The sequence below is a fragment of the Nycticebus coucang genome, chromosome 11, assembly GCF_027406575.1.
Source record: "Nycticebus coucang isolate mNycCou1 chromosome 11, mNycCou1.pri, whole genome shotgun sequence".
Classification (NCBI taxonomy): domain Eukaryota; kingdom Metazoa; phylum Chordata; class Mammalia; order Primates; family Lorisidae; genus Nycticebus; species Nycticebus coucang.
The window spans coordinates 95,239,923-95,384,101 of NC_069790.1; the positions used below are offsets into that span (position 1 = coordinate 95,239,923).

The following is a 144,179-nucleotide window of genomic DNA, read 5'->3' on the forward strand; positions in this document are numbered from 1 at the left end:
AAAAGAAATCATCAACAGAGTTAATAGACAACCTACAGAATGGGAGAACATTTTTTCAAACTATATATCTGATTTACTCAAGTAAATTAACAAGAGAAAAACCTATTACCCATTAAAAAGTGAGCAAAAATATGAGCAGACATTTTTCAAAAAGAAAATATACTAATTGGGGCCACTGCACATATGAAAAAATGCCCAACATCACCAATTACTAGGAAAATGCAAATTAAAAACACAATGAGATAACACCTTACCCCTGTGAAAATGACCATTATTAAAATGTTAAAAAAACAACAACAACCAATAGATGGTATGAACACAGTGAAAAAGGATTGCTTAGAAAATTGTTGGTGGGAATATAAATTAGTACGACCTCTATGGAAAACCGTATGGAGATTCCTTAACTAAATATAGATCTATCATTTGATTCAGTTAGCTCACTACTAGGTATTTACCTAAAAAAAACAAGTCATTATATAAAAAGGACATCTGCCTTTGTATGTTTATTGCAGCACAGTTCACAATTACAAAGATATGGAATCTACCTATGTGCCTATCAGTTTATGAGTAGATAAAGAAATATGAAATTATACAAACATATATATAATGTATATATAAATATACATTTATACACAATAGAAACTCCATAGTTGACCACCTCCCTATTTTGGTCACTTTCTTAAGTTGACCTAATTTTCATAGACTAGACATGAACCATATGTATATATTGTACAGTAGGCCTAGTTCCTTATGTTGATCATGTCCGTATGTTGACTGGTTTGTTATAGTCACTGAAGTATCTTGGGAACAGAAAAACAAATTCCTCATGTTCTCAGTTATAAGTGATAGTATCCATGTCATAGAAACTGAGATGATATGGACAGTGCCTGTGGCTTAGTGGGTAGGGCGCAGGTCCCATATACCGAGGGTGATGGGTTTGAACCCAACCCTGGCCAAACTGCAACAAAAAAATAGCTGGGCGTTGTGGCAGGTGCCTGTAGTCCCAGCTACTCGGGAGGCTGAGGCAAGAGAATTGCCTAAGCCAAGGAACTGGAGGTTGCTGTGAGCTGTGACACTGTGGCACTCTACCAAGGCAATAAAGTGAGACTCTGTCTCTAAAAAAAAAAAGAAAGACAGAAAGAAAGAGAGATGATAGACATTGGGCACTCAGAAGAAAGAAGGTTGGAATGGGGGATGAGAAATGAAAATTACCCATGGGGTTAAGTATACACTATTTGCGTGGACATACCAAAGTCATATAAGTCATTCATATAAGACAAAACCATTTATGCCCCCTAAATCTATTGAAATTTTAAAAATTATTAAAAATTCACCTTTCTATGCTGTTTAAACTTGTCTGACAAATGTGATGCCTAGTGCATTTATTTATAATTTATTAAAGGTCAACCAAAGACATGCTAGGCTCTGTGTTAACCACTTTTACATGTCTCGTATCTTTTCATCTTCACAGCACCCCTATGAGGTAAGTGCTATAATTACCTTTATCTCATAGATGATGAAGGTGAAGCATAACCAAGTTAATTAATTTACCCAAGTCACCCAGATAAAAAGTAAGACTTAGAATGGCTTGAGAGAGTCCCAGATTCACACAGGTGGTCACTAATAGAACTGGGATTCCAATCAAAGAAATAGATCCTAGAGGCCACCCTTTGACAGCTGTACCCTTCTACTTTCTCTGACTTGTTTATGAATTATTAAGGAAGATCAAGTCTAGGGTATGTGGAGCTTCCATTGGTCAATTTCTTAGTGGCATGATTCCACAAGTGCAACAAACTTAGAAATGTTACAAACACCAGTTGGCATAATCTTGCTGGTTAAGGTAAAAATGATAAAATATTCCTTACTTCTTACTGTGTCTATTTTTTTGTTCTTCCTTAAAAATTGTTTATTGCAGTGAATTAATTCATATATGAACTAACTTGTCCTTTCATATAACTCTTATAATTTTACAGACAGATTGCGTGGACCTAGAGAATTACATGCAAAAAACACTGAATCCTTACATAATTAACGCCTCCCTAGCAGCCAAAATGTGTAGCCAAGTGCTTTGTGAGGAGCAAGGTGTGTGTACAAGGAAAGACTGGAGTTCAGATGCTTATCTTCACCTGAATCCCCATAATTTTGTTATTCAAATGTCGACAGATGGAAAGTACTTAGTAAGTGGAAAACCCACAGTTGATGACCTACAGGAATTTTCTGATAATTTTCAATGCAGCTGTTTTACCAACAAGACTTGTGAGACCAGAACTAATGTAAAAGACGTTAGTAGTATTAATGTGTGTATTGATGAAGGTGTTTGTATAGATGCCTTACTAAAAGCAGAACCCGGTGAGCATTCCGAATTGAATGAAGAACTTTTTGCCACTTCCCATGTTGACTCTTCCTTCACATCTGTTGCCACGATGGTCTTTTTAAACATTTTCATCAGTTCTACAGTGAATTTGTAATTCTACATGTTAGCTGAATTGAAGAATATGTCCTTTTTTAAACATGTTTTTTAGAACAATTAAATATCTGAAACTATCATCTGTCATTGAAAGGTCATCTTTGAAAAGTATTTTCTGAATTATTCTTCCTAGTGAATGACGGTTTCCTTTGAACTTGACAAATACTAAAATCTTGTAGGCATTCTCAACCATGGGTTCAATTTGCATTCCAGGAATCAACAGCATGATTATCAATATTCTCTAGCTTAGAGTACACAAACTAATTTTATCTGTTTCCTTTGTAAAACTACTAGGATTGTTTCAACACAATCATTCTGTCCAAGATATTGATATTGTGATGAAATTAAAATTTGACATGGAGAGGTTAAGATTTGAAAGTGATAACCCATTGATAAAACCCACCAATAAGATTTAGAGAAACTGTGTATTTCTCTTTTCTCCTCTGTTGACAACCCAGGGTGAGAAAAAGAGAGAGAGAGAGAGAGATAGATAGATATGCAGGCTTTCTCTAGTGCCATTGAAGGCTCAGGATGGAAAGGAACATCTTCAACTCCCTATTAAAGCCAAGCCTGGTTGTAGTCAAATACCTTACCTGGTCTGACCCATACAAGTGTTACTGCCACCTTCTTCCTCTCCAATTGCTTCCACTTCCTTTTAGAAATAAGAGAGTAGCCACAGCGTGGTTTGGTATAAGCCAAAACCACAGTTGGCTAGGTACTCTCAAATTATGGTACTGTTAAAGTCACTAAAATATGAAAGTAAATTCTTTGAGGCATTAAATTTGCTGTGTGGGCAAAGGAAAATATTTTACTTGTTACAGGCCTCATTTCTTTATGTTAAAGCATTGTTTAATGTCCGAATTGAGATAGAACTGAGAAAAGTGAAACAAATGATTCAAATTGTTACTATACGTTTTAAGCTCCAATAATTTTTTAAAAATTGAATTTTCTGTATGGTCTTTTATACTGTTAGTTTAAAATCTTTTCTTGTTCTTTTTTCCCTTTTATTTTTAGTTTGCATGTAATAGTTGTACATATTTATAGGGTACAGAGTGATGTTTTGATAGATGTATACAATGTATAATGATCACAACAGGGTAATTAGGATATCCGTCAACTTAAACATTTATTATTTCTTCATATTGGGCACATTGAAAATCCTCTCTTATAGCTTTTCAAACACATTCAAAACGTTATTGATAACTCTATTCACCCACCCATCTAGAATGTATTCCTTCCATTCAGGTATCATTTACTATCCATTAACCAATATCTCTGTATTCTTCACACTCTTTTACAAGGCTGCAATGTATTCCATGGGTATATAAACATACACCACATTTTCTTTATCCATTCATCTGTTGATGAACATTTAGGTTGATTCCATATCTTAGCTATTATGAATAGTGAGTGCTGTAATAAACATGGGGGTACAGATAATCTTTGATGTATTTGTTCCCTTTTCTTTGGATAAATATCCAGTATTGGGATTGCTGGATCCCATAGTAGTTCTATTTTTAGTTTTCTGAGAAATTTCCATGTTGTTTTCCACATAGCTGTACTCACTCACACTTCCACCAACAGCATATGAGTTCTCTTTTCTCTGCATCCTTGCCAGCATTTATTTTTTTTATTTTTGATAATAGCCATTCTAACTGGGGTAAGATCATACCTCATCACAGTATTGACTTGCATTTCCCTCATGATTAGTGACATGTGCATCTTTTCACATACCTGTATGCCATTTGTATTCTTCTTTTGAGAAATGTCTATTTAGATACTTTGCCCTTTTTTTAGTTGGGTTATTTGGGGGGTTTTTTGATTGTTTTTGTTTTTTTGCTATTAAGTTCTTTGCACATTCTGGTCATTAGTCCCTTATTGAAGGAATAGTTTGCATAGATTTTTTTTTCCCATTCTGTAGGTTGTTGCTTCATTCTCTTGTTTTTCATTGTTGTTGTTGTTGTGCAGACACTTTGTAGCTCAATATAGTCCCTACTCATCCATTTACTTGCCTATTTTTGTTTTTGTTGCCTCTGCTTTTTTATACTCATACTCATAACATCTTTGCTTAGATAATGTCCTGAAGCATTTTTCCTGTTATCTTTGACAATTTTTATAGTTTTAAGTCTTAACATTTGTCTTTAGCTATTTTAAATTGTAAAACTATTCTTAAACATCATTAAGTTCCAGAATTTTCCTAGGAATATGGAAACAAATGTGTGCATGCATACTTAACACAAATCGGCTTATGGTGAGTATAATTTTCTTTAGCTTGCTCTTCTCCCCAAACAATATATTTTGAGTGTCTGTCCATTTCAGTAAATCTTTGTACTGACCACATAATACTCTACTGTATCACTATGTGACAATTTTATTTATTTACTTATTTATTTGTTTATTTATTTATTTCAGATTAATGTGAGGGTACAAATGATCGGGTCACATCTTTTGCATTTGTTAGGTAAAGTTCAAGTTGTAGACTTTGTGACAATTTTAGAAGAAATTTGTTAATGGACACTTAATTTTTAGATTTTTTTCTCTATCATAAATTTCATAGTATCATTTAAAATGTATATTTGAGCACATGTTTTCCAAGATAAAATGGAATTGCTAATGTTAAAGTTATGTACATTGTGATTTAGATAACTGTTACAAAATTATCTTTTTAAAATTTTGTTCCAGTTAATGATCTCATTAATGGGGTTGATTTTCCTTGCCAACACGGGGCTTTATTAAATTCTGCAGTTATTAGTCATGTGATAGGTGAAAATGGATTCTTGTTTAACTTGATTTTTAAATAGTAATATTGACTTTTTTATAGTTTCTTATGGGTTTAGTTTTTTTGTAAACAAGTGAACTTTGTTTTCTCATTTATACTCAAATCTATTTTTTGAGACTATTACTATTTCTGAAAACTAAGATATGACTTTTCAGATACCAATAAAATACAATATGAAAACAGAAAACCAAAGACCAGTTACTTACCCTCTCTGAGTTTGTTTCCTCATATAGAGGGTCAACTATTGAGAGGACTGGAGAAAATAGAAGTTAGCTAGTACAGTGACTGGCATAAAATGGTAATTGCTCAGTAAACAATAAGGATAATTTATTTGAAGCTATTAACATACTTTTCAAAATTTTCCCTCTATTAGATAATTTAAGGTTTTCATTTATGATAAAATTGGCTTAATAACTTCACTTTAAGGGACAGTATATTAAATGAAATGTATGTATAACATGTTTAATTTGAGAATTGCAATGATATAATTTCAAGCAAAGTGAGCTCTATATTATTAATGTACTATATTAGATTTTATGTACCAATTATTAGAAAAAAAATTTGTATTACCAAGGCAGGTCCTTGTCTTATAACTTATGTGCTACATCTGTAATTAGACCCTATAAAATCTTAAATATTGTGTTAATACAACTGTGCTCACATATTTGATTTCTAATGTTTCAATACAGAATATATTTTTGATTATAAACCCCAAAGTAGTAGGTAGAACATATGATTTTTATTGAAATGTATTTTTTCTACTACCCACATTTGTTAATTATGGATAACAGATAAAGGGACAAGGATGGGTTTGGGTCAATATGCAATTATGTAATTTTTGGAATAAAAATAATTATAAATGATTTATTTTTCTCTGTGTGATTTTATTTTTTAAAATGATTATGGATACATAATGGTTGTACACATTTATAGGGTACACAAAATATTTTAATACAGGCATACAATGTGTAATAATTAAATTAGACCAATTAGCATATCTGTCACCTCAAGCATTTATCATTTCTTTATGTTAGGAACATTTCCAATTGCACTCTTTTAGTTATTTTGAAATATACAATAACTTATTGTTGACTATAATCACCCTGTTTTACTATCAAATATTAGATCTTGTTCATCCTATCTAACCATATTTTTGCACCCTATCTCCACTTTTTACCCTCCTCCCCTTTCCCAGCCTCTGGTAACCATTATTTTTTTCTCTATCTCCATGAGATCAATTGTTTTAACTTTTAGTTTCCATATCTGAATGAGAACACATGAAATTTGTCTTTTTTTGCTAGGCTTATTTCAGAGATTTGTTCTATTGTTTAACAGAACATTCTTGATTTCCATCCATGTTGTTGCAAATTAGAGGGTTTCGTCCTTTTTTTGTGGTTGAGGAATATTTCATTGTGCACATGTACCACATTTTCTGTATCAATTCAGCCATCGATGGACACGTAGGTTGATTCTAACTCTGGGCTTTTGTAAATAGTGTTGCAATAAATCATGGGAGTGCAGGTATCTTTGTGGTACACTGATTTCCTTTCCTTTGGATAAATACCCAGCAGTGGGATTGCTCTGTCATTTAGTAGTTTTATTTTTAGTGTTATTTATTTACTTATACAAAAGGGTATAGAAAGTGGTTCTTTTTAAAAAATTTTAAAATATCATGGGGTATATGTATTTTGTTTACACAGTTAGCTTTTATGTATTTTAAGTCAGAGTTATAAGTATGTCCTTTACCTAGAAAGTGCACAACGTAACCATGCAATGTACCAGTTAGTTATGAATTTACCACTCTCCCTCTCCCCCCTCCCACCTTCTTGAATTTTGTTGAGTTTTGCTTCTACGTAGAGGCAGAAGTGTTGAGCAACTAGTTCCAGTTTAGTATTGAGTACATGTGGTGTTTGTTTTGCCATTCTTGTGATATTTCACTTGGGAAAACGGTCTCTAATTCCATCCACGTTGTTATGAAAGATACTTGATAATCACCTTTTTATGGCTGAATAGTATTTCATTACATATACCACATTTATTAATCATTCATGTGTTGATGGACATTTGGGTTGTTTCTACGTTTTTGCAATTGTGAATTGTGCTGCTGTAAATACTAGACTCATGCATGGTTGGTGGGACTGCAAACTAGGAACCTCTGTGGAAAGTAGTGTAGAGCTTCCTTAAAGAACTAAAAGTAGACCTGCCATTTGATCCTGCAATCCCACTACTAGGCTTTTACCTGATAGAAAAAGGGACATTTTATTTTTAGTATTTTGAGGAAACTCCAAAGTGCTCTTCCGAACTACTACAGAGAGCAGTTTGGAGTATAAATAGTTACAAATGATTTTATTTTTGTATGCATGATTTTATTTTTTAAAAAGATTATGGGTACGTAATAGTTGTACACATTTATAGGGTACATAAAATATTTCAATAGTAGCTAGACCAGTTTTACATTCCCAACAACAGTGTATGATATTTTCCCTTTCACCACACCCTTGCCAGAATTTATTATTGTCTATGGTGTCTTGATTATTACAGCTCTGTAATATAATTTAAATTCAGATGTAGTGATTCCTTCAGTTTTTTTGTTTTTTTTTTTTTGATTGTTTGTTAGGTTGTGTCATTTTTTATTTCATTGGTTTGTTTTTATGCACATGATGGCCTTGGTTATTCTGAATTTCTTGTGGTTCCGAATAATTTTTAGAAAGTTTTTTCTATTTCAGTGAATAATGTCATTGGTATTTTGATGGGGATTGCATTGAATCTGTGGATGTCTTTGGGTAGTATAGACATTTTCACAATATTGGGTTTTTATCTTTGAATCCATGAGCATGAAATCTCTTTGAATTGTTTTTGTGCCCTCTCAAATTACTTTCATCAACAGTTTATAATTTTTCATCGTAGAGATCTTTGAATGCTTTGGTTAAGTTTATTCCTAGGTGTCTTATTTTATTTGTAGCTAGTGAGACTGAGATTGTTTTCTTAATTTTTTATTTATTTATTTATTTATTCATTTATTTATTTATTTATTTATTTATTTATTTTTTTTAGAGACAGTCTCACTTTATCACCCTTGGTAGAGTGCCATGACATCACAGCTCACAGCAACCTCCAACTCCTGGGTTTAGGTGATTCTCTTGCTTCAGCCTCCCCAGTAGCTGGGACTACAGGCGCCCGGCACAACGCCCGGCTATGTTTTTTGTTGCAGTTTGGCCGGGGCTGGGTTTGAACCCACCACCATCGGTATATGGGCCTGGTGCCCTGTTTTCTTAATTTTTTAAAAGAGTTTTCACTATTGGCATATAGAACTGCTACTAATTTTTAATTTTGTATGTTGATTTTATGTCCTACAACTTTTTTTTTTTTTTTGAAGTTTTTGGCCAAGGCTGGGTTTGAACTTGCCATGTTCAGCATATGAGGCCGGCACCCTACTCCTTTGAGCCACAGGCACTGCCCTATGTCCTGCAACTTTATTGAATTTGTTTATCATTTCAATTAGATTGTTGGTGGAGGCTCTTGCCTTCTCTAATTATAAGATCATTATCATTTGCAAACAAACATTATTTGACTTTTTCCTTTCCAGTGTGGATGCCTTTTATTGCTTTCTCCTGTCTGATTGCTCTAGCTAAAACTTACAGTACTACATTAATAATAGTGGTTCCAGATCTAGAGGAAAGGCTTTCAATCTCTCCCCATTCAGTATGATTCCAATTGTGGGTCTGTCATATGGCTTTCACAGAGTTCTAAACCCATTTTTTTTTTTTTTGAGAGTTTTTAATCTTCATTCTCTCTTTCTACCTCCTCTTTTAAGCCAATAACTCATATTTTCCCCTTTGAGGCTCTTGTCTACATATTACAGGTGTTTTTCATAGGTTTGTATTATTTTTCTTTTTTCTCTTCTGTGTATTTTCAAATAACCTGTCTTCAAACTCATTAATTCTTTCTTCTGCTTGATCAGTTCTACTGCTGAGAAACTCTGATGCATTTTTCAGTTTGTCAATTAGATTTTTAAGCTCCAGAATTTCTGCATGATGTTTTTTATTATTTCAATATTTTTGTTAAATTTCTCTGATAGGATTCTGAATTCTTGATCTGTGTTGTCTTCAACTTCATTGAGCTTCCTCCAATGGCTAGTTGAACTCTCTGTATGAAAGGTGAAGTGTCTCCATCACTCAGGAATTGGTCACTAGTGCCTTGTGGTGAGGTCATGTCTTCCTGGACATTTATTGATGTCTGTGCATTGAAGAATTAAGTATTGATTCTATTCTTTACAGTCTGGACTTGTTTGTACTCCTCCTTCTTGAGGACACTTTCCAGGCAGTCAATGGGAATTGACTGCTGTGATCTAAGTCTTTTGGTCACTGTAGCCATGTCAGCCCAAGATGGCACCCCAAGTTCAGTATTGTTGCAACTCGTAAGACACTGGTGATACTGCCTTGGTGGGCTCATTTTTCATTCCTAAAAAGCTGATTTATTACGTAGGTACTTCACTTTGGTGTTTCTATAGGGTGATGATCTCTGGAGGATTCTATTTGGCCATCTTGTCCTGTCTCTCTTTCTGCTGAGTTTTAATTAAAGATCAGAGGTAAAAGAAAGTTATGGATTTAATATTAAACTGTGCTTATTATTTTGTAAAAGTGTAGAAAGCTGCTATGGTTGTAATATGTAGAATTCATATGTTTTTGAGAGTTGAGTAACAAAAAATAAATATACTTTCTATATCCTGTAGAAAACCTTACTCCCTGAAAGGTTAATAGCTGACTTCAGTGACTGATCATTTTAGTGATGTCTTGTTGCCTTGTGATCCTGAATATTAGCCTGGCTGAAAAGGTCAATAAAGTTTAAATCATTGTGCTACATTATAATTCTTCACAAATAAGAAGAGCTTCTGTTTGTTATACAGAATAAATGTGCTTTACAAACAACTCATTTCAATATTTTTGTCCAGATGAAATAAGCCTTAGATTAAGTGACTTGCCCTGCGTCACACAGGTAGAGCCAGAAAACAATCTATGTGGGTAGCTTTGACTCTCAGACCTGCATTTCACTATTACACAGTGCTGCCCAATGAGTGCAGAGGTAAAATAACAACCTAGAATGAAGGAATTTTGAACTAGTTCCTATTCTTTATTTTCACTCCAGTTTCCATAGCAGCATCTGACCATGGTTATCTGTCTACTATGAATAATTTTTCTGAGTGCTAGACCACAGAGAACAGGTTTAGCAGCTTAAGGGAGAGATGAGGACTACATATTTAACAATGGATAATAATGGAGAGATATAGTGTCTAGTAGTTTGAGAACGTGGTCTCCAGAGCCAGACTCCTGAGTTCATTATTAGGCCCATTATTTACCATCTGTGTGAGCCCATGCAAGTTACATACCTTCTCGGTGCCTTCATTTCTTCATGTGTGGTGAGAATGAAAGCACTTGATATATATACAACTTTTAGATCAGGTGGTACATACTAAGTACTATATGCTTGTTGTATTGTCCTTATTTTTAGTTTAGCTTTCATGTATTGAATACTTACTCTGAGCTAAGCCTGTGCTAAGCGCTTGTAGACAATTTCTCATTTAATTTCCACAGTACCCTGTGATGCTGACACTGTTATGATCTGAGGAAACTGAGACTTTAGTCTGAACAACTTTCCTCACTAGGAAATAAGGGCAGAACCAGGATGAAAACCCAGGTCTTTAGAAAAATGGAAATTTAAGTCTAGTTAGATAATATTTGAAATCTTGAGACTGGATGAATCCACCTAGAGAAGTGTGTGAAGGGTGGGGAGTCAGGGATCACCAGTGCTCCTCAGAGGATAGGGACGAGGGCAGAGAAAAGCAACTAAAGATGCTCCGTGCAAGAGGCAGGAGGAGAAGCAGGTGAGCAAAGTCAATTGCATCTGTGGACAAGTAAGGTAGGGATTTCCTTTTCTGTCAGCTCTTAAAGGCTTTCTTTTCCATTACCCCTAATGTTAAGATTTTGTGTGTGTTGAAAAGTATTTCTCCATACTTCTTTATTTAAAAACAAAATTAAGCAAATGGACTCATGATTCTTGATTTTTTGGGGGGGAACAGGATCTCGTTCTGTCATCTCAGTGGACTGCCATGACATCATAGCTCACAGGAACCTTCAACTCTTGGGCTTAAGAAATACTCTTGCCTCAGTCTCCCTAGTACCTGGGTCTACAGGTGCCCTTAACAATGCCTGGCTATTTTTTTTGTTGTTGTTTGTTTGTTTTATTAGAGATGAGGTCTTGCTCTTGATTAGATCCTCTTGAACTCCCGAGCTTAAGAAATCCTAGGATTACATGTGTGAGCCACCATGCTTGGCCAGACACATGATTCTTAAATCCTACACCAGAGGCATCAAAATATCTAATGTACAAGAAGGTACTTAGAACTGTAGAGCTGCCATCTATTTCAGATGCTAAGAGCCTCCTCCTTTCCCTAGGCAGTGGCTATAGGGAGTAATAAATCACATCTGCTTCTGTGCCCAGCTTAATGTTTCCTCTAGGACAGTGATTCTCAACCTTCCTAATGCTGTGGCCCTTTAATACAGTTCCTGTGTGTCGCGACCCACAGGTTGAAAATCACTGCTCTAGGATCCCCTACTCTGAGTTCACTCTTTCCTCTGGGATTTATCCTGTATATCTGTATTAGTTTGCTAGGAATGTCATGACAAAGTACCTGAGATTGGGTGGCCTAAATAATAGAAATTAATTTTCTTGCAACTCTGGAGGCTGCCAATCTGGGATCAAGGTGTTGACAAAATTGGTTCTTTCTGAAGGCCATGAAGGCTGTAGGGCACCAACCCCATATACCAAGGGTGGTGGGTTTGAACCTGGCCCTGGCCAAACTGCAACAAAAAAATAGCCAGGTGTTGTGGTGGGTGCCTGTAGTCCCAGTTACTTGGGAGGCTGAGACAAGAGAATCATCTTCCCAACCATGAGCATGGCATGTTCTTCCATTTGTTAATATCCTCTGCTATTTCCTTTGGTAGGATTTTATAATTTTCTTTATAGAGGTCCTTGACCTTCTTTCTTAGGTATATTCCTAGGTATTTCATTTTCTTTGAAGCATGATGAAGGGAGTTGTGTCCTTAATTAGCTTCTCATCTTGACTGTTATTGGCATATACAAAGGTGACTGACTTGTGGACATTGATTTTATATCCTGAGACATTACTGTATTTTTTGATGACTTCCAGGAGTCTTGTGGTTGAATCTTTGGAGTTCTCTAAGTATAAGATAATAACATCAGCAAAGAGGGAGAGTTTGACCTCCTCTGCTCCCATTTGAATTCCCTTTATTTCCTTGTCTTGCCTAATTGTATTGGCTAGAACTTCCAGCACTATGTTGAATAGTAATGATGACAGAGGACAATCTTGTCTGGTTCCAGTTCTAAGAGGAAAAGCTTTCAGTTTTACTCCATTCAGTAAAATATTAGCTGTGGGTTTGTCATAGATAGCTTCAATCAGTTTCAGAAATGTGTCACCTATGCCTATACTCTTCAGTGTTCTAATTAGAAAAGGATGCTGGATTTTATTGAATGATTTTTCTGCATCTATTGAGAGGATCATATGGTCTTTATTTTTGCTTCTGTTCACATGGTGGATAACGTTTATGGACTTGAGTATGTTAAACGAGCCTTGCATCCCTGGGATGAAACTTACTTGATCATGATGTTTGACTTTTTTGATAATAAGCTGTAATCTGTTGGCTAGGATTGTGTTGAGAATTTTTGCATATATATTCATGAGTGAATTGGTCTGAAATTCTCCTTAGTTGGGTCTTTTCCTGGTTTTGGTATCAGAGTGATGTTTTCTTCATAGAATGTGTTGGGGAAGATTCCTTCCTCCTCAGTTTTTTGGAATAATTTTTTTCAGTATGGGAAGAAGCTCTTCCTTGAAGGTTTAATAAAATTCTGGTGTGAATTCATTTGCACCAGGGCATTTTTTTGTGGAAGCTTTTTCATTGTTTCTTTAATCTCAGTGCTTGAAATTGGTCTTTTCATGAGCTCTATTTCTTCCTGGCTAAGTCTAGAGAGAGGGTGTGATTCCGATTATTGATCCATTTCCTTCACATTGTCAAATTTCTGGGCATAGAGTTTCTGGTAGTGTTCAGAGATGATCTCTTGTATATCTGTGGCATCAGTTGTTATTTCCCCTTTATCATTTCTGATTGAGATTATTAGCAATTTTACTTTTCTATTTCTAGTTAGTCTGGCCAAAGGTTTATCTATTTTATTTATTTTTTCAAAAAACCAACTCCTTGTTTTATTAATTTTCAGAGTGATTCTTTTGTTTTCAATTTGATTGATCTCTGATTTACTTTTGGATATTTCTTTTCTTCTATTAGGTTTAGGCTTAGATTGTTCTTCTTTCTCCAGTTCCATAAGATGGCTTGTGAGTTTGTTGATGCACTTTCTTTCTGTTTTTTGAATGTAGGCATCAAAAGCAATACATTTTCTTCTCAAAACTGCTTTTGCAGTATCCCACAGGTTTTGATAGCTTGTGTGTTCATTGTTGTTATGCTCAAGGAAGTTAATGATTTCCTTTTTTATTTCTTCCTGCACCCATCTGTCATTCAATAGAAGGTTGTTTAACTTCCATGCCTTTGTGTGGGGTTGAATGTTTTTGTTGGAGTAGAGTTCCACTTTCAGTGCCTTGTGGTCTGAGAAGATACCAGGTAAAATTTCAATTCTTTTGATTCTGTTGAGGTTTGTTTTGTGGCCTAGGATATGATCGATTTTGGAGAATGTTCCATGGGGTGATGAGAAGAATGTATATTTTTTATCTTTGGGATGGAGTGTTCTATATGCATCTATCAAACACAGTTGTTCTAGGGTTTAATTTAAGTCCCTTATATATTTGTTTAATTTTTGTTTAGAGGATCTGTCCATCTCTGTGAGAGGAGTGTTGAAGTCCCCTGTTATTATGATATTATAGGATGTTATATTGCTCAGACTGAGTAAGGTCTGTTTCAAGAATCTGGGAGCATTTAAATTGGGTGCATAAATATTTAGAATTGAAATGTCTTCTTTTTGTATTTTTCCCTTGACCAATATAAAGTGACCATCTTTGTCTTTTTTGACTTTATTTGCTTTAACTCCACATGTATCTGAAAATAAGATTGCAACTTCTTTTCCTCTGAATTCCGTTTGTCTGAAAAACTATCTTTCAACCCTTAACTCAGAGTTTTAATTTGTCTTTTGAAGCTAGGTGTGTTTCCTGCAGACAGCAAATGGATGGCTTGTGTTTTTTAATCCAGTCAGCCAATCTATGTCTCTTCAGTGGGGAATTCAAGCCATTAACATTTATTGAGTTAATTGATAAGTGTGCTAGTGTTCTATTCATCTTATTTTGTGAGAGTCCATTGCTTAGTTTTATCTTTTGCATCAGTGTGGAAGTTAGGTTCTGTCCTTTAATTTCTGAGTTCTTACTTTGATGTTGGGTGCATTGTGATGGTCAAGGTGTAGAACAGGTTGAATTATTTCCTGGAGAGGTGGTCCTGTTGTGGCAAAGATAAGTTTGATATACAAACATTCTTCAAATGATTTGATTTCTCCATTAATTTTAAAGCTTAGCAGAGTATAGAATTCTGGGCTAGAAATTGTTTTGTTTAAGTAGATTAAAGGTATTGTTGTCTTGCTTGGAAAGTTTCACTGGAGAAGTCTGCAGTCACCCTGATGGATTTGCCCCTATAGGTCAACTGGAACTTGCTCCTGGCAGCTTGAAGAATCTTTTCTTTGGTCTTGACTTTGGACAGGTTCATCACAATGTGTCTTGGAGAAGCTCGGTTAGAGTTGAGGCAACCTGGTGTCTGCTATCCCTCTGAAAGGTGATATTTGGGAAATTTTCATTTATAGTATTCTCTAGTATGGCTTCCATTCCCCTGGGGAATTCTTCTTCCCCTTCTGGGATCCTTATAACTTGTATATTTGAATGCTTCATGAAGTCCCATAACTCTGTCAGTGAACGTTCTGCTTTCTCTCTCTTTTTTTTTGCCTTAACTATCTGAGTTATCTCAAGAACTTTGTCCTCTACCTCTGAGATTCTTTCTTTTGCATGGTCTAATCTGTTGTTGATACTTTCTATTGCATCTTTAAGTTCCCTAATTGCTTCAGTTCCTTCAGCTCTGCTATATCCTTTCTATATTTTTCATACCATTTATCTCTTTTTTGATTCTGTTTTTGGATTTCCTTTTGGTTATTTTCCACTTTATCAGCAGTTTCCTTTATCGTTTCCATCATTTTCTTTATTGTTTTCATCATCTGTATTCTAAATTCCCTTTCTGTCATTTCTAACATTTCTTTATAGGTGCAATCCTCTGCAGTAGCTACTTCATGGGTCCCTTGAGGGGGTTGCTCTGGACTGGTTTTTTATGCTGCCAGCATTTTTCTGCTGATTCTTCCTCATGAGTGATTTCTTTTATCTGTTTCCTTGCCCTAATTTTCCTTTCCCTTTCTCTTGCTTTTTAAGTTGCTGTGCCTCTGGACTAGGGTTTTGATGAGTCCTTTCAGTACAGGACCAGAAGAATGATAAGGTTGAAGAGCAAGAAGGGAAAAAAGAAAGAAAAAAAAAAAAAAAAGGAGAGAGGGTGGGTAAAAGGGAATATTGACGAAAAGAAGAGAGGCACAGAAAGAGGGAGACAGAGCAATGTATAGTAGGGTTCTTTGACCCAACCTTAAAAATCTCCAACGTCTAGGGGTCCCAGGTTGGGTGGTCCCCTTGAGGTCAGTGGCTCTTTGCTAGCCTGTTCAGACACAGTGCCCCACCTCTACTAAGTAGAGAGGAAAGACAAAAATGCTAGAAATCAAACCAAAACAAGCAAACAGAAAACTTTATGGGATAAAATTGGGGGAAAAACCAAATAATAGGGGTAGAAACACTAGCAAAAATGAAGTTCTAATTGTTGAAAAGGGCAACAATGGGAAATTATATTTAAAGTAGAAAAATGAAGAAAGAAAAGGAAGAAACAAAAAAGAAAAATCTATAGAGAAAATGTTGAAATTAAAAAACAAAACAAACAAAAAGAAAAACAAAACAAAAAACAAAGCAGTATATATATATCTTGCTGAATATTGTCTGAGCAACAGGTGATCCTCTGGGGTATGAGATGTTAATCACAATGCTGATATGCCTGTACGAGATGGAGACTGGAGGCCTCTGCTGATTTCTCAAACCCCACAATGTGGAGAACCTAAATCTCTCCTTCGCCCACTTAAAAGGCACTTTAAACTGCTAACCTTGGCCAAGAAGTTTTCACAGGAAAGCACTTGTCACTGGGATCACTCCTGAAGTTGTTATCCATTTACCCAGTGTACCAAAACCTGTCTTACTCTATGCCCCTGAGGCCTAAAGGTGTAGGGCATCTCAGTCCCTGCCTTTACGCTGCTCAGTCACTAGATTACTCGCTCCTGCCTGATCCTTGCTCTGCAACACTGAGGGCAGAGCTTGCCGGGGAAATTCTCCCACAATGGCTCCCTGCAGCCCACAGCAGAACACAGTTAGCTTTGTCTGGCTCAGTGGCTCAGTCTGGGGCCCTAGACAACACTTAAACTCCTTTGTACTCTTGCCCAGGTTCTCCCAACTGAGTGCCAAGTCCAAAAAACCCCAAAGAGCTCACAGGGAAGGCCTTTCCAGTTTGCAATCTCACTGCTGCTATATACTTACAGTTGCCAGTGAGATTAGACCAAATGAACACACACAACCACTTGCCAGTTTTCCACTGCTTTTGTTCTCTTCAGAGGATCCAGAAGACTCTTGCTGACTCCCTGTGTCCTCAAAGGGATGTTTATGGGCAGATCCCACCAGCCAGAGATGCCTGGAGTCTTCTCTCCCCAGACTCACCATGCCCAGTTGCAAGGAAGTTACTCAGCTGCCATCTTAGATTGCTCCCCAGTTGTCTTCTTATAGGATACCAGTCTTATAGGACCCACATTAAAGACTCCATTTTAACTCAATTACCTCTGCAAAGATCCTGTCTCCCACTAAATTTACATTCTAAGGTACTGGGGTTTAAGAAGTTCAACATAAGAATTTTCAGGGGACGCAATTCAGTCCATAACAATATTGTGAGTGTGAAAAACACAACTCAAAGTGCTTTTTTCTATTCTCTCATTGAAGATAGTAGTCATCAACTTGGAAGAAAGTTTCTAAGACCCATGGTGAGGGAAGGGTTTCTGCCCATCATAAAGTGAGCATTCTGTTTATGGTATAAGGGCTTTGAGAGTTAGGAGCAAGGGGTCATGTATCAAAACAAATACATCTGTGTATAAATATCATATCACAAATATCAATACCCTAATGATTTTTTAAAATTTTTAAAGACTTTTTATTTTTAAGAATTCAGTGTAGAACTATACTATTAATACAACTAAAGGAACATATTCCACTCACCATTTTGCTGTATTAACTGAAAAAAATTTTTTTTTCTTTCATATTTTCCCAGTGAGATCTTTCTCCTTCAATTCATAAGATATTAAATAAAGAGACCTTTTCTTGATAAACAATAAAAAGTGAACACAGTTTTTAAGTTGAAATTCATAGATAGTTCTGTTTATTCAACCAACTCTATCGTGTGGTCAATATCTCTCAGGCAATGAGAAAACGTTGGCCACTGTGACCAAGATCATTGGGTAGGAAATGCAGTCATCCTAGATGGTGTGGGGAGAAAGCAGGTAACAAAGACGTCCCTTTCCTTAAAGTCGTGTTATCTATGGAGAAAGCTAAGAATCTTTATGACAGTTCACTGTGTGACTCTAGAGTAGTAATTACGGACAATGACTAAATATTATCATTATTTTTATCTAGGTCTGTTCCTTCGTAGAGTTTTGGAACTCTTCCCCCAGTTCTTGCCTCTTACTTCTTTATTAATTTGTAAGGACAGTTTCACAGTTTCATCCACATTGCTGCAAAGGACTTTATTTCATTCTTCATTACTACTGAGTACTCCATGGTGTACACATTGGCTTACCTACTTCCTTTGGCACTTCTATAGCCTATGGTTAAATTGACTTTTCACTTTTTATCTGGACAATGTGAAGCACCATGGTTTTCCCTTGCCCCAACTCTTATGTAGGTGGGTGAATTGCAGCACCAGTTTGTAACAGGCTCTAGACTCTGCTGTTCTCCACCTGTGGGTCATGACCCACAGGAACAGTATTTAAGGGCCGCAGCATTAGGAAGGTTGAGAACCACTGCTCTAGAGTAAGAGGACATACCTGCTCCCTGGGGTGAAAAAGAAAAGAAAAGGAGTCTCTGTGGGATTCTTAGCCCTTAGATCTGGGACGTTATGCAGTATGTCTGTCCCTCCTAGAAAAGTGTCTTTAACTTAGGTCTGATCACAGCACTTTCCTGAAAGATGCAATTAGGGGGACTGTCTTACTTTGCTTGCTAAAAACACACACCTTGAAAGCTAACTTTTGTTGGAGATCAGGGGGTCCCAGTTCTCTGGACCCCATTAACCTGATTTGATTACTTGAGTGAGCTAGAAATTTCAACGGAGGCCTAGTGGTAATTGAAAACAAAAATGAATGAAAACAGAAAATAAAATTGGAGATGTACAGCCAGCAGGAATAAAGAGCAAAAATAACCAACACAAGTTTCAGCATAACAAAGAGAAATTTTATTTAGGAAGAACCAAGAGAAAGTTTAGGGCACTTCCAAAGAGAGTTGGAAATAGGTCCCTCACAGGATGAAAAGGTGAGAGGGAGATGCAGAGGCCTGCAGGGGTATAAATACCCTCTCTGCTTGAAATTGGTTGCAAGTCTTTTCTTTGGCTTCTCTGTGTCTCCTTGGTTATTCGTTGTCCCTTTCCATTGTCTCATGGGCCCTCCAGACTTCCTGGTTCTGCAGGCTAGATTTTCCTCCCATCCCATCTGGAAGCCCCTTTCTTAGCGTCCAATCTCAGCCCTCAGTAGCCTCAAGAAAGATAAGAGAGGGTGGGGAATAAATAATCTGCGTGCCTTGCTCAGGCGTGCTGCTTGTGCTTATTTTCTTCCCCCAGGTCCTGGAACTGGACTGCACTGATTTTTAAAATTTGTTATTTCCTTCTAGAAACAGACTAAAATTGCCCAGACCTGCTTTTTGTTTATATTACTTGTAAAGCCACTTAAGTTGTACTTGCCAATAGTTGCTTTGTGCTTCTCAATTCCTCTCTAAATTGGTGTTAAAACATTGGGATTGTGGTGTTCATTAAAACAGTCTTTGCAGAGCAGCATTTTCCCAGGGATGAGTCAAAGAAAGCCCCCTGGGCATCCCCAGACTCCCTCCAGGAAGCAGGTTTGTATCTCAGGAGACCCAAGTGTTCTTGTTTTCCCTTCATAGACACCATCTCCACCTGCACCTCACCCTGAACCAGTACCTTAGAAGGTCTTCGGGGACCTTTGGTCTTTAAATATCACAGGATATATACAAAAGCACTTTTTCAAAAAGGGCCAAACCAGGATAGCAAAGTGAATGTTTATTAAAATACAAGAAAAGTAAATAATGCAATCTAGCTAATGTGTATACAAAGAGTATATATTGTAATACTCAATATATACCAACAATGTCTGTTATCTTGTATATTTTATCTTTAATCTCTTGTAATTGCAGAAGTCAAATGTACTACATTTTAATAGTTTTTTTCCCTTTCTTTATATGTGTACACATATTTTTGGTACTGTAGATACAGAAAAGCCATGTGAAGTTTTGACACTGATACAGGCCTACCCCCGCCCCCGAGCTGGACAGAGACCCCCATTTTCTAGGCCTAAACAAGCTCAACCATGTTCCCTGGGCCTAAGCAGGTCCAAAAGCCAGTCTGACCAGCATCCCACCTGACGTGCCACTCATGGAGCAGAGCACACGCCCTGAGACTATATGCCTATACAAGGACAGTTTTAAAACTAACTACTGCCTTCAAGCCCTGCCACCAAATGGTTGTGACATTTCATCTCCAAGGACCCCGTGCCCACAGGGTAAGAAAAGCAGTCTATAAACCCCTAGACAGAAAGCCCACGGGTGCTGCAGTCAGAAACTCCCTTTGGGGTGCCAAAGGCTGTCTTTTTTTGTACCTCATCTGTCAATAAAATCTGTCCCATTGATGCAGGGCAGGTGGTGCCCCAGCTCTGGCTGCACCGGGTCTCCTGGGAGGACCTGGCAGGCTTTCTGCATCGCCTCCCAGGGGATGTTGGTGTAGCAGGCTGCAGGTAGGTGAGGGCTGGAGAACCAAGTGCCAACGAGAGGGGTGAGTACAGCCGAAGCCTGGGTCCCTAGAAAGTTGAAGGCAAACAGCACAGCCTGTGCTGCTGCCTGTTCCAACCCCAGAACCACCCTTGGACCTAGACAGCCCTCCTGGAGCTGCACTACTCCCCTGTGAGCATTTCACAGGCCTAGGAGTGATACAGGGTTCCCCATACAGGGCTGAACAGGGACCCCCATTTCCTAGGCCTGGGAAATTTCATGTAAATTTCCTAGGACTGGACAATGTCATGAAGGGACTGTATCCATTCATTAATGTGCTCATTCATTTTGCCCCTAGCAGAAGGGACTGTATTCATTCATTCGTTACCAAGTCTTGGCCAAATGTAACTAATAGGGCCCTTGTGATATATATACCCCTAGACCAGTGGTTCTCAATCTTCCTAATGCCGTGACCCTTTGATATAGTTCCTATGGATCACGACCCAAGGTTGAGAATTGCTGCCCTAGACAAAGGATCCAGGTGGAGATTTTCTGACTTGCGTCTTTCCTTCTGCCAGGAGCTCTGGTACTTTTTCTGCGTTCCTATCTTACCACTGATCTGTGGTCCATGGATCTGGAGACCAAGGACTTACTGAAGAAAGAAATTCTGGTAACACTTTGACTTATTTGCTTGGTCCCTGGGTTCATTCTTTGAATTTCTGAGACCAAGGACTCTGCAGAGGGAGAGATTCCAGCTATAACACTAGTATGTTGTAAGACAAAAAATGTTAGGTAAAAATGTAAAAAATTAAAAGAAAAGAGAATGGAAAGAAGGAAAAGCTGCAGAGCATGCGGCGTTTCATGAGGTCACCGTCCTTCCTTCGCCTCTTTTGCCATATCCAGTACGTTTCCAGAGCCTACTTTGCAAATACCTTTCTCAGCCACACCCTTAACTCAGGCCCTCCGCATTTCTTACGTGGATTATCGCAGTGACCTCCTTGTTCTCTTTCATTTGCTGTCTTTCCTCAATAATCAGCATAATCTTTCTAAAACCATATCTGTGTATGGATGGTTTACATTTCTGTTTTAATTGACATTCAACATCCACAAGATAAATCTTGCCTCAGCACGGTACACACATCCCTCCACAGCCTGACCCCTCTTTCAGTTTCACCTGTTTCTTCATATGCTTGGTTAAATACAGAATTTATTTATGAACAATGCAATTACTTATTTTGGGTACAGAAAGGCTACTCAATACATACATACTTCCATCAGTTTATTTGGAATTAGACTTTGAAGTCTGTTAAGATAAACAAGTACATTACTTACACAAGGTTTTTAAGAAAAAGTTCCTAACCTCAATAGATAAACATAAACTTAAGAGTTCTACTAAGAAGTGCTTCCTCATATTTAATATAAGGTAGATCTGGACTGTGGGGAAGAAAACAGAACAGTATGACTTAGATACTTATTGTATCTAAGTCATATACAATAGAGTTAAAAGTGACCTTTAACTCACTTGACCAGCTAATTAGTAGAGAATGGGAGGAGTTTTCATAAGGATTCTTGGAGGAGGCATGTATGGTAAGGAAACTGTTAAACTAAGTATAACCTGACCTTTTATGTAATGTTATATAACCACAACCTGTCAATATCCCCAAAAGAAGGAAAAGGTAACCCATTTTGCCAGGAGAAGGGTAGGAAAAACCTAGTGAGCCTATAAAAAAGAGTATGTGCTCAGACTTTGGGATCTTTCTCCACTCAGGGAGAATGACCTGTTTGTCCCTCTGAGTTGTACTTTGCTTTCCAATAAATGTTGTGTGTGTGTGATTGCCCTGTGTCTGTGATCACTCCATCACTGGCTCAACTGGGTACCCATACTCATTCTTGATACTGGGAACGGGGGAACCAGGGAGCATCCAGATAGACCTACTAATGGTATTAGGAAAATCCGTTAAAGCTGTTTTTTCTTCCCTTGAAGATACATTTAGCATTATAGTGTTAATTGAACAGTTGGTTGGTTCTCCTGCATTTGGGAACAGAAAATATTTTTGATGCAAATGAAATCAAGTGATTTGACAATCCATCCTGTAGAATGAGTACAGTATAGCTCATCTGGGTTCAGTTCTGGGTATTACTATGTACTTTGTATTAAATCAATTTTCCCATCACTTTTCTTTTCTTTATGCAAAGTACCGTGGAAACTTAGCTCACTTGCTCTACCTTAAAGTCACTGGCTTTTCACTTGGCACAGACATAATAACTAGAACTATAAACAATGTCAGCGACAATGGAAAGCAAGATTAGAAGTAGAAGATGTAGAACTTAGTTACATCATTACAATAAAAGGGAAACATTAAAAAATTTATCTTAGAAGCTAATGGAGCTCTAAAAAAATGTCTACATATTGGTGGTGAAATGACTATCATTGCTACTGAGGGAAGTTTTTGAGATACTCACTTACACATTACATAAAGAATGTATGATACACTATTTTTCTGGTGAGAGTAAGCTTGCTATAACTTTGCTCTGAAAGAATTTTTTCTTATCATGGAAAAACAGCCACTGTTAACTGTGGCAAACTGACCTTTCTTTTTCTGGAAAAGAGAAAAACAACTCTGAAGACATGGCAACTGAAATCCTTTGAGGAATTATTCAATTAATGAATTAAAAAAGAGGAGAGCTACAGATCCAAATGCAGCTGTCATATAATGACAATTTCAGAGGAGCTGGGAAGTTTAAAGGACAAGGAAGACATGAAAAGAAATGGTGGGTTCACTATTTTAGGTTGTAACCATTTATAATTCTGGCAAAGAAAAGTTGAAGGAAAAATCTGTTCAAGCCTAGGAAGTGTTTGATTTAAAGCCAAATGATTAGGCTACCTTTGTGTTACTCCAATTGGAGGATAAATCAAGAGTTAATAACGAAATAATTGATAATCTTAGGTGTTTAATGAAGAATTAATGTTAAATAAACTTTTTATACAAGACAAAGTTTAATAAAATACTACTTTAATTTCCCTTTGGTATGATGCTACCCTGTTTCCCTGAAAATAAGACCGTGTCTTATTTTAAGGTGTGCTCCCAAAGATGCGCTAGGTCTTATTTTCAGGGGACGGCTTATCTTTCCTGTAAGTAGGTCTTATTTTCGGAGGATGTCTTATTTTCAGGGAAAGAAGGTAGTAGTATTTCAGAAAAATTAATTTAAGGTCAGGCCAGGTGGCTCATGCCTGTAATCCTAGCACTTTGGGAGGCAGAGGTGAGTGGATTGCCTGAGTTCACAGGTTCGAGACCAGCCTGGGCCAGAGTGAGAAGCTGTTTCTAAAAATAGCCTGGCATTGGTGCCTGTAGTCCTAGCTACTTAGGAGGCTAAGCCAAGAGAATCGCTTGAGCCAGGAGTTGGAGGTTGCCGTGAGCTATGACACCACGGAACACTCTGCCAAGTGCAACAAAGTAAGACTCTGTCTCAAAAAGAAAGAAAGATTAGACAGACTGTATTATGTAGAAATGGGTGTAAGGGAGTTAAATTATGAGATTGTTGCATTAGATGTCTGGTGTCTCTGAAGGTTGAAGCAATGGAAACAAATGAATATAAATGATAATTGAAAAGATATACTAAAACTTGATTGTTGACCATAAGAAGTTTTGACTTCTTCACAATTGACTCTTCAATTTTGATACCTGTAGAATAAGCATTGTCATTACAGTAAAGTCACATGAGTTTTTAAAGTTTCAAAATAATAAGGGAGTACAAATGTTTTTGTCACATGCATAACTGTTACAATGCTTGAATCAGGCCTGTCAGTGTGCCCATCATCCAACAGTGTTCATTGTCCCCTTTAGGTAGGTTTTTCCCCCTGTCCTCTTCTCTCCTCCCCCTGACAGATTTCTGGCTCCTGTGGCTCAGTCGGTAAGGCGCCGGCCCCATATACCGAGGGTGGAGGGTTCAAACCCAGCCCCGGCCAAACTGCAACCAAAAAAATAGCCGGGCGTTGTGGCGGGCGCCTGTAGTCCCAGCTGCTTGGGAGGCTGAGGCAAAAGAATCGCTTGGGCCCAGGAGTTGGAGGTTGCTGTGAGCTGTGTGAGGCCACGGCACTCTACCCAAGGGCAATAAAGTGAGACTCTGTCTCTACAAAAAGATTGCTTTAAAAAAAATATAAAAAAAAAATAAAAAAAAAAAGTATTTGGAATCTGAGTGCTTGATCTGTTGTATTCCAGGAAACTCTTTATTTTTTAATTCCTGTCCAGTCATTGCTTCTACTGACAGGTTAAGGCTAAAATAGTTCTTCAGAAATGTACAAGAGCATATTTAATTTGGTTTTTGCTCCTAAAAGTTAGTGGGTAATCAGAACAATGTGATATAAACTTCTTGCATTTTCTTCTCAATATTACTTTCCTCTAGTAATGACTATTCAAATATTTGAAGTTCTAAATCTGAGATGCTATAAAACACTTTATTTTCATCATGGACATTAATAGTATTTCAATAAAAATATCTGCTATATATTATAAATGTCTGTGGGGAATCCCATGAAAAGTGGGGCTACTTTTTGCCTTAAGGTAACAACAATTTTTTTTGGATGGGTGTGCTGATCCGTGGCTTCCTTCACCCTTCCTTGGCTAGCTGCTTGTCTCTGTGATATCTCTGGCCTCTTGAGTACTTTCTTAGTCCAGCTGTTTAGGTCTGCCAGGGGAAGTTACCAGGAAAATCACCTGGTGATATTCTGTAGGTTGACCAGAGCAGACAGCCAAAGGCCAGGCTGAGACCCTACTGACCTGAGTAGGGTGTCTACTGTTTAATCTACTATACCTGCAGCCAGTGCATTTTTGTTTTCTGAAGGAATTATAATTACTCTCCAAGCTCAGCTCCTTAGACTTGGTGAATGAAGAAGCATCATTTGAAAAGACATAACAAACGAGACCATAGGTATCGTGACAAAGCAATTGTAGGGGCCAAAAGGAAAGTTTCCCTGTCCCTTCTGAAGGTTTGCTAAAAAATCAGCTCACAAAAGGCAGATTAATTGGAGAAAAGGGACGTAAAAATATTATTTAACATGTACTCCACAGCCTTCAGAATGAAGACCCAAAGACACAGGAAAAATTGATCCATTTTTATGCTTAGACAGCCATGTAGAAATATGATTGCATGAAAGGGTATAATTTAATGCTAATAAACTGAGGGGGAGACCTGCCTGCCTAGATTCCTCCTGGTCTCTCTGAGCCTCATTCCTTTCTTTTGGGTATGGGGAACCCTCTCTGGAATTAGGGGTCTTATGAGCTATAGTCAAACAAGGTAGATTAGATAATTTCTTTATGGCCAATTTTTACACAGAAAGATGGGGGAAAGATAAAGTAATATTTTAGGTTTTATGTCTGGCTTTGGGGAAAAGGGGTCATAGAAACAAGAAGGGAACATTCAGGTTCATTTTATTCAAAGGTACTGTTTCTTTTATTTGTGTGTTTGTTTGTTTTTTGCAGTTTTGGCTGGGGCAAGGCTTGAACCCGCCACCCCAGGTATACGGGCCAGCACCCTACTCCTTGAGCCACAGGCGCCGCCCCAAAGGTACTGTTTCCACGCTTCAAGCTCCATATAGAAGACAGTCCTCAGGATACGAACACTATTGAAGGTGATATAATTTTACTTGGTTCTTGGCCCTTGGACATGTAGTCATTTTACATTACTGCAGAGTAACAACAATTTACAGTCATAGATAACACAAACTCATAGATATCATAGCTGCTGTTTAAGGCTATATACCACATCGGAAGGCAATCATTTCCAAGATGGAGATCAAATATCTTAACACAGCATCACTGGTGTTGCGAGAAAAGATTTCTCATTTAAAAATCTATTCACAGGACATACTTTCATATTTGTCAAGTTCTTTTTACTTATGTGCTAGATGCACATTAAGTAGTTTCAGGAGTACAGTACCTTGAGTTTCAGCAGTTATTGATAAATATGGTGAAGAATTAGAATGACACTGGATTAAAAAGAAAGTAAACAAATCATTAAATCAGAAAATTTCGCCAAATCTTGTAAATAGAAAATAATTCGTAGTTATCACTCCTCTATGACCAGGTGAATAAATACTACAGTTTTCTGACTTTAAGCTATAATGGTTTTGCTGTTTGGGCTTGTGTTATAAAAGTTTCCAAATATTGACAGTTAAGTACGTTGAGTTATGCTTTGAGTAGTATTACAAAGTACTGTATTATATACATGGGTTCCTGTTAGGAAAAATATGTGGAATAAAACATTGGAAGGGTAAGAAAAGTGTAAAAAATTAGAATACTAAAGAACCCACTCCATTTTAAATGTGTAAAAATAAATCGCATTCATTTTTCGCCGCGCCCCTCCCCTCGGGTCCTGGGAGAGGGGCGACCCGCCAGCGCCCCTGCTCACCCTACTCTGATCCAACCGGGTAAATGCATCACAGTGATGAGGCCGGTGAAATTGGGCGGGTAGTGAGAATAGTCCCAGGAACAAGCCCAGCATGTGCGGAGTCCCAGGGCAACTCCCCCACGTAGATGAAGATCACGTAGATGGGCACGCGCTCCCAGGGGGTGGAAGGACAGCAATCCCACCACCTAACCGCAGCTGCCATACATCAGGAGGGACCAGAGCGACGTGTGTCCGCTGGTTGCTCCGTCCTCCTGCCCCAGCACGTTAAAGAAGAAGGTGAAGAATATCCCATCCAGAAAGCCATGCATTCCGAAGGAAAGAAAGCGGGGCCGGGGCCGGGGCCGAGGCCTTCCCTGGTGCCCCTGGACGTCGGGGTGGTCACTGCCAGGCACTGTCCGCCGTGGCGAGGACGCTGCCATCCATGCGGCAAGCGCAGTAAGCGCTTCGGGATCGCGTGGCAGCTGCAGAGCTGCAGAGCGCCAGCGCGTACTGCGGGGCTGGTCCCGCACCAGATGCGTCCCCGGCCCGCCGCCCAGGCTGAGCCGCACCTCGTGGTCGCTCAGGGTCTGCAGCCCCACGTGAGCCGTGAGGTACAGGAGGAAACCGAAGTCCCAGCGCCGCTGCTGCAGGTAGACCTTCTCCCAGGCGAAGTGGGTGAGTGAGGCAGCGGTAGGGCGAGGAGAAGCCGAGCATCTGAAGCTCCGACCTGGGGACACCAGCACGTCCAGAGTGATCCCGTGCATCCCGTAGAAGTACAGGCGCATCCAGGAGGGTAGCTTGGCACCCTCGGCCGGCGCTTCAGCAGTGGACGGGGGCTCCGGGCAGCCCGCGGCCGCCTTGCCAAACCGCCCCTCTGTGTCCACGTCTCTACCTCACCTGCCGTGGGCTCAAAGGCTGCGTGATGTCTCATCTACAGGGTTAAGCAGACAAGTCCTGCAACGTCTCCTGGCTGTCACCTGCCCCCGGGAGGGCTCGCTGGGAGCCCATTCCAGCCGCAGTCCTGTTGCAGCGGGTGCGCTCAGGGGACGCGTGAGCCTCCCGGCTCCGAGTTCGCCAAACGTGGCCTCGCGGCACCCTCCCCTCCGGTCCTGGAGAGGAGCGACCCGCCAGCGCCCATGCTCACCCTGCACTGATTAACGCGCGCGGAGGCGGTGGGGAGCAGCGTACAACCTGACACAAGTCGCATCCCCTTCGCCGCTCAGCCCTGCGCCTCTGGAAGCGTAAAGCGAGCGGCCGCCGCCGTTCCCCTTGCCCTCCGCAGATCCCTCTCTTCCAAGGTTGACTTCTCCCGCCTTCACTGGCCCCACCCCCACCCAGCTCCCGCTGGGGTCTGCTTGGTAAGGTCTGGCCCTGCTTCAGTCTCCCCTTCGCGCGCTCAGCTCCAAGGGGCTCCAGCCGCGTGGGATTTCCCTGTACCGCGCAAGCGAGGGCCTGGCTGGCAGGGACGAACGGCAGAGTGCTACCAGCTGGAGACCGGGCCCAGCCCCAAAAGTAGCGCCCAGTATTTAAAGTTGTTATGCAAGGCCAGCTTTGTCCTAGGCACAGGATTGAAGTCCCTGCCTGCCCCGCCCAGCATTAACCTCCATCTGAACTGCTGCCTGGGGCACAAGCACTTTTTCAGTCTCTTTCTGGCCTCGGGTTACTCAGGGCACTAAGACAGAGATGCGAATTCCCCCAGAATTTATAAAATGATTTGCGGCCAGTTGGGTTGGAGTGGGGTGTGGAGAGGTGGAAGTGCCTTGCTCTGGCTACGGTGGGGCTCATGAGGAGGGCGGGACCTTTACTCATACCCACACACCCCAGCGCTGATTTTTCTCTTAGAACTAGGTCATCTCAGAAATGTAGAGCGTCTTCTGTTCGTTCATTCGTTTTTTTATTCCTTCCTTCCTTTTCTTGTATAGGGAAAGGATGAAAGGGGTTCAGGATTTTGGTGCTGGGAGCCATCACTGGCTCCAATTTAAACTGTCTTGGAATTAGAAGAGCCTTAGGTAAATTAAACACATTATCTCCCTCTTTCCTTCTCGCCCCCAAATTCATGTCTTGGCACGTTAGTACATTTGGCGTTGCTATAAAGGAAAGACCTGAGGCTGGGTAATTTATACATAAAAGAGGTTTATTTGTATTATGTCCAGGAGTCTCTCAAAGACCTCACCACCAGACAAGTCGAATTTAAAGAGGAGTCCTTTTATTGAAGAGCCAGCCGGGGACTGCCTCAGTGTCCCAACATGGGGTTTCTGAGGGCAGCCCTGAATTGTCTGTAAGCTTTGGTTTCTATAGGGCAAAACTTTTCCAGGGGCAAGCAAAAGTTATTACAGAAGCAAAACAGTAGGGATAGGGAGAATCACGAGTAGGGCAGTTAGTTATTTTACATAATGCTATGATCGCATGAGTGATCAGTGATTTTTCTTCTTTACAAAATAGGTACAAACCACAATGTCCTAGGGGGGGAAAGAAGGCAGGGGAACTTACAGGTAAGGGTCCTAAAAGGCATGATCATAAAAAGCTATAATCACTAGGGCCATAATCGCAAGCAAATGCATTTACAGTTACACAATAGGAGGACAAACAAGAGGAACTAGTTTTGAAGGTAGAAGGGATTAAATAGTAAAATGGAGTCAAGCTTGTTCTTTAGCATTTCATTCATACACAGATGGTATGAAAACCACCTTCACATAGTCACAAGGGTTGTTGTCTTGAGGGTTGTGACTTTCTACACAACACTATTAATTCTAACAAACCAGGTACACTTAAAACACCACGCAATAGGCAGGGAGGCAAGCAGAACCTTTTTTTTTTTTTTTTTTAAGCAATAAAATGTAACAAAATAACAGAATGGAATCAGGTCTGCCGCCTCGCCTTGGCTGTTTTGGTGCCGTGGCAGCCCGCAGAGGAACCAGCCAGCAGAAGGGGAGGCAAGGGCCGGGGGCCTCCCATCCCCACTGGAGGTTCCAGTAGCCAAAGGGGCAGAACAGCTGCTGGGGAGACACCTGCGCCTTGGTGTCTCCTTCCCTTTGCACTTAGGACTGAATAAGGAACTCCCATTTCCTATACCTAGGTCAATTTCATGTAAGTTTCCTAGGCCTCAATTCCATGAATGGACTGTGTCTATTCATTAATACCATTCACCTCACCCCAGGAGAGACTGTGTCCATTCATTTCCTGGCCAAGGAACCCGTGCACCTACAGATACCCCTAGATGGAGAGAGAGAGACAGAGAGAGCTTTTCTCTCTGACCTGGGTTTTCTCTCCGGCAGCTTTAGTGTAAACGTATTCTTTTCTGTAAATAAATTCTGTCTTACCACCGGATCCGTGGGGATATGGGGAAACTACAAGCTTAAATGCACGTGGTCCGTGCATTTATTCTTCAAATCACTGAGACCAAGAACCTGAAACTCCGGTATCACTATGACCTGTGACACCACGGCACTCTACGCAGGCTTGAGACTCCGTCTCAAAAAGAAATATTTCTATTTTGTGTACCTTACACTTATGTCTCAGTATGATAGGAGACACACACCTGGCCACATACATATATGAGAAACATGCCCAACCTTTAAATAGGCGTATACAATAAAAAAATTGGGGTCACCAGTGTCCTCAGTGTGGTCTCGGTGAAGTAGATTAAACTACTAAAAATTTTCTCTTGCTTCTGGAGTTTTTTTTTTTGAAACTGTTTCCCATTTTTCTTAGGAAAAATGATGCAAAATACAAATGAGCGGTTATAAAATCGTAATAGAAAATGCAGCTATTACCTGTTTTTCTCAATATGATTCTTGTATATTTTCATTATGGCTTCTTACTTATACCATTTCAGATTGTTAGAGACGCTAACCTTCAAAGAAAAGTTTTAAAAAACTAAGCATGAGACAAAATACAAGGAAAATGTTCATTGTATATATTACCTTTTTTGTTTCACTTTAAAAAATCAGTATCCCATACCATTCTGTAAAGTTAGCTCAACGATGACACCAACTTTTGTTACTGCTTTATATTAAAATTGTTTGTTTTAGATGTTTTGTTATATGTCTAAAATGATTCTTCGTGCTTTTAAAACCACAGAATGTCTTTAGTGTTCCATATTTTATAATTTAAAATCAGAGCCTCTGTGAACATAAAATGGCTGAGAGCATTTCCATGTTGGTCTTTGCTGATGTATGCCTTAGGTCACAAAGGTCCCTCTATAAACCCAGCAACTCTGAGAGCTGGAGGACTTGAGGATATGGGGAAACTACAAGCTTAAAGTAAGAAATGGGAAACTGCAGAACAATAGGCTTAGGGGCAGCCAGTCAATACTTTGGAATATTGTTCTTCCATGGAAAACACAGGCTTCTTTGACCTCAAGCGCCACACAGCTTGTTTGTAGAGGCTTAACAGCGTATGTGGTGCAAACCCTGCTGATTGGCCAAGTTGCCTGTAAACTGATACTGGCTCACCGTTTTTCTCATAGTGAGTTCCAAAGTGACCTCAGCAATAGGTCGGGCAAACCCAAAACCACCTACACCCCCACAGATTATCCTACAGCCACCAGGACAGATGTGAGAATTTTACTGTACGAGACTCTTTTGGAGGATTATCATCATCTTCAGTGAATTATTGCCTGTGGCCATAGTCAGAATTGTCTTCTAGACTACGACATCTCTGAGACTTTTTATCGCACAACAGAACAAAAGGGAAGCACATGGAGGAAACAGCATTAAAAACAAAGTTTAAAGGACGGTTAACAGGGCGATGTATGAATGTAATGACAGAGAAAACAGTATAGAGCAGCAACCATATGAGCAATAGATATAAACACTTCTAAGGATCCAATTTTACACACACACACCTCTCTCTCATATACTGTAATTGTCACCCATCTAGGAAGGCTCATAATTATTGAATGCTTGCTCCCTAAATGGCTTAACATGGTAAATAAGGAGGCTCTCTACCTTGACAAGGTTTTAATAGCATTTTGAAGAGGGAGGGCAAACGAAGTTGGGCAATATATGAGGTTTTTGATGTCTGGTTTAAGACAGGTCTTTCAATCTAAGGGCTTGATTAGAGTTGGGTAAAGATTATCATATAATAGTTGTGAACTTTACCTCCCTGGAAAGAGTAAAGTTGTGTTAATGAAGACATTGTAAAAGAAAAGTAATGTTAAGGAAGATAGCCAATTTGTAAAGTAACATTCTTATAGACAACAAGCTACTCTGTGGGTATAGATGGTTTCAGATTTGCACAGTCTAGTGACAAGACCACTATGGAAATCAAAAGAATAATTTGAGTAAGGACAGGTAAGCAAGACACCTTGGGATTAACTAAAATGCACTTCATCCACAGTGGGTGTGTGGGTGGAATGGGGAGGCTGACTTACAGTTCAATATAACCATATCTGAATACATGTATGTGTATGTAAAATGTTTGTATGCATATACCTATAGTTTCGTTTACTTTACCTATACTCTTAATTTCTTTTGTACACTAAAGTTTCAAATTAAAGAACTCTTTCTACATACTGTTTAAATATCAGACAGCAAATGTACTATTAGGAGGTGACTATTAGTACTCCTTGCCAAAGCCAAACTTTTTTGAATGTGACACTAATAGGGGATCATCTTGGAAATCTGCCCTGTTGTTCCCATCCATAAGTCTTTAAAAAACTTTTACTATTCTCATTTCTCGTTCTTATACTTTGTTATTGGGGAGTTACTCTGATATGAGTGAGACCTTTCAGTCTGTACCACTTCCTGTGGCTTTTTTTGCTCCTTATGCTATTCATTTTAATTTCAGGTATTTTCTTCTGTCCCTGAAACTTCTTGGAGCTCCTAGTTTTACCAGGAAATATGGCCTTAGCTAAGGGTTATTTCTGAGATTTCACTGAGTGGGCTCCTAAGGAACACTTTGAATAAATTCTTTCAATCTCACAGAGTTTAAGAAAAATAAAGGCAGTTATTTCAGAAAAGCTTGCTTTAAAAAATTCACCTTGAGCAATTTTTAAATCAGGAACACACTCTTTGTGTGATCTTTGCCTGCCTGCCAGTACCTCACCCTGAGTCTGCTAGGGAGATCATTTTTCCCACCCCAGTTAATTCCATTGTGTTTCCAAAGGCAGTAACTTATTTTGAATGATACTCCCTGACATTGGTTAGGGGTTTATTAGTAACAGAAACTTTGTGAAGAGAGACTATTAAAGTTAATAGATACTACTTAATACCTGCATTTTCAGCTGTAGATTTCACTTGTATTATCAGTAACTGTTCTTCAAAATGATGATGAAACTAAGATTTAGAAAAGTTACTTGCACAAAGTCTTACAGGTTATCAACCTCGTCAAGTTGTTAAGACATTTCCACTGGACACCAAAGTTCTTTTGTGCCATCTCCATCTTCACATCATATTGAAGCCATTTTGAATGAGCTGTAGTTGCAGATTCCATAAGAAATCAATTTGTTTGATTCAAGCTTGGTTCTAGAGGGTATTAACCCCTCCCCAGTCACATTTCTTCTTTTGCTATCATGTATTTTAACCAACAATCCATGCATTGTGTATCCTTTTTGTTCTACCCATTTATTAGTTTATCCCATCTTTCCTTTTAGGTTGCTTCACAAAAATGAAACTATTTGTACAACTGTGTCTATGCGAAAGGGGTTGCTGTCTGGTACCCTCCTGGAAATAGACTCCTGGGTTAGATAACAGGAAAATGAATACAGAATGAAACATGTATTCTGTCAACAGTGAGTACATGATACTAGATACTGAAGTTAAGCAAAACAGTCTGCTGTTTCAGTTACTAACCTCTACGTGGTTATACAAATTTGAAAAAACTTGTGTTAATTCACTGCAGTGATTTAAATAGATTTGCATACAAGGTCTGACATTAAGTTCATCAACTTGCCACTATGTACTTATGTTAGCAGCTTGTAAAAATAACTCAGTAAGGTTTCATAACCTTGGTGTATCAGTGTCTTACAGTTGTGTTGTGTAGCTGTGTGGCAGTATCTCCTGAGTTGCATTCATTATTGTTGCTGCATGTTTTGGGGTGCCATTCAAGAATGTTGAAGCAGGAAACATTAAATTTCTTGTTAAGCCTGGCAAGAGTGAAAGTAAAATCAAGCACGTTAGTCCAAGTTTATGAGGATAATGCAATGAAGAAAATGGCAGTGTACAAATGGATTAAACATTTTTTCTGAAGGAAGAGTAAGCATCATTAATGAAGAGAGGTGAGAGAGACCAGTAACTAGTAGAGCTGCTAAGAACATTGTAAAAATTCATCAAATTGTGTGTCAAAATGGTCCGCTGACTGGGAGAAATATAGCAGACCAAGTAAATATTGATAAACTGGAAAATCTTAATTGAAAATCTTGGCCAGTAACTCATGGCTCTTGCATCATGACATTGCACCAGCTCACATGGCACTGCAGGGGGATTTTTAGCAGGTGAATAAATAACTGTAGTGGAATACTCTCCCTGCTCACCTGATCAGGCCCCTAATAACTTTTTTCTTTATCCAACGATAAAGAAAATATTGAAAGATAGATATTTTGATGACATTCAGGACATCAAGTGTAATACAATGACAATTCTGATGGCCATTCCAGAAAAAAGTACCAAAATTGAAGTGAAGGGTAGATGAGGTGCTAGTATTGGTGCATAGCTTCCCAAGTGGAGTACTTTGAAGGTGACCATATTTGATATTCGGCAATGAGGTATGTAGCACTTTATCCTGTATACCAGGATTAACAATAGAGTTGTTCTTTCTTTGCTACAGAACTCCTGTCATCTAGAACGCTGGTACATCAAGTTGGAAAAATTATTGAGTTATCTTGTCCAACCTCTCATTTTCTGTTCATTCTTTCTCACAAATTTGCAATTAATGCTAGCAGAGCATGGACTAAAATCCGGGAACACCTAACTCTTTTATCAGTACCCTCCTTTCTTCTTTAGTCAGTAGCCAGAGAGGTCTAGACTGCTCAGAAACTCCTTAAAGAGATTTATTCAAGCTGCTCCTTAACTTTTAACTTACATGTTGTATAATTAACTGACTTTAAACAAAATTAAAAGAATTGACTCACTTAAATCAAAACAATATTACAATATAGAGTTCAAAATTTCACTCTGAATCCTCCCTGCCAGTAACCGGAATCTAAACTGAGTACTGAACATATTAACACTGTCTTCCACTTGCTTCTCCAAACCTCCAGAACACTTTAAAGTAGCATGTACTCGTAAGTGCTTTACATAATCACTGAGTCATCTTTGAAATCCTGACTAAGAACATTTTACACATTTAGACATTAAGGCTCATACTTGTTAAGAAATGTGCCTCCACCACAGAGCTAAGAATAACCAGAAACAGTTCTGCTGGACTCCTGAATTTATAACCCAGTCCTGCTGGACTCCTGAATCTCTTCCTGGGTTTATAGTCCACCATGTATTACATCTACGTTTGTGCTCTTCTTTTTCTCCATACTACACAAGGGTTCCTTCTCATCTTTGTATAGTCTAAATCCTGTAAATTTTAACCTTCTCTTTCCTCATGACTCAAGGCGAACTTACATTTCCCAGTCCTAACTTCCCACCAGCAGTGCTTTATTCAGGCCTTCATTGTTCAAGACCATGATCCCTCTAAGCACATTCCCCACCCTCCACTATCTAGAATCTCTATCTAAAAAGACTGATAGAACAGAAACAACATACTGTCACACAGCTACAGCTGCCACTTAAATTAATTCAACAACAGAATTAAACCCCTTGTTTTCCTAATAAATGAAGATTAACATCCTTATACCTTCTGCACTAGAAACTGAAGGTTTGATAAACCTAATCAAGTGGTAAGAAATGTTGAATGACCTCCTAAAGCAGCGGTTCCCTTTTGGGGGTTGAGCGACCCTTTCACAGGGGTTGCCTAAGACCATCTTGTATATCAGATATTTACATTACAATTCATAACAGTAGCAAAATTACAGTTATGAAAGTAGCAATGAAAATAATTTTATGGTTGGGGGTCACCACAACATGAGGGTCGCAGCATTAGGAAGGTTGAGAACCACTGTCCTTAGGAAGCACCAAGTGAGCAATTAGAATCAATAAGCATTCATGGATCTGCATGCTAGATGTTATGAAAATTCTAGAAGACTACTGTTGTGTGACTGGAGACGCAAATGAGCAGCAGCTTTGCTGTAAACTGCTCCTGTAATTATTATGTCAAGAAACAGACTATACACCTTGGAATGGCATATAGCAAAGTTCTTTATTCCAAGTTTAAGTTTTTATACTCTTCCAGTCATGTACACACCTAATCTATTATCTGTTAGTCTCATCATTATCTTCTTTTACCTATTTGAAATTTAACATGAAAGGAAATATAACTTGAAAGGAAATATTTTGTTATCATATCAATACAATCACTTTGTAGTAAAACTCTTCTTCTGAACAGTGACTAATTTTTGGGCAGGTAGCTAAAAAGGAGATCACAAAAAAACGAAAGTAGCCACAGGGGAATTGAATATCTTCAAGCGTTTACTCAGTATGAAGTAATGACTGTGACCTTCCTTCAGGGCAGAGTACCTATAGACCTCTGACAATATGTTGTTAACATATGTCAACCCTCTGGCCTGTATCTCTGAGGAAGGGCGGCATGCCCTTGGATCTCAGGCTTTACGGGGTGTACTGCTTCAGAGAAAAGGCCTAAAAGCCTAACTCTGTGAGTAACCCAGGGGGGTCCAGATCTCTTAAGCCTCTGGAAGAAAAGCAAGTCATTTTAAACTCACACTGAATTTACTTTGTGTGCTTGATGTAGGATAAGTTTATTTCTAAATATTATCCTACAACTACCTAGACATAGGGTCTACCTCCCACAACTAACAACACAAAGAAAATAAATAGATAATACTATTTAAAACAAGTGATAAAAATTCATAAGAAATTAAGATTAAAGTTGTTTAATAAAAATGGCTTAAGTATCACTAAGTCTCGAAAAAACAAGCCAGGTGAGTATGGCAGGTAAATGTAATAGTCAACATTATCAACCCAATCCATTTAGACCAGAGGTACCCATATAGAGGGCTATTAAGATTTTATTTTTCCGGGCGGCGCCTGTGGCTCAAGGAGCAGGGCACAGGTCCCATATGCCGGAGGTGGTGGGTTCAAACCTAGCTCCGGCCAAAAACCACACAAAAAAAAGATTTTATTTTTCCAAGTCCTTAACTTCTTACTCAGGACTATATAAACTCCCCGGCTCAGCAATACTGCATGTATATACTCTTTATAGAAAATAAATCATACTTACATGAAAGGTAACAGAACCACAAAATAAGACCCAATAATCCTGTTCATAACCTTTTAAAATTGTTCTTCTAATGTAACACTACCAGCTAATAAATAGCTTCACAACTATTTATGTGAAAGTACATATCATATATTCATGTGGTACATATAACTTTAAATGAAACCTCAATTTCTAGAAAATGGTTTTTAAAATTGTGACAAAACAGATTTTCTGAGATTTACCAACTCCTTGAAAACCAATCACCAAACTAGAGTTTTATTATCTAGGCATATTTCCAGCTAATGAGATATGTATGTTTCCAACTACTTTTTGCGCTGATTATAATGCTTAAGTGAAATTCCCTTCCCTTCCACTCTATATCTAACTAGGACTAAGTTCTGCAGACATTTTAATTGTCCTTGCATTCCCAACAGTGCTGCCTTAATTCAGGCCCTCATCATACTTTATGGGCCATACTTTAACACTGATTCTTTGTCTCAACTCTCAGAATCCTCAATCCACCTTCTATATTTTTTCCCTGAAAACTTCCTAAAAGTCAAATCTGATCCTGGGGTTCCCCACTGTCGAGTGAAATATTTCCCAAGTATATCTTCCCTATCAAAGCTATGAAATGTAAATTGATACATCAAAGGGGCAGAGAAATACTCTACTAAAAGAGCTTGTTCTAACTTAACTCACAAAGTATAGACCAAGAGTTCCAATGTGCTCAAGGATCACCCTCTCACAAAACAGTGAACTTCAGCAATGGTTCTCCAACTGGGATATATCAGAATTTTCTGTCAAGCTTGGCAAAAATAGAAATGCCAAAAGTCCATCTCAGACCCAACGAATTTGAGTATTATCTAGGAATTGTATATCCATATATAGTTCTAACAATTTCTCCAGTGATTCCTGTGGGTACCTAAATTTGAGAACCCAAGTGGAAACCTTCCTTGTTCCATAACTATTAATAAATGTTAATGCTAATTTTCTAAGCTGTTTCACACCTCTCATCAATCTGGGGAGCACCTATTAATCTTAAATATTCAGGTATCACCCATTCTAAAATGGTTTTAAATGGTTTTACTCATGCTGTCTCCTACCATCCTCTCCTTCGATCTCCTAAACCTTTATAAAAATAGTTTCTATATATTTACACACAGTCCTTCTAATCTATAGAATCCCATGAGAGAGTATCTCTGTTTTACAGGTAAGAAAACCAAATCTAGGAAAGGTTAAGAAAGTTGTCCAAAGTGACCCTGAATTTGAACCCGTTTCCTGCTTGCTGACTACGAAGCCAAGGCATCTTCCCTCCAGACAGGCAGCCTTTTAGACATCACTCTTTAAGTACTGACTTACCCACACTCACCTATACACGCTTATCTCCCGTTTTAGATCTAGTAAACACCTGAGGGAAAGTATCAACATGTCCTGATTTTGACCTCAACATTTAGTTACTCAATACATGTATTTACAATGAATGAAGAAAACGAAGCACTTCTCTCCCGGCTGGCCAGGCATCTGGGGTTGGAATCCGCCCTACAGCGCCCACCTAAGCATTCTCAGCCCCCCAAACCAAGAACTAGCAGACACTGAGGTTTCTTTGTGCATGGTTGCGTGGGTGCTGGGGGGTGGCGAGCGGCACCCTTCCACGAAGAGGAAAACAAACAAAGAAACATACAAGGAGAAGAAGAGTAGAAACGAGGCCTAGGCTAGGTCAGGCTGCTGGAGAAATACACCCTTTCTCTGCAATGGGGGTGCAGTGGGTGCAGTAACCGCTCTCGTCGTTTTTCTGATCAGAAGAATATCAGGAAACTTGGTCTTGACTTCATTCTCTCCTGGAATTCTAAAGGGAAATTAAACCCCACCTACAGTCACGCCTCGAATCCAAAATTATTAAGAACCGTATCTCCCCTGGGAAGTGTAGCAAGAGCCAGAACAGGGGCCCCTTTGTTGAGATGACGCAGCTCCTGCAGGAAGAAAATCCCCTTGTGGCCTGAAAGTAAAGTTTTAACCAGCAGCAAGGACGCCGACGGGTGCCCGGCCAAGCTGGGTCCCAGGGCAGGCCTGCGGAGTGACACTCCCTTGTTCCCCAGCGGCTGGGGAGGCGTCCGGCCGCCCCGGCGCGCACCCGGGGAGCAGGGCTAGAGTCGCCGAAGCCGGGCCGGGGCTGGCTGGAGGCCTGTCCGGCTGCAGGACCCTCCCCGGGGCCTCTCCCGCCTCCTTCCTCACTCCCAGTTCCCGGCCTCGAGGTCGAGGGTGGCGACGCGCGTCTTGGCCACTGACCACACATTTCTTGCCGAGAAGGGTGAAGAGCGGGGTGAGCAGCAGGGACCCCACGTTGGTGACCCTCCGCTGCGGCGGCGGCTGTTGCTGGCCGGAGCTCATCACCCGCCGGCAGGGTTGGGAGTCCAGGGCCGTCTGCTCCGGCGAGTGGGCGAGAGCTCGTCCCCACTCTCGGTGACAGAGGCGGGAGGACCGGGGTCACAGGCGCGGCATCCCGCCGCTCCTCCGGCTCGGGGAGGACGCCGCCAAGGGAGGACCAAGCTGACCGCGGGCCGCCTGAGGGCCGCTCCCAGCTCCCGCCCGGCTAGGTTCGTGCCGGATGGTCGTTGTCCTCGCGCTCCAGCGACTGCGCTAAACTCCCAACTCCTCCTAGAACCCTCCCGCAGCGGCGGCGGCGGCGGCCGCGAAATCCAACATGGCAGCGGGGGCGGACGAGACCACTGGACGGAGGCCGCGGGGGAGCGCGCCGAAACGGGCGCAGGGCCGGGAGGACCCGGCGCCCCGCGTCGGCCCGGACCCCGCCCCTCCGGCCGAGGCGCCCCCGGCGGACGGGGTGGAGGTGCGGTCCGCGGAGCCGGCCTCGGCCTCCGGCTTTCCGCCGGGTCGGAAGGGTGCCCGGACCCAGCGAGTGCTGCTTGAAGAGAGGCTGTGAGTTCAGGTTCGCCTCCGCCGCCGAGCAGCCTCCTCCCTTCTGCGGGGGGGCACCTTCACCGAGCGCCCGTGAGGACCCCGGTGGGGCGCGGAAGCCCGACTCTCCGGCCCCTGGTCCACAAGGCCTGGAATGTGGAGGCGGAGATTCTGGGAGAAGAGACAGTAAATACAAGCTCCAGTGTTCCACAATAACTGTAAAACTACACATCCAGAGATAGAATCTTTTTACCTTCTATTTAATACAGAAGAAACATAGCAGTTTTTTATGGTAATATTGCCATCTTTTAGAAACGTAAACCACTAAACTATTTTGAAAACAAGGAAAGTGGGAGAGATCTGTGAGAAAAAAGAAGCTATGAGATGATAAGTGAATGGACAGTAGCTATGCCCTGAAAAATCTATGGCAGGCTGAGAATATTTGGGTTAACATTTATTTCAAAACTTCTTACTAGTCTAGACTCTGCCCTTTTTCTATTTTCTTTAGCGTCAACAATTGGAAATTACAACCATCATAGACGTTTTTCTCAAATTGAAACCGTTTCTTTTAAATTTTCCTCAGCATTTTAAATATAGTACTTTGTGACGGGGGGGGGGGGGGGGGCACTCCACGGGCAGAGATCTCACAGACCACCAAGGCTTGTATGACAAGTCTTTATTGGCGAGGGATGCTGCAGAGCAGCACCAAGGAGAAGAGAGAGGGAGAGAGAAAAGCACACCTTTATATAGGTTCAGTTAGGGGAAGTCTCAGAATGGTGACAGGATGGTAGAATAGCCAATTCATGTTGTTTTTTTCAGAATTTGAGGCTTTCTTGGAGTGATTGGACTTTGTTAGTGATGATTTCAGACTCCGTGGCAGGGTCTGATTTTTGTATGTCAAAAGATCAGATAGAGAATGAGGGGATAAGACAGTAGTAAGGGAACCTAAAGTGAGTTTCTTCCTTCTTGTATTAGAGTAACTGCGGCTGCCATTGCCTTGAGACAAGGGGCCTAACCTGGAACAGTATGATCTAACTATTTTGAGAAATAAGCAACTGGAGGAAAGGTGGGGCTTAGCCGATGTCCAAGCATGCTGAGAGCAAACCCACGGTTTTCTGTGGCATATAGGAGGAAATGGCGAGAAAGATCAAGAAGGTAGAGGGCTGGAGCTTCTAATAAAGCACACTGTAGAGATTTAAAGGAATTGGACATGGAGGTTAGGAGAGCCTTATGAGGGTCACCTGGAGTAGCATTATATAATGGAGCAGCTAGGAGAGAAAAGTTGGGAATCCATGCTCTGAGGTAGAGAAAAGTTGGGAATCCATGCTCTGAGGTATCTAGCTAATCCTAAAAAGGAGAGGAGTTCTTGTTCTGTGGTGGGTAGAGGAAAGTTGCAAAGAAGGTTTTTTTTCTGTCTAAGGTAATAGCTTTGAAGCCTGGGGACAAAAGGACACTAAGGTAAGTGACTTCCTGTTGGAATAATTGAACCTTTGAGGGAGAGACTCTATATCCCCTATCTGCAAGGAAATTAAGGAGGGAATAGGTGTCTCGCTTAGAGTCATGTAAGGTGGGACTATAGAGCAGGAGGTCATCGACATACTCAACCAAGGTTGAAGGGGAGGGATTATAGGACTGGAGGTCTCATGATAATGTCTGGCCAAATAAGTGGGAGCTATCACGAAATTCCCAGAGGACTACAGTCCAACTAACTTGGGAAGAAGTCTGAGAAGTAGGGTCAGTCCATGTGAAGGCAAATAGATCTTGGCAATTAGGGTGTAAGGGAATGGAGAAGAAGGCATCTTTGAGGTCTAGCACACAGAAATAAGTGGTACGAGGTGGGATGGTTGATAGGAGGGTGTATGGATTAGGGACTACTGGGTATATAGGAATGACTGCAGAGTTGATGAGTCTTAGATCTTGTATTAAGTGATAGGTGCCATTAGGTTTTTTAATTGCTAGTATGGGAATATTATATGGTGAGTGGGCAGGTCACAAAAATCCTTTTTCCAGGAGATCCTGTATTATAGGTTGAAGTCCCAGGAGACTAGATTGGGGAAGTGGATATTGATGTCGAGAAGGAAAAACAGAGGGGTCTTTGTTTTGTGACCGGAGATGCGAATGAGCAGCAGCTTTGCTGTAGGTGTAAACTCGCCCCTGTAATTATTAAGTCAAGAAACAGACTGTACACGCTGGAATGGCATATAACGAAATTCTTTATTCCAAGTTTTAGTTTTATACTCTTCCAGTCACGTACACACCTAATCCATTATCTATTAGTTTCATCATCTTATCTTCTTTTTTACATACCTGTAATTTAACTTAAAAGGAAATATTTATCATATCAATGCAACCACTTGTGTAGTAAAACTCTTCTTCTAAACAGTGACTAGTTTACGAGCAGGTTACAAAGACGAAATAGCCATAGGGGAACAGAGTTGATAGAAGAATATCTTTAAGCATTCACTCAGTTTACTCAGTATGAAGTAATATCTGTGACCTTCCTTCAGGGCAAAGCACCTATAGGCCTCTGACAATATGTTGTTAACATATGTCAACCCTCTGGCCCTATCTCTGAGGAAGGGCGGCATGCCCTTTGATCTCAGTCTTCATGGGGTGTACTGCTTCAGAGAAAAGGCCTAAGAAATTCGTAACTCCATAAGCCTAACTCTCCCATTGGGGTCCAAGCCTCTTAAGCCTCTGGAAGAAAAGCATGTCATTTTAAACTCACACTGAATTTACTTTGTGTGCTTGATGTAGGATATGTTTATTTTTAAATATTATCCTACAGTCTTTTAGCTTAACAAGAACTGGAAGCAGGAGGCAATTGAGGGGGTTTTAGTATCCCAAACCTTAGGATTTACTTGCTCTGGTGGAATGGGCCAGGGTGACGAGTTTTTGATGGCTTGGGAAAGGACATGGCAGAGTGAGGCAGAAGGACATGGGTCAGCATCTATTAATTTAAAATCAAAAGTGAGGGCGGCATCTAATTTGGAAAGTATTGAAAGACTTGGGGCAGAACCCCCCACTCTGCCCGGAGCTCTGACCACCCCAATCAATCGCAAGAGACGGCACTTGATGCAAAAACGCAAGAGGATTTTTATTCCTGCATGCCGGGGCTTGACCCACAACTCTTTTAGAAGCCGAGGAGTCAAGCCCTGCACAGCAGTTTTTACAAGCTTATAAAGGCAAAAACTACAAAGTAGGCGGGAATAGCAGACATAGCAGGGACTCTAACCATAAAGTGGGGGGGGGGAGTAGACATAGCAGGGGCTCTCCAGATAAGAAGAACTCTGGTTCATTATTCAACTGTCTTAAGACAAGACTAACAGTCAAATATTTGCTTAATAGTAAACATTTGCTGCAGCTCCTGGGGCTATCTCCTGGAACAGTTACAAAATGTCACATTCCTATGATAGGGAGTGAGAGGTGGTCACATTCCTATGGTAGGGAGTGAGAGGTGGTCACATTCTCATGGTAATATTTTCTTTCATTCCCCCATTTGTTTTTTTGGGAAGTTCTAATCATGGAACTTCTGGCTCTATGTATTCATTCTCATGGCTATCGTCCTGGCGGAGAGACTGGTAATGCTGTCTGAGCATTAACACTTGTACAGCACTCACTCTCTCCTGGACGAAGGTCACTATACGGTTGAAAATGTAGGGCCCAAAGGTAAGAATTAGAAGCAGTATAATAAGAGGGCCTATTAAACTGGAAACGAGAGTGGTGAACCAAGGTGATCGGCTGTACCAACTTTCAAACCATCCTTGATGGGCCTCCCGATCTTGTTGTCTTTTTTCTAGTCTCTCCCTGAGTTTAGACATGGAGTCTTTTACCATACCAGAGTGATCTACATAGAAACAGCATTCTTCTCTTAGTGCAGCGCATAACCCTCCATCTTTTAGGAACAGGAGATCGAGTCCCCATCTATTCTGCAATACTACTTCAGATAAGGATGTTAGTGACTCTTCTAATTTTGTGATTGATTGTTCTATGGCTTTTAGGTCCTCATCTACAGCTGCTCTCAGTTCTTCGAGATACTGTGGAGTCTGGACAAGCGCAGCCGTTCCTGTTCCTACTCCGGCCGCCACCCCTATACCCATCAGGACAGCTAGAGTAATAGAGACTGGTTCCCTCTTCTGTCTACGGGGTCTGAGATCGAATTCTGCCTCGAAGGAACTCGCCTCGTGATAGATAACTCTAGGTATTAATTGTACGAGGATACAGTAGTCTGCAGTGGAGTTAAACACTGATGAGGAAATGCACGGGGTTAGCCCGGTGCTGCAAGCCCACCATCCTCCTTTAGGGGGCACTAGATAATAATTGGTAGTGGTTGATGGGCTTTTAATGGTCTGATTACACAGATGCTGGCGATTTTCGGGGATCGTGCCTAGGCAAATACCTCACCCAGAGACTGCTGTAAGGGTGATCTTGGATCCCCAGTCACAGGAATTATGGGAGGTGGTATTTTGGAAGATACCTGAGAAGGCGATCCCTTCGTAATAGGGCGGGCCTGAGGCTAGACACAACCAGCAAGATTCAGTAAGATTAGGGTTGGAAGTATTGAGGACATTGAAAGCCCCCTGTATTAAGTTAAGAAGTCTCTGCCCGGTGCTTGGAGTCTCCGGGGATGTTACCTGGGGAGACAGTTTCGCAGGCGATGGGGCTGTGCTGGCCTCAGTAAATTGGGTGCTCCCCGAAGTCTGGGGCATACGGGGAGAAATAGGCGGCCTGGCTGGCGGCTGCTGTCCTGAGAGTACGATGTTGGGTCCTATCTGGACAGCGATGGGGGTCTCTATTTTTAATTTGATGAAGAAGGTAAATCCTTTATCCCACCCTGACATATAGAAACGGAATCCCCATGTTCTTCCTTTTATCCAATCTCGGGCTTGTTTCCCCCTCTCCGTGAAGGAAATATTTAGGGGGTTTGACCCTGCTCCTGTACTGCTCCTCTTTACGGTTATTAAGTCCCAAGAGGAGAAGGGGTGCCAGAAGGCCCGCCCAGTCGTCTCACATCCCCATTGTTTACAATAGAAATTTTCTACCCCCCCACATCTGTTGGCTTGGCTTCTCGTTCTCCCGTCCCGGGGACAGATATAGAACTCCGTTTGTCGCATCCGGCGCTGGGCGGGCAAGTTGCCACAGCCAGGGGCGTCTGCAACGTACTGGCCTTGGGATGTGGAGCCTTGGGTAAGTGAGTGCTTTGTTAAATGGTGATCAAGGCTCAATGGAACCTCTTTAAAGGTCTCATCGGAGATATCCCAATTATCTAGCCCTGCTATTAAGGTGCAAATATCTGGGGTGAGGGACGGCCACCAGATCCAAGGAGGGTCTTCTTTTGTAGTACTCCATACTACATCACCAGTCTGAGAGAGAACCTGCCAGGTTAACCTCTGGGGGGCATGGGGGTTGGGACCGGAGCTACTTATCACCGGGAGTTGTATCAGCAGGAGCAGGGCTACTGCGGCGAATGCGGAGCTTGAGGGGGTTGTCCGTCTTTTCCACTTTCCACCCGGAGTCTGGCGGCGGTGCTGGTTTGACATGAGATGCGTAGATCCAGGCTGTGATGCCATCAACTTTTATTGCCGTCGGGGTTGTGAGCAGCACTAGGTATGGTCCTTTCCACCGTGGTTCAAGGTTGGCTGTCCGGTGGCGCCGGATGTACACCGAATCTCCAACCTGGAACTGGTGAGGTATTTGCAGATCCCCGGGCTTGTAGGCCTCGATCAGCCGGCTCCACACCTCCTTTTGCACAGTTTCAAGGGCTTTTAATCTGGTGTATAGAGATTGAGAGGAGTAAGATTCTGGGGAAGGGAGGTGCTGCATGGCAACAAGTGGGGGGTGAGCTCCATATAGGATTTCAAAGGGGGTCAGCTTGAGTGTGCTAGGGGTGTTGCGCACACGGAACAGGGCAAAGTGAAGGAGGACTGTCCAGTCAGTAATGCCAGTCTCTAAGGATAATTTAGTCATGGCCTCTTTTAGGGTCCTATCCTCTCTACCTGCCCTGAGCTTTGGGGCCGATAAGCACAATGTAATTTCCACTCAAGCCCCAGGATTTTGGCTAAACCTTGATTAACCTGGGCAACAAAAGCGGGACCATTGTCGGATCCGATTACCTTGGGTAGCCCAAATCTTGGAAAAATTTCTTCTAATATTATTTTGGCTACAACTTGAGCAGTCTCCCTTTTTGTAGGAAAAGCCTCGACCCATCCTGAGAAAGTATCTATGAACACCAGCAAGTACTTGTATCCGTATTTGGCCGGCTTAATCTCTGTAAAATCTGTTTCCCAGTAGCTTCCAGGATGATCTCCTCGGAGTCGTCTTCCCTTAGGTAATGTGCTAGGCTGGGTGTTTACTAATTGGCAAGGTCTGCACTCTTTTGCAGCTGCGTCAACGAGTTTACTTAATTCCATAATATAGTATGGGGAGGACTGAACAATAGTTCTTAGATGCTTGGGGCCCAAATGAGTTAATTTATGAAGTTGTCTGAGAAAGGTGATCGCCTGCTCCTCAGGGAGGATGATTTTTCTTTCCAGAGTTTCTCGGATCCCCTCTGGGGATTCTAAGTGGAGGCCTAATCTGTTCATTCTCTCGAGATCCCGCTCCGAATATTTAAAGTGTTTGACAAGGGGGGATGCTATTTCTTTAAGGCTAGGCCTTAAAGTGTTTTCATATAGCGGCAGGATGTTGAGCCTTTGAGCTGCTAGCTTAGCTTCTCGGTCGGCTCTTTGGTTTCCCTCGGCAACTCTGGACCCCCCTTTCTGATGCCCAGGGCAGTGGATAATGGCCACTTTCTTAGGGAGGTGAACAGCCTCCAGTAGACTTAGGATTTCTTCCTTGTGTTTAATTTCTTTTCCTGCTGAAGTCAGCAGTCCTCGCTGCCTGTAAATGGCCCCATGAACATGGGCCGTAGCAAAAGCATACCTGCTATCGGTGTATATGTTAACTTTTTTCCCTTCTGCCAAACGTAAGGCCTGGGTCAAGACGACCAGCTCGGCCTTCTGGGCCAACGTCCCTTCAGGCAGACTACTTGCCCAGATGGTCTGCTTATCGTCCACTACCGCCACCCCGGCCACCCTTTTACCTTCTATTATGGAGCTGCTCCCATCAGTGAACCAGGTCAGCTGGGCATCCGGCAGGTGCTGATCACAGAGGTCCTTCCGAGTTCCAGTTTCCTCAGCCAGTACTTCTTGGCATGTGTGTAATACATCTTTCTGGACAGAGGTATCAGGTAATAGGGTAGCTGGGTTGAGGATGACAGGTGGGCCAAACTGGACTCTGTCTCCGTTTAATAGGAGACTCTGGTAATGTGTCATGCGGGCATTAGACAGCCACCGGTCAGGGGGCTGTCTGATGATGCTTTCTAAAGCATGGGGGGCAATGACTGTCAACTTCTGCCCCATAGTCAATTTGTCTGCATCTTTTACCAGTACCGCTACTGCCGCCACAGACCTCAGACAGGCTGGCCAACCACCAGCGACGGGGTCCAATTTCTTGGAGAGGTATGCTACCGGTCTTTTCCATGGCCCTAAAGGCTGCGTCAGCACCCCTCGGGCCACTCCTCTCTTCTCATCTACGTATAGGACAAAGGGCTTTGTTACATCTGGTAGAGCCAGGGCCGGGGCTGATAATAATGCCTTTTTAATGTTGTCAAAGGCCCGCTGTTGGCTGGCACCCCACTCGAAGGGAGTGCCTTCCTTGGTCAAAGGGTAGAGGGGAGCTGCCAGAGTAGCAAACCCCGGTATCCATAAGCGGCAGAACCCCGCAGTTCCTAAGAATTCTCGCACCTGGCGGGGCGAGCGGGGAACTGGAATCTGAGTCACAGTATGCTTCCTGGCTTCTGTTAACCATCTCTGCCCTCCTCTTAAGGTGTAACCCAGGTACGTTACCTCTTTCTGGCAGATCTGGGCTTTTTTAGCAGAGGCTCGATATCCTAAGCGGGCTAGTTCTTCTAGCAACAGTTCTGTGCCCCGATAGCACTCTTCTTTTGTTGTTCCAGCTAGTAGTAAGTCATCTACATATTGTTGGAGCGTTACCTGAGGGTGGCTGGCGCGAAAGTGAGCTAGGTCTTGGTGGAGGGCTTCATCAAAGATGGTTGGGGAGTTCTTAAACCCCTGTGGAAGTCGGGTCCATGTCAATTGCCCCGTTGTTCCAGAGTCCGGGTCTCTCCATTCAAATGCGAAGATGTTCTGGCTAGAGGAGTGTAGTCGGAGGCAGAAGAAGGCATCCTTTAAATCCAGGACAGTGTACCAGATATGGTTTGGAGGGAGAGAGCTTAACAGATTATAAGGGTTAGGCACGGTGGGGTGGATGTCTTGCGCCCGCTTGTTTACTTCTCTTAAGTCCTGCACAGGGCGATAGTCTCCTGTGCCGGGTTTCTTGACGGGTAATAAGGGCGTGTTCCATGGTGACTGGCATTTTATTAGTATGCCCAGCTGTAGGAGATGCTGAATGTGAGGCTTAATTCCTTCCCGAGCTTCCTTAGTCATAGGATGTTGGCACACTGCCACAGGAGTGGAAGTAGCTTTGAGTTCTATGACTATAGGCGGCCTTTCTGCGGCCAGTCCCATTCCAGCAGTTTCGGCCCATGTCCCGGGATATTTTTCTAGCCAGTCATTTACGAGACTAGTCCCTTTCTCCCGCTGCTTTTCAAAGAGTCTGTGTTCATCCTCTAAACGCATGGTCAGGGCTGTTACCCTCTTATTTTGGGTTACCTCTGGGCCATCAGGAGTAAAAGTGATTTGGGCTTCCATTTTGGTGAGTAAATCTCTCCCGAGGAGGGGCGCAGGGCACTCAGGGATAATTAAGAACGAGTGGGTTACCCGTCCCACTCCCAGATCTACTGATCTTCGGGTAGTCCATGAGTACTGCTGATGCCCTGTGGCCCCAACCCAGGATTTTTTCTTGGAGACAGGTCCTGATGGTTCGAGTAGGACTGAGTGTTGAGCTCCGGTGTCTACAAGGAACTCAACTGGCTTCCCCTCCACCTTAAGTATTACCCTAGGCTCGGGGAGGGGTTCCGAGCCCCGTCCCCGCTAATCTTCTTCTTCCTCTAAGGCCAGTACTTTCTTGGAGAGTTCTTTCTTCTTTTTTTTAGGACATTCCCTGGCCCAGTGCCCCTTTTCCTTACAGTAGGCACATTGATCCTTATCTAACGGGACGCGGATGCCCAGGCTACCTGACTTCTTAGTTCTACCTTGGATCTGTTCCTGGCTCTTCTCCCCTACTACTGCGGCCAAAATCCCTGTTAAGTTTTTCTCCTGTCTTCGGTCTCTCTTATTTTCCCTTTCTTCTCTCTCTTTCTCCTTTCTCTGCTCTTTTTCTTCCTCAGTTTCTCTTTTATGGTATACTTTCTCAGCTTCCTTAACTAAATCCTGCAAGGTATAGTCCTGCAATCCTTCAATTCTCTGCAGCTTTCTTTTAATGTCTACAGCTGACTGCCCTATGAAAGTCATAGCCACAGAAGCCCTCTGTCCTTCAGAGGCAGGGTCAAATGGTGTGTAATGCCTAAAAGCTTCCATTAGATGCTCAAGAAACACGGAGGGGGGTTCCATGGCCCCCTGTATTACTTCTCTTACCTTAGCCAAATTAGTGGGGCGTCTTGCCGCCCCACGGAGGCCAGCCACTAGAGCCTGGCGATAGACTGACAGTCGCTCCCTACCTTCTGCCGTGTTGAAATCCCAGTCCGGTCTGGAGAGGGGAAAGGCAGCCTTGATGATGTTGGGGAGCTGGATAGGACGCCCGTCCGCCCCAAGTACATTCTTCCTAGCTTCTAGTAAAATCCTCTCCCTCTCTTCAGTAGTGAAGAGAGTCTGTATGAGCTGCTGGCAGTCATCCCATGTGGGCTGATGAGAGAACATCAGGGACTCTACCAGCCCAGTCAGGCGTTGGGGGTCTTCTGAAAAAGGGGGGTGATTAATTTTCCAGTTATACAGGTCTGCGGAAGAAAATGGCCAGTACTGGAGGGGCTGGAGAGGAGGTGGTCCCTCATCTGTTGCCACCGGCAGGGGGCCGTATGCCCTCGGGTAGGGCAACAGTAGTGTTGGGAGACACTCCTCCACGGCGGTGACTCCTGGTACCTTGTGCGGGCCCCAGTGAAGGTTCCCCCGGGGGTGCAGAGGGGGCAATTGCCGGATCCGGCGATGCTGGTCCTCCCTGCCCCCCGACAGGAGCCAAGGCGGGAGGGTATGGGGGAGGAGGGAGTGGAGGGTCGAGGAGAAGATGATCAGTCTGGATTTCTGGGTAGATCTTCTTAGGGGGGTCCGAACTGTCGCCCCCTTTTCTGGGACCGGAAGATTGGACAGCGAGCACCTGAGGATTAGACGGGGGCCTGGATGTGGCAGTCCACGGCCGAACCCAGGGGGGCGGATTCTGCACCAGGTCCTGCCAGACTATGATGTAAGGTTGTTGATCCAGATGGGCTCCCGGTCCTCTCTGAAAAACAATCTCTTTAATAGCAAAAATAAGAGATAAGTCAAAGGTTCCTCCTGAGGGCCAGCCGACGTTAAAAGTAGGCCACTCCGAGGAGCAGAAAGTCTGCCATGGGCCTTTTTTAACCTCTACTGACAGATCACGACCTCTTCTCTTCACTTCAGTCCAATGATCTAGAGTTAAACTCAGAGGGGTTGTCATAGTCTGTCCCATCGTCAGTGGATATGTCAGAAACACAAATAACAGAAATAACAGAAATATTACAGGTACAAGGACCCACCTACCACACTTGGTCCTTCACAAGCCTATAACAGAATCAGACGGGCACGTTTCCCGTAATTTTTGATTGAACAACCAGACTCGACCAGCGCCCTTACAGCAGGAGACAACCAGGCATCCCTGGTTCTCCTCAATTCCTGGGGCGTCCCCCAGGGTTTCAGCCTGTGGTCCTCTGGGCACGTCTACCGACCACTGTCCGGCCACTCTCACGAGGTGCCGAACGGCTGCGAAATCAAAAGCGCGCACACAAAGTCAAACAAAAGGACTGAAGACACAGACTAGACAGTTTTCGGGGTACCCCTTTCTTACCTCCAAGGTCGACTCTGCAGGTGAGGGGTGGTCATTATCTCCCGGACGAGCCCCCAAATGAAAGACTTGGGGCAGAACCCCCACTCTGCCCGGAGCTCTGACCACCCCAATCAATTGCAAGAGACGGCACTTGATGCAAAAATGCAAGAGGATTTTTATTCCTGCATGCCGGGGCTTGACCCACAACTCTTTTAGAAGCCGAGGAGTCAAGCCCTGCACAGCAGTTTTTACAAGCTTATAAAGGCAAAAACTACAAAGTAGGCGGGAATAGCAGACATAGCAGGGACTCTAACCATAAAGTGGGGGGGGGGGGAGTAGACATAGCAGGGGCTCTCCAGATAAGAAGAACTCTGGTTCATTATTCAACTGTCTTAAGACAAGACTAACAGTCAAATATTTGCTTAATAGTAAACATTTGCTGCAGCTCCTGGGGCTATCTCCTGGAACAGTTACGAAAGGTCACATTCCTATGGTAGGGAGTGAGAGGTGGTCACATTCCTATGGTAGGGAGTGAGAGGTGGTCACATTCTCATGGTAATATTTTCTTTCAGTATGTCACATCCCAGAAGGGAAACTGGATATCAAAAAGGAATGAATAAATGAGAAATTGCCAATCATGCAGTGTAAAAAAGGAATTTGACTTGAACGGTGGGAAAAACCCTCTACCCCGACAACAGAGGTAGGCGACAGAGATGTAGGACCACTGAACTCTTTAAGAACTAAGAAGCTAGCTTCTATATCTAATAGGAAGGCGATCATTCTACCTGCCACCATCAGGGTTACCCTTCGCTCTGCAGAGGTGATCTTTGTTGGGTGAGAGAAGCCAGGGTCTCTTCAGTCCTCAGAAGAGGCAAGCCCCAACAAGTCTGCTGTAGGTGCTGCAGGTTGGCTGGTCCCATATCCTCTCTGGGCCAAGGGGCAGTCAGCCTTCCAATGGTCCTTTCTTTTACAGAGAGGGCATGGCCCTGGTGGGGGCTAGGATTGGGGCAATGTTGTACCCAGTGGCCTTCTTCACCACATTTGTAGCATGGTCCAGGTGGTTAAGTCATGAAGGGGCCTTTGGCCCCAATGACTTAGGCAGGTTAGGTGGCCTTAGTGACACTGTAATGTTTTGAGCTAGCATTTGATAATCTTGGGTTTGAGATTTTTTATTTTCTCTTCGGAAAACATCATCTCGCCCCATGTAAACCTTAAAGGCTGTGTCTAAGGTCATGGCCTGGGGTGTCAGGGGGTCTGTGCTCCAAGTGCTTTAGCTTAAGTTTGATGTCGGGGTAACTTTGGTTAAAGAAATAAGTCATGAGAATGTTTTCCCATCTATTGTTTCAGAATCTAAGTTAGTGTACTTAACAAAAGCTTCTGTAAGGTGTTAGAGGAAAGCTGAAGGATTCTCAGACTTCCCGTAATTTATTATAATTGATAGCCTTTTTGGCAGAAGCTCTAAGTCTGCAAAGAATGCAGGTAATAAAAATGTCTCTACTTTCCCCCCCCAGCATTATTATAATTCCAATATGGCTGGGAGTTAGAAACCACGATGTCACCTGTAGTATGCTCATTGTTTGACATATAAAATTGATCTGCTGTCTCTTTTGCCCTCTCCCACATTCATTTATGCTCATCACAGGTTAGGGTATTAGCTAAAATAACAAAAAGGTCATGCCAGGTAAGTTGATAGGACATAGTAATAAATTGTAGCTCTTGAATAAAATGAGAAGGATTAGAAGTAAAGGAACCTAGTCTAAACTAAGGTGTGTGAGTTTAGTCATGGGGAAAGGAACATAATCAGAAACTACACCATTGACTACAGCTACCTTGTGGAGCGGGGCCAGGAAGTGAGAGGGAACTGAAGGTCCCTCTAATTCTGGAGACCAATGGGAATGGGATCAGGTGAGGGGACTGGAGGGAAGTGAAGGATGAGTAATGGACGCAGTAGAATTAGTTTGCAATTTGTCTACATTGCTACATGGTGACACTGTAGGACCATCATATGGAGGAGCTGGAGGAAGAAAGGGGTAAAGAGGTCCAGAAGTGTTTTTTGGAGCATCTGGTGGTGGGCTGAGAGATGACCCGGAGGAACTCTGAGGGCTAGTTGGAGGGGAGGAGTTAGGAGACAAGCTCAGATTGGTTGATGGGGAAGTAGGAGGGACAGAGGGTGGAGGCAACTGTATGGTTGAGGGAGGAGCCGAATATGGTGGGGCGGAACAGGAACTACTCCGGTTTCAGAACCGGTGGCCATTTGCCTGTGCAGTGGAGGTTCATCTGCTGGGTCAAATAGGTCTGGTTCAGGGGGATAGAGAGCAGAAGAGCTCTTTGCTACAAGGATTTTGGAATCACCCAAACATAAATTAGGCTTGGTTCTAAGATATGAGAAGCCCTGAACATAGGCGACCTTACTCCATTTGCCAAGGAGCTCACAATAGTTATATAATTCTTGAATTAAAGAAAAATCAAATGAACCATAGCTTGGCCAGGTACTTTGGTTGTCTAGTTTGTAAAGTGGCCAAACCTGAGTAGAAAGTTTAATTAATTTTTTTGGCTTTAAGTCTAATCCTAATTCTACCAGGTGGCACAATAAGCACCCTAAGGGGGAGTCAGGTGGGACAGAATGTCCTGCACCCATGGTGATTTATTGCAGGAATAAAGTGTGAGCAGAATCACATGAGGACCAGGACAAAGGGCGGATGTCTCTGCTGCTTTGTTGCTGGCCGTGAAGACAAGAACACAGTCTAGGACAGTTATAACTGTACCCCAGTTCAGTGTCAGACCGTTGGAGACAAGGACAGCTTGAGACCTGGTGCCAGGAATTTTTGTGTGAGGCCTGGAAGCCCTGGGCTAGGCCACGCGAGGTCAATGGGAATAGGGAACTCAAGCCTCGAGAAATTGGTGAATCTCCAGGTATGTAAGCAACCCAGCCCACAGTTAGGGAAAATTTGCTCCCACAGGGGTACTCAGCAAGTCTACATGAGGCCAGTGTTGAGTGCTGGTTAGAGCATCTTGGCGGATGGGCACAAGCTGATGAGGTGGTGAGTGTCTGGAGTGTGAGAAGAGGACAGGGAGCCCCCAGGAGCTAAAATCCCATGGAAGGGGTGGAAGCTACCCTTGGGAGCGTTCCCTAATTAGATCCCACTTCTGATGCCAGATGAAAGGGCACTCGACCAACAGAGATCTCACAGACCACCAAGACTTGTACAAAATGTCTTTATTGGCAAGGAATGCTGCGGAGCAGCACCAGGGAGGAGAGAAAAGAGACAGAGACCAAAAGAAAAGCACACCTTTATAAAGGTTCAGTTAGAGGAAGTCTCAGAATGGTGATGGGACAGTAGAATAGCCAATAAGGAGTTACGGCTCTGGTGGGAAGAGCCATTAGGGGCAGGCCATAAGTTTGAAATTTTCAGTGGGTAGCTGTAACTTTAAGATTGAGACAGCTAGTCTTGGTCTGCTAAAAGCAGGAAGGGGCTTTCTGGGGAAAGGGATTTTCTGGAGAAATTACCTAACACTTTGCACACAGAATTGTGATTTAAATTTTTATTTTCGACCCGTTATTGTTATTTTTGCTTTTCTCTTGGGGGTTTCTGACTCTTTGATGATCGTAAAATGTGGAAATTGTAAGAATGGACATTTTACTGGAAATGTTACTTCTTTTCTTATTGAAGCATGTGAACAAGCAATATTGCCTCCCCCCACCCACCATGCAAAAAGGCATCTCTTTTTTCACTTATCCCGAGACCAAGCAGTACTGTTTGTATTTGTTTCAAAAGTTTGAGCAAGTCCTTTCTTCCTTTCATTCTTGATAGCATATCCTATGTTTGACAGAATAGAAGATATCTTTCTGTTTTCGTACCTCAAATTCTTTTTACCTAGTTTGAGAGATTGGATTTGATCAAGGAAACAAGCATTCTATTTCCTTTCAACTGAAAATCTTGAAGTTTATGAGCTAGGTTATAAAGATTGTAGGGATTTCCTCTTCATATGCAATGTAAATTGTGTATGCTGTATTAAAGGCACACAAGGGCGGTGTCTGTGCCTCAGTGAGTAGGGTGCCAGCCCCATATACCAAGGTTGGCAGGTTTGAACCTGACCCCTGCCAAACTACAACAACAAAAGAAAAAAGAAATAGCCAAGCATTGTGGTGGGCACCTGTGGTCCCAGCTACTTGGGAGGCTGAGGCAAGAGACTCGCCTAATCCCAAGAGCTGGAGGTTGCTGTGAACTGTGATGCAACTGCAGTCTACCAAGGGTGACAAAGTGAGACTCTGTTTCTTAAAAAAATAATAACAAATAAAGGCATACAAATATAACTAAGGAAAAGGCATTTCTTTTCTTTCTTTCTTTCTTTTTTTTTTTTTTTTTTTTTGCAGATTTTGGCCAGGGCTGGGTTTGAACCTGCCACTTCCAGCATATGGGGCCGGTACTACCCAAGGCAATTCTTGTTTTTAATTTCTTCCATTTGACTTTCCTGGCCTTAAGTACAATATTATAGTACTTGCATTTTCTTCTCTCCTTCTTTGTTATGATCGTTGGAGGTAAAGCCTTCAGTTTGTTTAACAACATCAGGGTAACTGATTTATGGAAATGAGGGCATAGGAGGTATTTTAAGATACAATCCCAGGGTTGTCATTATATACACTTTGCACTCCTGCTATAGAGCTGGACAGATCCTCGAAACAGAAATTAAACAAAGATATAAGAGATTTAAATTAGATCCTAGAACAAGTGTGCTTCATAGATACATATAGAACACTCCATCCCAAAGATAAAAGAATAGATATTTTTCTCATCACCCCATGGAACATTCTCCAAAATTGATCATACCCTAGGGCACAAAACAAACCTCAACAGAATCAAAAGAATTGAAATTTTCCCTGGTATCTTCTCAGACCACAAGGCACTGAAGGTGGAACTCTACTCCAACAAAAACATTCAACCCCACACAAAGGCATGGAAATTAAACAACCTTCTGTTGAATGACAGATGGGTGCCGGAAGAAATAAAAGTGGAAATCATTAACTTCCTTGAGCATAACAACAACAAAGACACAAGCTACCAAAACCCATGGGATACTACAAAAGCAGTTTTGAGAGGAAAATGTATCACTTTAGATGCCTACATTCAAAAAAGAGAAAGAAAGTGCATCAACAAACTCACAAGCCATCTTATGGAATTGGAACAAGAAGAACAATCTAAGCCTAAACCCAGTAGAAGAAAAGAAACATCCAAAAGTAAATCAGAGATCAATGAAATTGAAAAGGAAAGAATTATTCAGAAAATTAATGAAACAAGGAGTTGGTTTTTTTAAAAAATAAATAAAATAGACAAACCTTTGGCCAGACTAACTAGAAATAGAAAAGTAAAATCTCTAGTAATCTCAATCAGAAATGATAAAGGGGAAATAACTGCTAATCCCACAGAGATACAAGAGATCACCTCTGAATACTACCAGAAACTCTATGCCCAGAAATTTGACAATGTGAAAGAAATGGATAAATATTTGGAATCACACCCTCTCCCTAGACTCAGCAATGAAGAAATAGAGCTCCTGAACAGACCAATTTCAAGAACTGAGATTAAAAAAATAATAAAAAATGTTCCAACCAAAAAATGCCCTGGTCCAGATGGATTCACATCAGAATTCTCTCAAACCTTCAAGGAAGAGCTTATTCCTGTACTGCAGAAATTATTCCCAAAAATTGAGGAGGAAGGAATCTGCCCCAACACATTCTATGAAGCAAACATCACCCTGATACCAAAACCAGGAAAAGACCCAAATAAAAAGAATTTCAGACCAATTTCACTCATGAATATAGATGCAAAAATTCTCAACAAAATCGTAGCCAATAGATTGCAGCTTATCATCAAAAAAGTCATACATCATGATCAAGTAAGTTTCATCCCAGAGATGCTAGGCTGGTTTAACATAAACAAGTCCATAAACGTTAACCACCATGTTAATAGATGCAAAAATAAAGACCATATGATCCTCTCAATAGATACAGAAAAAGCATTTGATAAAATCCAGCATCCTTTTCTAACTAGAACACTGAAGGGTATAGGCATAGGTGACACATTTCTGAAACTGATTGAAGCTATCTATGAAAAACCCACAACTAATATTTTACTGAATGGAGTAAAACTGAAAGCTTTTCCTCTTAGAACTGGAACCAGACAAGGTTTTCCTCTGTCACCATTACTTTTCAACATAGTGCTGGAAGTTCTAGCCAATACAATTAGGCAAGACAAGGAAATAAAGGGAATCCAAATGGGAGCAGAGCAGGTCAAACTCTCCCTCTTTGCTGACAACATGAACTTATACTTAGAGAACCCCAAAGATTCAATGACAAGACTCCTAGAAGTCATCAAAAAATACAGTAATGTTTCAGGATATAAAATCAATGTCCACAAGTCAGTAGCCTTTATATACACCAATAACAGTCAAGATGAGAAGCTAATTAAGGACACAACTCCCTTCACCATAGTTTCAAAGAAAATGAAATACCTAGGAATATAACTAGGAAGGGAGGTGAAGGAGCTCTATAAAGAAAATTATGAAATCCTCAGAAAGGAAATTGCAGAGGATATTAACAAATGGAAGAACATACCATGCTCATGGCTGGAAAGAATCAACATTGTTAAGATGTCTATACTTCCCAAAGCAATCTACCTATTCAATACCATTCCTATTATAATACTAACATTGTACTTTCAAGATTTGGAAAAAATGATTCTGTTTTTTGTATGGAACCAGAAAAAAAAAACAACCAAAAACCGTATAGCTAAGACATTTCTTAGTAATAAAAATAAAGCTGGGGGTGGGCGGTGCCTGTGGCTCAAAGGGGTAGAGCACTGGTCCCATATGCCGAAGGTGGCGGGTTCAAACCCAGCCCCTGCCAAAAAAATAAATAAATAAATAAATAAAAATAAAGCTGGGGGCATCACTATACCAGATTTTAGGCTGTACTACAAAGCTATAGTGGTCAAGACAGCATGGTCCTGGCACAAAAATAGAGACATAGACACTTGGAATCGAATAGAAAACCAGGAAATGAAACTAACATCTTACAACCACCTAATCTTTGATAAACCAAACAAGAACACACTTTGGAGGAAAGACTCCCTATTCAATAAATGGTGTTGGGAGAACTGGATATCCACATGTAAAAGACTGAAACTGGACCCACACCTTTCTCCACTCACAAAAATTGATCAAGATGGATAAAGGACTTAAATTTAAGGCATGAAACAATAAAAATCCTCAAAGAAAGCATAGGAAAAACACTGGAAGATATTGGCCTGGGGAAAGACTTCATGAAGAAGACTGCTGTGGCAATTGCAACAACAACAAAAATAAACAAATGGGACTTCATTAAACTGAAAAGCTTCTGTACAGCTAAGGAGAAAACAACCAAAGTAAAAAAACAACCTACACAATGGGAAAGGATATTTTTGAATATTTTGAATCAGACAAAAGCTTGATAACTAGGATCTATAGAGAACTCAAATTAATCCACATGAAAAAAGCCGACAATCCCATTTATCAATGGGCAAGAAACCTGAATAGAACCTTCTCTAAAAAAGACAGACAAATGGCTAACAAACATATGAAAGGTTGTTCATCATCCCTCTCAGAGAAATGCAATCAAAACCACCCTGAGATACCATCTAACCCCAGCGAGAATGGCCCACATCACAAAATCTCAAAACTGCAGATGCTGGCATGGATGTGGAGACAAGGGAACACTTTTACACTGCTGGTGGGACTGCAAACTAGTACAACCTTTTTGGAAGGAAGCATGGAGAAACCTCAAAGCACTCAATCTAGACCTCCCATTTGTCCTGCAATCCCATTACTGGTCATCTACCCAGAAGGAAAAAAATCCTTTTATCATAAGGACCCTTGCACTAGACTGTTTATTGCAGCTCAGTTTACAATATCCAAAATCTGGAGACAGCCTAAATGCCCACCAACCCAGGAATGGATTAAAAGCTGTGGTATATGTACAGCATGGAATACTCTTCAGCCATTAAAGAAAATGGAGACTTTACATCCTTTGTATTAACCTGGATGGAAGTGGAAGACATTATTCTTAGGAAAGTGTCATAAGAATGGAGAAGCATGAGAGAAGTTGAAGGCCGAGAGTGGGTCTTAATGGTAGGTGAAGAAATTAATGAAGACTATCCAGTAGAAATTCATGAATATTTACCAACATTTGAGAATTCCATTGGTGCTGTGGATGAGATGCTGTGGACTATGATGTCTGTTTCTAGAAATGAGTTTTTGCAGAAGTTTCTTCTTGGAGGATCTATCCGGTATGGACAGAGAGATATTAAAATCCCCAACTAGAAGAACACAACAGTCTTGGAGAGGATACTCTCACTGTTCTCAAGAACCATTGGCCTTCTGACAAAGACCTTGATTTAAAAACACTGCAATGGGACCTCCGGAAGAGCTATGCCACGACCCTGACCTGTGATTGGCGCCCGCCTGGACCTCCTTAAGAGCTGTGTTGCGACCTGTGACCAGTGCCGGCCAGGCCTCCACATGCCCTAACCAGGAACTCTGGGAGCCGCGCAACCCTGCATCCTCCCTCCTGTACCCTCCCTGCCTCCACACCAGCCCGCTCGTCTGTCCAGGGACTCTGGTAGCCGCGTGCCTCCAGAGGCCTCCCTGCTCCTGTGAGGAGCCCTTCTCCTGACCAGAGACCTCTGATGCCTTGGGCCATCTGTGCCAAAGTCACTGGGTGCCAGGCACTCCCAGAACCATGTGCACCACCCCCTGCCCTGTTGCTGGATCCAGGTGTGTCACACTCTGGAGCTGTTCCCACAACCAGAACTCCCTGGCTGGGGCAGCCCCGAGGAGCTATGCAGGGTCACTCCCTACAAAGATCCAGCAACAATAGAGTGATCCCCTGGTGTCTAATCTTGAACAGACACCTCCCCAACTCTGAGGATGGCCAGAGGCAACGGTGAAAAACAATCATGAGGCGAAATCAATGGAAATACTCTGGCAATATGAATAATCAGAGTAGATCAACTCTCCAAGGAACAATGGGGCAGACACAGCACAAGATCCCATGCACAAACAAATAGTTGAGATGTCAGAAATCGAATTCAGAATCTGGATAGCAAATAAGGTCGAATTAGAATTCTAAGCGGTAACCCAAAAGATGTCTCAAGAATTCAACGAATTCAAAGACCAAATGACCAAAGATTTTGACACATTGAGACAAGAAGTTGCAGCCCTCAAAAATCTGAGAAACACAGTAGAATACCTCAGTAACAGAATGGAGCAAGCAGAAGAAAGGATTTCTGACATTGAAGACAAAGCTTTCAAATGCTCCCAAACTCTCAAAGAGGAAGAGATATGGAAGGCAAAAACAGATCACTCTCTCAGAGAGCTCTGGGATAATTTGAAGAAAACCAATATTCGTTTTATAGGGATCCCCGAAAGTGATGAAGTGGCTTCAGAAGGCACAGAGTTTCTTCTCCATGAGATTATGAAGGAGAACTTTCCAGACATGCCAAGAGATTCTGAAATTCAGATAGCAGACAGTTTCAGAACTCCAGCATGACTCAACCCGAATAAGACATCCCATAACACATCATAATCAATTTCGCTAAAGTTAATATGAAGGAGAAAATTCTGAAAGCAGCCAGACAAAAGAAAACCATCACCTACAAGGGCAAGAATATTAGAATTAACTGCAGATCTCTCTGCTGAAACCTTTCAAGCTAGAAGAGGATGGTCATCGACTTTTAATCTCATAAAACAAAATAACTTTCAACCCAGGATCCTGTACCCAGCTAAACTGAGTTTCATTTATGATGGAGAAATTAAATACTTCAATGACATTCACATGTTGAAGAAATTTGCCATAACTAAACCAGCTCTCCAGGATATTCTAAGACCTACCTTCCATAAAGACCAGCGTAATCCTCCACCACAAAAGTAAACCCACCCAGAAAAATTTGATCAAATTCCAACTTCCACAGCCGCAAAAGAATAAAAAATGTCCACTGGACTCTTGAAAGGCTTATCAATATTCTTGATTAATGTGAACGGGTTAAATTGTCCTCTAAAGAGGCACAGGTTGGCTGACTGCATACAAAAATTCAAGCCCGATATTTGCTGCATACAAGAATCGCATCTTACATTAAAAGACAAATATAGACTCAAGGTGAAGGGATGGTCATCTATACTCCAGGCAAATGGAAAACAGAAAAAAGCAGGCATTGCAATGCCATTCGCAGATGCAATAGGCTTTAAACCAACCAAAATAAGGAAGGATAAGGCTGGAAGCTTCATATTTGTTAAAGGTAATACTCAATATGATGAGATCTCAATTATTAATATTTATGCACCCAACCGGAATGCACCTCAATTTATAAGAGAAACTCTAACAGACATGAGCAACTCAATTACCTCCAGTTCCATAGTAGTTGGAGATTTTAACACCCCTTTAGCAGTGCTGGATAGATCCTCCAAAAAGAAGCTAAGCAAGGAAATTTTAGATTTAAACTTATCCATTCAACATCAGTACTTAATAGACATCTACAGAACATTTCATCCCAACAAAACTGAATACATATTCTTCTCATCAGCCCACGGAACCTACTCCAAAATTGACCACATCCTAGGCCACAAATCTATCCTGAGCAAATTTAAAAAAAATAGAAATTATTCCTTGCATCTTCTCAGACCATCATGGAATAAAAATTGAACTCAATAACAACAGGAATCTGCACACCCATACAAAAACATGAAAGCTAAATAACCTTATGCTGAAGGATAAATGGGTTATAGACGAGATTAAGAAGGAAATCACCGAATTTTTGGAACAAAACAACAATAAAGACACAAATTATCAGAACCTCTGGGATACTGCAAAGCAGTCCTAAAAGGGAAATTTATAGCACTGCAAGCCTTCCTCAAGAAAACGGAAAGAGAGGAAGTTAATAACCTAATGGAGAAGAACATTCCAACTCCAAACCCAGGAAGGAAGGAAGAACATTCCAACCCAAACCCAGCAGAAGAAAAGAAATAACCAAAAGCAGTGCAGAATTAAATGAAATTGAAAACAAAGGAATTCTACAACAGATCTATAAATCCAAAAGTTGGTTTTTTGAAAAGATCAATAAAATAGATAAACCTTTGGCCAACCTAACCAGGAAAAAAAAAAGTAAAATCTCTAATTTCATCAATCAGAAATGGTAACAATGAAATAACAACAGACCCCTCAGAAATTCAAAAAATCTTTAACAAATATTACAAGAAACTTTACTCTCAGAAATATGAAAATCTGAAAGTAATCGACCAATACTTGGAAGTACGCCACTTACCAAGTCTTAGCCAGAACAAAGTGAACATTGAACAGGCCTATATCAAGTTCTGAAATAGCATCAACAATACAAAATCTCCCTAAAAAGAAAAGCCAAGCTCTATGTCAGAATTCTACCAAACCTTTAAAGAAGAACTAGTACCTATATTACTAAACCTCTTTCAAAATATAGAAAAAGAAGGAATACTACCAAACACATTCTATGAAGCAAACAGCACCTTGATCCCTAAACCAGGGAAAGACCCAACAAGAAAAGAAAATTATAGACCAGTATCACTAATGAATATTTATACAAAAATACTCAATAAGATCCTAACAAACAGAATCCAACAACACATCAAAAAAATTATACATCATGACCAAGTGGGATTTATCCCAGGGTCTCAAGGCTGGTTCAATATACGGAAATCTATAAATGTAATTCAGTACATAAACAAACTAAAAAATAAAGACCATATGATTCTCTCAATCAATGCAGAAAAAGCTTTTGATAATATCCAGCCTCTCTCCATGATCAGAACACATAAGAAAATTGGTATAGAAGGGACATTTCTTAAACTAATAGAGGCCATCTACAGAAAACCCACAGCCAATATCATATTGAATGGAGTCAAATTGAAATCATTTCCACTTAGATCTGGAAAACACTAGAAAACACTTAGATCTGGAAAACACTAGGGATTCTACTACAAAACTTTTAGAAGTGATCAAGGAATACACCAATGTCTCAGGCTACAAAATCAACATCCATAAGTAGCCTTTATATATACCAACAATAGCCAAGCTGAAAAAACAGTCAAGGACTTTATTCCTTTCACAGTAGTGACAAACAAGATGAAATATTTGGGAGTTTATCTAACAAAAGACATGAAAGATCTCTATAAAGAGAACTATGAAACTTTAAGAAAAGAAATAGCTGAAGATGTTAACAAATGGAAAAACATACCATGCTCATGGCTGGGAAGAATCAACATTGTTAAAATGTCTATACTACCCAAAGCAATATATAATTTTAATGCAATTCCTATTAAAGTTCCATTGTCATATTTTAAAGATCTTCAAAAAATAATACTTCATTTTATATGGAATCAGAATAAAACCTCGAATAGCCAAAACACTACTCAGAAATAAAAACAAAGCAGGAGGAATCATGCTACCAGACTTGAAACTGTACTATAAATCAATAGTGATCAAAACAGCATGGTACTGGCACAAAAACAGAGAACTAGATGTCAGGAACAGAATAGAGAACCAGGAGATGAATCCAGCTACTTACTGTTATTTGATTTTTGACAATTAAAAACATTCATTGAGGAAAAGATTCCCTATTTAACAAATGGTTCTGGGTGAACTGGCTGGTGACTTGTAAAAGACTGAAACTGGACCCATACCTTTCACCATTAAGTAAGATAGACTCTCACTGGATAAAAGATTTAAACTTAAGACATGAAACTATAAAAATACTTGAAGAAAGTGCAGGGAAAACTCTTGAAGGAATCGACCTTGGTTAATATTTTATGAGGAGGACTCCCCAGGCAATTGAAGCAGTATCAAAAATACTTTACTGGGATCTGATCAAGCTAAAAAGCTTCTGCACAGCCAAGAACATAGTAAGTAAAGCAAGCAGACAGCCCTCAGAATGGGAGAAAAACAAGTGATCTCAGGGTGGGCAAAGGACTTGAAGAGAAACTTCTCTAAAGAAGACAGACACATGATCTAAAAACACATGAATAAAGCTCATCATCCTTAATCATCAGAGAAATGCAAATCACATCTACTTTGAGATATCCCCTAACCCCAGTAAGAGTAGCCCACTTAACAAAATCCCCAAACCAGAGATATTGGCGTGGATGTGGAGAAAAGGGCACAGTTCTACACTGCTGGTGGGAATGCACACTAATACGTTCCTTTTGGAAGGATGTTTGGAGAATACTTAGATCTAAAAATAGACCTGTCATTTGATCCTATAATACCTTTAATAGGTATATACCCAGAAGACCAAAAACCACAATGTAACAAAGACATCTGTACCAGAATGTTTATTGCAGCCCAGTTCATAATTGCTAAGTCATGGAAGAAGCCCAAGTGCCCATCGACCCACAAATGGACCAGCAAATTGTGGTACATGTATACCATGGAATATTATGCAGCCTTAAAGAAAGATGGAGACTTTACTTCTTTCATGTTTACATGAATGGAGCTGGAACATATTCTTCTTAGCAAAGTATCTCAAGAATTGAAGAAAAATTATCCAATGTACTCAGCCCTACTATGAAGCTAATTTATAGTTTTTATATGAAGGCTATAACCCAACTATAGCACAAGAATATGGGGAAAGAGCCAAGGGAGGGGAAGGGAGGGGGGAGGTTAGGGTGGAGGGATAGCAATGGGTGGGGCCACACCTACAGTGCATCTTAGAATGGGTGCAGGCGAAACCTACTAAATGGAGAATACAAATGTCTACATACAATAACTAAGAAAATGCCATGAAGGCTACGTTGAACAGTTAGATGAGAATATTTCAGATTGTATATGAAACCAGCACATTGTACCCCTTGATTGCACTAATGTACACAGCTATGATTTAACAGTAATAATAATAAAAAAAAGAATGGAGAAGCATGAATCCTATATACTCAATTTTGATACAAAGACAATTAATGACAAGGTCATGGTTTGGTTGGGGGAATAGGATAGCAGAGAGAGGAAGAAGGAGGGAGGGGTGGGGAAAGGAAAAGCAGAGAGAGGGAAGGAGGGAGGGGTGTGTGGCCTTGGTGTGTGCCACACCTTAATTTCTTAAGACATGATTGCAAGAGTGACTTCACCTAACAAATGCAATCAGTGTAACCTGGTTTATTGTACCCTCAATGAATCCCCAACAATAAAAAATAAATAAATAAATAAATAAATTAAATTAAATTAAATTAAAAAAAAGAAAAAACCAAAATTAAATCAGAAATACATGAAATTGAAAATAAAAGATTCATTCAGAAAATTAATGAACCAAAAAGTTTGTTCTTCAAAAAGATAAATAAAATAAATAAACCATTGGCCAGATTAATCAAGCAATATAAAAGTAAAATTTGTAATAACTTCAATCAGAAGTGAAAAGGGGAAATAACTGATGCCCCAGAGATACAAGAGATTCTTTCTAACTACTACCAAAAACCCTATGCCCAGAAATTTAACAATGTGGATGAAATGGACCAATACATGGAATCACACCATCTCCCTAGACTTAACCAGAACAAATAGATCTCTTGAACTGAAATCAAGCATTGAGATTGCAGAAACAATAAAAATGCTTCCAAAAAAAAAAGCCCTGGACTAGATGACTTCACACCAGAATTCTATCAAACCTTCAAGGATAGGCTTGTGCTTATACTACAGAACCTATTCTAAAACATTGAGAAGGAAGGAACCTTCCCCAACACTTTCTATGAAGCAAACATCACCTTGATTCCAAAACCAGGATAGGACCCAACTAAAATGGAGAATTAGGCGGCAGCCATCAGGTGAGCCAAGATGGGTGCATACAAGTACATCCGGGAGCTGTGGAGGAAGAAGCAGTCTGATGTGATGTGCTTTCTTCTGAGGGTCCGCTGCTGGCAGTACCGCCAGCTCTCTGCGCTCCACAGGGCTCCCTGCCCCACCCGGATAAAGCGCGCAGACTGGGATACAAGGCTAAGCAAGGTTGTGTCATATACAGGATTCGTGTGCCCAGTGGTGGCCGCAAGCGCCCAGTTCCTAAGGGTGCAACCTATGGCAAGCCTGTGCATCATGGTGTTAACCGGCTAAAGTTTGCTGGGAGCCTGCAATCTGTTGCTGAGGAGCGAGCTGGACACCACTGTGGGGCTCTAAGAGTCCTGAATTCTTACTGGGTTGGTGAAGATTCAATGTACAAATTTTTTGAGGTTATCCTCATTGATCCATTCCATAAAGCTATCAGAAGAAATCCTGACACCCAGTGGATCACGAAACCAGTCCACAAGCACAGGGAGATGCGTGGGCTGACATCTGCAGGCGGGAAGAGCCGAGGCCTTGGAAAGGGCCATAAGTTCCACCACACTATTGGTGGTTCCCGCCGTGCAGCTTGGAGAAGACGCAATACTCTCCAGCTCCACCGTTACCGCTAATATAAGTAATGTTTGTAAAATTCATAACCTAATAAACAATTTAGGACAGTCATGTCTGCGTAAAAGTGTTATTTGTCTGTTAAACTAGTCTGCAGATTGTCTCATGAATGCTTTGTCAAATTACGAGGTGCAATAATGTTTGAAGACAGTACGTAATGGTATATCTTGTTTCTAATAAGATAAACTTTTTTGTCATTGCTTTATCTTATTAAGGAGTTAAATGTCAGTGTTTAAAACATGATGTATGGTATAATAGGTGTAAAATAAATTTCTTGAAAAGAGGAGTGCTGAAACTACCCTGTAGATTTGTTTGGTGCATGTGGTGAAACCTACAGCTTGACTGGGGTGATGGCAATGCTCTGCTGGTTTACTTTCAGGTGGCGGAGTTTGGCAAACAAATATTTTAAATCGGGTTTTGTTCGGAGATGTGCGTGATCGTTGTTTCTACAAAAGTTCCCAAAATGCCATCATTTTGCAGAACTGAATAAACTTACTTCAAGAGGCTTTTCCTAACAAATGAGACCTATCTTGGTTAACCTGGACAAAAACAAAATTGCCTCACTCTCCACTGTACCATTTAAGTTAACATAGGAGATGAAAGCTGTTCCTGATTCAATCTTATAGCTCCCTGAAATCTAGAGTCCTGAATTCTATACATAGTAGTAGTGGTATAGTAGTGGTATTTACACTGTATTTTGAAACTGATAGAATTGAATGTTAAGCAAATAAGAATTACTAACCTTAAGTTTGTAAGCTAGTAAAATCAGTGCTATGGTGGGAAGCTACTAAGCTAGTGGCCATTAGAAAAATACTTTTCAAGTGTGAGGTTAGAAAATTGAAGTTATTTATTTTTTTTAAATTGAAGTTATTTTCTAAGCAAGATTTTTAAAAGCCTGTAATGTTAATTTGTGACCATTATGAATCCCCCAGCCATATTAGGGGTAAAGGTATAGAGAGCTGCTTAAAAGTACCTTTTCTCTGTGCAACGAGTGTAATAAATCATCTTGAATCAACCCATTCTTTACGGTTCCAGGGAAAAGTCATAATTGGTATCCATATAAGTTAATGGTCTTTGATCTAACCTCATACATCTACAGTTATTTTTCTCCTCCCTGCTCAAATCACACTAAGTATCCATACCATTTTGCAAAATTAGGCCATTGTATGCTCACCTTCATTTTAAACATCCTACCACATTTGTTGCATTAATGCTTCACGTCTTCTAGTAGACTAGGATAATGTTCCCCAGGGTATGTTTGAGTGTTAAGGAAATAAAAGAGCAGAATTTCTCCATCTCAACCATATTATCAGTTTGCTGATTTAGTAGTTTGATTTCAAAATTAAATTGGTTTTTCTGAGCCAATTTTTCACCTATGTTCTTTAGGGGTTTCCAAAAGCTCAGTTAATTGGTTTCCAGAAAATATTCATAGTAGGCGCATACAACTTTTTTTTTTTTTAATTTTTTATTAAATCGTAACTTTGTACATTGATGCATTTATGGGGTTCAGGGTACTGCTTCGATATACAACTTCTTGAGACCTAAGACCTAAATAGCTTTCTACTCAAAAAATGGCATACTATACATTCCATACATTTTGATTTTGTGTAGAAGTTGTTCAACTAAAGGAATAAATGTTTATTAAACTAAAAAAAAATAAAACGGAGAATTACAGACCAATTTTACTAATTAATATTGATGCAAAAATACTCAACAAAATCTTAGCTAATAGATTGCAGCTACACATTAAAAAAATTATACATCATGGGCGGCGCCTGTGGCGCAAAGGAGTAGGGCACCAGTCCCTTACACCGGAGATGGTGGGTTCAAACCTGGCCCTGGCCAAAAACTGCAAAAAAAAAAAAATTATACATCATGATCAAATAGGTTTCATCCAAGGCATGCAAGCCTGGTTTAACATTTGTTAGTACATAAATGTAATACATCATATCAATAGAAGCAAAAGCAAAGACCATATGATCCTCTCAATGGATGCAGAAAAAGCATTTGACAAAATTCAGCATTCTTTTCTAACAAGAATACTTAAGAAAATAGGCATAGGTGACATATTTCTTAAGGTGATCGAAGCCATCTGCAACAAACCCACAGCTAACATCATACTAAATGGAGTAAAAAGGAAAGTTTATCCACTTAGAACTGGGACCAGACAAGGATGTCCACTATTGCCACTATTATTCAACATTGTACTGCATGTTCTAGCCAATACAATCAGGCAAGAGAAGGATATAAAGGACATCCAAATGGGGGCAAAAGAGGCCAAATTCTCACTCTTTGTTATTGAAATGATCTTATACTTGAAAAACTCAAAAGACTCAACCACAATACTCCTGGAAGTGATCAGGAAATACAGTAATGTCTCAGGATATAAAATCAATGCCCACAAATCAGTAGCCTTTGTATACACCAATAACAGCCAAGTTGAGAATCAAATCAATGACACAATTCCCTTCACAGTAGCTTCAAAGAAAAGGAAATACTTAGGAATATACCTAACAAAAGAGGTGAAGGATCTTTTCAAAGAGAATTATGAAACCCTAAGGAAAGAAATAGCAGAAGACATTAACAAATGGAAGAACATACCATGCGCTTGGCTGGGAAGAATCAACATTGTCAAAATGTCTGTTCTACCCAAAGCAATCTGTAGATTCACTGCAATCCCCATTAAAATACCAACGTCATCTTTTGAAGAACTGGAAAAAAATAGTACTTCATTTTGTATGGAACCAGAAAAAAATCCTATATAGACAAGGCAAGTCTTAGTAATAAAAACAAAGCCAGAGGCATCATCCTACCAGACTTCAGGCTATTTTACAAGCAAGTTCACAGCAATCAAAACAGCATGGTATTGGCACTAAAATAAAAACACAAACATATGGAATAGAATAGAAAACCAAGAGATGAAACCAGTCTCTACTTACCATCTGATCTTTGATAAACCAAACAAAAGCATGTGGTGGGGGAAAAAAATCTCTATTCAACAAATGGTGCTGGGAGAATGGGATAACCACATGTAAAAGACTGAAAGTTGACCTATACCTTTCACTACTTACAAAAATTGACTCAAGATAGATAAAGATTTAAATCTAAGGCATGAAATTATAAAAATCTTAAAAGAAAGTATGAGGAAAACTCTTGATGATGTTAGACTGGGGAAAGATTTTATGATAAAAACTTAAAGGGCCATTGCAACAATGACAAAAATTAACAAAAATTAAGCTGAAAAGCTTCTGCAGAACTAAGGACACAAGTCAAGCAAAAAGACAACATTTAAAATGGGAAACAATATTTTCAGGGTTTGAATTTGACAAAGAGTTGATAATTAGAATCCATAGAGAGCTCAAATTAATCAACAACAAAAAAGCAAATAATCCCATCTACCACTGGGCAAGAGATATGAATAGAACCTTCTCTGATGAAGACATGAATGGCTAGCAAACATTTAAAGAAAATGGTCATCATCCCTGATCATCAGAGAAATGCAAGTCAAAACCACCGTCAAATATTACCTAACCCCACTGAGAAGAGCCCACATCACAAAGTCTCAATGCTGCAGATGCTGGCATGGATGTGGAGGGAAGGGAACAAACACTTCTACAGTGTTGGTGGGACTGCAAACTAATACAACCTTTTTGCAAGGAAATATGGAGAATCCTCAAAGAACTCAAATTAAACCTCCCATTTGATCCTGCAATCCAGTTACCAGGCATCTACCCAGAAGAAAAAAAATCCTTTTATCATAAGGACACTTGCACTAGACTGTTTATTGTAGCTCTATTTGCAATTGTTGAAATGTGGAAACAACCTAAATGCCCACCAACCTAGGTATGGATTAACAAGCTGTGGTATATGAATGCTATAGAACACTATTCAGCCATTAAAAAAGATGGAGATTTTACTTCACTTGTATTGATCTGGATTGAGTTGGAACACATTGTTCTTAGTAAAGTATCATAAGAATGGAGAAGCAAGAATCCAATGTACTCAATTCCAATATGAAGCCAGTAGACCATCTAATATATACCTACATAAGAGATAAACTCAAATCAGTTCAAGGTAGGGGGTGGGGGAAATGAGGGAGTGTGGAGAGGGGAGGAAGAAGGGGTATGGGGTTACAGTGTATGGCACACCCCTTGGGGGGGGACACTATTATAAGTGGAACTTTATCTAACAAATGCAAACAGTGTAACCTAATTATTTGTACCTTCAATGAACCTGAAACAGTAAACAATAAAAATAAAAACTTAATTCAATTCTCATTGGAGGGAGGGGGAGTGAGTGAGGAAGGAGAGGAGGGGAGGGGAGGGGATTGGTGTCCTGCACAAGGGGTGTCTGGCACACCTTTGGGTGTGGGACACCACTGCAAGAGAGACTGTACTTAACAAATTCAAATATTGTGACCTAGTTGTTTGTACTTTCACATTAACCTGAAATAAAAAAGAAAAGTATGTGGTGAAATTATTTTGTTAGAGAACTTCAACCATAATCCTTTTAAGATCAGATTTTTTTGACTGGCATGTATCAACTATTAGACAGTCCTTATATTCTGGGAAGATTCTTTGGCAGTTTTTGTTCCAACTGACTAAAGTGGACTGAAAAGCCACGTTTCAGTTGGGTTTTACTCCTGATATTTTTCAATCTCTTTATGGAAAAACTGTACAGTTAGGGTTTTAAACTTCTATGTGCTTGAGAACAGATGAGAGTACCAGCATTCATAATCAACAGGTAACTTACACCTCTACCTGTTTTCTGTTTCAGCCTATGCTAGTTCCAAGTGTAACTGCTCTCTCTTTTAAAAATAAATGAAGGAAAAAACACTGGAGGCCAGTACATTTCAAATTGCATACAAGGTATGAATCAGTTCTTTACTTCTTTTTCTTCTATTTAATATTTGTTAAAATGCTAATATTTTTAAATTTTTAAGTAGGCATGTTCTTGGAATCACTATTCTAGTAATCAATAAGGAGATATGTCAGTCCTTTCAGAGTTTGTTTTCTAGTTGACCTTTCAGCTGAAGTCTTGTCAGTAAAGGATGGTTCGGGTTAGTGTACCCCGAGTTATAGGAAATTTAAACCAGAATGGTGAGCAGGTAGTGTTTGCAAGCCAAGGATTTGTGTGAAATTTTTTTAGTTTTTATTCACTGGATTTTTTTTCACATTTCAAGTAAAAACAACAAAAAAAACCCCAAAAGTCTTGTTCAGATGAAATTATAAATTAGACCTACATGCCAATGAACCTCATAAAATTTGGTTTATTTATCATGTGTCATAAAACAAAAGCGACATTTGAGTCCATAATGTATAATATTTTTCTTTTCATTTTTTAGAAGATTGATGTAATGCTGAAAACCGCAAGTCATGTGTAACCTGTGCGTGGCATGGTTAGGGAAGCTGCCACTCTTTATCCTATTAACTCAGGCAGACCTCAAGCCAGCAATGCCACCAGTGATCAACAACCAGCCTTTCAACATTTTCTGGGCAGCCCCAACAGTGTATTGTAAGAATTTCTACAATGTGGACATGAATCTTCAAGTGTTTGACATTATATCAAATCCTTCAGAGACTCAGAGTGGATCAACAATTGCCATATTTTATCCAAATGAATTAGGGTATTACCCTTTTTTCTCTCAAGAAGGAAAATCCTTTAATGGAGGGATACCGCAGAATATGAGCCTTTCTAAACACCTTAGGAAAGCGGCCGATGACATTGGAGAAGCACTCCCTTGGTGGAGATCAGCGGGACTTGTTGTTATTGACTGGGAAAGTTGGAAACCCCAATGGGATAGGAATTGGGGTAGCAAAGTAATATATAAAAGCCACTCCTTAGCCTTCACTAGAAGCCACCACCCCGATTGGTCAGAAATGAAAGTGAAAACAGTTGCCCAAGAGGAATTTGAAAATGCTGGAAGCAGTTTTATGAACATTACTCTCACCCTGGCTTTAGAAATGAGACCAAAATGTTTATGGGGATTTTATCTCTATCCAGATTGCTACAACTATGACTACAGGATAAACCCGGAGATGTACACAGGTAATTGCCCAAATGGCGAAATTTTCCGCAACAACCAACTCATGTGGTTGTGGAGGAAAAGCACAGCACTTTATCCTTCAATATATTTGGATAAAATATTGAAGTCAAGTTTAAATGCTTTGAAATTTGTTCATTATCGAGTTAGAGAAGCCATGAGAATTGCTGAAATGGCTAGACATGACTATGTTTTGCCAGTTTTTATTTTTTCCAGACCATTTTATTTGCAAAGTATTGAAGTTCTGTCACAGGTAAGAAAAAATAGTCACTCACATAAAAAACAAAAATTTAGTAAAATGCTATATAGAGTCTAGATATAAATATTTTAGGATGTTCATTTTTCCTTAATGATACAATGCTATGCTATCATGAAAGGCCTATATTTCTTCAGATGTCAACCCAATTCTGAAACTGTCACTGACAATTAGATGTGTATTTAAAATTTTCTTAGCATTCACAAGAATTTTCAACAGATGAATCATTAAGCTTGAGTTAACTAACATAAATACATAAGTATTAACTTCATTTTTTAATTTTTATATATTTATTTATTTATTTTGAGACAGGGTCTCTCTTTGTTGCCTAGGCTGAAGCAGAGTGCCTAGCTCACTGTAATCTCAGACTTCTGGGCTCAAGCAAGGCCTCAGCCTCTCAAGTAGCTAGAACTATAGGTGTAAACCACAATGCTGAGCTAATTTTTAAAAATTAAAAAGGAAATTTTTGTAGAGATGGCATCTCACTGTGTTGCCCAGGGTGATTACAAACCATAGGCTCATGTGATCTTACCACTACAGCCTCCTGGGATTAGAGGCATTAACATATCACCTCACAATCATCTTCTTAATATGAAGGGGTAGCAGCAATTTTCCAAATCAGAAACATACAAAATAGGGTTTAGGGTAAATTATTATTATTATTTTGAGACAGAGTTTCAGTCTGTTGCCCCAGGCTAGAGTGTTGTGGCATCGGCCTAGTTCACAGCAGCCTCAAAGTCCTGAGCTCAGGCAATCCTCCTGCCTCAGCCTCCTGAGGAGCTGGGACTACAGGTGCCTACCACTGGCTAATTTTTCTATTTATACCTAGTATAGACTAGCTCATTTTTCTATTTTTTAGTAAAGAGATGGGGGTCTCACTCTTGCTCCTGAGTTATCTTGTCTCCTGAGCTCAGGCAATTCTCCCACTTCGGCTTCCCAGAGGGCTAGCAAGAGCCACTGTGCCTGGCCTGAGTTTAGGGTAAATTATTAATCAACTATCTTTCTTTGTTACATTGCATTTTTATGTTTTGATTGATTAGGCTAACTGAAAAAATAACACAGAGTTTGTTGATTTTTGTCTTTCAGAGTCTACTGCAATCTAGTGGTTAGTCAGGGCATTGAAAGTGGTTTATACAAAGAGATAGATACTGCCTTTAGACTTAACTGTAAGTTGGAAGCACAGAAATATTCAGATGAACTTGTTTAGAAGACAATGAGTTTGCCTTCACTGGAAGTGTTCAAGCTTTATCTAGATTGTCACTCAGTACATTATTGTAAGGATTCAATCACTGGACGGATGGCTTTATAAGAAAACCTTTAAAACTCCATCCATACTTGAGAGACAGAATTGTGTCTTCTGACATAGAAGGAGCGATGTTCCATACAGCTCATACTGCCTTTAATCACTTACATTTGAGGGAAGGCCATTTAAAAGCAATACCAATTTTTCTTGAAATATTTCAGAATAAAATCTATTGATACAAATATTATTGATGAGACTTAACATTTTCATCATTGCAAAATTACTTGGTATTAATTAAAATGGAGTGTTCAGTAAGTTTAGGAGAAAAATAATCATAGCATCATAGCTAAAAGCTGGAGGACTCTAATCCTCCTCCTGGCTTTTCTTATGTGGCCTTTGTTTAGTCCTCTGCTTTTTGATGGGGCATTTCCTGTATCAGGAGGAAAACTGACATTTTGGGACAATATTAATTCCTACAAAGTTCTTGAGTATGTTGAATCTCTTTTGCCTCTGAATAACTTTGTTCCGCTACTTCTAATTCTACCTTCTAGTGACACACAGAATAAATCAAACCCTTCTTTTAAAAACCAGTTCTCCATGTATTTGAGGACATCAGTTGTGCCTATCAAAGTCTTTTCACTAAGATATTCCTCAAGTGACAGATCTCTCAAGTCATGTCATTTTCTCAAATACTTTGGGGAAAAAAGACTAGGTTACATTTATTCATTCAAAATTATTGGTGCCTACATTTTGTCAGGAATGATATGCTACTAGTAATACCAGTGAAAAATAATAATCCATACAATCAATGCATCTTTTGAGAAGGTGGGAGAATGAAACGAAGCACATTTTTCTGAAAGTCGTGGTCATAGCTTTCCCATTTTTTTGTGCTATTAAACTTTTGAAGTTGGTTCGGTGCTGTAGCTCAGTGGCTAGGGCACCAGCCATATACACTGGGGCTGGCAGGTTCTAACCCAGCCCCAGCCTGCCAAACAACAATAACTACAACAAAAAAATAGCCAGGCCTTGTGGTGGGTGCCTATAGTCATAACTACTGGGGAGGCTGAGGCAAGAGAATCGCTTAAGCCCAAGAGTTTGAGGTTGCTTTGAGCTGTGACACCACGGCACTCTACCAAGGGTGACATAGTGAGACTCTTTATCAAAAACAAATAACAAAAAAACTTTTGAAGTAAATGATAAATTAAGTATCTCTTCTGACTTCTACCTCAGAAATCAATAGACCATATGCTCTATTCACTAAAAAGAATAGAATTATCCGAGTATGACATTGAATTGTTCTGTTTCCATTGCCTTCTTTTTGTTCCCATATCCACAAACAATATGGGTTTTCTTCACCTATTGTTTAAGTAATACAACCATTTAAGGAGGGTTTCTTGTTTGTTTCTAACTGACTGTTCTTGGTACTTTTTAAAGAGGTGTCTCAACTTAAATAAGAGGCTAGATTTATGCCTGTGGAAGGTGATATTAGCATAAAGGAAGAATGCTTTCCTTTCTTGTTGTATTAGACACATCACAGAACACAAGTACTAGCATTACTGGAGACTTCCTATAATTCAGAAAAGCTTGCTGTGGCATGGCCATCTACCCAGTCCAGCCTTCAAGTGCTCCACCTTTGCACTGGATCGCTGACTCTGCAAACCTGGGGGAGAAGGAAAGCCTGCAGATTGTTCCTATAGTCATTCATTCCATCTTCCAGCTCCCTCCACGTTCTGCTTCTTTGCTCTGTGCCATAATCATAAACATAACCTCCTCGGTTTTATATCTTGGTGAACTACAACCATTATAACTATTCAATTTGAGAATCAATTGGATGCTTCCTTTCTCTTCCCAATATCCAGTAGGTAACTTAATCTTATCCATCTTAATTTCTAAATAATTATCCAATCCGTTCCTTCTGCTTTACAAGGACTGGCATTGCCTTTGTTGACACCTCATCATTTCTCACTGAACAATTTCTGTCGTCTTCTAATTGGTGTCCCCACCTGTCCTTCCTCCTATTCCTTCTTTACATGACCAAAAGTATCTTTCAAAGTCAGAGATTTACACATTTTTGTACTAAATTTTTTTGTAGTTAACTCCTAAACTTTAGCATTTTTCTTTGAATGTCAACTCTCCTTCAATACAAGAATTCATATGCTTCAATTCTCAGCAAATCCCACGTGTTTTACCATAGTGAGGAACTGGCAGTTGTCTGGAAAACCCGTGCAAGAAATGAACCTCTTTCCTTACTCTTGCAATGGACGTAAAACTCTGCTCTCTCTAGTCTATCTTGTGAATTTCCTACTCATTTGCAGAGGTTCATCTAAAATTCCACCCATTTAAGGAAGCTGTTCCACACTCTTCCATGCAATGGTATTTCCTCTAATCTACACTATAAATATGCCTTGTAGGTGCTACTAATATAAAAATTAATTTATTATGTTGTAGTTACTTTTTTATATGTTTCTCTCAACCATTAGACTAAAGCACTTCCTCAATAACAGGAACTGGAATCTATGTCATTTTTATATTTTTGGTGTCTGGAATATTGCCTGGAATGTCATACATGTTCGTCCAATAAATGTAGAATCCAAGGCAGAATCACATTTTCTAGTTCTGCTGCACTCCTTTGTTTCATTTATTTATTTATTTATTTGTATGACAGTTTTATTTAAAAGAAACTCTTTTTGGTATGTGAATTTCTAAAACTTTATTTTAGTTGACAGACAATATCGTAGTATGTATTTATCATGTAAAATGTAATGTTTCTACGTATATATACATGTGGAATGGTTTTAAGTCTAGCTAACAAACAAATGCATGGATTCACACATTTATCATTTTTTTTGTGGTAAGAACTCTAAAGAGCCCCTGTCGTAGCCATTTTCAAGAATACAGTATACCGTGATTAACCATAGTCATCATGCAGTATAGTAGATCTCTTGAACTTATTCTTCCTATCTAAGTGTAAGTAGATCAACATCTTTTGACCAACATCTCCCCAACTCATTCTGCCTCCTAACTATCCAGCTTCTGGTAGTTACCATTCTACTCTCTACTTCTCTGAGATCAACTTTGCAGATTTACATATATGTGTGTGAGATCATGAAGTATTTGTCTTGCAGTATAGCCATTTCTTAGAAACAAAGATAATATTATTAATGTATTATTTGCCACAGTTGATGGGTTGAGTCTCATTTCTGAATTATCAATGGGTGAATTTAGTTTGATAGAAACTACTCCAGACACTTCTCTTTTCTAGGAGGACTTAGTACATACAATTGGTGAAAGTGCTGCATTAGGGGCGGCAGGAATAATACTGTGGGGAGGATATAATTATTCTGCTTCAAAGGTAAGCAATGATTTTTCCATTAGCATCTTGAGTATACTATAGATATTGGTTTGGTTTTTAAAAAATATTTTCACCAGCAGAGCCAAATGGCTTCTGATTGTATGTTCACTTGACTTTAATGATGTTCAAAAATGACAGTCTAACATTGTTTGAGTACCTACTGTATGCCAGACAGTATGGTTAGTGGAAGCATAAAGAGAGGCCAGTCTTTCCAATAAAGCAGCAATGTGAGAAACTGATGTTTATATTCCAGGGCTGTGATTTGGGGCATGTTAATTAAGAATTGCTGAGTCCTAGCTTCTCCATTTACAAAACTGTACTAAAAAATAAACCTACTTTGTAAGATTTTGGTAACGTACATGGTATAATATATATATGATTAAAAAGAATACCATAGCCAGGCACCGTGGTGGGTGCCTGTAGTCCATCCTAGCTACTAGGGAGCCTGAGGCAAGAAGATCTCATGAGTCCCAGAGTTTGAGGTTGCTGTGAGCTATGGCACCACAGCAATCTACCCAGGGCAATGGAGTGAGACTCTGTCTCAGAAAAACCCCTTAAATTTTATTTTTTTATATAATTTTTAATTGCTTTTTATATTTCAAAATATGAAGGGGGTACAGATGTTTTTGTTACAGAGATGACTTTTATTAAATGTAAGAAGTCAGGGTAATGAACCAGAATAGTGTTCACTGTACCTGAAAAGTATGTTTTTACTCCTCACCCCTTCCCATCATCTTCCCTTCCCCCATTGCTGAGTGGAGAATGGTTCTATGACCTGGGGTTTCCACTCTTCAGCTTGTGACCATTCATTATCTGTCCTGAAAGGTGAGTTTTGGAATGAAACTTAAATTTGGCATCTACATTCAACTAGTAAAACTAGCTTGTGATTTTCTTCAGTTTGTTTTTACATAAAGGTTATATTTGCTTTAAAGATATATTAAATGAATTTTCATTTTCTTTTTTTATGCTCTGGAACAATTCATAACATGGAATTACATAGTGCTTAAAAGTAGCCTTGGGGGCAGCGGCTGTGGCTCAAAGGAGTAGGGTGCTGGCCCCATATACCAGAGGTGGTGGGTTCGAACCCAGCCCCGGCCAAAAACTGCAAAAAAGCCCCAAACAAACAAACAAAAAAAAGTAGCCTGGGAAAGGTGGCTAACTTCTGTAATCCTAGCACTTTGGGAGGCTGAGGTAAGAGGACTGTTTGAGGCCAGGAGTTCAAGACCAGCCAGGGGAATATCAAAAGACATTGTCTGTACAAAAACAACTTAAAAATTAGTTGGGCATTATGGCACATGCCCATAATCCTAGCTTCTGGAGAGGCTGAGGCAGGAGGATTATTTAAGTCCAGGAGCTGGAATTTGCAGTGAGCCTATACTCCAGCCTGGGAGATAGAGTAAGTCCTTGTATCAAATAAACAAACAAACAACAACAAAAAAAAACCTGAAAATAATTCAAAATAAAAACACTGGCATAGCCAGTGATTACAGGGTAATCCTAGTACTCCAAAAGGCCAAAGTGAAAGGGTCTCTTATGATCAGGAGTTTGAGACCAGCTTGAGTAAGAGTGAGACCCTGTTTCTATTAAAAATAGAAGAATTAGCTGGGCATGGTGGTGGGTGTTGGTAGTCCTGGCTACTTAGGAGCTTGAGGCAGGAGGATGGCTTGAGTTCAGGAGTTTGAGGTTTCAGCGAGATATGATGATGCCACTGTACTGTAGCCTGGGTGACAGAGTGACATTCTGTCTCTCTCTCACACACACACACACACTCACACAAAGCTTTAGTGTAGTAAACTTTTTGTGATAATGTTTCTTCTCTAATTTAATGATTCATTTTAAGTTAAGTTTTCTATCTTTTGAATGAATTTTTATAATTTATCATCTAATTTTCAAGTCATCGGCATGGAAGTACACATACTATATTAAGTTATAATTTAAAAATTCACTTCTGAACCTCAATTCTATTTCTTTCTAAGACCTAGCTTTTGGTGTTATTTAGTAATTCAATTCTCTAAATTCATACATTTATGCTTTTAACTTTATTTCCTTCCATGGGATTGCTTCATTAAAAAATCTTTTTCTAACTTATTGAATGCTTATTTCATTTACTTTTTATTCCTCCATTTAAAATAATCAAAACTATTGGACTGCAAAGTATTAATTATGCATTTAGTGTTACTATGCTTTAAAGAGTTTGGGCCTTTTTTGCAGATCTAAAGACAAAGCAGAAGACAAATTTCCATGAAAAAGTTGCCCATTTTTTCTGAGAAATATTTAACATTAGAAGCTAAGAACAGATATGCAAGAGGTGTGGAGGATTTGCCATGATGAGTAAAATGCCACTTGCTGAATCCTAGGAATTGGTGCCAGTGGCTGGTAAAGAGATTGTGATAGAAAATGCCACCATTCCATGAAACAGGTGGAGCTTCCAAGAGTAGAAAAATGACTGAGAAGATGCAGAGAGCTGGAGGAGCAGGAAGCACAGAGGAAAGCAAACATAGACAGAATACCTCTCAGTGCCCCATCAAGTAGCACCAAAAACTGTGTCGCTGGATGGGAATCCAAGTGGGAGCCGCTGCACACCAAACGCCTTGCTTCTCCTTTGGTGATTGGATTGTCTGGTCAACAAAAGCACTGGTGGCTGGGCATTCAATGCTGAGAATGATTCTGCTGTATTCATAACCTTACTATGTGGCATTCCAGTTATTATTATTTTCCTAATTCATTTGATACTGCATTCTTTAAAATTCCCTTTGACGAAATTATTAAGAGTGTATTTTTAATCTGTAGGAGACTAAGATTTTTGTATTACCTCTTTTATTATGAATTTCTATTTTATTTCAGCATAGTGATAAATAAATGTGTACGTGTGTGTGTATGTGTCTGTATGCAGAGGGTGTTAAAAATGTGTACACATTTTAAGAAAGGAAAAAACTGTATTAAAATTGTAATACCCAATATATACTGATAACACTTTTTTATCTTTGTAGCTTGTATCTCAGTACCCCAGACTTGCAGAAGTCAAATGTGTCTTGAGTATTACAATTTTAATACAGTGTTTTTCCTTTCTTCAAATTTGTATAATTTTTTTTGCACCCTCTGTTGATGCACTCTTGCGCACACACAGACACAAACACACACACACTGTATTTAGAACAGATTGCTGGAGACTAGATGAGAAGCTATTGCAATAATGTAGGTCAGAGCTGATAGTGACCTGAACAAGAATGGTAACAGTGGTTGAATTCTGGGTGTATTTTGAAAGTAGACTGAAAAGGACTTGCTGATGGATTAAATGAGAGGAAAAATGAATGAAGGATGACTCTAAGGTTTTGCTCCCAAGACACTGGAAAGGGACAGTTTGAAAATGCTCAGATGAGGAAGTGCTCTCAGAACTACCTGTCATAAAATGTTGGGTAAGAATCCTTAGATTATTTTGGAGTACATTAAGTTTGAAATATTTGTGAGACATCAGGTGGAGATGTCAAGTACTAGGGGGTACAAACTTAGTTCAGAGTTGTATTTCAAGCAATGAGATGGATTGAGTTTCTGCAGAGAAAGACTATAGCTACAGAAGGGAAGAGGTCCAAGAGTTCAACACTTAGTGTTTAAACATAGGGAATAAGAGCAGGAGCCAGTAAAGGAGACTGAGAAGGAGCAGGGTAAAAAACCAGGTCAGCGTGAAGTTTTGGAAGCTATGTAAAGAAGGCATTTCAAGGAGAAGGGCCGGAGCAGAGCAGGGAAGACCCAAGTTGAATTTGTGTTTGCTGATGTCCTATGCTCTCTTAATTGCAGACTTCCCTCAACCAATCAGCCTTTCTCTTTCTCCCATTCTCTCTCTCTTTCTTTCTTCCTAACTTTACCCCCTTCTTAGCTTTCTTCCTTCTTTTGGTTCAATTTTTTGCTTTTTTTATTTTATTCTATCTTTATTGGAAACCCACTTAGATGCCTCAGACAAGGAGTCTTGTCCTCATTAAAAATAACGTCTAGGGTAAATTGTATGGAGATACCTGAAAGAACGTAAAGCAGACCTGTGATTTGACCCAGCAATTTCACTGCTGGGTGTATACCCAAAGAAAAAAGGACACCTGAACTCAAATGTTTATAGCATCACAATTCACATTTATGAAGACATGGAAACAATGCAGGAGCACACCGGTACATGAATGGATTAATAAAATGTGGTATATGCATATTATGAAGTACTATTCAGCTATAAAAAGGCAATCTAGTATCTTTTTGGACAACCCATGGGGAACTAGGAACCATTCTTCTAAGTGAAACATCACAAGAACAGAGAAACAAGCACGTCTACTTAATACCAAATTGGACCTAACTCATCAGCACTTAAGTGCTCATATGAAAGTAAATCTCAATGAAAATCAAGGAGTGGATGGGTAATTCATACTTCTCAGGTGCAGTGCACACTGGGTGAAGGGCACACGTTCATGGATAACTTTGACTCAATCTACACAAAAGCAAAGTATGTAATCAAAATATATATACTACACACTACTCTGAAATTTAAAAAAGCCATTCTAACAGGAAAGAAAAGCATTTGTTTATAAAAACAATTATATATTTGTTTACAAATATACTATGAGGTTGGCCCAGACTGAATGTACCCATAACAATTAATATTGCTTGCCTGATTCTGAGAAATTGCTATTGCCTGAAGTATTACCTCTTCACTGCCTGTCATTAAGAGTTTTATTCTGTCTTATGACTGTCCGTTTGTATCTCCCACATCTTTACTAGATGGATTCATAGTTCTCTTCATTGAGAAAATATTCCACTGTTCTAAATTAATATTCATATTTATCAAATAAATAAATTGATAATAGAAAGCTCAATTTATATTATTAAGGGGTCTACGAGTATTTTCCCATGGTGCTTCCTGTGGAATCAAGGTGGGCACTCATCAGGATCCCTCCCAGATGCATCATGTCTCGCTGATGGTATTTCAGCTGGGCTTGCCCAGCCTTGTAGCACAGGGTGATGGTTGGGGTAGAGGTGAGTCCTAGAGTGAAAGTCCAATTCTGGGGACAGTGAAATCAGTGAAATACCTACTGTAGGCATGTCAGAAGACATACTTCCCTAAGTAAGCCATATTAGACCTTATATTCTATTAAAGGTGACTTAGGCATTTGATGGTAAATAATGATCTTTTATATTCTACCTCCTACAAACTGACTGAAAAGAGAAAGTGTGGGATATTTATGTTATAAAATACTGAATAGAAGCTAACATGAAATAACCAGAGCTCCATGTATTAACATGAAAACAAAAATTGAAAGTGTTAAGTTTAAAAGGTAAAAATTTAAAAATGTTAACTTGTAAAAAAAAAATGTTAACTTGTAGAAAAAATATCCACATGATACATGTCTATATAAAAACATAATACTACCTATTGTCCATAATTGTGCACACACACACATATATATAAGAATACACACACACATATATACACATACCTGGTAAAGTTATAAAAACATGGAGAAAAATCTGACCAAATGTTATGACATTTTAGACCTAAAAATATTTCACCAGTTACACTTAAATCATCCTGTGCTCACTTCAGCAGCACATATACTAAAGTTGGAACGGTACAGTGAAGATTAGCAAGGCCCCTGTGCAAGAACGAAACAAATCATCCCACAATAATGGCATATTTTAAAGTGTTACTACAACTATGTCTTTATATTAGGGAATAGTCTGTAGTGGGAAAGTGGGGGGTCATCTTGTTCTGGAATGACATGAGTCTGGTTGGGTCATAGTCTTCCTAATCAGTCATGGCTCATCACTCATATGACCTTATAAAGCAGCAGTTCTCAACCTGTGGGTTGTTCCCACAGGAACTGTATTAAAGGGCCACGGCATTAGGAAGATTGAGAACCACTGTTATAAAGGCTTAGTCCCTCATTTAAATAATTAATCCACTGAAACTGGATTGTATTTTGAGAGTGCTTTGATCAGATCTCTGTTTTTCCTTCAGGAGAACTGCTTATCTGTGAAAAAATCTATCCAAGGACCTTTGGGCCATTACGCTGTGAATGTGACCTCTGCAGCCAAGCTCTGTAGTCACAGTCTTTGTAATAATCATGGAAGATGTGTTCGAAAAACACCAGAGTCCTCCTTCTATCTGCATATGCCTGGAAATAGTGGCAAGAAATATGTCGAAAACAAGAGTTTCAGATTCGTCATTTCAGAAAACATTAAAGTAAAGACAATAACGCACATGAAGAATGGATTTGTGTGTCACTGCTATTACGGCTGGCATGGACAGTCCTGCCACTATCACACATCAGATCTCATGAGAGGGAAGAATAAGGCTCCTAAGGCTAACTTTAATTTATTGGCTTTTCTCAGCCTGAAATTTTGTTACCTCCTACTAAAATGTTAATTTTTCCTTGAAATACTGGAATAAAAATGTTGAATTTTTCTTTAATTGCAAGCCTCTTCTAAAATATGTATTGGCTTTAAAGTAAAACACACACACACACACACACACACGGTAGTTGTTGACTCATTCGTTGATACAGCAGTTACTTACTGGATGCTTACTTACTTCGTGCTAGGCAATAGGGATAAGGAAGTGAATATGTTTCCCCTTTGGGGAGTTGAAATTCTTGTGGGAAAATGAACAATAGTAAATAAACAATAAACAAAAAATACATTATATATCTGGTGGTAATAAATGCTGCAGAGAATAATAAAGCAGGGTACAGGGATTAGGGAGTGTAAGAAAGTGCATAATGCAGTCGAATAAGTCCTCTGTAAGGAGAAGACCTGAAGGCAGGAGCAGCCAGTCACACACGTATGTGGGGAAGAGCATTCTTTGAATGTGGAATAGTAGATGCAAAAGCAAACTGATGTTTGGTCTCCAGGGATTGAGAATCCCTAAATAATATAAGTGACCCCAGGACACTAAGTTACAGGAGTGAGAGGGAATATATATTAAATGTTGTAGGGCTCAACATTACCCAAAGTATCAATAGGAACCTTAGAAATTCATTTGCAATCACCAGTGACAGAAGACAAACTCCATTAGACTCTATAAAACGGAATTTACTGTGGGAAATCTTTGATTTGATACTTGTTGGCTTGCTAAAGTACTGTGTAATGTACCGACGCAGTTCATCGGTTCTCTATGCACAGCGATTCATGTGGTCACTTGATCTGACCTAGCTGTGATCCACATCATCATCTACACTGAAGACTCAAAAGAGATTATGTTAATAATACCATAAATACTATTTCATCCCATAGTTTAGGAAAGATATTCTCCTGCATGACACCTTCCAATATTAGGCTGTCATACGCGTTTGGTCCTGACATCCATGCAGAGCTTTGATAGGTGGATCACACTCTGATTCCAATTTCAATTCATTTGCTTGTCCATTCATTATTATGTCAATTATTTTGGGGAGAAGTAAAAGGTAAAGGGGCGATGAAATACTGTGTATTACAGTAAGCTACATTGCAGGCTATCTAACGTTTCCCTATTTTATTGATGTTTTGCTGCACACGGACTGCAATTAGACTAATTAAATTCTTGTGCCCAAACACAAAATGTTTTCATGATGATATAATTGGTATGAGGTCATTACAAGTGCAGAGGAATGGCTCCTTTTATCCTCATAGTGATAGTAAGTTCTTCAACAATTATTGTGTCAGAGTTCTAATAATTAATGAATGCCAATAGGGTAGGCAGTATTAATAATTACCATTTTGAAGGTGAAGACGGTAAGTTACGGAGAGAATGAGAGGCATAGAGAATTTTCCCCAACAAACAATGAATACATCAAAGATAACAATACATTGTATGTATTTACAAAGCCATCCAAATAATCAGGGTGTAAGAAGGACTGAAGTAGATAAAAGAAAAAGAAAAAAGTATATAATGAACACGTAGAAAACACTAATCATATTATCCACCGCAAATAATTTAGCTTCTTGTAAGTAATAAAAGGTTTTTGAACTTCATTTCTCTTATTTAAAAACAAGTGAAAAAAACTAACACCAAAGGAACTGCTATATTTCTGGTGATGGAGTTGTCACAATTTTGGCTTTAAAAATAAAATCTGTTCAGGGCAGTGCCTATGGCTCAAAGGAGTAGGGTGCCGACCCCATATACTGGAGGTGGTGGGTTCAAACCCGGCCCTGGACAAAAAATAAATAAATAAATAAATAAATAAATAAAATCTGTTCAAGTGAAAAGCATTCAGTTTTTGTTGTACTTTATTTTGACTTGCATAATTTTGGATTTCCAGAGTATACATAGTCAACTGTTATATAAAAACAAGAACTATTCAATTATGTCTAATCCAAAGATAAGTATTCTATTCCTATGGTTATAATTTTCCAAGAGAAATTAATAAAAAGCTCATTTGTAATCAAAATATCTTATAATTGTTATACAACATTTAGAAAGAAACATGTCTTCTAAAATGATAGATAGGATGGTTAGAAATCCGAAGGAGGCTTGTCTTGTCCTGGTTCACGTCAGCAATGACAATTTTGTCTACTTTTTGGGCTTATTTCCTACCCCCATTACTTATTTTCCTACTTATATTCTACCCCCATTACACTTACAAAAGCACCCTTTATTTGACAAAAACTTTTTGATCGTGCACTTTGTTTTTCCCAGTCTTTAATTGTCTCATTCGAATCATTTTTTTTTTCATTCCAAAGAATGTATGTTTTCATCTCACAAGCAATATGCCATAACCAATTTTTCTGTTTCTTTGTAGATTCATGGCATGGTTATTTTTATACTGGAGACCTTCTTTATGAAGTCTTCTCACTTTCTCTTTTAATTTGGACTCTCATCTTTAGTGCAGAATATTTTTATTTAAATGTTTTTCAAATCATTTCTTTTCATCCACTTTCTCTGTGCAGTGTTATTTCCTATCCCTACCACATTGGGTAACTTATAGAGAAAAAAGCTTCATATATCAACCTGTATAGTTATAAGAGATTGCATTTATAAGTCATAAAGTTGCTATTAGACAGACCTCAGCTTTGGTTCATCAATACTCTGTGTTGCCTTCCCGCTCATATACATGTATTCTAAAACTGTCTATTTTGCTTTGTATTATAGATTTTTCACCTCTTTTTATAGAATACTAGTTTGGTCTCCCACTGCTACGATTTAGGCTGTGGTTTACTCGTCCTCATCAACACTCATGTTAAAATTTGATGCACAGTGTGGCAGTGTTGAGGGTGAGATCTTAGGGGAGGTGTTGGGTCATGGGAACTGATCTCTTCATGAACAGCTTGCTGCCTTTGTCGTGGTGGGGAGTGAGTGCTGGTTCTCGTTCTCACAGGAAGGGATTCATTCCCTTGAGAGTGGGTTGTTATGAAGTAGGACACCACGTGGGCTTGGACTCTCAACACATGTTCTGGTTCCCTGTGACCTAATCTGGCACATTGTACAGCCTGACAGCCCTCACCAGAAGGCAGGGCCATGTGCTCACACTTTCCTGCCTGCGCAACAGTGAGTTTAAGAAACAAACCAACAAACCTCTGCTTTTTTTTTTTTTTTTTTATATCTTGTATATCTTATTTTATTTTATTTTATTTTTTATTTTTTTATTAAATCATAACTGTATACATTGATATGATCATGGGGCATCATACACTCACTTCATAGACCATTTGACACATTTTTATCACAATGGTTAACATAGCCTTTCCGGCGTTATCTCAGTTACTGTGCCAAAACATTTTCATTCTACATTTACCAAGTTTCGCAAATACCCCTGTAATTAATGCACCACAGGTGTGATCCCACCGATCCCCCTCCCTCTACCCCCCCCTTTCCCACTTTCCCCTATTGTTAGGTTGTAACTGGGTTATAGCTTTCATGTGAGAGCCCCAAATTAGTTTCATAGTAGGGCTGAGTACATTGGGTACTTTTTCTTCCATTCTTGAGATACTTAAACTTAAGACATGAAACTATAAAAATACTAGAGGAGAATGCAGGGAAAACCCTTGAAGAAATTGGTCTGGGTGAGTATTTCATGAGGAGAACCCCCCGGGCAATTGAAGCAGCTTCAAATCTCTGCTTTATAAATTACCCAGTGTCGGGTGTTCTGTTATGGCAAGACACCACCATATTTTGACTCCCATTTTCAATCCCTAAGAACTCTTTTTATGTGTAATGTAATTGCTACTTTTTCATGGTATTCTTGCTTTGGTTTGTAGTTTCCGCAACTTCTTAAGTCTCTCTGAGAATATTAAATACATTTTTGAACTTGTTTCTATTGTTATATAGCTTACTCAGATCCCCCTCGGATCAATTGTTCTCTTGGTTAGTTTCTTCTCCTTTATACTTTCATCCGTATCAAATGTTCAGTGATTTGGGGTCATTCATTTATATTTATAAAGAACAAGCATGATTGAAAAATCTGTCATAGAAATTTCTCCCATTTGTTTAGTATATTTATTCAACACGATTCTTGCATTGAATGGGAGGATGAACTGCAACTTTGTGAAAGGGTTGTGGAATGTTGATAAGTAAGATTCCATCCGGAGCGTCTGAGTATAAAACAGGCAGCTTGGTAGGAACCTCATGCTTATCAAACTGGAGAGAAAATTATCATGGAAAGGACTATAACTCCTTCCTGGGTTGAGCAGCCTTTTCCTTTATTATTCTTTGCATACTCACTAGAAATGCCCCCTAAATCCATTTTAATTCTTATTTTGTATTTGGTCTAACATTAAACAGTGAACCCTATACAGGATGGGTTTTCTTTATATTTAAATGTCTTGTATCTCAAATGTCTCTGCTGCTTGCCTTTCTGTATACTCTGAGTGGCTGGATGGTCTGATCCTGCTGTATTGGAAACAATGTTTTAATTGACCACTCTGATAATTTGTCCTTACCTACTTCCATTTTTGGATGTTAGGATTTCTCTCCACAATGGAAGGAATAGACCATCTAGAGTAACTTTCTACTGTGGTTTTCATTTCTTTTGCTTTTTTACTTTTTAAAAATTTCTGACTTATTCAGGCTCAGCTGTTTTTGTTTTTTGAGTCAGATCACTTCTTTACATGGCATTTTTTCTAATGACGTGCTGAAACTAACATAGTAAATAAAAATATGGGCTCAGCTCACTATCTTGAGCCATTGTTTCTTGTAAATTTATGTTGTATTTACTCAGGTTTGTATCTAATGCCTATTAAGAGTCAATTATTCCATTATGATCAAGAATAGCACATTAGTATCTATTTTTAAAATAATACATGTCATAGTACACAAAGCACTTGCCCCTTTTTTTCTCTTTAATCTCTGTCTTAAATAGTTTTCTTTACTTCTCTTTTGGTTTTCCAACTAAAGACTCAGTTTTTGTTCTCCTTTTTTAGTCAGTGAATTTGAATTGGGTATTTTTAGAAAGCAGTGGTCATGTACTCCAAAATGCTTTTAAGAGAGTCTAACTTTGGTTATAAAGAAATTTATTGCAAACCTCCTGTTTCACTTAGAGGACTGAGTCACCCCTGTAATAACATGATTCTCTGGACCGTGACAGGGCATCCTTTGCCATTCCGCCTCCACTTTGCATCAGGTTGACTAAAGAACCAGCAGCAAACAAATGCAAAAGTAAGATGTACTTATTTTCTATTTGAATAATTTGAAAGATTATTTTTAGAAATTAGAGGAATTAGAAGAAAACCAATTTTAATTTCTTGGAATACCTAATTTCTCTTTTGCCCTACCTTACTTTATTTACTTTTCATATGAAGTGCTCTTCAATATGTGAATTTGCTTTAGTTAATCTAGAACCCTAAAAAACACATTTGACTTTATGTTTAAAATGATTTTCACTTTAATGGCTAATCAAGGCTTGCTTCATTTCTCCTCTACATGGCATAAACTTTGAAGAACAGGTGTGGTGGTTCATGCCTATAATCTTAGCACTCTGGGAGGCTGAGGCCAGAGGATCACTTGAGCTCAGGAATTTGAGAGCAGCCTGAGCAAGAGCAGAGACCCTGCCTCTACTTCCAAAAAAAAAAAGAAAGAAAAATTAGCCAGGTGTCATGGCACACACCTGTAGTCCCAGCTATTCAAGAGGCCAAGGCAACGGAATCAATTGAACCCAGGGGTTTGAGGTTGCTCTCTGATGATGCACACTACTGCACTCTAGCTGGGCAATAGAGTGAGACTGTGTCTCAAAGAAACAGCAACAACAAAACATTGCAGAGTAAAAAACAAGGTCAGAAATTAATCTTCATCAAAAGGAGTAATTAGGGGCGGTGCCTGTGGCTCAAAAGAGTAGGACGCCAGTCCCATATGCCAGAGGTGGCGGGTTCAAACCCAGCCCCAGCTAAAAAAAAGTGCAAAAAAAAAAAAAAAGGAGTAATTAGATAAAATAAGATGGTATTGAAGCACTTAAGAAAATTCAAGAAAAGGAAGTTATCTAAAGTTTAATAAGTAACAGTCAGTCTAGCTTTCCAAGTAATTTAAAATTAGGTTGGACAAACTACCAAAACATAGTCAAGAAAATAAGACAGAATGACCATCTTTTTCACATACAATTTCTTCAAATACTTTTATCTGTTGTAGCTGGAGCATTGCAGTTTATAAATCGAAAAGTCCTGTTACTCTACAACATATTGTGCATGTGTAATGAATAATGTGTTGGTATAAGGCACTGCATTTTGTGGTGCCTAATACACTAGTCAGTTTCTTCATGCCTCCTGTCAGTGTTCCTACCAATACTTACTAAACCGTTAACCATCATTAATTTTTCTTTACCATAGAGAATTAGCCAACCTATAATTAGCTCTTAATCCCCAAGTGTTAGAATATAGCCTTACTTTAAAGCTCTGGCTGAGAGTGTTCACTCTAATTTAAAAAATTCCTCCTATTTTCTGAAAAGAGCTTTTTCTAGTCGTGTTTTCTCATATAACATTATAAAAGTGATCTTTATAACAAAATCCAGCTCAGATTTGGCTATCTGTATGTAGGAAGCCACGATTGATTTCTTATACTGTAGTCAGAATCAATTTGCAACTTCTATTATGTAACCAAAGAGCTTTCTGTTTTTAATTTAATTAATGGGTTTGGATTAGCTACTATGGTAATGTAGTGCAAATTCTGAACAGATCTTGCTTCCTAAAGAAATCTCACCCAGCTCTTGCCCAATTCTCTCACTTAGCCATCTAATTCTCCTTTCTGGAAGCAAGCTATGTAACTATTTCTTGTATATTCCTCCAGAGATACTTTTTAGTATACAAATTTCTTATCCCTTTCTTAGAAAAATGACAACATTCTATACACATCTTACTTAAAAAAAAGCATATGTACAGACACATGTCAAACATAAATATATAACATAAAATTATACATATAATTATATATAAATTATATATATATAATTTTAAAGACTATTCTAATATTTAATGAATGTCCACACCAAAACGTAGAGGCAAAGTTATTATTTAACCTTTTTCTTAGTGATGGACATTTGTTTACACTCTTGGTAATTACAAGCAATGCTGCAATGAATTATAGAGAAGCAGAATTTCTTTCTCTTTTTTTTTTTTGAGACACAGCCTCAAGCTGTCATTCTGAGTAGAGTGCTGTGGCATCACAGCTCACAGCAACCTCCAACTCCTGGGCTCAAACGATTCTCCTGCCTCCGCCTCCCAACTAGCTGGGATTACAGGCGCCTGCCACAATGCCTGGCTATTTTTGGGTTGCAGCCATCATTGTTGTTTGGCAGCCCGGACTGGATTCGAACCCGCCAGCTCAGGTGTATGTGGCTGGCACCCTAGCCACTTGAGCCACAGGCGCCGAGCCCTCTCTCTTTTCTTTTCTTTTCTTTCTTTTTTTTGAGACTAATTCTCACTCTATCTCCTGGGTAGTGTGCTGTGGCATCATCATAGCTCACAGCAACCGCAAATCCTTGGGTTCAAGTGATCCTCTTGCCTCAGCCTACCAAGTAGGTGGGAGGTGGGACTATAGGCACCGACTACAATGCCCAGATAGTTCTTTTCTATTTTTAGTAGAGACAGGGTCTCACTCTTGCTCAGGCTGGTCTTGAACTCCTGAGTTCAAGCAGTCTACCTACCTTGGCTTTCCAGAGTCCTAGGGTTATAGGCGCGAGCCACTGCGGCCACCCCAGAAGCAGAATTTCTATGCAAGGTTTTGTGTATCTGTAATTCAGATAGGAATTTTTAATCATCTGTTTCCACTAAGGATGTGCCTTTCCTTCATTGCAAACGGGTTGGAGTCAATCCCTGCACATTTCCCCATACTCGGCTTCTTACCTTGCTAATTATGTACGCATGTACAGAGAAGTGGGTGCCACCATTGCTGGCAGGATTGAGGCAGGATGTGAAATTAAACCATGTTTACCTCTGACAAGACAATGTGGTCTGCCCACAACTTTTGGCCTCTCAAATGCTCTTGAATGATCCAACTCTGTTTAAACATCCTTGTGGTCCTCAGGCCTGACATTGGGCTTCAGCTCTCAGCCCCAGTTTCTTTCTTTCTTTTTTTTTTTTCTTTCACTATACACTGGTTTTATATACTATTTGACAAATTTTCATCACACTGGTTAACATAGCCTTCCTGGCTTTTTCTTAGTTATTGTGTTAAGACGTTTATATTCTACATTTAGTAAGCTTCACATATACCCTTATAAGATGCACTGTAGATGTGGTCCCACCAATTACCCTCCCTCCGCCATCCTTCCCCCTCCCCTCCCCTCCTTTTCCCCATATTCTTAGGTTATAGTTGGGTTATAGCCTTCATATGAAAGCTATAAATTAGTTTCATAGTAGGGTTGAGTACATTGGATATTTTTTCTTCCATTCTTGAGATACTTTACTAAGAATATGTTTCAGCTCCATCCATGTAAACATGAAAGAGGTAAAGTCTCCATCTTTCTTTAAGGCTGCATAATATTCTACGGTGTACATATACCACGATTTATTAATCCATTCGTGGATCCATGGGTACTTGGGCTTTTTCCATGACTTAGAAGTTATGAATTGGGCTGCAATAAACATTCTGGTACAAATAAATATCTTTGCTATAATGTGATTTTTGGTCTTCTGGGTATATACCTAGTAGAAGAATTGTAGGATTAAATGGCAGATCTATTTTTAGATCTCGAAGTATTCTCCAAACATCTTTCCAATAGGAGTGTATTAATTTGCCCTCCCACCAGCAGTGTAGAACTGTTCCCTTTTCTCCACATCCATGCCAACATCTTTGGTCTTGGGATTTCGTGATATGGGCTAATCTTACTGGAGTTAGATGATATCTCAAACTAGTTTTGATTTGCATTTCTCTGATGATTAAGGATGATGAACATTTTTTCATATGTCTGTAGGCCATGTGCCTATCTTCTTCAGAGAAGTTTCTCTTCAAGTCCCTTGCCCAGCCTGAGATGGGGTCACTTGTTCTTTTCTTGCTAATACATTTGACTTCTCTTTGGATTCTGGTTATTTCTTTGGATTCTGGTTATTAAACCTTTGTCAGAGACATAACCTGCAAATATCTTCTCCCATTATGAGGGCTGTCTGCTTGCTTTACTTACTGTGTTCTTGGCTGTGCAGAAGCTTTTTAGTTTGTTCAGGTGCCAGTAGTGTTTTTTTTTTTTTTTATTGTTAAATCATAGCTGTGTACATTAGTGCAATCGCCTGTACCCATTCTAAGATGCACCATAGATGTGGCCCCCCCATTACCCTCCCTAGTAGTGTATTTTTGATGCTGTTTCAATTGCCAGGGGGGGTCCTCCTCATAAAATATTCGCCTAGGCCGATTCCTTCAAGAGTTTTCCTTGCACTGTCTTCTAGTATTTTTATAGTTTCATGTCTTAAGTTTAAATCTTTAATCCAGTGAGAGTCTATCTTATGTAATAGTGAAAGGTGTGGGTCCAGTTTCAGTCTTCTACAGGTTGCCAGCCAGTTCACCCAGCACCATTTGTTAAATAGGGAATCTTTTCCCCACTGAATGTTTTTAATTGGCTTGTCAAAGATCAACTAATGGTAAGTAGCTGGGTTCATCTCTTGGTTCTCTATTCTGTTCCATACATCCACCTCTCTGTTTTTGTGCCAGTACGATGCTATTTTGATCACTGTTGACTTATAGTATAGTCTGAGGTCTGGTAGCATGATTCCTCCTGCTTTGTTTTTATTTCTGAGTAATGTCTTGGCTATTCAAGGTTTTTTTCTGATTCTATATAAAATGAAGTATTATTTTTTCAAGATCTTTAAACTATGACAGTGGAGCTTTAATGGGGATTGCATTAAAATTGTATATTGCTTTGGATAATATGGACATTTTAACAATGTTGATTCTTCCCAGCCATGAGCATGGTATGTTTTTCCATTTGTTGACATTTTCAGCTATTTCTTTTCTTAGAGTTTTATAGTTCTCTTTATAGAGATCTTTCACGTCCTTTGTTAGATAAACTCCCAAATATTTCATCTTCTTTGGCACTACTGTGAAAGGAATAGAGTCCTTGACTGTTTTTTCAGCTTGAATATTGTTGGTATATATAAAGACTACCGATTTATGAATGTTGATTTTGTAACCTGAGATGCTGCTGTATTCCTTGATCACTTCTAAGAGTTTTGTAGTAGAATCTCTGGTGTTTTCCAAATATACAATCATATCATCTGCAAAGAGCGAAAGTTTGATCTCTTCTGACCTATATGGATACCCTTGATCACCTTTTCTTCCCTAATTGAGATGGCTAAAACTTCCATTACACTGTTAAAGAGCAGTGGAGACAATGGGCAACCTTGCCTGGTTCCTGATCTGAGTGGAAATGATTTCAATTTAACTCTATTCAATACAATATTGGCTGTGGGTTTGCTGTAGATGGCCTCTATCAGTTTAAGAAATGTCCCTTCTATACCAATTTTCTTAAGTGCTCTGATCATGAAGGATGCTGGATATTATCAAAAGCTTTTTCTGCATCAATTGAGAGAATCATATGGTCTTTGTTTTTTAATTTGTTTATGTGCTGAATTACATTTATAGATTTACGTATATTGAACCAGCCTTGAGACCCTGGGATAAAACCAACTTGGTCATGATGTATAATTTGTTTGATGTGTTGCTGGATTCTGTTTGTTAGGATCTTGTTTAATATTTTTTTCATCAATATTCAACATATTGATATTGGTCTCAAATTTTCTTTTCTTGGCTCTTTTCTTGGTTTGGGGATCAGGGTGATATTTGCTTCATAGAATGTGTTGGATAGTATTCCTTCTTTTTCTATATTTTGGAAAAGGTTCAGGAATATAGGTACTAGTTCCTCTTTAAAGATTTGGTAGAATTCTGATGTGAAGCCATCTGGTCCCAGCCTTTTCTTTTTAGGGAGATTTTGTATGGTTGATGCTATTTCAGAACTTGGTATAGACCTGTTCAACACTTCCATGTCAGCCCTAGTTTCTGTCTGGTCACCCTGACTAGTTTCCCAGGTTTCCTAGTCAAAGACATGGATCATATTTTGCATAAAGGAAGAGCTTTAATTTACTTGACTATGGACACTGAAAGGATTTACGTTAACATTTCACGGATCGCTGGGTTGCTTTTTTTAGTCCAAAAACTTTATTTAGAAATCTGAAGATTTAAATCAAGTTATTTTAGGAAGTTTAGTTAAAAACAGGTTGACAGAGGGAACACTTTATTCAAAATGTGGTCCTAAGGCTTTATGTGGGCTTTTCCAAGAAAGCTGTTGATCTTGGCTGCAAGAAATTTTAAGTCCTAAAGGAGAATTATACTTATAGACAAAGCCTAAGTATAAACTTTTATACAAAGACAATTATATTCTTTTTCAAGTTTCCTTTCTTAAAATTACAAAATGTTCTTGCTTTATAAAAAAAAATGCAGCATTTCACACTAAGTAGTAGTGAATTGAGCATTTGCAGAAGTGACACTGAAATAGTGATTTTTCATATATCTATGCAACTTAAACTTACTTTTAAGAAGACTGGAAAGGAAGCAATTTTGTGCAATCAAGATAGTATAGTAATTCTACAACTTATTTAGATGGAGGGACACCAGTGTTCTTTGATAGTAAAATAAAATAGAGTTATAATAAAATTCAGTGTGTCATCATGAATTATAGGCCTTAAAAATATCTGTTATAAAGTAGATTATATTGTAAACCAAAAGGCACTAAGTTTTAAAAATGTTTTTGGGAAAAAATTAATTGAGAAACCTCCACCATTCAAATATTTTGTTCTGCTAGAGCACTTAGAGGCAGCTTGCAGAACACTGACATTTCAAAACAGAAAATGTTCATCAGTGGAAAAAAAACAGACATCCATTGCTCTGATAAGCTTTTATTATAAAGCAGGTTAACAATTCAGCAGAATTGAGGATATAGCTTCGAACTTGGTGGCTCTGCTCTGTCTTCCACTCTGGTAAATATTTAAGATACCTTTTATTTTTGGCAACAAAATACTTGTCAGTACTTTCTTTGAAGGTTTGGAAATAAAACAGTTAATTTATTGAATTGCTTAGGGAGCATGACCTACAGAGTACCTCTTTAAACCCTTATGGATTTAGGAAGAGACATTTGGCATTTTAAAGGTTTTTTAAACCAATCCCAACATCATGGGAAAAAAAAGGCATTATAGATTTGGAAAAATCAATTGCTTGCTTTCATTTTTGCATTAATATTAAGAGGGGAATGTATGTATACTTTTAAAAGCTATTCCAGAGTATTTAATCTTAGGTGATCCCGTACACATTACCACGCTACGTGAATAAAAAAAAATTACACTGAGTGTATATGAACAGAGGTTTAGAATTGCAATCCAAATTAAACTAAACTAGCAGGATTAATTTATAATATTAACATTTTTTTCTATGTAGTAATTGTTTAAAATATTATTGAGTTCTTCTAAATAACGGATGCCAGGCACTTTCTTTCTGTCTTGGATTTAGCAGAGACTCCCTTCAGTCTTCTTGTTCTTCCCACTTGTGGTTGCTCCCTTTCATTCTTGCCTTAACAGAGCAGCAGAGGAATCTAGTTGAGGCCACACCAGTTCAGGTCATTCCTCCACTGCCCTCCAGTTCCTTTTGATGTCAGTGTGAAAGCCTCAGTCCCTGCAAGGCCCCACAGTATCCTTCTCCCTCTCACCCTATAGGCTCTACTCACCTCTTTGCAATTTTCATACATGACAGGCATACTCCTGCCCCAGGACCCTTGCACCTGCTTCTCCCGATTTCTCCAGACATCCTGTAGGCTCAATCCTTCTATCTTTTAGATTAGTGAGTCTTTTTACTCTAAAAATGCATCTCTCCTTTATTTTTCTTTGCTATCATCACCATCCAAGGTACTGCATGTTTTATTTACTAATCCTGTTTATGGTTTGTCTGTCCTATAAGAATTTAAACTCTAGGAGGGCATGGGTCTTTGCCTATTTTGTTCATTATCATAGATACTGTTTGTACTAAGACTGGGAATCTGGTACACAGAAGGTGCTCAATAAAAAGTTCCTGAATTCATATATAAATGAACATTGAACGCCTCTGTCTTCACATAGTTGTCAAAGCCCCAGAGAATACCAGGGACACACCTGCATTTGAATGAGTTGTCTTCATTTCTTGTGGTAGGGAGGGAAAATGCACACCGTAGGGAACACCATGGGTGTCCTGATAAGAGGCTGTTAGATAGAAACTGTCATATGATTGTGAGGCTTTGGTATGTGATTGGAGGAGAGTCTAAGAAAGCAGAAATTTGCCTGAGGTTGCATGTCTCAGAAAGAGGTACGTCTATGATTGGATAAAGAACAGTGGTCACTCGCTTAGGAGGAGAGAGGAATGTTTGGTATTTTGTGTGTTGCATAGTGACCTTGTTTTTTTCTGTGACAAAATTAAAAAGTGGCTTTTTTTTTTTTTTTTTGTAGAGACAGAGTTTCACCTTACCGCCTTCAGTAGAGTGCCATGATGTACACAGGACTCACAGCAACCTCTAGCTCTTGGGCTTCCGCGATTCTCCTGCCTCAGCCTCCCGAGCAGCTGGGACTACAGGCGCCCGCCACAACGCCCGGCTATTTTTTGGTTGCAGTTCAGCCGGGGTTGGGTTTGAACCCGCCACCCTCGGTATATGGGGCTGGCGCCTTACTCACTGAGCCACAGGCACCTATTGTGGTCTTAGAGCACACCTGTCTGAGGTTGACTTGTGTGAGACTGTCTAATGGGAACGTTACATTGTATACGGCCTAGCTGTGAGTACAGCCAGCATCTCAATGCTGAGGGTTACTCTTTTTATTTATTTATCTAAGTGGGGGAGGGAGTAAGTAAGTAAGTAGAGGAAAGAGGCTTCTTTGCAGACTCCTGAATCTATACATGGCTGGGCTGTCTCTAACAAGGGAACACTCCCCCCACCTTCTCCACTCTCTCCTCCACTATTAGGAAAAAGGAACATAAAGAGAGTAAGATCCTGGGGACTACTTGAAATAGGCACCATCTTTCTGCTGCTTTTGTCACATTCCCCTACTTAGGTAGAAAGATTCGAACTGTGAAGCCAGGACAATGTGGTAGCGACTAAGGCTTCCTCACTGTGACTCTTTCTCCATCAGGGGAGGGTCTGAGGGGACAGCTGCTTCCCTGCACCCTGCGGATTCATGGGGACGTCATTTCACTGGAAATCATTTATCTGTGGGCCTTCAAAATATCTTTGCAGAAGTTTCTCTGTTGAAGGAAGGGAACTGATCCTTCATATCTGGTCCCAGAACAAACCTTATTCCTAAGGAGAGAAAACTGGGATACCATCTTCTCACTCATCATCCCTGTCCTCAATATCTTGTGAACCCTTCCTAAAATTCTACTGCTTAGAGATTTGTTTAAAGGAGCAAATCTTCCCAGGAAGTTACGGAAGAGGGAAGGGGGAAAGAAAAGGAAAGTTATCATCAGTGGTGACTCACGGTTATACGTGGACAATTGTCCAGGTTGCTGTGCTACAACAGCTAGTTGAGACACAGGTGGAGGTCAGCAGCAGGGATCTGATAGCACGGGGGGTAAAGGGGAAGGGGTCTAGGGGAGTTATGAAGCAGAGTGCAGGGGAGGCTCCCCACTGAAGGAAAGAGGACAGAGAAGACCACTGGAGGTTGCCTGGGGAGGGCAGGGAACAGATAATAGTATCTGGGAGGCGCCACATGAGGGGATCTCCTCCCAGCCAGACAGGGTTAATCAGGAGAGTGACAGAGGGTGCACCAGCCAGTGACATGGCTCTGTGGAGACATACCCCAAGCAGAAGGCAGGCACAGAACTTTACGTACTGATTTTGCCTGTCTTTGTTATGCATCTGCACTTTTTATCCAGGAGCTATGTCTGCCATCTGCCATTAAGCAGGCACCTCCAGTTCTAGGGAATAAAGAGACTAGCAGGAGAACAGAGTCACTTGGTAACTTTGTAATAAATGGATGAGAACCGTCTGTGGCAATGAGGAAGGGGTTGACCAAAGGGGAAACAATAGGCAGTTGAAAATGATGTTTTGAATAAAACCCAAAGCAGGAAGTGTTCTGGCAGAAGAGATTGCTTTTGTCACATGTCTTCTCTAAAAAGAACTGAATTTGAAGGAAAGCTTTCTTCCTCCCAATCAATGGCTCCTTATGCAAATGAATTATTCTTATCCTGGGATAGAATATAATTAAAAATCAAGGCGAAGGGGCAGTTTTGAGTACCACAGTTCTAGCAGTATTCATAAAATTATATTCTCTTTAAAATATTGTTCTCTTCAAACCATAATGTAGACTTTTGGTATAATGCATCCTGTGCTACTAAATAGGATAATCTAGTTCATCTTTGTATTATGGAAAGGTACAGATTTTTATTAAGTAGATGAAAATATCCACCTCTATAGCGCTTAAAAAGTGCAACTTGTGTACATCCATTTACTTAGGACTTAAATGTCTTTGAATAAAGTTACGTAAATTACTTAAAATTACTGCTTACCTCCGTGTCCGAGGCCTGAGAAATGCTATGAGGTTTGTCTGAGTCACCTGGTCGTTAAAATGGTAATGACACCCACCATGCAGCTCACAGAAGCTGGCTGTGCCGGAGGAAACTCAGATTCCATGTAAACAGCCTCTATCAATCAGAGGTCCTGGTCATGAGCAACTGAATTAAAACCTTACTTACTTGAGTAGAAAAGTGCTGTTCCATGAAGACAATGTTGCCATTTAACAGTGACAGCATGGACACCAGGCTCTGGATGTCCCCACAGGCCTGTGGCTCCCAGACAGGTCACCACTGGCAGCACCACCTCAGGTTCTTTAAATCTCAAGATCCCAATTCAACGTCTAGAACAGGGCTCATCTAACTGGTCTAGCCACGGGAATAGACCAGCTTCAAGGAGGAGCTGGGACAGCATATGGACATTTTGGCTTATATAATGTCTTTTACCAAGAAACTTAGGGTACAGAGTTCACTACAGAGGAGAGGGGTTCATATCCTGGGCCCTCAGCCAAAGGATAAGTGTCAACTATATAGACCCTCACCTCACAAGGAATTGGCTATAACCACAATGCATTTTCATTTTAATAATGGAGAAGACTATAAAGATTTTATGCCATCAAAACTTTTGATGAGCTCTTTGAAAAAGAAACATTTTGTAGTGTTTTACAAAGAGATGAATACAAAGGAAACTTGACAAAATAGTTGGTATCTTCCTTTTTGACAAAATAGTTGGACAGTTTTCTACTTTCCACAGGTCTATCTTCTGGGCATTCTGTTCTCAGGCATTCTTTGACACTGAATCAGCTTCTCTTCCCACCTGCTCACTACCCTCACAAAGAGTAATTGCTCTCGTAAATTAGCACATGGTACTTGTTATGCATTTTTATCGTTACAATTTGACCTTGCCTTCCATGAATGTGATGATATTCAGATAGGGCTCTTCAGCTCTCTAAACCTCAGTTTATTCATTTGTAGAATGGGAATGTAATTATAAGCTTTAGGTAGTGATTGTAAGATTAAATAAGATACATATTTATAAAGCAAACAAGCATACTGCCTGGGATTTGATGAGGTTTTCAAAACGATAGTGAATATTATTTTACATCTTTATTTGAAAGCAAGGACCACAATTTATTTATATTCCTTTCTGGTCACATGGTCTAATGCTCCATGAGTATTTGTGGAAATGCCTTGCCAGTCTCTGAAGAGAAGGTAGGTCACCACAATCAGTGCTGTATCTTAATTTATTTATAGGTCTCTTTATGACTTTAAGTAAAACATACCTTACCAATATAAGTACATAATAATAACATCTACTTCGTATTTGATTTTTTTCCCTCAAAAGTATCACAAAATTAATAGAAAATTAAATCTTTCCACAGGTCTTCTAAAGTGAATTCAAGCACAAGACAACATAAGATTTTTATCTTATCATGAAACTATTATCTGAAGAAAAATTAAGGCTTTATGTTATTCAACCAGTACATCTCACATGATGGCTCTTTATATTTTTTATTCTGAAGTCTTTGTCTTCTCCAAACCCTGCCTGACTTCAATTTTATCAAAGGAAACCCTTTATAGCTCCCTGGAATGTTCCAACAGAATCAGCATTTGATAAAATATAATTTAAGACTAAATTTGAAAATGTTTCAGGTGATTGGGCCAAGGCCAGGGGGCAAAATGTCACAATATTTTATGTCAATAGATTGGGATACTATCCATGGTATACAGCAGATGGAGTTCCCATTATGGAGGTCTCCCCCAGCACATAAGTTTGCAAGTTCATCTGGAAAAAGCTGACCAAGATATCAATCACTACATCCCGGCTGAAGATTTCAGTGGACTTGCTATTATAGACTGGGAATACTGGTGACCACAGTGGGCGGAAACTGGAACACAAAAGATGTTTACAGACAGAAGTCAAGACAGCTTATTTCCAATATGCAAAGGAATGGATCAGCTACTGATACTGAATATTTAGCCAAAGCTACATTTGAGGAAAGTGCAAAAGTTTTTATGAAGGAAACCTTCAAATTGGGAATTAAGAGCTGACCCAAGGGCCTTTGGGGTTATCGTACCATGATTGTGTTCTGTCTGTGTTTGTCTATACAAGGCTAGGATACAGAGATGAGCCTTTGATTTTTCTTTCTAAGGTAAGGAGCTTCTTGCCCAATGGTGGGGGATTTCCTCCCTATCTCTGAAAGAGATATTATGTGCTTTGGTGAATTGATTCTAATTAATGGTCTAGGAACATAGATGGTTCCTAATGGTCTAGAAACATAGCTAGGAACATAATTCTTCCTTTACTAGTTACCCAACGATAATCTCCATTTGTGCAAACTAAATTTTATCTTAATTTTTATTATTCTTTTAAGGAGCAAAGTAGATGGGGAGGAGTCAAAGTGAGATGTCAGCAGCTTCTACACTTCCCAACTTCCCAAAGTTGCTTCCCAACTTTGATTCTACTTCCTTACAACTGTCCATTTGGAAGGTTATTGAAATGTTTGCCCATGAACAGGTTGGAAAATCAGAGAGGATGTTGCAGAATGAAGTCGTTTACTTGTACATGCAGAAGTGGAATGGACGATATTTCACCTCTGATCTTACCATCTCAAATATCAAGAAAACTGTGTTTTTTTAAAAATGAATAATACCAGCTTTGAGAAAAGGTATAAGGAAGCAAAACAATGTGAATACGCTCAATGCTATTGGACCGCACCCTTAAAAATGACTAAGATGGGAAATTTTAGGTTGTGTGTTTTTTATGACAATTAAAAAATTTTAATTTTAAAAAGATACAACGGAGTTGACAAATCTCTTAAAAGTAGATGAGTGTATCGATTTAGCTGTCTGGGTTACTCTTGCCTCTATAAGCAGAACTATTGGAACATAAACAAGAGTGTTGTGTTATGAGTTTCTAAATTCAGTGCTCAAATCACTAGTAGATGATTTTGTTGCCTAGCGTAATGCTCACAGATAGAAGTTTTATTCTGCCCAATTATTTTTAGTCAAGCCATATATGCTGCCAAAGATCTGACACAAACCATGATCTTTTTTTTTTTGCAATTTTTGGCTGGGGCCGGGTTTGAACCTGCCACCTCTGGCATATGGGGCTGGCGCCCTATTCCTTTGAGCCACAGGCACTGCCCCATGAAGGTAACTTTTTAAATAGGTGATCTTTCAGATGGATTTTCTCTCTCTTTGCTAGTCTAGCTACTGACATGGAAACTTCTAGGAAAAGGAGTTGGTACTCTACTCTTTGGATTTGTGTAATTATGTATAAGCTTTTTACATTGATATGTTTTAAGATGTAACTGGATACCAGGGGCTTAATATATTAGGCATCACTTCTTCTCCACCACTACAAATTTCAATTCATCAGCATGTGTTAAAATAAAAAGACATTCTTTTTTTAAATTAAATCATAAATATACATCATGTCTACATTAATGCATCTATGGGGGACAATGTGCTGATTTCATATAGAATTAGGAACGCTTACATCACACAGGTTAACATATACCTCATCTCGTTTACTTAATTATTGTGTTAAGACATTTATACTCTATACTAATAGATCTGACACATATCCTTGTAAAAAGACATTCTGAGTGCAAGGCATGCCAAGGAGGAGGCTTAAGACGCACCCAGCGAGGGCTCTACCTGGCCCAGTGCCACCCGTGGCATATACGCAGAGTGGAGCGTATTCGTCAGAGGAGGAAGAACACACTGAAGGAAGCAGGTAACTGCTCTGCCTCCAACACCCTTCGTGAGATGAGGAAAGAAGAGTCTTTATTGTGAACTGATATTCATCCCGCCCAGAAAAATCAGGGATAAATAATTGAATGAATAATAATAACAAAGGAGCAAAGGCCCCTGGCCCATCAGATGTTTGCCAAACTGTAGTGAGCAAAGGCTTCTTTCCCACTAAAAGTTTGCTGAAAAATCACGGACGTGAGTGAGATGAATAGTAAGAAAAAATTAATAAATTTATTTTAACATGTATACAAGGGAGTGTTCAGAAAGAAAACTCAAAAGCTACAGGGGAAATGGTCCATTTTTAACTTCAACAAAGTATGGACGGCCATGTGGAAATGTAATTGGACAAAAAGGCTATGATCTCTGCTAACAGGCCGAGTGGGGGAACCCAGCAAGGCCGTCTCTTCTTGCCCACTCTGAGCTGCATTTCTTTCTTCAGGGTGTAGGGCAGGGCCCTTTCTGGAATGGGGATCTTAGAGTCAAATAAGCTAGGTCAGAAAATTACTATGCCTGACTTTCAGGGGAAAAGGTGTTTTTGCTTTTATGACATGCCTTGTAGATGAGGGATTCTAGTTTCCATAGCTGTCCTAAAGAAGTAATGGGACTGACTGAGAGGTAGAAGGACAAAGAAAGGTCAGAGGAAAATATTTGCATCCGAGGTCTTCATTCTGAGCTACTGTTTTCTGAGCCCCATCAGTAGGAAATCAATACTACCTGGAAGGATTTAAAAAGTTATCTAAATATTTACAACACAATCTTGAATCTAGATTTGAAAGTTAAACATCACCTTTTTAAATGAAACTTCTCCTTTTCTATGTTTGGCCAATAAGTTTAGTGATAATAAACTTGTTTTTAAAACAAACGGTAAGTTTTTTTGGCCCAGGGTCTTGCTCTGTTGCCCAGACTGGAGTATAATGCAGAACCCTAGCTCAGTGCAGCCTCAACTTCTCAAGCAGCTCTCCCTCCTGTGCCTCTCAGTTATCCAGGACTACAGGCATGTACCACCATGCCCTGCTGATTTAATTTTTTAAAAAATAGAGATAGGGTCTTGTTGTATTGCCTAGGCTGGTGACCAGCACCTGGATCAACCTTTGCCTCCCAAACTTCTGAGATTTCATGCATAAGCCGCTACGCCCAGCCAGAAACGATAAACCTCAAGGGACAACAAGTTCATTTCAAAACATGACTGTGGATGATTGGTGCATTGTGCACGCTCTTAAACTTGAGCTAAGCTGTCTTCGGTAGCGATAGCCTGCTTTCTCTGAGGAGAAAAGGATCAGCAGTTTGGGTCTCATCTCATTCTTTCCCCTTTTCCTTTCTTACTGGCAAGCTATTTCCAAGTGCTTAAAACCATCGGTGTACCCACCGTTGTAATCTATGCCCCATAAAAATCTGTACACAAATTTGGGTGGTGCTTGTGGCTCAAAGGAGTAGGGTGCCGGCCCCATATACCGGAGGCGGTGGGTTCAAACCCTGCCCCGGCCAAAAAAATAATAAATAAATAAATAAAAATTCTAAATTGGAAGATATGTTGTCTCTGGGTCTCTGGGCCCATTTGCAAGTGCAGCTGCTTAGCCTCACTGTAACATAATGTGTCTCTTGTCCCTTACACTCTTCCTAATCTGGGACCCTGGGGTGCCCAGGAACCTAAGAGTTCACCAATTAGAACTAAACCATGAGGTTTCAATCAAGTCCAAAGAGCTGCTGTGTAGGCCTAGAAGCTCTTACCCTATCTGGAGAAACCAAAACCCAGTTGTTCACATCTCTAGGGCAATTTTACAGAGGTGAAGCAGTGTGTGATTTAGGGAGCTAATAGTGTGACCAGAGCCACGGAGGTGTGCAGCCTTCACCTGTATAGGAATAACAGGTAGGTGCATAAAGGAAGATGTGGACAGCTCCCAATTACCTTCACCTGAGCCCTGCAAGTTACTCGTAGAGGTCTCTGAGGACGGGGATTCACTGTGGCAGGAGAAGCATCTGATATAGACCCAGAAGTGATGGGACAGACATTTTCCTGTCGTTATTACCAAGGATATGAAGACGGATGATGGCTGCTCTGGAGTTTCTCTTTTTTTCTAGCCCCCTAATAACATTAGGTCTGCTGATTTTTAGCAGGCTATAGAGCATTTAGTTGTGAGGTAATTGAGTTTAGAGGGAATTAGATGGCCTCCAGAGTACTTATTTAGGGAAGAGAATAAAGTTATGACATTTTTTCCCCTCATGAATTCCATCAGGCAGCATTACAAGTAGACATTATGCACGTCACTGAACATAAACAAGAGCCTGTTATTCATTTGCTTTCAAATTGGCTAAGAAACCAGATCCAGGAGTAAAATTAACGCACTCTTCTTCCTTACTGGAACATTCAAGGTGTATTTAAACTAAAATGGTAAATTTCAATCTTTATATACATATACCTGTGAAAGTGCATATAAGTATTAAATTATTTGGAAAAACTATAATGTGCTTTCAGATTTTTTCCCCTATTTTCTTAAAAGGTTAATTTAATCTTCTACCACTGACCACTTCATGAATTCTCTGATTTTATTCAAGATAAACTTGAATAAGGAAATGAGAACTTCTGTTGACTCAGGAAATGTATCAATATTTTCTATAATGATTGGTAAATATGACATTTATTATTAAAATATATTTAGGAGTTAGAAAAACTGGATAATTGAGTTGGATACATTATCAAACATTTATTTTGTCTCTTAATATAAAAGAAAGTTTTAATTAACACAATTATATATTTCTAAAGGTATAAAACTTTATTGAATGGCATCATATTAGGAAAATTTTTCTGCTGCTATTTTTTCCGATAGTTATGAATGTTAACTAGCATTTTATGTTATTTTTCTTCCAATAAGGTATTAAGGTATCACTGAGCCACCCAGAAAAAAAACAGACTCATTCATTACTAAAATAAGTAATAAGTGGAGAAAAGAACTGACTTCATTGCTTTGCATATTCAAGATCAAAGTGTTGGTTTATTTCTGAGGGTTTCTTTCTTTTTTTTTTTTTTGTGGAATCAAAATGCTGATTTATTCCTTATAATGGTTTCAGTTTAAAAGGAGGTTGTATGTTTGAGCAAAATGGGATTTTACTGCCTCTTTAAAAATTCAATAAGAAAAAATGGAATAAGATAGTTTTAGAATAAGGTAAATGCTATAGCTTTTGTTATATCCTCATAGGACGGAGTCCTCAAAAATACTCTGGATTTTCAACAAATTCTATGATTTTAATGAGATGGTCCTAAAGTTATAGAAATACTGGTAGGATGCTACTGCAGGTGAGGTTCCTGGTAATCACTGAACCTGTCCTATGAGGCCTTCTTGACGCTAGTGGTTTTCCACTCTGGCTGCATACTGTAGTTTGTAAAAATCAGTGCTTAGATTCTGCTAGTGTCATGGCAATGTGAGGAGATCTACAAGTCTATTCCCCAGGGATATTGGTGAAAATTATAAAGAAAAAAAAACATTTAAAGTCCCTGGAAACAGTCTTAAAGATATACAGAAAGTAAATATTGGGATTGGAGCAAGATGGCAGCCAGGTAACAGCTTCCTTGCATCTGGGCACCGTGAGTCTGGGGAGATAGGACTCCAGGCATCTCTGGCTGGTGGGATCTGCCTATCATCACCCCTGAGAGGATACAGGGAGTCAGCGAGAGACTTCTGGACCCCAAGAAGAGGACTAAAACAATGGAAAACCAGCAAGTGGTGGCGTGTGTTCAATCCGTCTAAACCCGCCCGCAACTTCCACAGGCACGAGAACTTAAAGAGCAAGAGGAAGTGAAAGGAAAATTAGGGCAAGGAAACAGATAAAAGAAATCACTCATGAGGAAGAATCAGCAGAAAACTCCAGGCAACATGAAGAACCAGTCCAGAACAACCCCGCCAAGGGACCATGAGGTAGCTACTGCAGAGGATTCCACCTATACAGAAATGTTAGGAATGACAGAAAGGGAATTTAGAATACACATGTTGAAAACAATGAAAGAAATGATGGAAACAATGAAGGAAACTGCTAATAAAGTGGAAATTAACCAAAAGGAAATTCAAAAACAGAATCAAATAAGAGATGAATGATATGAAGAATATAAAAAGGATATAGCAGAGCTGAAGGAAATGAAACAGTCAATCAGGGAACTTAAAGATGCAAAGGAAAGTATCAGCAACAGGTTAGACCATGCAGAAGAAAGAATTTCAGAGGTAGAAGACAAAGTTTTTGAGATAACTCAGATAGTAAAAGAGGCAGAAAAGAAGAGAGAGAAAGCAGAACGTTCACTGTCAGAATTATGGGACTTTGTGAAGCGTTCCAACATACGAGTTATAGGAATTCCAGAAGGGGAAGAAGAATGCCCCAGAGGAATGGAAGCCATACTAGAGAATATTATAAAAGAAAATTTCCCAAATATCACCAAAGATTCTGACACACTGCTTTCAGAGGGCTATCGGACCCCAGGTCGCCTCAACTCTAACCGAGCTTCTCCAAGACACATTGTGATGAACCTGTCCAAAGTCAAGACAAAAGAAAAGATTCTGCAAGCTGCCAGGAGTAAGCGCCAGTTGACCTACAGAGGCAAATCCATCAGAGTGACCGCAGACTTCTCTAATGAAACTCTCCAAGCAAGAAGACAATGGTCATCTACCTTTGATCTACTTAAACAGAACAATTTCCAGCCCAGAATTCTGTACCCTGCTAAGCTAAGCTTCAAAATTGACGGAGAAATCAAATCATTTATGGATATACAAACATTGAGGAAATTCGCCACAACAAGACCAGCTCTACAGGAAATACTTCAACCTGTTCTGCACACTGACCACCACAATGGATCAGCAGCAAAGAAAGAACTCAGAAATTAAAGGACAGAACCTAACCTCCACACTGTTGCAAAAGATAAAACTAAGCAATGGACTCTCACAAAATAAGATGAATAGAATACTACCACACTTATCAATTATCTCAATAACTGTTAATGGCTTGAATTCCCCACTGAAGAGACATAGATTGGTTGACTGGATTAAAAAACAGAAGCCATCCATTTGCTGTCTGCAAGAAACAAACCTGGCTTCAAAAGACAAATTAAAACTCCGAGTCAAGGGTTGGAAGACAAATTTTCAGGCAAACGGAATTCAGAAGAAAAGAGGAGTTGCAATCTTATTTTCAGATACATGTGGATTTAAAGCAACTAAAGTCAAAAAAGACAAAGATGGTCACTTTATATTGGTCAAGGGAAAAATACAACAAGAAGACATTTCAATTCTAAATATCTATGCACCCAATTTAAATGCTCCCAGATTCTTGAAACAGACCTTACTCAGTCTGAGCAATATGATATCTGATAATACCATAATAACAGGGGACCTTAACACTCCTCTTACAGAGCTGGACAGATCCTCTAAACAGAAATTAAACAAGGATATAAGAGATTTAAGTGAGACCCTAGAACAACTGTGCTTGATAGACGCATATAGAACACTCCACCCCAAAGATAAAGAATACACATTCTTCTCATCACCCCATGGAACATTCTCCAAAATTGATCATATCCTGGGACACAAAACAAATATCAACAGAAGCAAAAGAATTGAAATTTTACCTTGTATCTTCTCAGACCATAAGGCACTAAAGGTGGAACTCAACTCTAACAAAAATGCTTGACCCCACCCAAAGGCATGGAAATTAAACAATCTTCTGTTGAATAACAGATGGGTGAAGGAAGAAATAAAACAGGAAATCATTAACTTCCTTGAGCATAACAACAATGAAGACACAAGCTACCAAAACCTGTGGGATACTGCAAAAGCAGTTTTGAGAGGAAAATTCATCACTTTAGATGCCTACATTCAAAAAACAGAAAGAGAGCACATCAACAATCTCACAAGAGATCTTATGGAATTGGAAAAAGAAGAACAATCTAAGCCTAAACTCAGTAGAAGAAAAGAAATCTCCAAAATCAAATCAGAGATCAATGAAATTGAAAACAAAAGAATCATTCAGAAAATTAGTGAAACAAGGAGTTGGTTTTTTGAAAAAATAAATAAAATAGATAAACCATTGGCCAGACTAACGAGGAATAGAAAAGTAAAATCTCTAGTAACCTCAATCAGAAATGATAAAGGGGAAATAACAACTGATCCCACAGAGATACAAGAGATCATCTCTGAATACTACCAGAAACTCTATGCCCAGACATTTGACAATGTGAAAGAAATGGATCAATATTTGGAATCACACCCTCTCCCTAGACTCAGCCAGGAAGAAATAGAGTTCCTGAACAGACCAATTTCAAGCACTGAGATCAAAGAAACAATAAAAAATCTTCCAACCAAAAAATGCCCTGGTCCAGATGGCTTCACTCCAGAATTCTATCAAACCTTCAAGGAAGACCTTATTCCTGTACTGCAGAAATTATTCCAAAAAATTGAGGAAGAAGGAATCTTCCCCAACACATTCTATGAAGCAAACATCACCCTGATACCAAAACCAGGAAAAGACCCAAACAAAAAGGAGAATTTCAGACCAATCTCACTCATGAATATAGACGCAAAAATTCTCAACAAAATCCTAGCCAATAGATTACAGCTTATCATCAAAAAAGTCATTCATCATGATCAAGTAGGCTTCATCCCAGGGATGCAAGGCTGGTTTAACATACGCAAGTCTATAAACGTTATCCACCATATTAACAGAGGCAAAAATAAAGATCACATGATCCTCTCAATAGATGCAGAAAAAGCATTTGATAAAATCCAGCATCCTTTTCTAATTAGAACACTGAAAAGTATAGGCATAGGTTGCACATTTCTAAAACTGATTGAAGCTATCTATGACAAACCCACAGCCAATATTTTACTGAATGGAGTAAAACTCAAAGCTTTTCCTCTTAGAACTGGAACCAGACAAGGTTGTCCTCTGTCACCTTTACTATTCAACGTAGTGCTGGAAGTTCTAGCCAATACAATTAGGCAAGACAAGGAAATAAAGGGAATCCAAATGGGAGCACAGGAGGTCAAACTCTCCCTCTTTGCTGACGACATGATCTTATACTTAGAGAACCCCAAAGACTCAACCACAAGACTCCTAGAAGTCATCAAAAAATACATTAATGTTTCAGGATATAAAATCAATGTCCACAAGTCAGTAGCCTTTGTGTACACCAATTAACAGTCAAGATGAGAAGCTAATTAAGGACACAACTCCCTTCACCATAGTTTCAAAGAAAATGAAATACCTAGGAATATACCTAATGAAGGAGGTGAAGGACCTCTATAACGAAAAGTATGAAATCCTCAGAAAGGAAATAGCAGAGGATATTAACAAATGGAGGAACATACCATGCTCATGGATGGGAAGAATCAACATTGTTAAAATGTCTATACTTCCCAAAGCAATCTACCTATTCAATGCCATTCCTTTCAAAATACCAACATCGTACTTTCAAGATTTGGAAAAAATGATTCTGCATTTTGTATGGAACCGGAAAAAAACCCGTATAGCTAAGGCAGTTCTCTGTAACAAAAATAAAGCTGGGGGCATCAGCATACCAGATTTTAGTCTGTACTACAAAGCCATAGTGCTCAAGACAGCATGGTACTGGCACAAAAACAGAGACATAGACACTTGGAATTGAATTGAAAACCAAGAAATGAAACTAACATTTTACAACCACCTAATCTTTGATAAACCAAACAAGAACATACCTTGGGAGAAAGACTCCCTATTCAATAAATGGTGTTGGGAGAACTGGATGTCTACATGTAAAAGACTGAAACTGGACCCACACCTTTCCCCACTCACAAAAATTGATTCAAGATGGATAAAGGACTTAAATTTAAGGCATGAAACAATAAAAATCCTCCAAGAAAGCATAGGAAAAACACTGGAAGATATTGGCCTGGGGAAAGACTTCATGAAGAAGACTGCCATGGCAATTGCAACAACAACAAAAATAAACAAATGGGACTTCATTAAAGTGAAAAGCTTCTGTACAGCTAAGGAGACAATAACCAAAGCAAAGAGACAACCTACACAATGGGAAAGGATATTTGCATATTTTCAATCAGACAAAAGCTTGATAACTAGGATCTATAGAGAACTCAAATTAATCCACATGAAAAAAGCCAACAATCCCTTATATCAATGGGCAAGAGACATGAATAGAACTTTCTCTAAAGACGACAGACGAATGGCTAACAACCACATGAAAAAATGTTCATCATCTCTATATATTAGAGAAATGCAAATCAAAACAACCCTGAGATATCATCTAACCCCAGTGAGAATGGCCCACATCACAAAATCTCAAAACTGCAGATGCTGGCGTGGATGTGGAGAGAAGGGAACACTTTTACACTGCTGGTGGGACTGCAAACTAGTACAACCTTTCTGGAAGGAAGTATGGAGAAACCTCAAAGCACTCAAGCTAGACCTCCCATTTGATCCTGCAATCCCATTACTGGGCATCTACCCAGAAGGAAAGAAATCCTTTTATCATAAGGTCACTTGTACTAGACTGTTTATTGCAGCTCAATTTACAATCGCCAAAATGTGGAAACAGCCTAAATGCCCACCAACCCAGGAATGGATTAACAAGCTGTGGTATATGTATACCATGGAATACTATTCAGCCATTAAAAAAATGGAGACTTTACATCCTTCGTATTAACCTGGATGGACATGGAAGACATTATTCTTAGTAAAGCATCACAAGAATGGAGAAGCATGAATCCTATGTACTCAATTTTGATATGAGGACAATTAATGACAATTATGGTTATGTGGGGGAAACAGAAAGAGGGAAGGAGGGAGGGGGGTGGGGCCTTGGTGTGTGTCACACTTTATGGGGGCAAGACATGATTGCAAGAGGGACTTTACCTAACAATTGTAATCAGTGTAACCTGGCTTATTATACCCTCAATGAATCCCCAACAATGAAAAAAAAAAAAAAAAAAAGAAAGTAAATATTGGGTGGTGCCTGTGGCTCAAAGGCAGGGCGCCGGCCCCATATGCCAGAGGTGGCGGGTTCAAACCCAACCCTGGCCAAAAAAAAAAAAAAAAAAAAAATCGCAAAAAAGAAAAAATTATTTAAAAAAATACAAACAACTCAGCAAGGCAGTGTATTAAAATTTGGTAATAGCTCAGCAAGAGCCTGTTAGCAAGACAGAAACTTAACACCTGACTTGTGCCGGCAAGAATGCTGATTCCCATATGAGTACTGAGCACATAGGATTCATGCTCCTCCATTCTTGTGATGCTTTACTGAGAATAATGTCTTCCATTTCCGTCCAGGTTAATACAAAGGATGTAAAGTCTCCATCTTTTTTAATGGCTAAGTAGTATTCCATGGTATATATAGCTTGTTAATCCATTTCTAGGTTGGTGGGCATTTAGGCTGTTTCTACATTTTGGCGAACATAAATTGAGCTGCAATAGACAGTCTAGTGCAATGACCTAGTACACAGTATAAAACTATACCATGGGGGGATAGGGGAAGGGGAGAGCAGAGAGAGAGAGAGAGAAAGAGCGAGGGAGTCAGGGGAAAGGAAGAGCAGAGAGAGGGAAGTGGGGGAAAGAAGAACAGACAGAGGGAAAAGGAGGGTGGGAGAAGGGAACAGCAGAGAGAGGGAAGGAGGGAGGGGGTGGGGGTCACCATGTGTGACACACCTTTTGGAGGTAAGACACAATTATAAGAGGGACGTCACCTAACAAATGCAATCAGTGTAACCTGGTGACTTGTACCCTCAATGAATTCCCAACAATTAAAAACAAAAACATAAACAAGAAAAGAATGCAGATTCCCTTCTCCACTTGGCTCACAGATGGAGGGCTACTTTCCCAGAAGGAGCAGAGGGAGCATTTCTCATCCTGCTCCCAGATGCCTATTACTCAGGGCTTCCTTTTTCTGCTCAGTCCTCACTGATGTGATGGAGGTGCTAATCTGGGAACAACACCACTGAGACTACTGGGTTTCCAATCACCATGGCGGTGGCTCATAAGGTAGCCTGTCAGGAAACAAGACAGGATGATCTAAGGCTACTTTTCCTCTGCACTGATTGCTCAGGTTCTGAAGTGGAGGTTGCCTTCTGGGGAAAGAATTCCTTTGTCTCCACCCTCAGCTATAGAGCTATGGCTCAGAGATTTTCCCCAGGCAAGAAGTGAACTTTAAAACAGATAAATTCAAGTCTTTTCCTAAAATGTAACGAAGTTTAAGCCTGAATGTGTTTTCAAAAACAGTGGAGATTGTGATAAAAGGCTACATAAATCGCTGGATTCACTGAAGTTACAGACTAGAGGCTAGCTGGTTTGCTGGAGAGAGAATCAAGAAAGACACAGATCAGAGGAGAAAAAAGAAATTCCAAATATTGGCCTTCAAAACTATTCCTTCAAATGTACTGAATTTGATTGAGTCAGTCTATGGAACAATTAATTCTTCAGGACAGTGTTGAAAATAATAGTACAATCAGCCATTAATTAGTGGAGTTAAAGAGCTTGGTGTGGTCAGGAAAAGAGGAAAAGAGAGCCCTGACAAAGCCCTGGTAAACTCAGGGTGACTGTGGGCTTACTGAAGGCTGCTTCTTAGGAGCAACATCAGAGGCTTCACACTACCAAAGTAAATATTATTTCTAAAACAATTCCAGCAGTCTCTCAACACAGAAACTAACAAAGAATAACAAGACTTCCGATGTAAATAGGGGAAGAACACCATGAATTGCTACAATGTATTACTGTTATCCCAATTGTCTAGTTTTCCGCAAAAACTTAGGAGATATGCAAAGGAACAATTGACCTATACACTAAAAACAAAAAAGCAGCAAAAGCTTCCTGTGACATCCAGTACTGTGAGAATAACCAGATGTCTTACTTCAAAGGAGCCATTAAAAATATATTCCAAGTTTGGGGTGATAGAAATGGGGTAACAGTCCATAGAAAGGAGAGGAGGCCAGTCCAGGGGCCAAAGAGAAGTTTATTAAGAAAAAAAAAAAAACAGAAGTGGGGGCTGAACAGGAATCAGTACCCCCTCTCCAGGTTCCATGTGTTTTTATTGAACCAACTGGTATAGCAGGAATGTGGGTGTTGGTACCTATGAGAGGGAATACCATTTTTTTTTTTTATTATTAAATCATAGCTGTGTAGAACTTTCTGGGCCAAGCCCCACTTTCCACCCTGGCAAAGAGTGGCCCCTCTACAAATGGTAGTCCCCACTTTCATAGGGGAAGAGAGAGAAAAAGGAGCAGAAAATGCATTTAAACAAACCATTGCTAAAAACATACTAAATTAAAAAATATACTACTATGCATACCCAAAGAGTACTTTGTTTTTTTTTAGACAGAGTCTCACTATGTCTCCCTCCATAGAGTGCTTCACAGCTCACAGTTTACAACCACCTCAAACTCCTGGGCTGATGTGATTCTCTTGCCTCAGTCTCCCAAGTAGCTGGGACTACAGGTGCCCGCCACAACACTTCGTTATTTTTTGTTGAAGTTGTCATTGTTTGTTTAGCTGGCCTGGGGCAAGTTCAAAACTGCCACCCTCAGTGTATGTGGCTGGCACCATAACCACTGTGCTACCGGCACTGAGCACAGACTTTGAATCCACACACATACACAAAGATAAAAGTCAGTAAAAACACTGACAAAAGTCATCATTTAATTATCAAAGATTAGGTTCTTATTTTTATTTCTTCCTTTCTTAACTAATTTGAAGAACAATTGTATAAAACAATATGCAAATTCTCTGTTTGGGGCCTATTGCACATAGAAGCATACTATATTTTCTGATAGATACACAAAGAAAATTAGTGAAAGCAGAGCTCCACTGGGCTAAGAAAATGACACCAGAGAGTAACTTGAATCAACAGGAAGAAATGAAGAGAACTAGAATGATCGTTAAAAGGTTAACATACCAAGTATTATAAGTTTATGCCTGCTCTTCTTTCTTCTCTTATATATAGCAAGAAGTATAAAAATGTATTATTAATTTGTCCTTTTTTTTTTTTTTTGCAGTTTTTGGCCAGGGCTGGGTTTGAACCTGCTACCTCCAGCATATGGGGTTGGCGCCATACCCCTTTGAGCCACAGGTGCTGCCCAATTTGCCCTACGTTTTTAGATGCAACATGTATTAACAACAATACCATAAAGAGAAAAGAGGAATAAAGGTCTACAATAATAAAGTTTGTATATCTCACTGGAATTTAACATAAATCTGAAGCTAAGATTATTATAAACCCTACAGTTACCATCAAGTAAATAATTCCAAGAAATATAGAAAAAATCAATAAAGAAATTAAAATGTTACATTAAAAATAGTCACTTAATGTGAAAAAGTGCAGGAAAGAATATACAAACAATAGTTATGAGACGTATAGAAAACAAAAAATAGAATGGCAGTTGTAATCCAACACTATCCTCGATGACATTAAGTATGGTTGGACTAAATAACCTGATCAAAAAGTAGAAATTGTCATACTAGATAAAAAAAACCCCAAGATCCAACTATGTACTGTTTATGGGAGACATGCTTTAGATTCAAAGTTATATACAGGTTAAAAGTAAACGGAAGGAACAGGTATATGAGGGAAACAACTACTACAAGAAAGCTAGTGTGTCATAATAATATCAAAAAAAGTAGACTTCAAAATAAAAATATTATTACAGGCCAGACAAGGTGGCTCACACCTGTTATCCTAGCCCTCTGTGGGGCTGAGACAGGTGGATTGCCTGAGCTCAGGAGTTCAAGAGCAACCTGAGCAATAGGGTGACCTCATTCCTATAAAAATAATAAAAATAAAAAGCCGGGCATTGTGGCGGACACCCACAGCTACTTGGGAGGCTGAGACAAGAGAATCTCTTAAGCCCAAGAGTTGGAAGTTGCTGTGTGCTGTGATGCCACCTTGGCTGTAGGGTTGGGAGCCTTCACGTGGGTCATAGAGATCATGGCCAAAGGAATTCTTACAGAGGACAATGAAGAAGGCAGAATCAAAATCAAAGCAAGCAGAAGATCTGCAGTGTACATCAGGACACTTTAAGCAGAGACATGAACACCAGGCCACAGAGGAAACGTGAAGGCATCAGAAGAGATGGGGTGTGAGGAGGGGTTTGCAGCGGGTGCCTGGGGCCCCTCGAGCCTCACAGCGCAGGCGCAGGAGGAACTGTGGGAAACCCATGTCAATTCTGCGGGGCAGAGGCGATTGAGGACCCGCCAACCTGAGCTGACCTGTGACAAAAGTAATTCAGGGTCCCCAACTTTGGCACTGTTAGGAATGTAGAATGGGGCAGCATCGAGGTGGGGAACAGTCTGTCCTGCTGGTAGCACCCTAGGTCTGGCTCAGTTGTGGCCTGGACCGTAGGCAGGGCGCTCCAAGAGACGGGGTTCAGGGACACAGAGGCTTTTAGCCAAATCTCCGGATTGGTTCCAGCACATCTCTTTGGCATTTTCTAGAGTTATCTGTCCCCTAGATTCTAAAAACTTCATTCCCAAACCTTGCAGACAACCAGAAACATCCCAGAAGCCAGCGTTTGGATGGAAGGGATGGCTGGAGCTGAAGAACCTACCTGGCCTCACTCCATCTGGTTTATTTTCCTCACCTGAACTGCTGAGACCCTCAGAGCTTTGCCAATGGATTAAATGCGGTTCTGAAACCTGCACTCAGGGAATGAGGCTGAAATTTGCTTGCTCTGAGGTAAAAGAGCAGTTTAGTAGCATCAGTAAAATTGGGACATGCTTATGCCTGCCTCAAGGGCGTTGTTATAATTAGATGAGTCAATACATGTTGAGTGTCTATGAGCAACAGAGAGAAAAAGGGCCCAGCGGGGTAGCTTAAGCCTGTAATCCTAACACTCTAGGAGGCAGAGACAGGTGAATTGCTTGAGCTCAGGAGTTCAAGATCAGCCTCAGTAAGAGAGAGACCCCCATCTGTAAAAATAGTGGAGCATTGTGGTGGGCTCCTGTAGGCCCAGCTACTTGGGAGGCTAAGGCAAGAGTTTTGCTTGTGCCCAAGAGTTTGAAGTTGCCGTGACTATGACGCCACAGTATTCTACTGAGGGCAACAAAATGAGATTGTGTCAAAAATAAAAAAATAAAAAAAATTAAAGAGAGAGGGAAAGAGAAAGAGAGAAGGAAAGCAAGAAAAATGAAAATGTTAGTGACTAACTTTCTTGGATTTAGGACTGAAGCTAGACTCAATTTTGCCTTTTGTCCTGGTTCCTCCACATGCTTTATAGCACAAAAATTTCTAGGCCAGTTCTAATGGAACAGACCACACACATTCCTCATTGTGGTCTTGTGCGAAAGTTATTTAGGATGTCCATAAAGTTCATGTGCAATTTAAAATAGTTATATAACAAATTTGACCTTCAGTTAATCACTGTTGACAGTTATAAGATGCTGTATATCGGGCGGCGCCTGTGACTCAGTCCGTAAGGCGCCGGCCCCATATACCGAGGGTGGCGGGTTCAAACCTGGCCCCGGCCAAACTGCAACCAAAAATAGCCGGGCGTTGTGGTGGGCGCCTGTAGTCCCAGCTACGCGGGAGGCTGAGGCAAGAGAATCGCTTAAGCCCAGGAGTTGGAGGTTGCTGTGAGCTGTATGAGGCCACGGCACTCTACCGAGGGCCATAGAGTGAGACTCTGTCTCTACAAAAAAAAAAAAAAAAGATGCTGTATATCACCAGGAGATACAAGACCCCGATAAACAATTTAGATTTACCTCTCATTTAGGTAAAATGTCTATTTCTTACTTTAAAGGAGTTCTTACATTCTTAGTTCTAATGATGTGGAAAGTTATTAAATATGAACACAGAACTTGCATTTTTCTGATCAAAATTAAGTAAACTTAGTCTAAATATGAAAGACAACTTAATTGCCAGGATAACATCTCTAAATCATTTGGAGTAAATAAAAAAAAATTTGTTGAGTTAGGAAGAAGATAAGAAATAGGGCAACCACTTTGCAAACCAAAAATAGGCAGATGGTTTCAAGGAAAGAGTAGAATACTGTACTGGGGTGTACCTAAATGCTATCCTTGAAGATATTCAGACTATGAGCCTTAATTCCTTTTCTTAAAAGGTTGATTTTAACAGTGAAGTATGATGCTTAGTTATACAATTAGAAATATTTTCCTCATCTATATACTGTACCAGACAATGAAAATACACATTTCTCCTCCCTAAAAATTGTCCTCCATTGTTTCTTATTTTTATCTCTACAATGATAATGACTTGTCCACTAGAGGGCAGGGTAAAGGCTAAAACTGGATTTTCTGTCTTTGGGCTGGTGGCCAAATTATTATATTACGCAGCTTTAAAGAAAGATGGAGACTTTACCTCTTTTATGTTTACATGGATGGAACTGGAAAATATTCTTCTTAGTAAAGTATCTCAAGAATGGAAGAAAAAGTATCCAATGTACTCACCCCTACTATGAAACTAATTTAGGGCTCTCAGTTACGACCTAAGAATAGGGGGAAGGGGGAAAGGGAGGGGAGGGAGGGGGGATGTGGGTAGAGGGAGGGGGACTGGTGGGATCACACCTGCGGTGCATCTTACAAGGATATATGTGAAACTTAGTAAATGTAGAATGTAAGTGTCTTAGCCCAATAACTGAAAAACGCCAGGAAGGCTATGTCAACCAGTGTGATGAAAATGTGTCAAATGGTTTATGAAGCTAGTGTGTGATGCCCCATGATCATATCAATGTACACAGCTATGATTTAATAAAAAAAAATTTTTTTTTCCAATGCTTATTTTTCTGTTTGGGAAATGAGAATGATAATTCTTACCCCAGAGTATTGTCATAATACTTAAATGTCACAATTGATTTGATGACTATACAATTTGTCATTGTCAGATTTTAGAAATATGGTAGAAATTGTTTTTCTATTAATACGGTCTCAATGAAATTTTAATGAAATAGTTGCTGTACTCATTTCAGTGTTTGAAATTATAGGAAATATCATACATTTGATTAATCAACTGTTAATCAACTGAAATTTTAGATGGCAGCCCTTGCATGTTAGGAATTAAAAACAAGTAACAAGACATACGCAACTGAGTAACAGTATTTTTTGTCAGCCATAAATATTAATTAGCTAAGGTACTAATTAAATGCAACCTTGATTGATTCACTGCTCTGTAATTAAATTTACAACTGAGTATGCATCATTTGTAGCTTCTTTTTAAATCTTAGAAGTTTTCTTGCTCTCTTTTCTGGATTTTTTGTTTGTTTCTTTTCTTTGTTTTTTTTGCAGTTTTTGGCTGGGGCCGGCTTGAACCCACTACCTCCAGCATATGGGGCCAGCACCCTACTCCTTTGAGCCACAGTCACCACCCTTTGTTTGTTTCATTTTTAAGCAAAAGAGTAGGTTTTGTCCCCATCCCCCAACCTCATACTTGGTCCAAACTCTTCTGAGATTCTGAAGCAAAACAGCCCCCAATCTTAATAAACATTCCTGAGTATTGTTATAGCTAATTTCCCAGATCCTCTCAGAGTTACTTCCTTTACTGTGCCTTGTCCTAGTCGGTGAGTTTTAGGAACATGTCCATCCTGTCATCAGCTAGCCAGATTCTTACGATTCTGTTGCTCTAGCTCTGAGCTCTGTTTCTTATGTCTTAGGTGAAAATCATAGGGCATTCCTGTTTTCCTGTGTTTTTGGTGAGGAAACAAACACAATTGCTTCTTTTTTCTCATCCATAAGCATGAATGTGCTTAGATTTTTATGGAGTAGTGCAGCAGGGCAGAGAGACCTATGAATATTAATACACCTTTATAATGTCATTAAAAGGTTGAAGTTGTAGCTAATTTTTGTTTTTGGAAAGCATCTGTCATATATTTATGATGTATGATATATGATAGATGTATTTAGTAACAGCAGTAACAGCAATAATGGATTTTTTTTTTTCAGACAGAGTCTCACTTGTCACCCTTGGTAGACTGCTGTGACATCACAGCTCACAGCAACCTCAAACTCTTGGGCTTAAGTAATTCTCTTTCCTCAGCCTCCCAAGTAGCTGGGGCTACAGGTGCCTGCCACAATGCCCCGCTGTTTTTGGTTGTAGTTGTCATTGTTGTTTGGCAGGCCTGGGCTGGATTTGAACCTGCCAACTCCATTGTATGTAGCTAGAGCTCTAGGGGCTGAACTACAGGTGTGGAGCCAGCAATAATGGTCATTAATGATTGCTTACATCTTGTGGATGTAAGCTCCACCCACTAGATGTAAGCAATCATTTGGCTACATGATTATAGCCAAAGTAAATGGGTTTGACTTTGATACTGAGAAATCATCTTTAACTCTTGCTTCTTTAATGTTTGGTAACCACTTTCCAATGCTTATCTTCTTGTTTAGGAAATGAGAGTGATAATTCTTACCCCAAAGTGTTGCCATAATATTTTGTGGCAATTGTGAAATTGAAGCACAAGTATTCTGTTTGGCCAGACTGATATATAACCACCAAACACTATAGAAAATGTCTAGATTCTATTTAAATAGTGTATTTTGCCACCATTTGTGGCACTTATGTAAATATTACTTATTCCCCTAATCCAGTTTAGAAGACTGAAGACTTTTCATACAATGCACATTTTTTTTTTTTTTTTTTTTTTGTAGAGACAGAGTCTCACTTTATGGCCCTCGTAGAGTGCCGTGGCCTCACACAGCTCACAGCAACCTCCAACTCCTAGTGCCGTGGCCTCACACAGCTCACAGCAACCTCCAACTCCTGGGCTTAAGCGATTCTCTTGCCTCAGCCTCCCGAGAAGCTGGGACTACAGGCGCCCGCCACAACGCCCGGCTATTTTTTGGTTTCAGTTTGGCCGGGGCCGGGTTTGAACCCGCCACCCTTGGTATATGGGGCCGGCGCCTTACCGACTGAGCCACAGGCGCCGCCCGCACATTTTTTAAAACAGACAAGTATTTCAGCTGGGCTGAGGGATGGAAGCTTGAAGTCTGAACTTGAATAGGGCATTTTCCTTCAAAGACTTCTTCACAAAGAGGCAGTCAAATTAATGACGTCTATCCTAAGGCTTGAGTCAGTGTGATGAGCTGATAGAGCCATGACCCATGAAGACTTCCTTGTGTAGGTTCCTTCAGAAGCACAGCGTGTGGTGATATTCATCAATAATGAAGTACAGCCCTGTTATCAGATCTGGCTCCACTGCCGTAGTATGAATTTACTAAGTATTTCAGTTTGAGGGTGATTTTTCTTTTCTTTTTTCTTTGTTTTTTGTTTAGACACAAGGTGTTACAGGGCTTGCTCTGTTGCCAATCTCGACATGAATGCCTAGACTCAAGCAATCTGCTTGCCTAAGCCTCTCCTTCAGGAGAGTGGGAATACAGGCACATGCCACCACACCCAGCTTGCTGAGTATTTCATTTCCATCAGAAAAATTCCTTGCCTGATACATTTCCATTATGTTTTCTCCTTCATTTCTAAGGGAAGTTTGAATGCTAGCAGTTCTGTGACTGATGAAATGGTTGTCTTGTTTTCATGTTTTTCGCTGCTTTTCATACAGATATGGGTAGGGTAAGGAATAATAATATTAATGGAAATAACTCACATTTATTGGGCACTTCCTATTTGCACTATGTTCCAGGTCTATGGCTTAAAATATAACTTTACTTTTTTTTTTTCTTTTTTTTTTTTTTATTGTTGGGGATTCATTGAGGGTACAATAAGCCAGTTACACTGATTGCAATTGTTAGGTAAAGTCCCTCTTGCAATCATGTCTTGCCCCCATAAAGTGTGACACACACTAAGGCCCCACCCAACTTTACTTTTTTTTTTCTTTTTTTGAGACAGAGTCTCCCTCTGTTGCCCTGGCTAGAATGCAGTGGCATCATAGCTCACTGCAACTTCATACTCCTAGGCTAAAGCAATCTTTCTACCCCAGGCTACAGGTAGCTGGTACTATAGTTGTGCACCATGTGTCTGGCTAATTTTTCTATTTTTGGTAAAGAGAGAGTGTTGCTTTTGCTCAGGCTAATCTTGAACTCCTGAGCTCAAGCAATCCTCTCCGCTCAGCCTCCAAGAGTGCTAAGATTACAGGCAAAAGCCACTGTGCCTGGCCTACTTTACTATCTTATGTTCTCCAGCGGAGACTGGAGCCTGTGAATTAAACTGAAAAAATGATTAATAGGAGAAAAGCATATCAATTTTATTTAATATTTTTTATGGTTACATGGAAGCCCTCATTGGAAAAATGATGACCCAAAGAAGCAGTTAAAGACCAAGAACTTATGTAATTTTTAAACAAAAAACAACAAATTATAGAGAAGTCACAAGACAAAGGAAAAGTGGTGTGAGCTTCAAGAGGAAGGAATTTGTGGGAAAGTGCCTAGAAAAAACATGGAAAAAACTAATGAAAGATAGGATTATTTTAGTAAGTTTGTTTATAGTGATCCATTTTAGCAGTGACTCCAGTTTCCAGTGATAAGAATGTTCTCCTCTTTCTGATACAGGGCATCTTTCATATGAGAAATTTTCTGTCTTGCTTCAGGCAGAAAGAAGATCAGAGAACCTCTCCTGCATCTGATGTTTCTCAATCACTTTCGGCTCAAAACATTCAATATGCCAAAGTGGCATGTCATGTTTTGAACATCTTCATTTCCCCTGCTTGAAACTTCATAAGTTCCTTATAATAAAAGCTGAATTGGTGGCTGTGGAGAAAAGAATCAGTTTGGTAGCTGAGTGGTAAGAGATCTTCAACGGGAGAGAAGAATGGATATTAAAGTGAAAATAAATAAGCAGAAAAGCACAAATCTGGTCACAGTTCCTTATAACTCATTAAACCTATCTCCTAACTCTGAGAGAAGACCAGTCCAATAAAACGGTTGAATCTCATTTATCTTATGGAGGTTGTTAATATTTTCCATTAAAAGGTATACAGTAGACACTATTTGTCCCATCTGATTCACATACAGGCAGTCTTTTTCACCAGTAATTAGGTAAGTTCCTCCTTGTTGGGCAGTCCAGTATGCAGGGTTTGATGATTTTGGATCACAACAGAAACTTATTTACTTCTGATTAGAGTGCTTCCAACGTTTTAATAGATTAAACTTTTATTCTGTTATCCTGAAAAGATTTAGGATCACTTTTCACTTGTCACAAGTCCAAAATTAGGGAATAAGTTCTCTCAACACTGAGGAGAACTTGAGATAGCAATGCACAACCGGGGTTTCTATGCAGTCTCAGCTGATATTTTTATGTGGTGTGACTTTGTTAAGGAGCCCAAATTTGTCATTTGGCTAACATATTGGGTATCTGGTGATAAAAGGTGCCAGGCATCTGAGCACACATTTCCCTGGCCTTTTATGGAGGAGTCTTTTATATAATTAGTTGCCACATAAGACTGAAAGAACAGTGTTGTTCATGCACAAGGTCAGAATGCAATCTGCAATTCCCAGGTCCAGAGTATTTCACAACTTTTGTTTCCTGAGTTATCTCTTATTTTCACGGGATACTGTCAATTTGTAAGAGAAGAATATGTTGTGAAATAGTTGACATTAGAAGATGTGTAGTCTGGCTTTGGCAACTATAAGCCTTGATTTTGTCACGTGACCAAGATGGTTTAGATTTTTAGTTTACCCATGTAAAATATTTGGTATTAGGTAGCCTAATCAGGGAAGTAGCTTGACAACCCAAGGTTGTGCAACATTGACCTATGAATCCGCCAAGATGTGGTGATTTGCTAAAAGTTTTTGTCCTAATAGGCAGTTTTAGAACCACTTATGACCTCCCTGAAGCCACTGAAGAATGAAAACACAGGGCTTAATTGCAATACTGTCACCTAGAAAGGGTCCATTACCATGTCTATTTTTAACACAAAGTAAAAAAAAATGCTTCCAATATGTTTACCTGATCGAAAGACAGTCTTTGAGCTTACAAAGAGGTTTTTCCCGTCTGACTGAACTCAACAGAAGGAAAAGTAGAATGATACTGTTTTTCTGGTCATGGATATATATACTTGCTTTCATTCATCCATCTTCCATGGTCAGTCCCTCAGGTGCTCACATTGGTAGGAATGAAAACTAGTTAAGTTTTCTTCATGTTATCTAGATGTTTGACATTACCAGCAATCAGAAGGTTTAGTTAACATAAACAGGGTTTGCAAAACTGGTACAATATGAGAGGGTGTCAGGGTTGTGGTTATCTGTTAATAAAATAGTAAGGTTAGGATGAAAAGTAGATTAATATAAACAATCTCCAGTCAGCTGTTCAATAAATGGGGAGAAAAAGGTAGATACTGCTTTAAAAAAGATGTCCCCTTTCCAAGGAGGAGGAAGACTTAAAAGGGATGAAACAAGTTTCTTAGTCCATGGCCTTGGGGAAATATGTCCACTTTGTTATGTCATCTTGCTTCTAGAGCCTTAGCATTGGCTCTGAAATCCTTACTATGAAGTCACTGCTAGGGATGGTCCTCCAGTTGTCCTAGGAGTGATTATCTGGATCTAGCTTGATGAGGCTCATGTGAATCCAGGAAGATTATTCTTTTATTATAATGGCCATGTAGGTGGTTGACAGTACTTCATCAGGTTCTTCCCAGCAAGGTAAAAGTACATGCTTTCTTCTAAAAACTTGATAAAAATTTGATCTTTTACTTGAAAAAAAATGTCAAGGTTTGTTAGTCAATGCAAAGGTTTGTCACACCTTTTTACTTGCTGATGATACGTTCTAAGTGTATTAGTTCTTGTATATAGCTATTCATAACTTCAAAGTGTTCACTCAAGTTGTTCCCAGAATGTTCACTCAATTCAGGAATACAATGTTTTGAGATGGCAGTAGATACAGGGTGTCTAAAAATAGTAAAAGGAGTTATTCTATGTTTCTTATTTGGAAAATTCCAGAATTTTAAAATACAAGGGCCAAATGTAATGCCTTTAGCCATGTAAGTCCAATATCTTGACAGATTTTTTTTTTCCCTAGTATTTTTATATTGAGAACTTTTATGTTACATTTGTTCTGGTGATTAAGGATGGTACAACATATGAAATTTTAACAAGTATGCCACAGTGTTTGTGAGCAAGTGGTTTATTTTTTCTAAAAATTAGTTTCTTGCTCTGATTCCATATATAAAGTAATACCAGAATAAAGAAGATTTTAGAGATTAATTTCTTTATTGCTATCACGGTGTGAGCACATGTCATTGAATAGTATTTAGTCTGTCTACTAAACATGCAACAAATAACCAGAGAAATAGCTGAAATCTGGAGGTAAATCTTTAAAATTGATTTTGAGAGTTATAAGGGGCCTTGAAAGATCCCCTAAGTTATGTTGATTACCTCTAGAGTGAAATTTAAGTAGTGGGTTGGGAATAAATTTGGTCAGAAATTTTGTGAATACCAGGTTAGAACAGGTTGTCTTTTAGTTCCTTTACTACCCCTAACTGCACATATGTCCCATCTTATGGGAGATCAGAGCAAGCCAAAAGGTCAAAATTGAATAGACTGTAGGAATCTGTGTGGCCCAATGCACAATCTATCTGATAACTGTTTGTATTCATCTGTATTGATTTATATTTTTCAGATTGTGCGGTACTTGCCTGATTGCCAATAATAATCAGTTAAGAATAAGGGCAAGTTTATAAATTCGGTGAAGAAAGGTTGGGGGCCCATTTTCACCTGCATTGTTTAGCAGCCTTGACAACCCCATTGTTCCCTAGAGAATAGTGTCAGTCTCCTTAGAAGGGGCTGGACAGTAAAAAATAGCAATTTTAATATGGAGATGAATAGCCTGTAATAGGGTAGCTTATATAATTATAGAATGGAACTCCATTGGCAATAAGAGTACTGGGAGAGATTATGAAACTACAGAGTTTCCAGATTGTGGTATCAGCATGGCAATACCAAAAACATGTCTGGAGTAGTGAAAATAGTTGCCCTTTTCCGTTTGTCAGTGTGTAAGCTCTAGTAAGGGCTGTGAGCTTCATGGGCTGATTTTATAGTGTTCAAAAAATATTTCTGAAGTGTTTCATTTGTGTAAACTATGGTAAAATCACCTATTATGTTTCCCTGGAAATTTCATTTATAAGAGCAATGATAAGGTGGAAGTGAGTCTGGAATGCATACTGGAATAATCAGAGATCCTCTCATGACTGGAAATGTCTGTAGTTACAAGGCAATCATGTGGAATAGAGAGGGCTCTCCATCATGGGGGTGGGTAGGGTAGGTGGATTTTACATGTTACAGTGATGGAAAGATAGCTTAATAGAGCTTGTTCATCACCGCTGGTGTGTAGAAAGGTGCTGTGACTTAGGAACTTGTAAAAGAGCAGACACAGAATGGGGAACATAGGTAGAGGTGAATGGAGGGGGGCTAATGTAAGAATACTGAATTTGTCAATTAGGGCACCTGTGGTGACTACCCCTTAAGAGCAGGAGACATGCCTGAGTAACTTGAAATATATGGTATTTTTCAAATCTAGGCTATTCTAGAATACCCAAAAGAATATCATTACTTTCATGGCAACATAGATGAAGTGTTTTGTACAAGTTGAGTTAGTCAAGAGATGGTATTTGGGAAATGCTAATTTGATGTCTTTGCAGGAGTTCAATGCCTAAGGGCCAGAAAATTGATTCTGAATCAGAATTGATTGATTCTGAACTATCATTTGGAATGAAGGCAGAAAGATTAGAATGGGCAGAAAAATTAGGAATCCATTGGTGACAATCGCTAACTGCCCCTAGAAATCTAGGCAAGCTTCTCTTTGTTTTGGAGAGAGGAAGGGACAAAACTGAGTCAAGGCATTTTATGCATATTCCCTGAGGTATCTCATGTCCTATGGCCTCATTCATCTAACGCCTTTAGGAATACCTGGTTTAGTTTGGCTGCAAACTAAGTGGCTATTTACATATTGAACAAATATGATTCTTGAGTAACATGATCTAAGTTGGTTTTATCTATAAAATATCTAAAATTGTACATATCTGTGAAGTACTCAAGTTTGTGTTAACTGTCTTTCTCTAAACAAATGCAAAGAGAAATTTTGACTTATGGTTCAATGGAATTAAAAAGAAAGCTAAGCTGAGTTCAATTACTGCAAATCAGGTGGCATCAGCAGGGATTGAAGTAAGAATAGTGGCTAGATTAGGGACTACAAGATGGTGAGGAATTATAAAGGAGTTCATGGCTCTTAGATCTTGCACAAATCTGCATTTGATTCTCCTGTGAAGCAAATTTCCCTTTTATTAGTGAAAACATTGTGGTATTTCAGGATGAGGAGGCAAAAAATACCCTGCTATAAAGGAGAATCTATTATAGCTTGAATTTGTTTTGTATGTTACAAGAGAGGCTATTGGGCTACTGGTTGGGACGGTTTATTACTTTTCCAGGCAATGCCCAGAGGCACTGCATCAGTAGCAACATCTCATTTACATGTGAGGTCCAGAAACTAATTGGAACATCTTCTAAGGTTTCATCTTCTTGAGAGGAATTTAAATCGAGATATGTTTTTATTAGAGAAGTTAGAAAGATTGAGGTTTAGCCTGAAGGCAGGAAAATAATAATAAAAACATCTTTATGTTTACATTGTATGGTGGCATTAAATTTGCATAACAAGTCTCTACTTAAAGGATTTGCCAATAAGGAGTTAGAAACTAGAGAGGCATGATGTGTGTTAAGAGGGCCTATAAATTTTGGGGTGACCTGAGATGTGGGCAATGAAATAGGTTGCCCAGGAATTTTAATGTCTTGAATAAAATTAGAAGTGACAGGTAGAAATAAATCCTGTGACTCAATGGTATGAAAGTCATACTAGAAAAAATCTAGTTCCTGGCCCTTTATTTTAGGGATCGAAGCTCCTTCTGGAATTCCTTAGGAAGGGGGACATGAACCCTCTGAGAAAGTTAGGGGTCTAGAGAAAGTATTTAAGCTCTCTTTCAAGTGCAGGAAAATTGTTTTGCCATGATCCTTGCTTTATACAGTATTTCCAAATATCTTGAGATGAACAGAGGAGGCTCTGTGGTTGGTAATGAAAATGGCATTCTAACTGGGCTGAGATGATATCTCACTGTGGTTTTGTTTCACATTCTTCTAATATTTAGTGATAATGAACATTTTTTAAATACATAGTCACATATCACTTAATAATAATGTTAGAGAAATGCCTCATTAGGCAATTGCATCACTCTACAAACATCATAGAGTATGCTTACACAGACCTAGATGGTATAGGCTGCTACATATGGAGCTATGTGGTTTAGCCTATTGCTCCTAGTTTATAAACCTGTCCTACATTTTAGGGTACTAAATTCTGAAAGCAAAAGTAACATAATGGTAAGTATTTGTATATGTGAACATAGAAAGTGTGTTGCTTTAGACATTGCAAGGATTACAATGTCATAAATGATAGGAATTTTTCAACTCCATTCTAATATTATGGGATCACCATGGTATATAACTTATTGTACAATTAAAAGAGCTAGAAGAGAGAATTTTGAATGTTCCCAACATAAATGATAAATGTTTGTGATATGCTAATTACCTTGATATGATCATTATACATAGTATACGTGTATAGTGTATCAAAGTATCACATTGTGTTCTAGAAATAGCTGTAATTATTACATGTCAATTTCTTCCTGGTACACGGAGGATATTCTGTCCATAAGAAATTTTATGGTTGCTTCAGGCAGAAAGGGAGAGATTAGAGAGGCTTTCCTTCATCTGCTATTGCTCAATCAGCTTTAGCTCAAAATAATCAATATGCCAAAGTGGCATAGACGGGGGTGGCATATTCCAAACCCTGTCAGAGGCATTGTGCTAAGTGTTTTACGCTTATTATATCATTAAAATTTCACAACAGACCTGTGAAAGAAGATAGTTGCTTCATTATCCACATCTTATAGTTAAAAAAAAAAGCAAAATAAGGTACAGCACAGTAGCAGAGAGAGACATTTTTATTTTAGGGTGCCATGCATGGAGAATGAGCAGCTAATACTTAAAACTCAGACTCCCCAATGGCTTAAAGGCCAGGGATTTTAAAGGAAGGGGTACATTTCAGGCATCCTGGCCCTAAAAGGCGGGATATCCTGAAGGAGGCAGGGCCTAAATGGATTCAGATTTTCATGGATTAGCAGAAAGGAAGGTTAAGATTGATGTGATAGACCCCTCAGGGGAAATTTAGAACAAAGAATGGTGATCAGAGCTCAATTCCTCAGTTCCCCCTTATCTGTATTTTCTATTTCATGGACATTTCTGAAAATCAACTCAAACATGTCAAGGTGCCATCTTTTGATTTCCATAGGGAACCAAACACCTCATGACTCTGGCTCCTTCTCATCAGGTTGCCTACATGTAATATATTTCCAAACTAGCCAGGTGGCTAGAACTTCTCTTGAAAGAACTAAAGATTTTCCTTTATTGCAGGGCCTGGTAGGCTCTGCACATGGGGCCCCTGCTCAGTCTCACTTTCCTTGTCCTGTGTCACTCTTTAATCTTGAGGGTACAGAGACACTAACTCAGTGGTTCTCAACCTTCCTAATGCTGCAACCCTTTAATACAGTCCCTCATGTTGTGGTGACCCCCAACCATAAAATTATTTTCATTGCTACTTCATAACTGTCATTTTGCTACTGTTATGAATTGTAATGTAAATATCTGATATGCAGGATGGTCTTAGGCGACTCCTGTGAAAGGGTCATTCAACCCCTAAAGGGGTTGCAACCCACAGGTTGAGAACAGCTTCACTAACAACTCTGGCTATTTCTTGTTGAATTGGGCCAAAGATTGCTGTCTAGGCTATAAAAAGATGAAGTGTCCAGCATACTGCCTGAGATATATTCATCAATTCCAGGCCTGGTGCTGTAGTTCTCAACTATTATTATTTTAGTTGCATTTGTCACAGCTTTGTTATAATATGCCATTTTAATATATATTTGGCTACAGTATTTATACACAAGTATAACCAAAATTAGCAGGACTGACATGTCTAACTTTAGCAATCCAGAAAATATGGACTAGATTTCATGAGAGATCCTTGAAGAGGATCCCAGAAGAAACCCAGTCCTCATGGACAGTTGAGTGGGCTTATTATCAGGAAAGGATCAGGAGTTAGTCCAAATTATAGATGAATAATGAAAACTCAACAACAATGAACAAGGATAGACTCTAATGACAAGTGTACTTATCAAACATAATTTTTTTCTCCTAGTTTTCCATTTCTACCAAGGATAAATCATAGTAACCAACTTAATTGCAAAATAAATTTTATTTGTTCTTTTTGTTTTTCTTTTAAATTTTATTTTGCAAAATAAATTTTAGTCTTATTATACTTGAACCAACTATTTGCATAAAGTGCAACAAGAACAATTTCTGGCTGTAGATGCTTTTTAAATTGGCTTTACTACTTTTATATAAGGAATCTCAGATTAGACTTAAAAGCCTCACATTCAAAGCCAGGGATGAATCCATGTCTGAACATACTGTAGACACCAGTATTAGTTGTGTAAATTTCTTTTTTCTTGAGGTCCCCAAGTAATTTGGGGTTTCTAGGTATGTCAGGTTAGGAAATTTATCATGGACAAGGTACCAGCCGAAAGGCTTTTTATCTACAAAGTCAACCTTAATTCCTCAAACCATTCTGGGCATATCTGAAAATTTGCCATCCTAAGCAAAGGCTTGGTTAAATTGTCACTTTGTACAATTGTGTTCTGTTATTTAAAAAAAAAGCAGGTTCTTATTGAGCTTATAGAAATAAGTATACTTGAAGAATATTCACAAATACTTTCCAAATTCTGTATAAATCATACAGAAAGATAAATACTTCAAGTGTTTCTTACAAAAATATACTTTACCAATTTTTAACTCTGGAAAACAAAAAGAATCAGCAATATTTCAAACAAAAAATGTCATAGAAAAATTATTTCATCCCTGTAGTGCAGTCCTAGGTAATTAACTTGAATTAGAGTCCTGGATGTGTTTTTCTTAGTTCAATGGCATAATCTTCAAAATTATCAGAAACCTGTATTTAAGAGAACTCGTCAGAATCTATTCTATGACTTTCTTTGAGGTAGCAAATTTTGGACTGTAGCCAGTTACAAACCACTTTTTGAGAAGAATCAAAGTACATTAATTATCCATGAATGTTAAATTTTAGAACAGCCATAGTTAAAAGAAACAATTGACAATGAAACTTTGTTATTTCTGTGACATACAGCACTTTAACATAATAAACATAATTATTACTGATAACATATACCAAGACTTACCAGACTTTCAGGAATTTCATACAACTTTGGAATATACATTCCTGAAATATTTATGTAAATATAACCCAAATACAATTAAATACCTTTTTATATTTGACAATGTTCCTTGTAATTTCATATACCACTTAACCCAGATATGCCTTTCTTGAATTTTCAGGAACTTTAATATTCAAAAAATTGGGTTTAAAAAAAAATTTTTTTTTATTAAATCATAGCTGTGTACATTAATGTAATGATGGGGTACAATGTACTGGTTTTATATACCATTTTTACTCTACCCTTGGTTAATTTAACATGTACCTTTGTAAAATGCACCATAGTTGTGGTCCCACCAATTAATTACCTTCTCTCCACCATCCTCTCCTCCCTCCTGCTCTTCTTGGGCTATAGTTAGGTTAGGTTAGGTTTCATAGTAAGGCTGAGTACATTGGATACTTTTTCTTCCATTCTTGAGATACTTTGCTAGAAGAATATGTTCCAGCTCCATCCATGTAAACATGAAAGAGGTAAAGTCTCCATCTTTTTTAAGGCTGCATAATATTCCATGGTGTACATATACCATAATTTATTAATCCATTCATGGGTCAATGGACACTTGGGCTTCTTCCATGACTTAGCAATTATGAATTATGCTGCAATAAACATTCTGGTGCAAATATCTTTGTTATAAAGTGATTTTTGGTCTTCTGGATATATACCTAGTAGAGGAATTGAAGGATCGAATGGCAGGTCTATTTTTAGACCCCTAAGTGATCTCCAAACATCTTTCCAAAAGTAACATATTATTTTGCATTCTCACCAGCAGTGCAGATGTGTTCCTGTTTCTCAAAAAAGAAAAAAAGTTGGTTTGAAGTCAAAAAGACTGAATTTGGAATTATGGGGGGAAAGTTTGTTAAATGCAAACAGAAAATACACTTGGTATTACAAAATAGGATTATAAATTATGCAAAATAGTCCTTTATTTAGCCAAAGTGATAATTCGAAGATTTCATAACGCTAGTCTTTTCTGTTTGATGGAGAAGATACCCAGTTTTCAAAAAGCCAGATCTAATAAAGTAGCAGAAACCAAATAGAATTGTTTTTCTTTCTGTTTCCCTATTTTCTGTAACTTACTAAGAAGTGAATAAAAGTCAAAAGAAAAACTAAGTTTTACCTTTGTATTAGTGTATTATTAATGCACTTAATTAGCTTGGTTAATTTAACATGTATCCTTTTAAAATGCACCATAGGTGTGGTCCCACCAATTTTTAAATTTTAATAAAACCCTCATTTTAATAACATTTTAATAATTTTAATGAAACCTTATAAAGAAATCTATTTAGTCTTACTAAGTTTGACCACAAGGTAAGATTTTTATAAACCTTTTCTCACCTATTATCTTTTTAACTTGTTTCTCATTTTTCTATATTTATATAGTTTTATCTTTTAATTCAATACAATATTTATAAAGGTCTGAACAAGGCAAAATTACTTTCCCTTTAACGAAACTACATTTTTATGTCTCTCTCTTTTTTTTTTTTTTTTTTTTTGCAGTTTTTTGCTGGGGCTGGGTTTGAACCTGCCACGTCCAGCATATGGGGCTGGTGCCCTACTCCTTTGAGCCACTGGCACCACCCTATCTTCATAAATTTTTTTAACAGAAAATATCTTTTTTATGCACTTAATATATAGAATTATTTATTTTATATCTAGGAGTTTTAATTACATACATATACTAATTATGATGTTAACCCTTGGTAACACTCATTGTTAGTGAAAAGCCTAGGAAGTAGAAGTAATTTTGAACTGTTTCATCAGTCTTCATTTTTTATTAACTAAATATATTTAGCTTTCTATACCACAAAAAATAGGATGTCAAAGTATATAAACTTAAAATTATATTTAATAATGATTTCAGTATTTTACTTTACCTAGAAATATAACTCATCTTATGATTATTTCTATGTATTACTTAATTTAGTGTGTCTTTAAGATTTTAAATTACTGAAAACAATTTTGAAAGTATGACAGAGGTACCTTTGCTAATGTCTTTCTTAGTCATCTAGGGTCCAAGTGGCACCTATATAGAGCTCTATATAGAGCTCAGCACTTAGGACAAAGCTGTGGAGATAATGCCCAACTATTCTCAGCATAGGCAGGAAGCACACCTGGGCTGAGGAAGCCTTATCATTGCCATTTGTTTAGATCCTTGTATCTAATGTTTCTAAGACATAAGCCCACATACTCATCACTATCAAAAATATCACAGAAAATATGCCACTCGGGCATTGCTGTTGGTAGCTGTTATTTTAAAGGAATTAGATTTTCTGGGTCCTAAGTAAAGTTTATCAGAGTTTAAATTATGAAAATCTTTAGCTACTTCACTGGTTCTAAACGTGAGGGAAAAAATTCATTACCTTCAAAACATTAGACTGTAATGGATCTTGAGAATTCATTTTATTCTGACTGTGGTGTTCTCCACACCTCCCCCCTTTTTGTTTTTAACAGGGCTCAAGTTTCATACTCAGGTTTTCTCATTAGAGTAATCTATTTTTCAGGGATAAGAATGAATGGATAATTTGCTATGGAAGGACACACATTCCTGGAGAGAAGGGTGTAATTCTTTGTATATTCACATAGCATTATAATATTAAGCTGATTAAAAAGAATGGTTCTAATTCCTTCCCAGGATCACAAAACATTTAAATATGTCTCCTGGTAGGAAATATTTACAAATACCAAATGTTTAATAATACATAATTTAATTTCTTGTCTTTGGCTCAGATCATTTTATTGTACCACACAAGTGGTACCATACCACAAAAGTGTGTGTGCAACACTTCACTTTTTGAATATTAGAATGATAATACAAAATCCATGTATTACCCTCCTTAATGTAGCCTAGAACCAATCTATTCAATAGGAATATATAAGTAATACAATTTTTTATTACTTTAAACATGAGAGTACTTTACTATAAGATTTGATTAAGCAGTGTTCCAAACAGCACTTGTTTGGTAGTAGTTTTTGGTCGATTGCAAAAAGCTCAACCAAACTTTTGACTGATAACCTCTGACAGAAGTGACTTTTCCCTACTCCCTTATTGCCATCTTAAAAAAAAAAAAAAAGGAAAGAAAGAAAAAAAAAAGAAAATGACAGTATTTCACAATTCTATGAGAGGTTACTTTCAATATTTACAAAATCACCATAGTCTTTCAAGAAGCAATAAACAAGAATGAGAGGTTCAATTTTGAATTTATTTTCACTTTTTCAGCTTTTGCCAAGACATTGCTTGTTGTAACATTCTGCACACCTGGAAAAGCCCAAGAAAAAATGGCTACTTTCACCTCTCTGTAGGCTCAGTAATGATTTGGGAAGATGACATGAATGTTAACTATTATAGAATTTTTATCATACATAACAGGAAACAATTTCATTGATTCAAACATAGGAGCAGGTCCTCCATCTTTTAATATTGAATTAAATTCCCTATACTTAAACTTCAGAACTTGGTAAAGCTTACAGTCTTTATTATGAAATGCAGCATAACAATGTATTCTATATTTTTTCAGTTGTAGATGATGCAACTTGCAAAACATTCCTGAAATATGAAACAAGAAGAATAATATTTAAATGTAATATAATCATTATGCCTCTTTATTCATCAAAATACCTTCAGTCCACACTCTTTTGTCTCTTTTCATATCTAGCCTCAAATATTGGGTGAAGTGTGTAGGAAGAAGTGTTTTTCATTGTCATTTCTCTTTGCAATGAGAGTGCTAAGGTTCAAGAACATCTTTTTTGGAAGCTTTTTTGAGTCTAATGGAGCCTCCCAGATTGTATTAAGCTTGCTTCTGATTCCATGTTGCTTAACTCGGGATTACAGAGCACCCCCTCTTATCCCCAATGTGCCTTTCCTCTGGGTGTGGAATGCCCCAACTGAACTCTGTCTTGGGAGGTTTGATGAGCCACTAGATCTGAGCCTCTTCTCTTTAATAGGAAGCCCCCGAAAAGATGTCACTGGGCAAGATGTTACAATATTTTATGTTGATAGACTTGGCTACTATCCTTATATAGATTCATCAGGCACAGATATGAATGGAGGAATCCCCCAGAAGGGGTCCTTAAAAGACCATTTGGATAAAGCTAAGAAGGACATTATTTACTACATGCCAACAGACAATGTGGGCTTGGCTGTCATTGACTGGGAGGAATGGAGACCCACTTGGACAAGAAACTGGAAACCTAAAGATGTTTACAAGAATCGATCTATTGAATTGGTTCAGCAACATAATGTACAACTTAGTGTCTCAGAGGCTACCAGCTTAGCCAAGGTTGATTTTGAAAAGGCAGCAAAGAGTTTCATGCAAGAGACTTTAAAATTGGGAAAATTCCTTCGCCCAAATCACTTATGGGGTTTTTATCTTTTTCCTGATTGTTACAACCATAATTATAATAGAGCTGATTTCAATGGAAGTTGTTTTGAATCAGAAAAGAGAAAAAATGATAATCTTGAATGGCTGTGGAAGGAAAGCACTGCCCTTTACCCATCCATTTATTTAAACACCAAAATGACTCCTCAACAAGCTGTGCTATTTGTACGAAATAGAGTTCATGAAGCCATTAGGATTTCCAAACTACCCGATCTTGAGAGGCCACTTCCAGTTTTTGTATATGCCCGCCTAGTTTTTACTGATCTAACTTTCAAATTTCTTTCTCAGGTAAGTAAATGAAGGTATGAGAGCAATGAAATAGTGTATACAAAAAGTATTCAGAGAATTTTAATACTACTTTTGCAGGGAGTGAAGTTTAGCTTTTAATATCTTTTAGCAATGTGAATGCAAGGAGTTCTATATAACTAAATGAATGCAAAATAAGAATATGCTTAATCTTTAATGTAATCTCATGACCTCTTAGCAAGCATAGAAAATTAGGAATAACCACAGTGTATTGACTCACTTTCCGTTTTTTTTTTTATGTCAATAGAATAATTAAATCAAAATAGTCTCTCTTTTTTTTATAATAAGGTGATTATAATATAAAATAAATAAATAGTAGAGAAATAACTAAATTACTATTGTTGGGTCAGCATGCTTAGCTTTGGTGTTACTATCCTATGTATAACACTTTTATTTTTGTCTGCTAAATTTTTCTATCGACATTTGCCAGGAGGAGCTTGTGAGTACACTTGGTGAAACTGTTGCTCTTGGTGCCTCTGGAGTTGTAATATGGGGAAGCCTAAGTATAATGCGAAGTATGGTAAGTTGAACTGGTAGGAAACATATGAAAATATTTCTACCTGTAATATTTTTGAGAATTTTTTGGTATTGAATAAGGAAATAAGTAGTGCTATCCTGGGCACGTAGTAGTAGATGCTCAGTTAATACTGGCTGAATGAAAATATCTTGCATCTATGTGCTAATTGTAGGGTAGAAAATATTGTACCTGTTTTCCAGTGATGAAACAAGTTTAGTGAGATTAATTGAATTTATCTTGGCTACATGGCTACTAACTAGTAAAAACAAGAATATGATCTGTTTTCTGACATGACGTTTGCTGTCAGAATATTGGACTTTCTTTATTTTCATTCTTGTTTAATTTTCCGTATCAGTTCTTCATCCCTCACATCTTTTATGCTGTTGACACAATGCAAGTGTAAAGCTGTCATATGGTTACTGCTGAACTTCTCCTTTTCTAATGGATGTGGATATGCTAATGATGCCATGGAAGATGTCAAATGAAGCTTACGATCCAGGGGTCTTATCCTAGGACCTGTAGAGAACAGACTTTGTACTCTACTACCAGAAGAGACCTTTTAGAAAGAAATGTATTCATGTCTTGTCCTTCAGATAGACTAGTCATATTCTTACTTTATTTTTTTATTTATTTATTTTTTTTTTGTAGAGACAGAGTCTCAACTTTATGGCCCTCGGTAGAGTGCCGTGGCCTCACACAGCTCACAGCAACCTCCAACTCCTGGGCTTAAGCGATTCTCTTGCCTCAGCCTCCCGAGTAGCTGGGACTACAGGTGCCCGCCACAACGCCTGGCTACTTTTTGGTTGCAGTTTGTCCGGGGCCGGGTTTGAACCCGTCACCCTCGGTATATGGGGCCGGCACCCTACCAACTGAGCCACAGGCCCATATTCTTACTTTATTAAAAAAATACTTAAGAACAGTCATATTTGTGAAATTCTTTCAAGGTAATCTGAGCCATTCTACCTATTTTGAATACTTCTAATGTCTCTAGTTTGATCTACAAAAAAGAGAAACAACAGACAATCTAAGTTCAGAGAAAGATGCATGTCCCTTGATAAAATCTTTTATATGTCAGAAAATTATTTTAAAGTTATAATTCTACTAGGCATATTCCTAATTTTTATTGTTTTCCAAAATTTATAAACTCCTTTGTCAAACATTCTATTATTCAAAATTTATAAATATTTGTGAATTACCCATATTCTCTTCTTTTATTTTTATTTTTTGCAGTTTTTGGCTGGGGCTGGGTTTGAACCCACCACCTCTGGCATATGGGGCTGGTGCCCTACTCCTTTGAGCCACAGGCACTGCCCTGTTTTTTATTTATTTTTTTTTTTTTTGAGACAGACTCTCACTTGGTCACCTTTAGTAGAGGGCCGTGGTGTCTTAGCTCAAAGCAACCTCAAACACTTGGGTTCAAGTGATCCTCTTGCCTCAGCCTCCCAAATAGCTGAGACCACAGGCACCCGCCACAATGCCCAGCTATTTTTTAGATACGGTATCTCATTCTGGCTCAGGCTGGTCGAACCTGTGAGCTCAAGCAGTATACCTGCCTCAGCCTCCCAACCTTTTTTTTTGTCTTTTAAAGAAAACTGAGAATTCTGCCTTAACCCGAATGAATCGGGCATTGCTCAATGAGTAGGATGACATAACAAATTATTTAAATGCCACACTTCCATGTAAACTTTAATCTTATATTCACATTTTACTACCATGCATACTAAATAATCTTCAGTACTATTCATACTAGAGACAGTCCTTCAACTTGAATATGACAATTTTCTATTGTTTCGAAGTTATCTCCTATAGACTCTGTTGCATATATATCTGCTACCATTTCCAATTTGTCATCATTTTGAATGCTAGCTCTACTATTGCTTTTCCTTTTCCTATGTCATTTGTAATCAGTAGGGTCATAGATCACTTGTCATGTTTCCTTTGATTCATTGACACTTGAGAAACCAGTGATTGCTGGTTTACTGGCAGTTACCGGAACTGACCCTAGACAAATATAAGTAAACCATGTCCTTTCATTTTGTTTTATCGGATCTAGTGGTGTGATGGAGCCAGCTCTATAGGTCCCAGCTTGTGATGGTAGTAGGTTGTGAGGCAAGTCATGGAATCTTGACAGCTTCCACTTGAATCTATTTCTTGTTACCTTCCTTGAAATGACATCATCTACTGCAGGCAGAATAATTGCTTCCCAAAGATGTTCACACCCTACCTCGCTGGAACCTGTGACTATGTCAGCTTACATGGCAAATAGGACTTTGCAGATGTGAATAAGGGTATGAACCTTGAGAAGAAGGGGAGATTATCCTGAATTATTTGGATGTGCTCAATCTAATTACATGAGTCTGAAAGTCTAGAAAATTTTCAAGCTGGATTAGAAAGATAAACCATAAGAAGGTGGAAAGATGCGAAGTAATCACTGCTTACTTTGAAAATAGAAGAAGAGGGCCATGAGCTAAGGAATGTACTGGCCTCTAGAAGCTGGAAACTGCCTTTAGCCAACAGCCAGATAGATAAGGGAGATCTCTTTGCTCCAACTGCAAGGAACTAAATCTGCCAACAACCCAAGTGAGCAAGTGAGGATCTTCCCCTAGAAAGGATGCAGCCCACTAACAACTTGATTTTAGCCTGTTGAGGTCCATGTTGGACTCCTAACCTACTAAACTATAAGACAATAAATTTCTGGTTTATAAGCCATTAAGTTTGTTGCAATTTTTATCATGGTTGACTCAACTGTCATTCATATGGCGGCTTTAGTCGGACAATACACTTCTCTAGTATCTTTCTTGTGGACTCTTTCACATCTCTCTAATTCTCTATGTAACACTTATCAAATCAAATGTTTTGGTCTGTTGAAGGATGAGCACAGCCAGCTTACTCAATGGAACTATTGATCATAAAAATAAGTGACTATCTTCAATGTTTTAAAAAGCACAGTGTGCAGGTTTTAGAACATACCTTTCTCAAGATGAATCATTTCAGTTATTCATCACTCATACTCTGCCAATTTGTTAAGACACTTGTTATTATTCACCTCTAATTAGACAATATGTAATATTTAACATAAGGTATAGATAGTTGAACTTGTTTAGTTGTTTTGAGTAGCAATTTAAAAATCACTCTTGAGGTTCCTGGGGAAGATGGCTGACAAGACATTGGTGGTCAGATCATCCCATAAAGAAAACAAAGTTTTAGGTGCAAACGCATAGGCCAGGTTTAATTCTGAGGGAAAATTCCCCAAACCCACCACATATTCCATAGGAAGAAGTTGAGAAGCATAGTAAGAAGGAGCGAGGTTTGGGGAGAGATCGACCTTCAAAGAGTTTGGAGTCCCATGGAAAGGGTAGGTGGGGGTGTTAGTTTTTCTTACCCATATATCTGCTCCGGTCTGCTGGCTCCTGAACTGTTGGTGAAGCCCTCTATCTTTATGAGCTCAAGTTCTGTTGCTGGTAGCAAATTGAGAACTTCTTAAGAACAGAGCACTAGGCTACCAGACCACTCAGTATCACTTTTCCCCACCACAAAAGCGAGATGAGTTGTGGGTATCATATGGCTTGTCTACCTGTTGTGTGCCTTTATCCTGCCCTGGGAACTCAGCCCTTTACCTTCCATGTCACTGGACCCCCATACTTTGCAGTACCTACTTGGACTGTGATAACTACAGTGGTCCAAAGCAACTCAGGAGAACTGCAGGATTCCCTGGAGTTCTGTCTTATAAGGCAGGCTATTCCTAGGTGATGGGAAGGTGCGGTGAGGTATAAAGCTTTTGGGGAAAAAAGCAAAGTGTGTGCCCTTCTCCACTGGACAGCCCCTGGCATATGACCCAAAGTTGTCTGTACCCCCTCAGTGGGGATGTAAGTGCAGAGAGGAGTCAGTGGGGCAGGAACAAAGCAGCACCGGAGCTGGCGAAGAGACATGGAGATGGGGACTCCTTCATACCCCCACTTCCCACTGGGGCAGCAAATGTAGCTGCTGTCCCCAGGAATGCTTGGTCCTGGCTTGTAGGACAGCTAGTCTCAAGTGGGTAGGGGGTGCTGCATCTTCACTAAATCTGTGCTTACTGCACCCAGGCTTTACACGGGGTGCTTCTAATTTTCCTCCCTACATGGAGAGGCAGCAGTTTTGCAGCTTCTCTGATGAGGGAATCTCAGCCTTTGTGATCCTCATATCCCCAGCACCAATTCAGATTATAGTAGCCACAGGGGGCTGGTTGGTTCCAGGGGAACTGTGTGGTTCTCTAGGGCTTGGACATTCAGGGTGGGCTGCTTCCAGGTAAGAGGCGAGTGCAGCATGCCAAGGAGGCCCTCTGCACAAAGGAAACCAGAGCACCAGCCTGCCTCCATTCAGAGTCTCCTCTTCTTCCTCCCTGCTCCTGCTTATTGCTGTCAACTAGCCATGGCAGTTACCACATGAGGCCGGACTGACTGTCAAAAGGGACAGTTCAGCCAGGACACTTGAAGAGATTACCACTCCATCTGATGGTTTACCCACAATAATCAGGCTTCCATGGAGTGTGAGGCTCATACATCTTCTTTAACTATCAACCTACTAAAGGGTGTTTGGACTGTGAGCTCCCTACCCATTGGACTTTTCCAGGGCTGCTGATTTGACTACTCCTGCAGAGAAGGGCATACTATATCTACCTCATGGCTGGACGACTGCAGAATGACATTTGGCCTACTTGAGTGCCCCACTGGCAGCATGCCTCTCTCTGTCACATAGAGCATGAATTTACATGCACAAGAGGACAGGTATGTGAGTCTTATCCTATTCCCCCAGGATATAGGGTATAGGAAAAGGCTTCAATTGTGTCATTCTGTAGCATGGAACACAGATTTGTGAACTGATGTCCAGTGGGCTGTGAGACAGAAGTGAGAAGAAAATGTGGTGTGGGTCCAGGCAAAATGGCTTCCTTTTGAGTGGCCTGGTTGGGTGGAGGCTTTCTCCTACAAACACCTGCTGGCAGTGAGATCAACATTTAACAGCTCATTACATTTACTGATTCAATCGCATAGGGCTTGGATGACTCTTCACTTATAAATACCACACCTATTGACCTGGAGATCCCAATGTAATTCATACTATTGCAAGTGCACAGGGCTCAAGAAGGAGTCCAAATTTCAGAGACTTTAATCTCCTCTTTCCACTAGGAGGCAGAGAATCCGGCCACACGCGTAGTACACCACTGCTTCAGCCTACAAATAACCAGCCTTTGAGAAAACTACTGTACTAAAGCTATCTATACCCAAATTATTCATTCAGAACCTGAAAGTACCCACAAATAAAGCCAAAGATCCTTACCCAACAGGTGCTACAGCATGCCCCTAGGAGGGAGGAAGAAAAGTTCCATCTAAACAAAAGAAAATTAAAAAAGAAGTGACAGCCTCTCTAGATGAGGAATCAGTATAAGAACTCCAGCAAAATAAAAAAACAGAATGTAATGAACTCCCAAAGGATCACAACCTCTGAAAAACAGAAACTCGGCTCAAAGAAACTGGGAAAATAATTCATGAAATGAATGAAAAATTTACTAAAGAGAAGTTTATACTCATAAAAACAAAACAACTTCTAACAATGAAAAATTAACGAAGGAAATACAAAACACAGTGTAAAGTTTTAACAAGAACTAGACCAAGCAGAAGAAAGAATTTTAGAGCCTGAAGAAAAGTCTTTCAAAAATAAAAAAAATTCAATCAACAATAAAGAAAAAAGAATTAAAAGAAATGATGAAAGACTTCGAAAAATATGGGATTGCATAAAATTTTAAACATAAGAATCATAAATGTCCCTGAAGGAGAAAAAGGAAAAGCAAAAGGGTTGGAAAATGCATTTGGGGTGATAATTAAGGAAAATTAAACATTGAAATAAAAAATAAAAACTATTCAATGCTATTTAAACTTGTCTGAGAAATGTGATGCTTATTACATTTATTTATAATTTATTGAAGGTCAAACAAAGATATGCTAGGTACCGTATTAAGCACTTTTATATTTATCATATCCTTTTATCTTCACAACAAACCTATAAGATAAGCTCCATAAAAAATCCTTGTCTTACAGATTGTATAGCTGAAGATACAGGTTAATTAATTCGCCCTAGTCATTCAGATAGAAAAAACTAGCTTGAGAGATTCCCAAGTTCTTAATAGACCTGGAGCTCCAATCAGAGCAAATGGAGCCCATACTCTTAACAGCTGTACTATTCTAACTCTGATCAGTTTATGAAAATTAAGGAATATATTTTATGTATTAACTGGTCAGTTATTCAGTGGAATAAAACAGCATTTGAAACAATTGTCAAATGTCACAAAGAACAGTTGGAATAATACTGCTTGATAGGGTAAACAATGGTAAGATATTCCCTACCTCTTGCTCTGTCGGGTTATATATTTTCTTCCTTAAAAATTTCTTATTGCAGTGAATTAATTCATATATTAATGACTATCCTATGATGTTCTGACCATCTTATAATTTTACAGAAATCTTGCTTGAACCTGGACGGTTACGTGAAGAATACAGTGAATCCCTACTTAATCAACATCACCCTAGCAGCCAAAATGTGTAGCCAAGTGCTTTGCCAGGAGCAAGGTTTGTGCACAAGGAAAGACTGGAATTCAAGTGACTATCTTCACCTGAACCCAGAGAATTTTGCTATTCAAATTGATAAAAGTAGAAAGTACAGAATAGTTGGAAAACCCACACTTGATGACCTGCAGCAATTTTCTGAAAAATTTCAGTGCAGCTGTTATTCTAAGTTGAATTGTAAAGAGAGAGAAGAAATGAAAGACGTTAGTTCTATTAACGTGTGTGTTGCTGAAGATGTTTGTATCGATGTCTTTCTAAACTCAGAATCCAGTCATCATTCTCGGAAGCCAAGTGAATCTGGTGCGATTTCCCAGGATGGATCATCGTCCACACATTCTGCCATAATGATCTTTGCTAATATTTTATTTTTCATCATGAGTTCTTCTGCAGTGGATTTGTAATTCTACATGTTAGCTAAAATGAACAATATATCCATCTTAAAGTGTGATTTTTAAACCAATTAAATGCCTGAAAACAAGTCTCACTGAAAGATCTTTTTGCAAAGTTCCCTCCATACCTAGCAAACAGTGGTTTCCTTTCAACTTCACAAACACTGCAATCTTATATGAATGATACTTTCCTTTGCAGCTATTATAAATGCTTTTGAGTTACTGATTTGAGTCTCAAATGACTGTTGTATGAATGATATTTTCCTTTGCAGCTATTATAAATAGTATTGAGTTATTTATTTGGCTTTCAGATTGACCGTTGTTAGTGTACAGAAATGCTACCAACTTGTGTACATTAATTTAAATCCCAGGACTTTACTATATTTATTTTTCAACTCTAAGACTCCTTTGGAGGAGTCTTTCGGGTTTTCTAGACGTAAGATCATATCATTAGCAAATAAGAATGGTTCGACCTTCTCTCTTCCAATTTTGATGCCTTTTCTGGCTCTGGCTAGGACATGCAGTAATGTTGAATAGCAGTGGTGACAGTAGGCCTTGTCTTATTCCAGTTCTCAGAGGGAATGCTGTCAGTGTTTCTCTAGTGTGATGATGACTGTGGGTTTGTCCTGTATGACCTTTATAATTTTGAGGTATGTTTTTTGTATGCATTGTTTGTTGAGGGCTTTTATCATAAAGTGATGGTGGTT

At 39.3% G+C, this 144,179-nt stretch overlaps 3 protein-coding genes, 1 non-coding gene and 3 pseudogenes across 5 annotated transcripts; 5 read left to right on the top strand and 2 right to left on the bottom strand.

The window, feature by feature from the left end:
• Positions 1-20,307: 20,307 nt before the first annotated feature.
• LOC128598362 (transmembrane protein 229A-like) lies at positions 20,308-29,314 on the bottom strand (annotated as a pseudogene).
• Positions 29,315-29,655: 341 nt separating this feature from the next.
• Positions 29,656-71,328, top strand: LOC128598363 (translation initiation factor IF-2-like). The gene is made up of 4 exons (XM_053608712.1): positions 29,656-29,735; positions 31,271-31,358; positions 39,217-40,273; positions 71,237-71,328. The coding sequence occupies exons 1-3, from the start codon at positions 29,656-29,658 to the stop codon at positions 39,991-39,993; spliced, it is 945 nt and encodes a 314-aa protein (XP_053464687.1). The 3' UTR covers positions 39,994-40,273; positions 71,237-71,328.
• Positions 40,009-51,756, bottom strand: LOC128598364 (uncharacterized). The gene is given in 4 exon segments (XM_053608713.1): positions 40,009-40,152; positions 46,105-46,136; positions 46,139-49,946; positions 51,664-51,756. Coding segments are annotated over 4 exon segments (4,077 nt in total).
• Positions 65,852-66,514, top strand: LOC128560080 (60S ribosomal protein L15-like; annotated as a pseudogene). Its single transcript, XR_008372883.1, has one exon. The product of XR_008372883.1 is annotated as a 60S ribosomal protein L15-like (transcript).
• Positions 71,329-82,922: 11,594 nt separating the features above from the next.
• LOC128560554 (U6 spliceosomal RNA) lies at positions 82,923-83,030 on the top strand. The gene has a single exon (XR_008373049.1). It is a non-coding gene; the product is annotated as a U6 spliceosomal RNA (small nuclear RNA).
• Positions 83,031-97,488: 14,458 nt separating this feature from the next.
• LOC128598366 (hyaluronidase-4-like) lies at positions 97,489-101,412 on the top strand (annotated as a pseudogene).
• Positions 101,413-135,001: 33,589 nt separating this feature from the next.
• Positions 135,002-143,484, top strand: LOC128598367 (hyaluronidase PH-20-like). The gene is made up of 3 exons (XM_053608714.1): positions 135,002-135,952; positions 136,401-136,490; positions 142,978-143,484. The coding sequence occupies exons 1-3, from the start codon at positions 135,002-135,004 to the stop codon at positions 143,482-143,484; spliced, it is 1,548 nt and encodes a 515-aa protein (XP_053464689.1).
• The last annotated feature ends 695 nt before the right edge of the window (positions 143,485-144,179 follow it).

Coding starts and splice junctions, on each gene's coding strand:
- LOC128598367 (XM_053608714.1), top strand. CDS start 135,002: ATGAGAGTGCTAAGGTTCAAGAACATCTTTTTTGGAAGCTTTTTTGAG. Junction 135,953..136,400: donor CTTTCAAATTTCTTTCTCAG/GTAAGTAAATGA, acceptor GACATTTGCCAG/GAGGAGCTTGTGAGTACACT. Junction 136,491..142,977: donor TAAGTATAATGCGAAGTATG/GTAAGTTGAACT, acceptor ATAATTTTACAG/AAATCTTGCTTGAACCTGGA.
- LOC128598363 (XM_053608712.1), top strand. CDS start 29,656: ATGGAATCAGGTCTGCCGCCTCGCCTTGGCTGTTTTGGTGCCGTGGCA. Junction 29,736..31,270: donor ACCAGCCAGCAGAAGGGGAG/GCAAGGGCCGGG, acceptor TTTTTCTCATAG/TGAGTTCCAAAGTGACCTCA. Junction 31,359..39,216: donor CTACAGCCACCAGGACAGAT/GTGAGAATTTTA, acceptor GAGCAGGGCTAG/AGTCGCCGAAGCCGGGCCGG.